We start from the raw sequence: 132,207 nt of genomic DNA, 5'->3' as shown, positions 1-132,207 counted from the left end.
CATGTGAATGATTCTGCTTAGAGTTGTGCAACATGGTGGCCCTGGAAAGGTGCATTAAAAATAAAATAGGGGACCAGCCCCATGGCCGAGTGGTTAAGTTCTCGCGCTCTGCTTTGGTGGCCCAGGGTTTTCCTGGTTCGGATTCTGGATGCAGACATGGCACAGGTGCCAATCTTTAAAAATAAATAAATAAATAAAAATAAAATAGTTGAGCCAGCCCTGGTGGTCAAGGGATTAAGATTCACTGCTCTCACCACCACGGGCTGGGTTCATTTCCCGATCGTGGAACCATACCACCCATCTGTCATTTATCATACTGTGGCAATGGCTCACATAGCGAACTCTCACATAGACAACTAAAAGCTAACAACTAGGGTACACAACCAGGCACTGAAGCTTTAAAAAAGAGTCAAGAGAGAATCTGCCGTAGATGAGAGTGCCAGTTGAAGGAAAACCAGGGTTGCCAGGTTGAACAATTTGTTCTGAATTGAAGTCGTATGTCTTAAGTAGGTGGCTAAACTCAAGACATTAAAAACAGGAACCCAAGGCCAGCCTAGCGGCACAGCAGTTAAGTTCGCACGTTCTGCTTCTCGGCAGCCTGAGGTTCGCCGGTTGGGATCCCAGGTGTGGACAAGGCACCGATTGGCAAAAGCCATGCTGTGGTAGGCGTCCCACATAGAAAGTAGAGGAAGATGGGCATGGATGTTAGCTCAGGGCCAGGCTTCCTCAGCAAAAAAAAACAACCTAAACTCCTAGGCAATTATATGACATAATCATTTCAGTATCAAAAGGAAAATGTAAATAGCAGTCTGAGATCAGGCCCCAAAACGAGATCAAAACTAAAGCCATCAGACTCAAGAATCAAAGAGACTAGAATGCTGAGAGCATGCCAAGGTAATTCATAAAACCACTAGTGAGGTTTAGCTTTTCTGCCTCTTTTGTATAGCACTGACAAATTAATGTTTGGAAAGTTGGATTATCCTATAATCTGAAAGATACAAGCCTAGACCATAGAACAGTCCAGAAACCGGGTCAGAAGTCTAAACAGATCCAATTGACATTAGATGGTATAAAAAGCAATCTGGGGGGCTGCCCTGTGGCCGAATGGTTAAGTTCACACACTCCACTTCAGGCGCCCAGGGTTCGCTGGTTCACATCCTAGGCGCACACCTAGCACCGCTCATCGAGCCATGCTGAGGCAGCATCCCACATAGAGGAACTAGAAGGACCTGCAGCTAGAATATACAGCTATGTACTGGGGGGTTTGGGGGAGAAGGAAAAAAAAAAAGATTGGCAACAGATGTTACCTCAGGCCAATCTTAAAAAAAAAAAAAAATTGATTTGGCCATAATCTCCAGGATGGGAGACTTGCGGCAATCCAGGCACGAATAAGGGTCCAGATGAAAGTAGTGGCCATGTAAGTAGGGGAACAATGAATCTACATGTCTCTGTAAGGGAAGAATTAATAAGAGTTGGTGACTAGATGAGCTTAAAAGGAGAGGGGAAAGTCACTACTAACTCGAAAGCTGCAGGAAAATGGGGAACTTGGAAAGGAGAACCAGTTTGGTGGTAAAAATTATGAATATGGATGCTCTTTGAAATGACAGAAAGTTTGAAATTACAGACATTTGAGTAGCTATGCTTTAGGTTTATTCGTCCTTCAATGAAAGGATAAGTCTGAAGGAATAGATTCAGGAGTTTTGTGTGCTTAGTAGGTATGACTTTGCAAAGCTAGCACCTTAGAGGTGATGTGAGTTCCTTCTCAGTATTTTACTTGCAGTTTGAATAGTTTGCTATGCCACCAGATGCCTACGTTGTGAATAGCATGGTTCATACCATAGTGAGATTGAATGATAACCTACCTTCCCACTCATTTATGCCTTTTTTCCCCCAAAAGTAGAGAGCTCTATTAAAACAGGCATAATTTTAACTCATTGTATTGTGTATGAAAAGAATACAAGTACATTAATATTGGTTGTGCAGTAGTTTTAAAATATAGTTTCTTGGAGCCCTAAGATAAGACAGGGTCTAGAGCCAGCCTGGATGGCCTAGCGGTTCAAGTTCGTTGCTCGCCACTTTGGCAGCCCAGGTTCTTTTCCTAGTTGTGGAACCACACCACCCTTCTGTCAGTTACCATGCTGTGGCAGCAGCTTACAGAGAAGAATTAGAACAACTTACAACTAGGATATGCAGCCATATGCCGGGACTTTGGGGAGGGGGAAAAGAAAAAAAAAGAGGAAGATTGGCAACAGATGTTAGTTCAGGGTGAATTCTTCCCTGCAAAAAAAAAAGAAAAAAAGACAGGGTCTAGACAGCTTCTGCTGGATGAGTGGGGATGGTTATGCTAAGAGGAGGCTGAGCAGGTATACCTATGTGTTACCTATTCCCAATTTGACCAGAGCTCCTCCACTTTTTTCTGTTTCATATATGAGTTCCACATAGTTTCATTTAAAATAAGAGTTTTCTGCAAAACAAAATTATTTTTTGCTTTTATAATCTTTATCTAAGATCTTTTTCCCCTTCAGACTTAAAGGACCTCTCTTCCTTCCTCCCTTCCTTCTATTCCTTCCTTCCTAACTCACTCTAAGCCTTTTTTATTCAGTCAGTTCCTCAAGGGTTTACAGTCCTGTTTCTGGTCAAGAACTTCTCAAGAACACTCAATGGGTGGAGGAGGAGCATAGGACATGAACAGTAATCTACAAATGTAAACAGTCAACAAACAAAAAATGTTTAATCTCCTTAGTAATCAAAGACCCATAAATTAAAACAACATTGAGTGAGATACCAATTTCTACCTCTTAGATGGGCAAGAGTGAATACATTTTGACAGGCGTGGGAAAGCAGTTGAGAGGCATGTTGTTGGGAATATATATTGGCAGAACTTTTGGGATCAATTTGACAGTAGTGTCTTTAAATACATCCTTTCATTCAGAAATTCCAGTGCTAGGAATAATATCCTAAGAAAATAATAGGGCAAGTAGCCAGAGAGAGATATGCAGAGTGAAAAATTGGAAACAACCTAAATATCCAACATTAAGGAATTGGCTAAATAAATTATGATAGATCCATATAATAATATTATTAAAATATTACTGTTCCATATCTACTGATATGAGATATTAAGTGAAAAAACTAAACTATAAAACTGTATACTATGTAAACAAAAAATACTTATGCATATTCATTTTAAAAGTGAAATATCTACCCAAGTGTTAATTGTGGCTTTTACAATGATGGAATTACGTGACTTATTTTTACCTGTCTAGGTTTTCTAATTTTTCTGTAATTAATAGAGATCAATTGTTTTAAAAAATTAATTTAAAAATAAAGCCTTTCTAGCCTTAAAAATTGTTTGATGTCCAGGGCTTTGGAAGGTAACTCTTCTCCGAAATTTGGTTCCTATCTTATTTTTAATTTTTAATTTTATTATTTTTTTTAAGATTGGCACCTGAGCTAACAACTGTTGCCAATCTTCTTTTTTTATTTTTTTCTTCCCAAAGCCCCCCAGTACCTAGTTGTATACTCTAGTTGTGAGTGTCTCTGCTTGTGCTGTGTGGGACGCCGCCTCAGCATGGCCTGATGAGCGGTGCCATGTCCATGTCCAGGATCCGAACCAGCAAAACCCTGGGCCTCCGAGGGGGAGCACTCAAACTTAACCACTTGGCCATGGGGCCGGCCCCTGGTTTCTATCTTGAGAAGAGAAAACCTTTAACTGCCAACTTGGAGTTGACCAAAGAATTGACCAGGTTTCCTGCTTAGCCACTTCTAGTTTCCAACAAATCGAGAAAGAGGGATTATGGCTTTGCTTTAGATGGTATCCAGGGATTGAGCTAGACCTTTTTAAAAAAAGTCATAATTCCACAACTCAAAGACATTCACTTGTTATTAATTTTTTACTCTATTTTCCTCTTTATTTTTCACAGTGCATAGCTTTGGGTTTTTACGTGGTCATGATCATACTTTTATGTTTTTTTCCACTTAGTATAACGTGAACAGTTTCCCATGTTATAAATTCTTTTAAAAACATGGAATGCTATTTAGTCAAGTAGATGTGCCATGATTTACTATTTCCCTGTCACTGGAAATTTAAGTTGTTTCTAATTATTTATCATCATAAATAAGGCTGTGATGAACATTCCTAGGTATGCCTCACTCCCTCACACCCAATCATGAAATCCTAGATATTGAGTCTATTTACTTCTTTTCAGCTCCACTGCCACCATCCTAAGACAAGCCACCATCATCTCTGACTAAAAAAATACAACTGCCTTCTTTTTCTAATTTCAATGTAATTTATTTTTGAATAGGTAATATATTCACCGGTTCATAGAGTACAAAGGACATACAGCAAAATTTCTCTTTTCCACTCCTATCCTCTAATCACTGGAGGAAATAGGAAGGCGATATTATCATTCATTTATACATTAAATATTTACTGAGCACTTCTGATAGGTCAGTCACGTTAGATCTGGAGCTATAATGGTAAACAAGATAGATATGATGTGTAAACTCACGGCTCTTACATTCAGTTTGAGAATACAAACAAAAAGAGTGAACAAAACGTGATAACTTCAAGTTGAAGCAAATATCATGAAGGTGCAATATTTTGAGTTATAAGAAATATATATTTGGTCATTCAGATGGCCACAGTATATTTCCTATAAATATTTGGTCTTCGTTCACACTTCCTGGCTCACAGCTCCCAAACACTTGGAAATTCTTAAGTGTCAACAATGATAAAGAAGTCTTTTGTTATGCTAATGAGGTGACTTTTAGAAAGCTTCTAAGGATGAGGGCTGGTTGCCAGTGGAGCCAACCATGTTATCAGAGGATTGGAAATTTCACTCCCACCTCCTGACCTCTGGGTAGAGGTGGGGAACTGGAGGTTGAATCAATTGCCAGTGGCCAATGACTTATTCACTAATGAACATGTGATGAAGCCTCAATAAAAACCCAAAAGGGCAGCTCATTTGTCCTCTTTATGGAGAGCATCCATGGTGGGGAAACTGAATGCTTCCATGTGCCACTGTGTCAAGTCCTAAGCTTCTCTAACACAGAAACTCCTTTGTTCCGAACCTCAACCTATGTATCTCTTCATCTAGCTGTTGATTCATATCCTTTGTAATAAATTATAAACAGGTTTCTTGAGTTCTATGACCCACTCTAGCAGATTAATCAAACCCGAGAAGGGGTTGTTGGAACCTCTGATTTAATAGTCAGATGCACAGGTAACAGCCTGGGCTGGCAACTGTCATGTAAAGTAGAGGGCAGTCTTGTGGGACTGAGCCCTTTACCTGTGGAATCTGATTCTATCTCCTGCTAGATAGTGTCAGAATTGAGTTGAATTCTCAGACACCCTCCTGGCATTTGAGAACTGCTTATTGGTTTGGGGAAGCCTACAGACACACACGCACGCACACCCATTGCAATTGGGTCCAGGAACCCTTTGCAGAAGGACATAAACAAAGGATGAGATAAGAAATAAAAGTCTAGCTTATTTTAAAGATTGGTACCTGAGCTAACAACCGTTGCCAATCTTTTTTTTTTTCCTGCTTTATCTCCCCAAACCCCCCGTACATAGTTGTATATCTTAGTTGCAGGTCCTTCTAGTTGTGGGATGTGGGACGCCACCTCAACGTGGCCTGATGAGCGGTGCCATGTCCGCACCCAGGATCCGAACCCTGGGCTGCCACAGCAGAGCGCGTGAACTTAACAACTCAGCTACGGAGCTGGCCCCAAGTCTAGCTTATTTTAGATAAAATGGTCAAGGAAGGCCTCCTTTGAGGTGGTGGCATTTACACTGAGATCTAAAGCAAAAAGAATGAACCATACAAAGAATAGGAGGAAAGCACTCTAAGCAGATGGAAGAGCTTATGCAAAGGCCCTGAGGCAGGAAAGAACATGGTGTGTCCTAAGAATAAAAAGAGGAGAGGGATAGAACATAAATGGAGAGATTGGCTTTTGATGGGAAGGAAGACTCTTCCTGCATTGTAAATGAAAAGAATCGAGGTACAAATAAAAGCAGGGCTTTGTACCTTTGGTGGTGAGAAAAATAGAGAGCCTCCAATGGCTTCTAATTTCTCCATGACAGGTGAGCAAAGGTCTTTGCTAAAACTGAGAATGGAGAAAGGGATGCAAAAGGTTTGAGGAAAAAGGTGGCTTTCTGTCAATCATTTTAGGGAGTGGGAATGTGTTCCCATTAGAGAAACATAGTGGGGTTCCTGGGCTGTTCTGAGTGCTAAGTTGAGGCTTAAGATTCTGCATTTAAAACAAAATCAATCAAAGCCAGCCCTGATGGCCTAGCCGTTAAAGTTCAGCATGCTCCACTCAGCAGCCTGGCCTGGTTCTTGGGCGCAGAGACACACTACTCGTCTGTCAGTGACCATGCTGTGGCAGTGGCTCACGTAGAGAAACTAGAAGGACTTGCAACCGGAATATGCAACTATGTGCTGGGGCTTTGGGGAGAAAAAAAAAAGAGAGGAAGATTGGCAACAGATGTTGGCTCAGGGTGAATCTTTCCCAGCAAAAAAAAAGAAAAGAAAAGAAAAGAAAAATAATCAAAATTAATCAACTCAGCTGTGATTTCTCAAAAGTCATTAACAAAAGAGTTGATAATTTAAATTAAGAGAATACAAAAATTCTTGAAGGAAGCAAGTGGGGAAAAAGAGTGAGCAGAGAGTTAGTCCTTAGAATGTGCCCGAAGGAGACAGAAGGTGTAGTCTGAAAAGGAGAAGTAGGAAAGTACAGTGCTACAATGTCCTCAACCCCATTACAGAATTTAAGAAAGAAGGTAGTTATCAGTAGGGTCCAAAATAGGACATTGAGATCAAAGAAGGAGAGGGCTGGGAAAAGATGGCTGCTTTTGGTTTACAAGGAGGCCTCCTTAACTATGGTTCATTTATCCCTGTAGTTGATGGCACTGAAACCAGATTGCAAAGGGATGAAGAGGTCTGACTGGTACCAAAGGAGGCTAATAAAAACCAGCCACTATTCAAAGGAATCAGAGAACCAGGACATTTGAAAAGGCAGCAGTAACAAGTGAGTTATATTCTAAATGGGGAGGCTCATAAATGTGAGAAAACAAGAAGGAACTAGTGGAGAGAGATTGGAAATGCTGGAGAAGAAGGACGTGTGAGCGAAGATCTCTTTCAAGACTGAATGGGTTGTAATTTAGGCAACAAATATTTATTAATGCCTGCCACGCAAGGCACCTGGGTTACAGCTGTGAGCCATACAGAACAACTCCTGTCCTTTTGGTGCTTATGGTCTAGTTAGTAGGTAATCTAGAGCTGAGAGAAGAGGAGGAAAAGATATCTTTTTTTCTTATATTCCAGGGTAGAATGGGAGTATAAAAAACTGGGACGTTTTGCGCTTGAAAGAGGATGGAAGTGCTACGGGTCGTGTACTAGTCTGCTCGGGCTCCCACAGCAAACACCGCAGACTGCGTGGCTGAAGGAACAGAAGTTGACTTTCTCAGTTCTGGGAGCTGGCAGTCCAAGGTCAAGGTGCCAGCGTGGTTGATGTCTGGCAAACTTCTCTTCCTGGCTTGCAGACAGCACCTTCTTGCTGTATCCTCAAGCTGTATATAGCTTTTTCTCTATGTGCACACTCACAGTGGTCTCTGATGTCTGTTCCTCTTCTTATAAGGACGTCAGTCCTATCAGATTAGAGCCCTACCCGTATGACCTTATTTAACCCTAATTACTTCCTTAAAGGCCCTATCTACAAATACAGTCACATTGAGGGTTAGGGCTTCAACATGTGAATTTTGAGGGAACACAATTCAGTCCGTCATAGGTGGGGATGGGAGTCAAAGTGGGAAAGCTGGAGATTGGTTATGTGTGGGAGGAGGTGGAGATGGGAAGGGTAAATTGAGGAAATCTGAAAGAGTTGCAGAAGGAAGCACTTGTAGCCGACCATGGAGAAGTTAGGATGGAGAGGAAGTTTAGTGTGGCCAAGAATTGTCAGAAAGAAGTTGACGTGTATTTCTTAGTTTCCTAGGATACCTACTGGAAGATTTACAGACAGCTGATACCAAACAAGCCCATAGATTACTAGAGAAGGAAAAAAAAAATCTTTTCACAGTTCCTGCCTTTGGGAGAAGACAAACAATGAACACGGAAACAACTTACTCATGGCTAATTATGATGTAATAAAGAGTTAAGGGGCAGGGGGCAGCTTTAGATTCAGTGGCCAGGGAAGGTCTCTCTGAGGTGACATTTCAACCTGAAGTATGAGATAAAACCTGAGGGAAAGTGTTTGAAGCGGAGAAAACTGCAAGTGCAAAAGGTGGGGAAGCACTTGGTGTTTCAAGGAGCAGAAAGGAAACCAGTGTGCTTGGAGCAAAGTAAACTGGAGATGCAGCATAAGGCTAGAGAACTAGGCAGGAGTCCGATCACAGGGCCTTTTTGGCAGGCCGTGGTAAAGAATTTGCATTTTGTTCTAAGTGCAATGAGGAGTCATTAACAAGTTTTAAGCAGAGGAGTGATGTGGTTTTTAAAGATTATTCTTGCTGCTGAGTAGAAATAGATTGGAAAGGGACAAGGTGCAAGCAGAGATATGGCAGTGGGAGAGGAGATAGAGAGAAGTGGCTGGATTTGAGATCTATTTTGGAGGTAGAAGCAACAGACTCGGTGGGTGAAGAAAGGAGAAAAACTGTAGACTAATTGGTAGGTTTGACTTATACAGTTGCATAGATGGATGATAGATCTCATTTACTGAGATAGGAAAGAAGCATATTTCTGGAGGGAATATGAAAAATTCTGATTCAAGTCATTCTTTGTGAAACACTTCCCTTGGGGCCGGCCCTGTGGTGCAGCAGTTCACACATTCTGCTTCTCTGTGGCCCGGGGTTCGCCAGTTTGGATCCCGGGTGCGGACGTGGCCCCACTTGGTAAGCCATGCTGTGGTTAGCATCCCACATATAAAGCAAAGGAAGATGGGCACAGATGTTAGCTCAGGGCCAGTCTTCCTCAGCAAAAAGAGGAGGATTGGCAGCAGTTAGCTCAGGGCTAATTTTCATCAAAAAAAGAAACAGTATCTAGAGCCCAATTATGCATGCTTTAAGTCCTACAAAATAACTAGACAACTCCTACCCTACTTTGGAAAAAAGAATGAGATTAACCTTTAACCAGTATCTTTTGTTTGCCAGATGCTATCACACCTATCATCTTATTTAATCTTTACCATAGTCCTATGAAGTAACTGGTATTAACTCTGATTTATAGATGAGGGAACGGAAGCTCAAATGGGTTAAGTGACTGACACAAGATTGCACAGCTAGTAAAGTGACAAACCTGGTACGCAAACCTAGTTCTTCAGAGATCAAGTTCAAAGCTACTTCCACCACACAACACTGCTGTTCATGGACCGGTTCTTTCTCCACAACCTTTGTCTCTGAACTTCTTAAATATGATCACAGGAAAAGTGTAGTAAAAAGAATCAAAATCGCTCTCATATCATTGTTTTCCTTTCTCTTCCAAGAAAGACTTTGATTAAACACATTAGTGTTTAATATCCATCAGTGCTGGGCGTCTCCCAGCTATTGCATAGAGTTATGCAGAGGTTTTTTGGTTTTTTTTTCCCACTTCCTCATTCTAACCATTTTCACCATATTATGAAATAAATTTGAGTTTTAAAAAGCCCAAGAATTTCACATTTTCTGTCTTCTGTGATCTTTGAGGTCAAATATTAAAGCTTAGCAATGCTGAAGCTATAGTTCAGTGTACTTAAGTAAAAGGTCGGATGAACTACATAACTCTTTACAGGTTCTTTCCCAGTCCCTTCTCCTCTGTAGCTGATTCATTTCCCTTTTTTGGGGGGATATATTCCTGCAGTCATCATTTTTAGGTCATGTGATTCTGAAGTAAGAAACATTTAGGCAGTTTTGCAAAATATAACAGGATACACCTGGTCCTATTATCAACAACAGCAATCCAAATTTAGCCTATCAAAAACTGAGATAAATGATATCATCTTAGAAGAAAAATACCTCTTGGCTCAGGTGGGAAATGCTGAGAACTATGGCAACATTTTTCTCAGGAAAAATACTTCTTTTTTCTAAATTCATCAGGTTTTGGAATAACTTCTCTGAAATAACTTGTTTTAAAAAGTTATTAGAACCACCTCACAGTCATTAGAATGGCTACTATAACAAAAATCCAGAAAATAACAAGTGTCAGTGAGGTTTTGGAGAAATTGGAACCCTTGTGCACTGTTGGTGGGAATGTAAAACGGTATGTCTGCCATGGAAAAATAGTAGGACAATTCCTCAAAAAATTAAAAATAGAATTACCATGTGATCCAGCAATTCTACTTCTGGGTATATATACAGAAGAATTGAAAGCAGGGTCTTGTCAAGATATTTGTGCCCCCCTGTTCTTAGGGGCATTATTCATAATAGTCAAGGGGTGGAAGCAACTCAAGTGTCCACTGACAGATGAATGGATAAACAAAATGTGATATACATATAATGGAGTATTATTCAGCCTCAAAAAGGAAGGAAATTCTGCAATATGCTACAACATGGATGAACCTTGAGGACATTGTGTTAAGTGAAATGAGCTAATCACAAAAATACAAATACTATGTGTTTCCACTTGTGAGGTAGCTAGAGCAGTCAAATTCATAGAGACAGAAAGTAGAAGGGTTGTTACCAGGGACTGGGGCAGAGGGAAATGGGGAGTCTTTGTTTAATGGGTAGAGTTTCAGTTTTGCAAGATGAAAAGAGTTCTGGAAATAGATAGTAGTGATGGATGTGCAAGAAAGTGAATATATTTAATGCCACTGAGCTATATGCTTAAAAATGGTTAAGGTGGGTTAAATAAAAATATGGTTATAAAAAATAAGTTCAAAACAAATTTGGTAAATTTTAGATGGTGAATAATGAGAGTTTTCCGTCTATAGAGTCATCCACAGAGGTTACAAGGGGGCCTGTAACTTCCTGCCAAATTATACCAGCTTACTCATTTGGAAACAAAATGTGAAAGCTTACCTCTGTAAAACTGGCCAAGTGATGTTTTATTAAAACTCCATCCAAAACAACAACAACAAAAAAGATGTAGATGGTAAACTTTATACGTGTATTTTGCCACAATTAAAATTTTTTTTTAAATTATTTGGAAGGCCTTGACAGTTTGGGAAGATAAATGTTTATTTCACCTGTCTTTAGATAGAATTTGAATGAATGGAAACATTTTAGATTTGTATTATTTTTATAATTTTAGCATTTATTGATCATCTATTCTAAATGTACCCAAACAGAAATGCCTCTATCCCTGACAGAAGAGCATTTACCCTCTGTCGTGCTCTTCCAGTGATGCGGAGCTCTCGTAACCAGGGAAAGGAAGCCATTTCAGCTCCTTGATGCCCACTTCGGTTTGTAACTCAAATTCCCTGTGCTTTGCTGCTTTGTCCACCTCTAATCTGCAAGAAAAGCCTGATAAAATAGTCATCTTGTTGCACTAGAGCCGGTCCTATCCTGACACCACTATTAAAATGATCACACGTTATTAATGATGTGCTTTTAGTGTCCTATTCTAACGTGTACCAATTTTTCAGTACATGCCTTCTGGTCTTCAGGAAATATCAGAGGGTAAAAATGTTATGTTTTTAAAATCTAAAAATTATAGATATATGTAGAATAAAAAGTGGATGCCTCATTCTTCATCCAGTTCCACATTCCAAAGATGGCAATTGTCTGTCATGTGTTCAGAATATTTTCAAGTATAAGCAAATTATTCCATTCTTATCACAAATGATACCATGCTATTCATATTGTCCTATAGCTTACTTTCCTCATTTTAAAATCTATTCTGTATTGTTTTAATTATCCAAAAGTATTCTATTCACGGGATATTTTGCCACGTTAGAGAGAACATATTATATAGGGGGCTACAGCAATGAGAAGGATTTTCATGATACTGCTCTGTCTTATCTCTTCCTTATTCGACTGTGAAAATTTTCTCACAAACCAAGGGTTTGATTTGAATAATATCTAAACTTGAGCTCTGGTAAAACAAATTTAAAATCTGGCAAACCGCTTTTGAAGAGCTCCTATAGGACAATATAAAAGTTAATGAGCTTTACTGTATTTTGAGTTTCTGGTGTCTTTCTTTTGGTTTCTTGAAACTAATTATTAGCACTAATTCCTGAAAAATCACTGACCCACAGAAATCCTATAGCTCCACTAGTACCCTATTTCTTTCTGGGGCATTGATTGCTTCTTCCTGCAGGATCAGTTAGAGGTCACTTCTTTGTTTCATGTTCTTCCTTCTACATACTGTTTGAAATGTTTATATTTTGCTATCTGACCTCTAATTTCCCATGCAACTTGTGTTTGGTTTAAGGTAAAGTGTGAGATTCTGCCAGACTTGGTGGAAATACCGTCTATGACATTCGTGACAAATTCTAAGTGGAAACATCGTTATGTACTCCAGGAGCGAAATCTCAAGGACTGGAGGAGGATCCTGATAGTGTTACTGTACAAGTAAAGATCTGCACCTTGTTTCTACTTCATCAAGATGAAGAGACTTATGGGACATCATACTCAGTTACATTGTTTTGGATTAAATTCTGGTTTTGATAAACCAGCTGTAAAGGCCATTTTGAGATTGGTGAAATTTGTATATGGGTATTAAATGAGATAAAGAATTAGTGAAATGAATAGGTGGAAATCATTAAATTGAAACAGGTTATAAATCAATATGCATATAATCTTATTTTGCTAAAAATGCATTTATCTATACATCTCTCCATAGAAAAATATCTCAGAAGAATATACAGGAAGGTAATCTTTGATTGTGTTAGTATGTTTTTATATTTTTTTTTAATTTTTTTTTATTGAGTTATTGATAGGTTACAATCTTGTGAAATTTCAGTTGTACATTAATGTTTGTCAGTCATGTTGTAGGTGCACCACTTCACCCTTTGTGCCCACCCCCCACCCCACCTTTCCCCTGGTATCCACTAAACTGTTCTTGGTCCATAGTTTTAAATTCCTCATATGAGTGGAGTCATACACAGATTATCTTTCTCTCGCTGGCTTATTTCACTTAACATAATTCTCTCAAGGTCCATCCATGTTATTGCAAATGGAATGACTTTGTTCTGTTTTGCAGCTGAGTAGTATTCCATTGTATATATGTACCACATCTTCTTTATCCATTCGTCTGTTGATGGGCACTTAGGTTGCTTCCACGTCTTGGCTATTGTAAACAGTGCTGCAATAAACATTGGGGTGCACAGGGCTTTTGGGATTGCTGACTTCAGGCTCTTTGGGTAAATACCCAGTAGTGGGAGGGCTGGATCGTATGGTAGTTCTATTTTTAGTTTTTTGAGGAATCTCCATACTGTTTTCCATAGTGGCTGCACCAGTTTGCATTCCCACCAGCAGTGTATGAGGGTTCCCTTTTCTCTGCAACCTCTCCAACATTTGTTGCTATTAGTTTTAGATATTTTTGTCATTCTAACAGGTGTAAGGTGATATCTTAGTGTAGTTTTGATTTGCATTTCCCTGATGATCAGCGATGATGAGCATCTTTTCATGTGCCTATTGGCCATCAGTATATCTTCTTTGGAGAAATGTCTGTTCATGTCTCCAGCCCATTTTTTAATTGGGTTGTTTGATGTTTTGTTGTTGAGTTGCGAGAGTTCTTTATATATTATGGATATTAAGCCTTTGTCAGATATATGACTTGCAAATATTTTTTCCCAGTTAGTGGGTTGTTTTTTTGTTTCAATCCTGTTTTCATTTGCCTTGAAGAAGCTCTTTAATCTGATGAAGTCCCATTTGTTTATTCTTTCTATTGTTTCCCTTCTCTGAGAAGGCATGGTGTCCGAAAAGATCCATTTAATACTGATGTCAAAGAGTGTACTGCCTACATTTTCTTCCAGCAGCCTTATGGTTTCAGGTCTCACCTTTAGGTCTTTAATCCATTTGGAGTTTATTTTGGTGAATGGTGAAAAAGAATGGTCAATTTTCATTCTTTTACATGTGGCTTTCCAGTTTTCCCAGCACCATTTGTTGAAAAGACTTTCTTTTCTCCATTGTATGCCCTCAGCTCCTTTGTCAAAGATAAGCTGTCCATAGATGTGTGGTTTTATTTCTGGGCTTTCAATTCTGTTCCATTGATCTGTGCACCTGTTTTTGTACCAGTACCATGCTGTTTTGATTACTGTAGCTTTGTAGTATGTTTTGAAGTCAGGGATTGTGATGCCTCCCATTTTGTTCTTTTTTCTCAGGATTGCTTTATAAATTCGGGGTCTTTTGTTGCCCCATATGAATTTTAGGATTCTTTGTTCTAATTCTGTAAAGAATGTCATTGGGATTCTGATTGGGATGGCGTTGAATCTGTAGATTGCTTTAGGTAGAATGGACATTTTAACTATGTTTATTCTTCCAATCCATGTACATGGAATGTCTTTCCATCTCCTTATGTCGTCATCCAATTCTCTCAGAAAGGCCTTGTAATTTTCATTATATAGGTCCTTCACTTCCTTAGTTAAATTTACCCCAAGGTATTTTATTCTTTTTGTTGCGATTGTGAATGGTCTTGTATTCTTGAGTTCTTTTTCTGTTGGTTCATTACTGGAGTATAGAAATGCTACTGATTTATGCAAATTGATTTTATACCCTGCAACTTTGCTGTAGTTGTTGATTACTTCTAACAGTTTTCCAATGAATTCTTTGGGGGTTTCTATATATAAGATCATGTCGTCTGCAAACAGCGAGAGTTTCAATTCTTCCATCCCTATTTGGATTCGTTTTATTCGTTTTTCTTGCCTGATTGCTCTGGCCAGGACCTCCAGTACTATGTTAAATAAGAGTGGTGATAGAGGGCATCCTTGTCTCGTTCCTGTTTTCAGGGGGATGGGGTTCAGTTTTTGCCCATTGAGTATGATGTTGGCTATGGGTTTGTCGTATATGGCCTTTATTATGTTGAGGTAGTTTCCTTCTATGCCCATTTTGTTCAGAGTTTTTATCATAAATGGCTGTTGGATCTTGTCAAATGCCTTCTCTGCATCTATTGAGATGATCATGTGGTTTTTATTCCTCAGTTTGTTGATGTGGTGTATCACGTTCATTGATTTAGTATGTTTTTATATATATTTTAGTATGTTTTTATATATATATTTTTTAATGTTTTTTAAAAAATTTTTTATTTTTCCTTCTTCTTCCCAAAGCCCCCCAGTACATAGTTGTGTATTCTAGTTGTGCGTCCTTCTAGTTGTGGCACGTGGGATGCCACCTCACCATGGCTCGATGAATGGTGCTATGTCCGCGCCCAGGATCCAAACTGGCGAAACCCTGGGCCACCGAAGCGGAGCTCGCAAACTTAACTACTTGGCCACGGGGCCGGCCCCCGTTTTTATGTTTTCTACAATGCTCATAAACTGATTTTGTAATACTAAGAGCTTATTTTTTATTAAAAAATAAAGTAAAAACTATAGCTTCTAGAAAAGTGCAAATATAATTAAGCTCATTATAAAGATAATATTGAAAACCAGTTAGAAAAAGGAGATTATTATATATATGGTATTGCAACATCTGCTAATCACTTGGGAAATTAAAAATAAAGAAGAATTCCTGCCACACATCTTATTTCAAAATAAATTCCAAATGAAGTAAAGATTTAAAGGTCAAAAAATGAAACTATAAAAATTCTTTTAAAAAAATAGGCCAAATTTATGTTGTTATGTTATAAAAGGCCTTCCTAAAAATAAGATCCAAAAGCAAAGAAGGAAAAGATTGATACATTTGACTACATAATTAAATCTTTGGAATTGTATGATATATGAATTTTATCTGAATGAGCTATTAAAAATTTAAATCTCCTATGTGTCCAAAAATACTCTGAAGTCAAAAGACTGGGAAAAATATTTGCAATACACATAATAGTTGAAGGATTAAGTTCTTTAGTTTACAAAGAGCTCATATAAATGAAGAAAGAAAAGATAAACAATCCAAAAGAAATAGGTGCAAATAATATAAATAGGCAAGTTAGAGGAAAAAAACTTTGAAAATAAATTTTTTGTTTCAAACCAAAAGTTTTGAGGGCATTTGATCTTTGGAATTTATCCATGCTGCTTCTCGTCCCCAGAGCCCCTAATCCTGCTTGGTCCTTTAATTGCCTGATATCTTTGCCATTTTACAGTCTGGTTGGTTTAATTAATTGGAATCTGAGTTACTGAGATGCCAGCGTGGCTTTGATCCCCATGAGGATTTGTCGCTTTGTGCTGAGGAGAACTGTTTCATATCACTGAACTGTGGCAGTCTGCCTCACAAGTGTGTGTCATTATTCATAAGAAATCTGAGAGAAATGGTGTGGCTGGTTCTTTGCAAACTGCTGAGGAAACTTGAAGCATGATATCCAAATGCTATTGTTAGTAAAATCACCTTCAAAATAAAAGGCATTAACACTATCAGCCTTGGAATGACTTTTTTCCTTAATACTTTTTTCCTTTTAATACACACATTTGGAGTATCTAATGTGTATAAAATTCTGTGGTTGGGCGCTACCCTCAAGAAAATCATGTTTTAGAGAGAAGGATTTAGAATAAGAGCTTAATGGTCCAAGGCTAGTTTCTAAGTTGGCATCTTATATTCAGTTACTACCTTATTATTAATCCACAAATTATAGTAAAAGTTGCTATATAATAACATATTTATATAGTGAAGTATTTCTTCTATCAAAATTAAGTGCCTTCTAGATACCAGGCACTGTCCTAGATATTGGGGATTTAATAAAGAATAAGATGCAGGGGCTGGCCTGGTGGTGCAGCAGTTAAGTGTGCATGTTCTGCTTCGGCCGCCCGGGGTTCGTTGGTTTGAATCCTGGGTGCGGACATGGCACTGCTTGGCAAGCCATGCTGTGGTAGGCGTCCGACATAGAAAGTAGAGGAAGATGGGCACAGATGTTAGCTCAGGGCCAGTCTTCCTCAGCAAAAAGAGGAAGATTGGTGGCAGATGGTAACTCAGGGCTAATCTTTCTCAAAAGAAAAGAATAAGATGCAGTCCCTACTCTCAAGGGATTGATGGGGAATTATAATTTATAAGGCATTTTTATATACATTACCTCCCTCATTCTTACAGAAGTCCTATGAAGTAAGTATGAAGAGACAGAGGTTCAGAGAGTTCCAAGAAGTGCCCAATGTTTATGATCAAGTAAATCATAGAGTAGGCAAACTGAGACTTTCCTTTTTTAAAATAAATATTAAGTATCTGCAGATATTTTTCTTTCTTTTCTTTTTTTTCAGGGGGGCAGTGAGGAAGATTGTCACTAAGCTAACATCTGCGCCAATCTTCCTCTGCTTTGTTGTGGCACCCTTCCACAGCATGGCTTGATGAGTGGTGTGTAGTTCTGCACTCAGGATCTGAACCTGCAAACCCTGGGCCGCTGATGGGGAGCATGCCAACTTAACCACTAAGCCACCAGGCCAGCCCCCAAACTGAAATTTTCTGATGGCAAAGCTCATGATGTTTACAGCAAGGATTAATTTTTAGTATCCGAACTTGGAGAGAATCTAGAGATCTGACCTTTCTCTGTGTTTCCTTCCTTTTTTATGGTAGGCAAATGGAAAATTTTATTCTTAGCTGCTAATGCATTTGTACTTCGCATTTTGGAGAACCAGTAGTGTTCTGGCTATTTGTCTCTCGAGACTGCTTAGACAACAATCTTTAAAAGATCTTAAATGATAACACAAAAACTCCAAAGTGCTCTTGTTGAAATTTTTGTTGTTGCCATAAAACTAAAGTAACTACTGTCCAGTAGATCAGAGGTTTCTTGCATTTTTCTTTTTGTCTGCAATGTGGAGCATTGGTACATAAGTTTCACTTTACCTTAGGGTGTTGCAGTGACATACAAAAAACAACTTATTAACTGAGCCTCTGGAGTACAGGAAGCTCATCGAATTCACCTCTGCTATTTCCCTCTTTCTCAACTTGGCAAAATGCATATAAGGTACATGGTAGATCCTCATTAAAACTTCAAGTTGAAAAGAGCAAGAAAAGAGAGACTGAGTTATAGAAACTTTTTCAGTAGACAAGAACCACCTTCTTCAGGGTTACTATTTCAGATAATTTAGTTACGCCCATATTTGCAATTAGAAAAACTAGCTAAGGGATCTATGAACTTCCTTCAGTACTTAGTGAATAAAGAAAGATAAAATAGCTTCCTTTGTGTAAATAAGAGCTTTCTGGTTTGTTTGGCTTTCTTTTGTTTTGGTCAGTATTTTCCTCTCATGTAATCAGCAGTCTTTGGAAAACACTCAAAGAATTGCTCGTACTGGCCTGAGGCCTGTCTGATGCTGGCTAACCCAGTGAGCTAGAATCAGAAATAAATCTTCCTATGGAGCCTTCATTAAAAAATAACCATACTGGCCCTTTGACATAAACCCAGAGAGAGGGGATGGAGGCCGCTGTGTTATTGAGGGCTCTACTCCTGATGTCTCACATGTTGCTTCAAAACAATCAGAGGCTGAGAACAAAATGGGTCATTTTGTTCAACTCCACAGCTCTTTGAAAACATGAGATATAGTAGCCAACTTTCTTTATAAGTGCGTGCTGAGAGTTTATTATCATGTATTCATGCAACAAATATTTGCTAACAATGTGGAGGTTCTACGGAGACAGCAGTGGAAAAAGGCGGGCAAGGTCTCTGCTCTGAAATCCGTTCTGAAAGTTTTAATCCAACTTTCACCCGCCGTGTGCCAGTTGACTAAATCCCCATTCTGTATTTTCTGACTCTCAACTCCTTCTTCTCTTATACTAATTCCCCGTGGAAAAGAACAACTGAAGAGCAGAAAACATGAATAGGATCTGATTCCAGCTGATTAAATGGATTAGTATCCTTTTCCTTTCTTGGAAAAGTGATCATTTTCCTTTTTATTGCCTGGAAAGAATGAACGTCAACTGTAAAGTTATTATTCATGCAACGTCAGCCAGTTTTGTTTCTGTGCTTTTCCATTTCCAGGATATGTCCTCAATTGCATTTTGGAAATCTAAATTCCTTCAACTGTAGTTTCTACCTTTATACATCAGTGTGATATTGAGCAGGGAGTTGGCAAACTTTTTCTGTAAAGGACTCGATAGTAAATATTTCCAGCTTTCCAGCCTCTAGGGTCTCAGTCACAACTATTCAACTCTGCTGTTAGAATGCAAAAGCAACCATAGATTTCACCTAAATGGTAAGTGGGGCTATGTCCCGATAAAACTTTATTTATGGACACTGAAATTTGCATTTCATATAATTTTCACATATTACAAAATATTAGTCTTGTATTGATTTTTTAAAAATTGTATAAGAATGTAAAATCCATCCTTAGCTTGTGGGCCATACAGAAACAGGCTAGATTTGGCCCATGAGTCATAGTTTGCCAATCCCTGATATAAAAAATTGGTTAGTTCAGTTAATTAGGACCTGGTGATGAAGCCAGGGCTGTGGATTTAATCCTCGTCTGAATGATCAAATCAGCTTTTCACTGGTGAACCTGTTGCAATCTCAAATTCCCCCCTCAGTGCTGGGCGATGACTTGAAGATATGGGTTGATAGTTATCACCAGAAGAAGCCAGTGAAAGATGCCACTTCCTCGTGCTTTCATTTCTAGCATAGCTTATGGGTGATTATTCATACTTTTTCCATCACGTGAAAGTTTTTGAATTCCACTTTCTCAGAGTAGGGTGACACAAATTGTAGTGTGCTTTTTTTTTTTCCACCCCTTTGTTAAGTCGGTAAGGGCAGAAATCTATGGTTTTTTGTTGCCATCATGTAGGAAATATGACTTGTAGCCATTTGGGATAATTCTCTGAGAAAGCAAAACAGCTGTATTGTGCCTATTTAATGTTAATCTTGAAGTTTTTATTGCCCAGGACCATTTCTTTCTGTGAATGCCCTAAGCAATTCCGTTAGGTTTTCTCTTGCACTGGGAAATGAGAGGATGACTTCTGTTTCCTGTTTAGGCAATTTATGAGTGCTTTTGTAAGACTCAGAGCTCTGTTGACCTTAACTAAGCATTGCAGACAGCTTTGTGCTACTTTCTGATGGGAAGGTGTTAGTTTTCCTGACCTAGATTCTCTTGCCTCTTTCACACCTCTTAATTCTCTGCTTTTGAAATGGCTTTGTTTTCGAGGTGAAGCAACTGGCCACGAGGGCTTCCTAAAGTATATAGAGCCCTTGGAGGAGATTTATAAACAAAGCCACTCTTTGTCAGTTATAATTGTACACTGGCTTAAATTCCTCCAGTAGCAATTATTTTTTGATTATAGATATAAATAGGTTCAAGGCTATGCCAGCAGAGCTTTGTCACATGGAATATTTCTTAAACTTGATGTTACTGTATTGGAGTTTGAAGGAATAATGCCTGCTGGATTCTTTATGTGATCAGTTATACCAAAACATTTGTACAACAGACCTGGGGTCAATCCCATCCTGCTCAAATCTGACAACCTGGAATCATACTTGATACTCTCTTTTTCTTATACCTCAATCCCATCAAAGCACCCTGTCAGGTCTACCTTCAAAATGTTTCCAGAATCAGATCTCTTCTTATTTCTTCCTACGATGCCACAACCTGACCCAAGTCCAAACCGTCTCTCTCCTGGATTCCTGCAAAAGCTCTCCCTGCTTCTTCCCTTGCTCTTCTTCAGTCTAATCTTGCACAGCAGCCAAGTGATTGCGTTAAAAACTTAAGTCAGATCATGTCTGTCCTCTGATCGAAACCCTCCAATGATTTCTTCTCTATCTCAGCATAAAAGCCAAAGGCCTTACAATGGCTTACTTCTTCCTTCTCCACAGCCCCCACTTCTCTTACCTCATATCTTATACTCTCTCCATTGCTTACTCAGTTTCAGTCACATTGGCCTCTTTGCTTCTCAAACGATACATTTCTGCCCTGAGGCCTTTGTACTTCTCTTCCAGAGGCAAAGCGTTACAAGCAGAGCATACTTGTCTGCTTAAAAGTCACTTTACAAACACACAGAATGACGAAAAGGAAAAAGACTGACACAATCAAGTAATAGCATAGATATGGAAGAACCTGGACTCTCATACTTTGCTGGTGGGAGTGTAAATTGGTTCAGTCACTGTTTGTCATTAGTTAAACTAAACAAATACCTACTCCATGACCCAGCAATTCCACTCCTAGGCATATACCCAAGAGAAATGAGTACATCTGCCCACCAGAAGACATAGACAAGAACATTCATAGCAGCTTTATTTGTAAAAGCCCCAAATTGGAAATAATCCAAATGTCATCAAGAAGAGAATGGATAAGTTGTGGTATAATCATGAAATGGAATACGACATAGCAATAAAGAGAACTACCTTTACATGCAACAGTATGGATTAATCTCACAGACATTATGTTGAGTGGAAGAAGTCAGACGCAAATGGGTAAATACTTTAAGCCTCCTTTTATTTGAAGTTCAAGAACAGGTAAAACTCATCAATGGTGACAGAAGTCAGAATAGTCATTTGCACTTGAAGGGCACTGACTGGGAAGAGGCACAAGGGAACCTTTCGAGACACTGTAAGTGTTCTGTTTCTTGACCTGGTCAGTGGTCACATGAGGGTGTGTAAAAATTCAGCAAGTTGTACATAGCTGTATATTTTACATACTTTATGGTATGTATGTTATACCTTGATAATTAAGAAAAGAAAGAGAAATTCACTTATCTAAAATAGTCCTTTCTACCTTCTCATCACATTTTCCCCCTATTCTGTTTTATTTTTATCCATAGTACATATCACCAGCTGACATGTTTTTTATATATTAATGTATTTGTTTATTATCTGTCTCCTACTGGGATGTAAGTTCCATGAGAGCAAGGACTTTGTTTTTGTTCTTTGGTTGTTTTTATCTTTTGGTGAGGACGATTGTCCCTGAGCTAACATCCATGCCAATCTTCCTCCGTTTTGTATGTGGGATGCTGCCACAGCGTGTCTTGAAAAGTTGTGTGTAGGTCCACGCCCAGGATCTGAACCTGTAAACCCCGGACAGCTAAAGTGGAGCGTGCGAACTTAACTGCTGACCCAAGGATTTTGTTTTTTGACTTCTGGATCTTAGGACAATGCTTGGCACATGGAAGATCTCAATGAAGATTTGTTAAATAGATGAATTACTATATTGCAGCTTCAGCTCTGGATCTACTTACAAATCAATTTTTGTCTGGAATATGAGATACTCCTCTTTCCTGATAATCAGCACTATGACTAACAAACTCATTACAGATTGCAAAATAGGTTTGGGGACAATGATGTCAATCTTTTGGTGGAGTTGCACTGAGGTTTTATTGACAAAGACATTAGTTGGTTGACTTCTGGGCCCAAAGCCAAAAAGCCAGAAGAGTGGGGGTTATCAGTTCATATTTCTCACTCTCCCAAGATTGTTGAGTTGTTCAGTTTTCTCAGAAGCTGGAAGAGGCAAATGAATAAGCCATTGTCTCCCTAAGCTAAATTGCTTGTGCTATAGTCAAGATTTTGACTCTGGGATCAGGTAGAAAGAATTGGCAAAGCAAATCTTTAGAAATGTGATAGAGTAAAAGGCACAGGGTGGAGGAGGTGGTCCCTCCAGATCTAAAATGCTTTTGTTGATTTGAAAGATAATATGCAGGGAGATGACAAGGAATATACAACAAAAAGAAATTTTTCTTAAGGTGGAATTAAAGTGCAAGAATGTAGATGTGAAAAGGAAATTGGTAGAGGATTTTGAGAAGTACAGGACCATGAAAAACAGTGACAAGTAAAAATGCAAATTTTTCAACTATAAAGTCGAGGTAGGAGCTGGCATGGTTGGAAATAATGTTTATTGAATACAAGCTATATATTTGGTATTTAGTAGGTCTTTTTCATTTAATCCTCACAACAGCTATTTAGGTAGGCATTATTAGCCCTGTTATTTTATTAGAGTCAGGAAATTGAGGCTTGAAGGGCTACAAAATTTGTTCACAGATGATGAGAGGAAGAACTGGGATTCCTACCTGGGTCCGACTTCAAGGACAAGATTATCTCCCAATGTGGTGAGAATTCCCTCTTGCCTACAGTTATTACTATCTGTGCCATTCATTGTCACAGTGCATCTCACTACTTTATTGCTTATTTGATCTCATCACACCATTGCCTGCAGGTTAAGGTCTAAATGGCAGATTTAGTTCCCTATGGCATGTAATGCCCTTCACAATGTGACTTCTACCATCTTTCCAGTTTTCTTTCTTCCCATGCCAAGCCATCCTTGGTGTCAGAATGTTTTTGTTAAAAACTGATTCTGACGAAAACTCTTGCTTCTTTGCTTGATCTTTGCTTTGACCAACTATTTATCTTTCCCAAGAGTCTATTAGCTCCCCAAGGGCAAAGAAACAGACCCATTCATCCACGTGTCCTCAGAGCCTGGCGTACAATGTAGGCTCAATAGCTGTTGTGATGAATGAATGAATTAACAATTCTTCTGCGAGGCTAGTGCATCCCTCCACTAGATGATATACTTTTGGCGTTAATTTATATCCCCAATGCCTGACAATAACCAGTGAAAATGTCATAAGAAAAAGACCTTCCTCTGCACCTTTCCCACCAAGACAATCGAAAGAAAAATCTCGCTGATTAATATTTACAAGAAATTTGAGTGACACGATAACGATATATTACTAAGCAGCACAAAGAAATACCTGAATAAGTGGAGAAATAAACCATATTTCTGAAGGAGAATACTAATTAGTGTAAAAATGTTGATATTATCAAATCAACTTTTAGTGTGCATTACTTTCCATCAAATCCTCAAAGGGGATTTTTTTTGGTGTGTTTTTTTTTTTTTTAATTTGAGTTTTGAAACAAATTATTTAAGAACTTGTCTGTGGTATCCACTGTATAATTCTTTTAACTTTTCTTTATATTTGAAATTTTTCATAATTAATTATGGGTAAAAAAGTCTATGTGGAAGGATGAGCAGGCAAGACAAGCAAAGAAAGTGTTACAAGAGAACGGTGGGCGTGGGCGTGGGCTTGCCCTATTAAATTCAAAATGCTATTTCAATAATCGGAACTAGAACAGGAACTAAGACAGGTCAATGGAATACAAACAGGCGTCCTTGATCTTAGGATAGATAAGTGCATGACATTTTCCCTGTATTTATTAAGCAAACATTTATACAAAGCTTACTATGTGCCAAGCACTGTTCTAAATTCTTGACAAATATTAACACATTTATAATTTAACTAATTAAATTATGAGTGGGTCTCTGGAGCCAGGCTGCCTGTGTTCAGATTCTGTCTCTGCCATGTACTAGCTATGTGACCTTGGACAAGTTACTGAACTTCTCTGTGCCTGATTCCTTAGGTATAAAATGTGGATAATAACAGTTACCTATCTCAGAGGGTTTTTAAGAGATTAAGTTAGTATTTTATAAAGGATACATCACAATAGATAAGAAATGACATCATCAATTGTGTAAAGAAAATTGGATAAAAATATGTAGTTGGGGCTTTACCTCATACCATTTACTGAAAACTAATTCCAGAATTTAAAGAAGTATATCTAAAAAATAAAAGGGGGCCGGCCCCGTGGCCCAGTGGTTAAGTTCACCCACTCTGCTTTGATGGCCCAGGGTTTCACCCGTTGGGATCCTGGGTGTGGACATGGCACCGCTCATCAGGTCACGTTGAGGCAGCGTCCCACCTAGCACAACCAGAGGCACTCACAACTAGAATATACAACTATGTACCAGGGGGCTTCGGGGAGAAGAAGAAAAAAATAATAAAAAAAGTAAAATAAAAACAGCATTAAATGCTTAGAAGAAAACACATATTGGATATTTAATTCTAAAAAGGTATGACTTTCAAGTATAAAGGGAAAAAGAAATATTAAGCTTTAATATATCAATAAATATGGAGGGCCAGCCCAGTGGCGCAGTAGTTAAGTGTGCATGTTCTGCTTCGGCGGCCCGGGGTTCACAGGTTTGGATCCCGGGTGCGGGCATGGCACCACTTGGCAAGCCACGCTGTGGTAGGCATGCCACATATAAAGTAGAGGAAGATGGGCACGGATGTTAGCTCAGGGCCAGTCTTCCTCAGCAAAAAGAGGAGGATTGGCGGCAGATGTTAGCTCAAGGCTAATCTTCCTCAAAAAAATAATAAAATAAAATAAATAAATATAGAAAGTTAGAAAGAAAACATTTGGAAATAGATAAAATAAATGAGATAAATGACAGGTAAATATAGTTTTATATCAACTTTTATAAATCAGAAAAACATAATAAAAAAGACAAAATACATAAACAATTTACAAAAGAAAAATACAAATAGCCTAATGGCTACAAGCATATGGAAAATGTCCAATCTCACTGATCAAATGCAGGTCAATTAACCGATGAGATAACTTTTTTAACTAATAAATTGGTTAGGAGTTAAAAAATGGAATGTTTAATGCTGACAAGTGTGTGGTAAGACAGGCACTCATGCACAGAGTAAATTTGGTATGATCTTCTGAAGAGCGTTTCGGCAAAACGTATTGAGTCTTGAAAATGTTCATATATGTGGGTCCTGTGATTCTATTTGTTATGGGTTGAATTGTTTCCATCCAAGAGATATATTGAAATCCTAACCCCCTTGCACCTCAGAATGTAATCTTATTTGGAAATAGGTTAAGTAGGTGTAATTAGTTAAATTAAGATGAAGTCATACTGGAATAGGGAGGGTTATTAATTCAATATGATTAGTGTCCTTTCATGAAAGGAGTGCCATGTGAAGACAGACACTCACGCACAGAGAAAACGGCCGTGTGGCTATGGAGGCAGTGATGTACCTATAAGCCAGGGATTGCCAGCGAACAACAGAAGAGAAGATAAAAGAGGCAAGGAAGGCTTTTCCCCTCCACATTTCAGAGGGAGCATGGCCCTGCCGACACCTAGATTTTGAACTTCTGGTCTCCAAGCCTTTGTCCCTTAGTACAGAATCAAAGGTAGAAGGTATTAATTAGACTCGTGTTTTATTTTCTCTTATAGCCTACACAGCTGAAGAGAAAGCCCTTAGAAGACTCTAATGAGAGGCAGAGGATAGTCTTCTCGCTTGAAATGATCTGTTATACTTAGGGATTACCAGTCTCTGTGTGACTCCAAGTGCTCAGCACGGAGGGAAGCCTCCCAGATCCACAGGAGAGACAGGAAGGGTCAAATCAGGGCACTGACAGGAGGAGGGATGTGGCACCAGACCTGCAAGTGCCATGGGCACTAGCAGGAAAGCCTTGCTAATCCAAGGTCAACATAGTGCAGCTGAAGGCCCTGTAAAAGCTGTGAATGTCAGGTCCATTTCTTCACTTCACCGCAACTTCCCTGAGGAGTGATAAAACCCAAGGCCTCTCTCTCTCCCCGCCTTTCTCCTGGTTAAACTGATCTCGAAATATTCCTTTTTTTTTTTTTTTAAAAGATTTTATTTTTCCTTTTTCTCCTCAAAGTTCCCCAGTACATAGTTGTGTATTTTTAGCTGTGGGTCCTTCCAGTTGTGGCATGTGGGAAACCACCTCAGCATGGCTTCATGAGTGGTGCCGTGTCCGTGCCCAGGATTCGAACTGGTGAAACCCTGGGCTGCTGAAGCCCAGAAAGAAAATATATTCTTTACCTATAGATTTTCACTTTTAGGAAGATAATTCATCCATGAAAGAGACATGAGCTAATAAAACCTTATTCCTATAGGGCCGGCCCTGTGGCCGAGTGGTTAAGTTCGTGTGGTCCACTTTGGTGGCCCAGGGTTTCACTGGTTTGGATCCTGGGCACAGACATGGCACTGCTCATCAAGCCATGCTGAGGTGGCCTCCCACATGCCACAACTGGAAGGACCCACAACTAGGTACTGGGGGACTTTGGGGAGAAAAAGAAAAAAATAAAATCTTTAAAAAAAAACCCCAAAAACTTATTCCTAATAATTCAGCTAACTAACTTTAAAACAATTTGTGGGGTTGTAGTAAAAAAGGCTAGTTTTTGTGTTGCCTGTGGTAGTGTAAACCAGTACAATCTTTTGGAAAGGTGACATGACAATAAGTATCAAGAGCCTTAAGGAAAACTAGAATAAGGATTACGACAACAGTAATTTGTCTGTTTACCAGGATCTATGCCACGTATTGGGCATACATGATCTCGTTTAATCATGACCACAGTCCCCAGGGGATCAGGGAGCTTAAGCAAACCATTCAAGTCACATACATAATAATGGGCAGGACTGCGTTTTGTACGCAGGTTGTCTAATTCCACATTCTGTGTTCCTATCCACTCTGCTATGTTGCCATATACTGTTCATTCTCTTTGACCCTAGAATCTGACTCCTAGAAAGATATCCTAAGGAAACACTTTAACTAAAGTAAAACACTATATTGCAACATTAGAAAAGAGAAACATTTGAAACAATAGAATTGTCTAACAATAAAAGAACGGCTATAGTGTGGTTCACCTACATTATGAAATATCACACGGACATTAAAAAAGACAACCGAGACTCTAGGAATGTGAAAAAAGTATTTCAGATACAATATTCAGTGAAAAATCTGAATATGAAGTAGTTAATATTCATTGATTGCAACAACATAAAAATACGTACATATAGGAATGCAACTGAAAGTAGTTGTGGGGGCTGGCCCATGGCCCAGTGGTTAAGTTCCCACTCCGCTTCCTTGGCCCAGGGTTTTGCAGAGTGGGATCCTGGGTGAGGACATGGTGCCACTTATCAAGCCATGTTGAGGTGGTGTCCCACATAGCACAACCAGAAGGACCTACAGCTAGAGTATACAACTATGTACTGGGGGGGGGGGGGGGGGGGGGGTGCTTTGGGGAGGAGGAGAAGGAAAGAAAAAGATTGGCAACAGATGTTAGCTCAGGTGCCAATCTTTAAAAAAAAAAAGAAAGAACGTAGTTGTGGATTGTGGTTGTAATAAGGCTAGCTGCAATTTTGCCCCTCAAAATTGTTCTTAGTCTTAAAACAAAAATCTGAAATGAACAATTTTATCACATAATTCCCTTCTCAAACACTGGTCCCAGTCCAGTTTCTTTCTCTACCTGCACCGCTCCTGCTCAGAACAGCTTCCCGTTTGCCATTTGTTTCTGTTTATCTCCACACCACAAGCTCCTGCCACTCGTATCCATGTGCACAAGGTTGGCCCACATAGAAACTGCACATTTCCAGAAGTCACTTCACTATTTCTTCTATCTCTGCTGCATTCAATAGTGTCGAGCTGCACATTTTATTGAAGAATTTGTCCTCTTTTTTCACAAAACAAGGCCTTCCTCCCTCCTCATTATAACAATATTCCTTTGAGCATAGCTGTAACCTTTATACGTCTGTGTACAGCTGTTGGCCACAAGGCTTCTCAACCTCAGCATTACTGACATGTTGGCTCTGATCGTTCTTTGTTGTATGTGTCCTATGCACTGTAGGATGTTTTGCAACATCCCTGGCCTCTTCTTATTAGATGTCAGTAGCATCGCCCCCAAAAAGTGTGACAACAAAAGACATCTTCAGATATTGCCAAATGTTCCCTGGGGCTGGGGAGCAACCAGTGCCCGGCTGAGAACCACTGAACTGAAGGAATGTCAGCGGCATAAGGTGAGAACGTGTAGCTGGCTGGTTATGCCCTTGTTTAGCCACAAGAGGTCTCCCTAGACCCCATTATTGTTCTAATCTGGAAACTACAGGGCTATGGCCACTACCAAACAGGTTAATTGTCATGATTTGGTGGGTGGTGACAGCAAATGGTTTAAAAACAAAAGCATTTGATCAATCTCGCATGCAGAAGAATTCCGAATAAATTATGTAGATATTCCACTCTTATGGAGGGGAGCATAACTCCCCACAGTGCGGGCTGTACATAGTGACTTCCTGCTGAAGAGTACAGGATGGAAGGGGGAGTGGGGAGTTAACTACAGTGGAGAAACCTGACAAACGTGTCCTCAGCCAGGTGATCGAGGTCAACGCCAACACTGATAAATCATATTGATTGTATGTGACCTTGATATGAGGTGATGATGAAATGGCACTTTACCTCTGTGATTCTCCTCCCTAAAACTGATAAGCCCAGTCTAATCATGAGAAAAACATCAGAAAAATTCCAATAGAGGGGCATCCTACAAATAACAACAGAACTCCTCACACCTGTCAAGGTCATTAAAAATAAGGAAAGTCTGGGAAACTGTCACAGCCAAAGGAGCATGGAGACAAGACAACTAAATATGAGGTAGTATCCTGGATGAGATTCTGGAACAGAAAAAAGACATTAGGTAAAAAATAAGGAAATCTAAATGATCATGAACTTAAATTAATAAAGTTTCAATATTGATTCATTAATTATAACAAATATACAATATTAATATAAAATGTTAATAACAGGGGAAACTTGCAGGGGCAGAGTTATATGGGAACTCTGTACTCTCTGCTTAATTCTTTCTATAAAACTAAAACTGCTCTAAAAATTCTCCATTAATTTTTTTTTAAAGGTTTTATTTTTCCTTTTTCTCCCAAAGCCCCCCAGTACAAAGTTGTGTATTTTTAGTTGTGAATCCTTCTAGTAGTGGCATGTGGGACGCTGCCTCAGCATGGCTTGGTGAGAGGTGCCATGTTGGTGCCCAGGATTTGAACCGGCCAAACCCTTGGCTGCCAAAGCGGAGCGCACAAACTTAACCACTCGGCCCCTCTGTTAATTTTTTAAAAAGCATCTGATCAAGCACTACTTTGGTAAAATAATTGAAGATTTTAAAACGGTGGATTTGCTAGGATTCTGATTTCTGATCTACAAAGAATCATTTGGTGACTGTGATGAGAAATGCCACCATCACGAGCCAGTCAAGCCCCTCACTTTATGCAGCAGAATTATGTAACAAAGGCAAAGATTAGTACCGAAGAAAACTTCTAATAGAAGAAAGGAGCCCGGCTGCTTTAATTCTTAGAGATTATTTCTATTCTAACAAGTAGGTGAATGTGGCATGATCATATAATGTGTATGTTATTGATGCCCCTTTGAAGTTGGTATTATTTCCCAGTAGTATATTCAGATGAGGAAAATTGAGTCTCAGAGAGATTATATATCTGCCCAAGATCATAGAGCTAATAAGTGGCAAAACTAAAATTCAAATTTTTATGTCTGATTTTAAAATCTTTGCTTTTAGCTCTTGTGCAACATTTCCTCCCCATGTGTGACAGCCAAGGTTATTCACTGTCACTGTAGAGTATGTGTTACGTAATTAAAAGAGTGCTGAACAAAACCAGAACTCTGGATCCTCAGCTGGCTCAGGATATCAATTTCTTTACCAGAAAATTATGGATAATAATACCTGCCCTGCTTACCTCACTGGGTTGTTTGAAGGGTAAAAGAAAGAATATATGAGAAAATGTCTTGCAACCTGTGAAGCGTGGCATTGTATCATTAACACATTTTTACTTCTGCAGTTTTTTTGCAATATTCTGTGAGCTAATTGCAAAATGGAATGTGTGAATATGATTGAGGTGAGCTTCAGACCAGAAGGCTTAGAAGGGAATTTTGTCAGTTTCAAATCCTCCCTTTGAATACATGCTCTCAAGTGTGCGGTCTTCATTGCTGACTGCACTTACCACCTTGGGAGATTTTAAAGACATCTGTGCTCGGTTCCACCTCAGACCAATCAAATCACAATTGCCAGGAGCAGGGCTCCGACACTGCTAGGTTTAAAAAGCTCTCCAGCTGATTCTAATATGCAACCAAGGCAGAGAACTGCTGTCCTAATTGATCTAAAGTCAGTCCGGTTCCTTGGGGCCCGACATACCCTTCCTTGAGGCTGCTCCTCACTCCTAGAAATTGCTGGAGTTGGAATATTGCCATCAGGCAGTGAAACTAAAATAAGAGTCTGGTCAGCCAAGCTGCTAAGACAGCTGATAATATTATCATTTGACTAAAGGAAATGGGTCTATTTCAGTTTAATTCAAAGAAGGAAGAGTCCAGTCATGGGAAGGAGAATGCTACGGAGGCAGGCTATGCAATCATTTAGCACTCCGCCACAGTCGTTAGCCAGGATAGCAGAGGGACTGCCCTGAGCCTTTGTAAACTCCGCTGGGCTCTGCCTATCAGTCTGTCTTGGCTACCGTGTTGTCTGCGAGGCTCTGTTGGGAGCCTGGGCCTTGGTGCCTGGCAGACCAAAACAACAATCAGCTTACCAGCTAGTGAATTAACACTGTCCAAAAACTGAAGAAAAAGCTGTTGAGCAAAAATAACGTTAGGTGTGCTACAGAATTAATACAATTCACAGCTAAAACTCCCTTCTTTTAGAAACAAGGCCCAGGTTCCTCTATATATTGCTTCTCAGGGTCTTCAGTGGAAGAATTTAGGTAACAAGTATTGCCAGGAGAGAGGACCGAGATGGAGAAATCATTTGGGGAAACTGTGGGTCCCTGTCCACTAGGGTCTGGGCATCACCTTGACAGGTCCGGGAACACATTTTGTCATAATACTCGGAGGTGAGCAGTCTCTTGGAGATGGACCCAGACTAACCAAGCTCACAAGATTCCAATACTGAATCATGCAACGACCGGACAGTAACACTGGATGGTACATTCTCTGCTTGTAAGAAAGACAACATGGGGAGCCAAATTAAAACCATAATTTAGGGGCCAGACCTGTGGCCGAGTGGTTAAGTTCGTGCACTCTGCTTCAGCGGCCCAGGATTCGGGTCCTGGGCGCGGACATGGCACCGCTCATCAGGCCACCTTGAGGTGGCGTCCCACATCCCACAACTAGAAGGACTACAACTAAAATATACAACTATATACTGGGGGGATTTGGGGAGAAAAAGCGGAAAAGAAAAGAAAAAAAGGATTGGCAACAGTTGTTAGCTCAGGCGTCAATCTTAAAAAAACAAACCAAACATAAATTATACTTGAAAATCATGAATACAATTAAGAAATGTGTTGGGTGATCTTAAAAGATGGCACAATCAAGCTATAATAGCTGGATTCGTTCAGTCTCTCTGTAGGGGTGACCAGTTAAGCAGAATAAAACACGCCTGCCTCTGGCTGCGCGCCTTCTATCTGGACCACACTGGAGAGTCACTGACAACTTCTTGCTCTTTATGGGTCACTTTTTCAAACCAAGGATCTCCACACTCTTCTGACTGTGTGTTTGTAAGAGCAAAAAATTGTAAATTCATTTTTCAAATCATCTCTTTGAAATCTGAATTTTTTTTGAAATCATCTTGTCAGATCTGACAAGAAGGTTATTGCTTTTACCAAGTAGTGTGGCTGACAGCTTCTATGAAAGGTAAAAAGCGAAGTGTCAACCCCACCATTTTCTTGTTTGCTTCTGCTTTAATTATTAGTATTATCTTTAATTTATGGTTTCTTTGCAGGAAACTTAAGCTCTGGTCCATTTCATGAGGGTTAACTTAGTGAAGACCGAATGCTGTAATATAATACTGTTTGTAAATCCATTAAACAGGGCACGATAAACTGCAAGGTACCACACACTATGCTGCGAGGAAACCAGTGAGTGAGATGCCACTGTTAACCCTCCAGTTGTGGAATTCCCATTCTTTGCTAGGATACCTCAGTAATGAATGAGGCTATTCTTCAGGCAATGTATAATGCAAGGCATTCACCCAGAAACTAGAATAATTTACAGCCTTGATACAATAGCAATATAAATAGTTCTTGCTTAGAGATTATGCCCTAATCCCTAACTTGATATGGCCAGTCCTAAATCTCCATCTACCCATTTGCTGACGAGGTGAGTCTTGTGTGTAGATATCCAATCTCTTCCATCACATTTTAATTCTCCTTATTGTTTCTCCTTAAGGGGAACTTGATCTGCAGTTTCAAGGGTGCCTAAGGACGACACTGCTCTATACAGAACCACGGAGTAAGTATGAGGGAGCCATAGTCATCATCACATGTTACTATTAGGAGAATGGTTTTATTTAAACTCAAGCAAAATAGCTAAAAGCAGAGCTAGCTTGGTTGACGGGATTGGGATGAAGAAGTTTCACTCCTCTCTCTTCGGAGACTTCACCAACAGAGCTTCCCAGAAGTGGCAAGCCTTCCACTGAGTTTGAAGATTATGGCTCTAGAACATTTAAAAATTGGATGAGGTGGAATTTTGCTATAACTAGTGCTGGACTATGAGTCAGTCTACAGGAACTAGAGACAAAGGAGATCCACGCACAGCTTGTCTGTAATGAATTAAGAACAAAAGGAAGTATTCTGATCCGTGTCTTGTCGCAAAGATATTCTAGCACAGAGTTTTAGAGTTTGGAATCTATACTCAGACAGTGTTGAGTTGTTCTTTTTATTTCCTCCATAGAAAATTTAATTTTATTTTTTAATAGGTAATACATACATACGATAGTAAATGGGAAGACTCCCTCCTATTCCTAACCCCCACTCTCCCCATTCTCCCCAGCAGCAGCCACAGTTACCAGCTTCCTGTGCATTCTCCTAGAGATAGTGAAGGCATATGCAAGCATACTTGTATACATACTACATATAAATATATTTTTATTTCTATTTTTTTGAGGAAGATTAGCCCTGAGCTAACATCTGCTTCTAATCTTGCTCTTTTTGCTGAGGAAGACTGGCCCTGAGCTCACATCTGTGCCCATCTTCCTCTACTTTATATGTGGATGCCTGCCACAGCATGGCTTGACAAATGGTGCCATGTCTGCACCCAGGATCCAAACCAGTGAACCCTGGGCTGGCCCCCATATAAATATATTTTTTAAAACAAATGGTGGCATACTTTATACAATTGTTCTGCACCATGCTTTTTTTTTTTCCCACTTAATTCTTTGAGTTTGCTCATTCTTAATTAATTCATTCAATACATATTTATTGCACACTGTGATAGACTGAAATATTGTTCTCTACTCCTCATGTTGACTTATACGTCATTCTCTCTGCCATGTGACTTTGGAGCCTCATGCAAAAGGAAGCTATACTATATTTCTCTTCCCTCTTGGCTTTGAGGCTTGGCCATATGATTTTCTTTGACCAATGGACTGCAAGTAGAAGTGACAGTGTGTCATTCTAAGTAAAGGCTTTAAGAGGCATCGTATGTTTCTGTGTACTTCTTTTACATCAGTGGTCCCTAAATGAGAAGATATTAGTAGCCAGCCAAACCCAACCTGTAACCCTCAGTCTGGAGCTGTGCCACCATAGCTGTCCTACATATCCGTGAGGGAAAATGAAATGGTTTTTGCATAATCCACTGATATTTTGGGATTGTTTGTAATCACACCAGAAGCAAACCAAGACTACTATATGCTCAGGCACTGTTCTGGGTGCTTAGGTTCATTAGGGAACCAAAGATTCTTGCCCTCATGGACCATCTATGTATAGACCTGCCTCTTTTTAATAGCTGCATAGTATTCTTTTGTATAGAGACAGTGTAATTTATCCAACCAATCCTTTATTGACAGATTTAGGTTATTTCAAAGCATTAGTCTATAAGGTAAAAAGCATATTTCTAATATAAAGGCATAGAAAGCACATTAAAGTCTTACTTAACTCATTAGTGAAGAAACCACCAGGATGGCAAAGTTGGTTCAAAAGAGAATATGGAAGTAGAAAATTGTAAAGTCAGTGGACAAAAAGAAATTCTGGGGGCCAGCCCAGTGGCGCAGTGGTTAAGCGTGCACATTCTGCTTTGGTGGCCCAGGGTTCGCCGGTTCGGATCCTGGGTGCAGACATGGCACCGCTTGGCAAGCCATGCTATGGTAGGCGTCCCACATATAAAGTAGAGGAAGATGGGCATGGATGTTAGCTCAGGGCCAGTCTTCCTCAGCAAAAAGAAAAGGATTGGCAGCGGATGTTAGCTCAGAGCTAATCTTCCTCAAAAAAATAAATAAATCTGAAATAAAGTTGAAAATTTTGATACAAAATTTGTCTTACAGGCTAAACCAGTGCAAATGTGTTAGTATATCTTAAGGATAAATTCCTAGAAGTGAAATTTGAGTATATTAATTCCTAATCTGGAGAGAGGTTATCAAATTGCCCTTCATAGGAACTGTACCAATTTACCTATGAACACCAGTGGCCATTTCTTCACATCTTGTCTAACACAATGTTATTGATCTTTTTACTACTTACCAATCTGATAAGATAAAAATAGCATCTCATTGTAATTTCAATTTACATTTTTTCTGTTATAAGTATGGTTGAATATTTTTTCATATCTTTGCAAGTTCTTTTTCCTCTACTGTGAATTGTCACTTCAGATCCTTCGCCTTCGGAAAAATTAACCTTTCGTCTATCATATGTGTTCCAAATATCTTTTTTCTCCAGAGACTTTTTTTTTTTAAGATTGGCACCTGAGCTAACAACTGTTGCCAATCTTTTTTTTTTTTCTCCTTTTTTTTCTCCCCCAACCTCCCCAGTACATAGTCGTATATTTTAGTTGTGGGTCCTTCTAGTTGTGGCATGTGGGATGCTGCCTCAGCATGGCCTGACGAGTGGTGCCATGTCCGAGCCCAGGATCTGAACCAGTGAAACCCTGGGCTGCTGAATTGGAGCACGTGAACTTAACCACTCAGCCAAAAGGGCTGGCCCCTCCACAGACATATTTCTAATCCTAGCTCTACTATTTCCTAGCTCTGTGACCTTGGGTAAATTACTTAATCTCTCTGAGCCTAAGCTGACTTGTCTGTACAATAGGGATAACAATATAGTCCTCAATCCTGTATATGAAACCCTGGGATAGATGTGACTTAGAGTTTAGATTCTTTCAGTGCATATACTGTATATTACATAAAACCCTAGGGAGTATGAGCTCTTTCAAATATTAATATTCCTATGGGAGACAAATGAATATACTAGATGGGATTAATAAAACCTATGAATGACGTCATGTCAGTTGAAGTTTGCCATCAAATGTGCTGTGTCAAACTTTTTTTTTGAAAGTGGAACATAGAAAAATCTTCTATGGTTTATTAATTACATCATTTTGTTGAAAATTAAAAGTTGTGCAGAAGAGACACATCCTCAGTGGTATTGTAATTGATCGTGAGATACAACCCGTTAATTAGACAAATATTGAGACTAGCCCACATGGGAAGGATTGGAAATGAAAGGAGACTCAATGAGAGTACTACTGGTAGATTGTGAAAATAAAATTGCTTGTATCCTGTCGAATATTTTTTTACCCTACAGATTTTAGTCATCGAATACTCCTGCCCTGTTATTGTTCCATATGCACTGCATCAAAATTACTTTTTTTTTCTTTTTGAGGAAGATTAGCCCTGAGCTAACATCCGTGCCCACCTTCCTCTACTTTATATGTGGGACGCCTGCCACAGCATGGCGTGCCAAGCAGTGCATAGGTCCGTACCAGGGATTTGAACTGCTGTGCCACCGGGTGGGACCCCAAAATTACTTTTGATTTTCAGAGCTTTTGGATTTTGGAACTGTGATTAAGGTATGTATACCTGCATTATCTTTCTCATAAGGTTGTTGTGAAGATTGGATTCAATTAAACAATGCATGTAAAGTGTCTATACCAGCTTCTAGAACGTAGGAAGCACCAAATAAATATTATCATTACCGTTGTTTTTAAGACAAGCGCTAAGCCCTTACAACTCTTGTTTCTGGGCCCTTTAGCTTGGCATAGGGTTTTGCTTTGTGGGGCTGTTTGATGTTTGGATGAGTTTCTCTGTAAAGGTGATTGGGATAGTCAAAGAGAAGAGGAGAGAAGCATTTTTACTGTTTGATGATGTAAAAGAAAGAGAATGAACGGGCTTTGAAGCCAGAGAGATCAGAGTTAAATTCCATAGCAGCAGCTTCTTTGAAAAATGAGGAAAAATACTTATCTAATGGTTGCTTTGAGGATTAAATATAATTAGATAGAACAGAAACACAATATATGCTCAATAAATGATAGCAGCTGTTTTGTTAGGGTATGTTCAGGAGGGCTGAGGCACAACCCCTACCCGTTTACAGTCTGAAAAGGACATGATCAGCCACTTTCATGACTGAAAATGCGGGACTTGGACAAAGATCAGAGAAAGCATTTATTGTACATACAGAAACAAAGCATTGTTACCATGATCTGTCCGCAGGAAGGTGGCACCAGGCCCTCCTCTCTGATGCAATGTCATGGGACTTTACTTGTGGGAGAAAGTGGGAGGAGGGGGTACAGCCAGGCCTGGGAGGAGCAACTCCCCTCCCGACACAGGCAGAGGGCAACGTCTTCCCAGGCGGTACGGTAGTGTGAGAGCCTATAACCTTTAGCCTCCAGGAAGTTTCCATTGTATTGTGATTTTAAAATGTAGGTTGCCCCTTTTATTGCAGAATATCCTTAAGTTTCAGGTTTAATGTCACAGTACAAAGTAAGACTGCTATCTGTTGATCAGTATACTCTGAGGACAGACCCTATCCATTCCTGCTTGGATCCCTACTGGATTCAACTCAGATATAAACCTTGGGGGAGGGCCACCATGTGCCAGGTGCTGAAAATACAAAGACGATCTGATAAGGTTCCAGCCCAGGAGGGACTGGCAGAGAGGATGGTAACTGATAGCTCTTAATAGGGAGTGCAGAGTGTTGAGTGATACAATAGAGCTATGAATAAAGTGTTACTGAGGATACTGAGAAGAGAAAATTTAATTTTTTTTTAGGGAGGTTAGGGGAAACTCCTCCAAAGGAGTGACATTTGATGTGATCTTTGGACTGAGTCATCGAGCAAACGGCTTTGAGATGGAAAGAGAGAGGGAAGAACAGAGCGGGAGAGAAGGGGGGTGAAGGGGAGAATAACAATCCAAGTGAAAGAAACTGCAAGGACAAGGGTGGGAGGTGGTGGGCATATTCATTCATTTGTTCCATTATTTATTCCACAAATATTCGTTGAGTGCCAGACACTGTTCTTGGCACTGGGGATACAACAGGAAGCAAGACAGACAAGGTCCCTGGTCCTCTCCTGGAGTTTACACTTTAGAGCTGGATGGGACAGAAAACAAGTAAATAAATGAACAAGGGAATTTCAGAGAGTGATATGTGTTATGAAGACCATAAGTTGGCAGAAGGTATGATCGACAGTACTCTGGGGAGGCATGCAAGATTGGGTAGTCAGGGGGGCCTCTCTGGAGGAGGCATTTGACCTGAGAATCAAGTGATGGATGAGGAGGCAACCTTCCGGGGCAAAGTGTTCCAGTGGAGGGAACAGTAAAATACAAACAATATAACAGGACGAGGCCGGGTGTATCTGGGTGTCTGAGGAACAGTAAGGCAGCTAGCTTGAGTGGAGCAGCATGAGAAAAGGTGCCGTGGGGGAAGACCAGAGAGGTTGGCAGGCCTGGTCAGCAGGGCTTGTGGGCCCTCAGAAGGAGTTTGTTTTGAAGAAGTACCATCTGGCTGCTGTACAGAGAATGCATTGGAAGCGGGGAGATTAGTTGGGGGGCTGTTGCTTACTCTAGGCAAGAGATGCTGGTGGTTCCTACCAGGGTGGTAGCAGCAGAGATAGACGTGAGCAGAGCAAATACATATTTTTGAAGGAGAGCTGACAGGACCTGCTGATGGATTGGTGTGGGGGTGAGGGAAAGAAAGATGTAATCACGTCAAATACTAAAGACGCTGAATAAGATGAGCACATAAAAGTGACCCTTTTCACAGTAGTAATGATGGTGATGTGGCACATAGTAGGAACATGGGATTGGAGAGAGAGGATGCTGGAAAAGAATGGCTGCAAAGGCTTTGGGAAGGAATGAATTTGGCCTCACACAGAGGAGACAAGGATACAGTGCCACTGACAAAGCAAGGTTGATAACCTGTTTTTGAGGCCAGGAATCTCTCAAGCTTTTACTGCCAGGGGTTTTTGTTTTTCGTTTTTTGTTTTTCAAAAAAGAGCCCAGCCCTCTGGCTAAATCTGAACAAATTTGTTTACATCTCTCCCTACATCTCTCCATCTCTTTTTTGCCCTACAGGATAAATATCTGTCCATTTCCACACACTCTCCATTGGCCTCAGCCTCTCTCTTCTCAGTAGATTCTTCTGAGTACTATCATCCACGTCAAGCAGGAAATTCTGCACGTAATAGGCACTGAGTAAATATGTACTGAGAGGCAATTAGAGGTGCTTGCTTTCAGAGAGGAAGAAAAGTTGCTTCTACTACTTTATTTCACCTATTACTTTTACTTCTACTTTCTCGTCTAGCAACGCACAATGCTTGGCTCTTTTAACTGGGAGGAGGCATGATCAGGCTCACGAAATATTTTTTTGTTGGCTAGCTGGCTGGTTCTATTGTCTCCTCGTCCTGCAGTCCAGTTTCTTCTTCCAGTCCCCTGCATACACACAGCAGACCTGCAGGGGTCCTCAGATCTCCCTCTGAACCACTACGCCAGGCTTGTCCTCCTTAGCTAACATTATCTTTTATTTAAACAGAAACAGTAGCCACCAATCTTGTTACATAACATACCAATATCCTAGGGTGTTAAATGAATGCAGCATCTACTGTTTGGGAGTGGTGATCTGGCGACAGAAATATTCACTAGGAGAATACCTCTAAAATGTTGTAACAAGTTTGACTTTCTGGCCCTACTTAGAATTTTGGAGCTGGAAGGGACTTTAGAGATCATCCTATTTCAATCTTCTTTGTTTTAAAATGTGGAAACCAAGGCCTAGAGAGACAAAGAAATTTGCCCACGAGGCAGATCAGGGCTAGAAATCAAGCTCTTGATAATCTAAAGAATCCATCACATCTTCTTAGATTAAGGATTAAGTGTTAAGCTTTTCTTGTTCATGATTCTTTCTTATCTGAAAAGCATTTCCTTCCGTTTTAGACTTTCCAAGTTTGTCAATTGTGAACAGTGACGTGGTGCTCTTGCTTACACTGAAAGTGCAAATTTGAGACTGACACACATGTATGATACTGATGTATTTGAGGTATTTTTGTTGTTTTTTCTAACATTTTCCTAACATTAGGACTGGATTCACACCCAACCGTGAAATGTATAATAACTGAATACAATTTGAATGCAATGTACATTAACTGAATCAAATCTGTTTTAAAGACAGCTGGATGGAGCTGGAGGCAAAGTTTGAGCCACCTGGGGATCCACCCCAATACCATTCCTGGTTTATGTGCAAACCAGTGTGTGGAAGGGGGTTGAAGTCAGCTGCACCTCTAGAAGCCCCTGGCATCCTGATTGCTGCTCAATGGAACATGGGGTTTCCTGCTGCTCTCTGAGGAACTGCAGAACCTCAGTGGCCCAGTGAAACGGCCGCCTGACCCTGTCGGTATTCTTTCTCAAACTGACCTGTTTTCCTGCTGGGAGTCTGCCTCACTCCACCCACCTGGTGCCTCCCTGGATTTCCTGACTGCCTCGGGCTTATTTTTTAACCTTCCCTTCCTTGGAAAGCACCACCTCACTGACCCAGAACGTGGGCTCCTCCCCTCTGGTCACTGACCATCCTACTCTCCCGGGCTAACCACAGGGGGCTGGGCATCTTCCAATCCCTCTAAGGCCTCTTTCCTGCTTTTAACTCACCGAAATTACTGGCAGAGCAGAGGAGGGGAAATGCCTTGCTTCCGAGTAGGGCCTGGCTGGGCCGGCTCGGGCTGGCACTATCTTATTAAATTCAACTGTCCCGGGTCCTGAGGGCCTCTTCAGGTAACTTGGGCTCTGGGTTAGGGACGGCTAAGGTGTAAAGAGGGAGTTACTATCTTGGTCCTCTAAGTAGAAGCGCTATAAAGCCTCCCCCTCCCTACCCCAGTTTCTGGGAATCCCAGCTTTGACCTGGCAACAAACCCCAAACCCCAATAAGCGGTCTCCTCCAAGGCGCTGAGAGCCCACCCATCCCGATCACCCTTTTTCCTTTTTCTCCCGGCCACTTGCCCTGCTTAGCCAGGCTCCGCTGGCCGAGCCTCGCCGGGCCAGCCCCAGCACTCGCCACACTCCCTGCACCCAAGCCCGGCCAGGGCAGAGGGGTGGGGGGTGGGAGGTAGGGGAAGCGGGGGGCGGAGTTCCGTCCTCCGTTGATTGGCTCGGCGCGGATGGGCTGTGGCCGTGCCGAGCCAACCCGCAGCGTGTTGCTATGTGCTGAGCCGAGGGGATAGGCGAGGGGGCGCGTCCGTCACAGGGCAGCCCCCGGCCCCGACCCGGAGGGATGCGGAGTGGCGGCGGCGGCAGTGGAGGAGACTGTGGCTTTAAGAGCGCGCCGGGAGCCCGGGAGCCAGCCGGGCGGTGCTTCGCTGCAGCGCACCCCCGCGGAGCCGAGCCCAGCGCCGGCCGGACGGGGCAGCCTGCTGCCGGGTGAGCCAGGCGGGAGCTCCGCGCGGGCCGGGCGCGCGTGGGCGCGGGGCGCGCTGTCAGCCGGGGCGCCTGGCCGCGGGCACCGGACACCGGACGCTGGCGCGGGTCCCGGGGCCCCTCCAGCCCGGCTCGGCGGAGCGCGCGGCACCCTCTACCCTGCGCGGCCGAGGCGGGGTCTGGCGAGGGGTCCCCGTGGGGGCAGCGGGCGCAGGGGGCGGGGAGCGGGCCGCCGGGGCCACGTGACCGGTTTGTTTACAAACACTGCCGGGCCCCAGCGGCTGGCCGCCGAGGGAGCCGGGGTGGCGCGTGGACCCGGGTCGGGGCCCGGGAGCTGTGCGAGGAGTCCGGCAAGTCTGGGGTGCACGGTTTGGCCAGGGGACCCGGAGACCCGGTCCCTGCTGCTTCCCGCGGATTCGGACTCCATGGGGGCCGGGGTGGGGCCTTCGGACGTTTTCTGTCTCCGGTGATGCTGGCTCTCCGCTGGAGACACTGGATCCGGGGGCACCTCCCTCGGGGCCCCCGCCGATGGGCGACTGGCCGCCCTCGAAAACTCCCAGGAGCGCTTGGCCGGCCTGGGCCGAGGTAACCGCAGCCGAGTTCCTGCCTGGCCGCTTTCCGGCGCCTCCCCAGTGTCCTTGCCAAGGGGGTGGGCGCCAGTTCTCTCCTGCCCGACGGAATGTGGGGGCCTCTCCAGCGAGTGCCTCCCAGAAACTGGCGCTGAGAGGCAGCCCCGACCTCTCATTGCTTCAAGTTCACCCTCCTTGGCCGCTGACCTCCTCAGGGTGTCTTTACCCAAGTGGTGGCTTTTCTCCCGTTTGGGGGTGGGGAGAACCACCTGTTCTTTTGGACCCAGCCCAGGAGACTGCCACCTCTGACTTCACTCTCATCTTACAAGATCTTAAGCCAAGTGAGTGAGTGTCCTCCGTTTTCCGTCCTGCATGTAGCTGACCCTCCCACCCACAGTCCCAACGCTGTGAATGGCACAGGAAACTGGTCCTGGGCTTTGCTGGGGTTTTTGCTTTCTGGCCTCCTTGTCAATTTGCTCTTCTGGAGTGTTGAGGCTGTTTTCAGTGAGTCCTTGCTTTTGGTGAGTCTAAAGGCTAACGAGGCAGCTAGGGACTCATCGTTTTTTCCTTGCCCTTCCTCTCTTCTGGTCCAGCAAGATGTGCAAGATGGGGCTCCCTGTCCTAGAGCATTGAGCAGGAGGGAGAGCTGTCTGCTTCCCTGTACCCCACTCGCTCACAGAACATTAGCAGTGCAAGGAACTTAGGGAGTTGAGAAGTTAAGTGACTTGTCCAGGGTAACTCATGTCACTGGTTCTGGGGTGGGTCTTGACCTCATGTGCTTTATGCTCCTCAGAGCTCTCTTGGTATTGAGAATTCAGGGCTTTGTGATCAGTGGAGTTGGAGTCACCCTTCCTTGGCTTTCCTTTGTCTTACTCACTGTGACAGGACTGCAAAGGTGGGCCGAACCTGAGTGCTGTCCATTCCTCCCCTCATTTCCTTAGCACTTAATGCTGTGGCTGAGTCTTGACCCCTGTGAGGAGCATCTTAACTCTTCTGAACTGTGATATGAGTAGCTAAAAGTTCTTTACTAAGGGACAGGTCCAGCCTGAGGAGAGTTGTACAAACTTCCCTTTGGCACTGTCCCTTATCCCCAGCTCTTGTGATAAGGGTCTCAGGCAGGAGTAGAGTGGGGCTTTGGGCTCATCCTCCTCCTGAGTTTGGCTTTGCCTTATCAGTTTAGGATTTGTTAACAGTATTTGTAGCATCTGTCTTGATATCTTATGCTTGAACTAAAATCAAGAAGCTTGGAGTTAGGGGTGGAAAATGGAAAGTAAACACCGTGCACAACAATACTGTTTTCCTTCCCTCTAGGGGAGGGGTTTTCAAACTTTGACTGGGATCTGCAGTAAGGAATACATTTCACATCACTGTGCAGAGGTCCAGAACTCCAATAAGTTCCAGGAGACAACAGTTGCCCTCACTGCTTGCAGTGTGCTCTATTTATAATTTTTTCTACTTAAAAAAAATTCAACTGCTGGCCATGATCCATTAATTTGATTTCTTGACCAAACAGGTCATGGCCCACAGTTAAGAAATACTGCTCTAGGGCAGAGGTCCTTAAACTTAAATGTGCCTAAAGATGACCTGGTAGTTTTAAAAAATGCAGTTTGTCAGTCCCCTCTGGAAATGCTTATCCTCAGTGGGGCACATTTTGATTAAGTGGGCCATGACATTGTGATGCAGGTGGTTGATAAGAAACTCTGATCTGGTGGGAATGGGGGGGCAATGAAAAGTGAGAGCCATTAAGTTGCAGATGAAGTGCAAAGCCTTAGGCAGGTACGTGGCCCGTATGCTGTGTAACCCCAAGCTCTCTCGTGTCAGTTTCAAAGCCTACGATGTGAAAAGTCTAAAGGTGTTGTGTTGTTTGTTTTCAGCTGCTGTGAAGCCTTGGCCATAAGAGACAGGCCCCCCTCCCTCCCACCACCCTGCCCCAGCCCCAGCCCTTTGAGAGCTGCTGTTCACTGTTCTGTACACTGGATGTTTCTCGTTTCTTGGTACGTGGGCTTGGAGTTGTGAGTTGTGCTGACGAGTTTGCTGTACTATTCACAGATTATGTGAATTTTCACTGTTTGAATGATTTTAATGGTTTTGAGGCAGCAACACAACCAGCATGCCTGGGGTGTTAACAATTGGCCAGCAGAAAAGGTTGATTTTGTCTAGTATCTGGGTATTCCAGGCCGTGTAGTTTGGGGGAAGGGCAGGCTGGTGATTTTATTTTTGTTTGGGGAGGTAGGGAGTCAGGTGTTTCTCAAAAGTTATTAGTAAGAAGAGGCACGAGTTCCACCACCTCCTTGCCTACCTCACCCTGGTTCTTTCCTGTGGCGACATCTCTGCTCCTGTATGCAGGTGGATCTTGTTAGTCATCTGGTTTCTGATGCTGTCACCTCTCTCTCTACCTTCAGGCCAAACATACACACACACCTGATGCATCCACATGTGGGATGTTTCTCTCTTAGTAATTGCGTCCCAACATATTGGTAAAAGAAATTTCCTTGAATTAATCAAAGCTGCAATTTAGCTTCAAAAAGAACTCTAAATTATCCAAATTCAAATTCAACTATGGTCCTTCCTGCCAAAGGTATGCCTTATATGGCCACATTAACTGTAGGATTGTTGAAATTAACTTTAATACTGTTCAGTTTGGTCGAGCAGCTCACATTTAGAATGTTTAGTTTTGAGCCTATGGAAAAAGGAAAACAGCAAAAGGATGGCAAAGGATAGGATATCCTGGGATAGGAAAAGCAGAGGGAAGAGATGTTCAGGTGGGATTCAAATGGAGGATCAGGATCAATTTCCTTCGTAAATTTTCTTGGCATTTCCCTGGGGGTCTGTCAACCAAACCACTGGGTGCTCTGACAATTGCATTCCTTTAGCATGAAGAGGTATTAAAGCTCTGGAAAAGGAAGCATCTTGTTGAACTTTAGCCTCCAATGATGGAAAGCCAGGGCCTGCAGGCTAAAGGTGTCTTTTTTAGAGTTGATCATTTTTTCAGTGATATTATCCTTAACAAAAGATGATACATACTTGCATCTTTAGAGGATCACACCTACCTAAATTTCCCTGCGTGTTGTGAATATAGCTCTGGAGGGTTTAAAAGTAAATCGGCTTAGGCTACTCCCCTGTTTACAATTTTCCAGTGGCTTCTCATTGCCCTTCAGACATAATCCAACTCCTTTCTCTGTAGGTGTTGCACGGCCTGCCCTCGTCCCCTACCTTCTCCCACCTCTTCTACCGCTCATCATCTGGTCCACTCTGCTGCAGTCGGCTCCAAATGCATCAGCCTCTTGAGGTTTCTAAAACGTAGAGGTTGGTTTTTCTCATTGGGCCTTTCTACTGGTAGTCCCTTTTTCCAGAATGCCTTTTCTCCAAAGCTTTGCATGATGGGTTTCTCTCATTTGGGTCTTAGAGAGCCCCTCCCTGCCAGTTATCTACAACAGCTCTTCCCTTCCAACCTCATGTCTTTTAATCCTGTTAACTTTGTTTTTTTTCAAAGCACTTCAATACCATCTTGAAATACATTGTCTACTTAATGGCTAGAATGGGGTAGCACTGGATACATGTCTATCTGTTGGTGGAATGAATGAATAAATGACTAAAGACAGCCAAGACTTAGAGTCTCTAAGAGTAGGAAATAATACTTTATTTTCAAGAGAAGAAAAAGAAAAGAATTTTTCTCTCCCTCTTCCTGGGATGGGATAGTGTTCTCTTGGAATTACTTTCTTTTGGAATTCCTGCTTTTCACAATATTTTTCATGCTTTTATTCTTTTTATAGGTCACCAACGTCTCTAAAGGCTCCATTGTTATTGTGCTGTTGTTAATAAACAACTCCTGCCTCCTGCAGTAGCCTTGTTCTAGGCCTCACTGTTCTGACAAACATAAGCATTTCTACCAGTAATCACATTTCATTAATACTAGAAGGCACTGTAAGTAGAACTAAGAGCCTGGGCTTTGGAACCTGAAAGATCTGGATAATTAGCTCTGTGACCTTGGTCAATTTGCTAAAATTCTCTAAATCTCTGTTCCTTCTTTGTAAAATGGGACTAATGATAGTTGCTATCACTCAGGGTTGATGGGAGGATTCAGTGAGAGAATGCAAGGGGAAACTGGCACAGCCTGGCACGTGAGCCCTTGGTGTTAGCTATTAACACTAACAGTAAATTGATAGTTAGGTTCCTCCTCTCTCTGACTGGCAGGAATTCCCAATTCATTGATTTGGGCGTGGGCAGTAAGAGGGGAAAAACTACCAAATCTTAAATTAGTGTAAGTAAATGAAGACCAAAAATGTCACTTAGATCTGTCAGAACTGGAATGGAATTTAGAAATCACCTAAGCGCAAACTGCTGCTCAACTCTTAATAAACACCCCTGTGGAAGAAGTAATATTTACAGAAGCTTTTGGAAGGACGTGTTGTCTACCTGTTCCTCTGGCCATTCTTAGTTTTGTCCTTGGATTAAGTAGGGCCAAATGAGAGCTGCATACCTGGGCTGTGTTATGTCAGCCCCTCCAGAACTGTTTTTACTGAGGTGAACTTTAGTGACCTGCCCTTTGCATTCACGGAGGGACACTGTCTGAAATAGCTTCATACCATTTCCTACTGCATTTCTCATAAGGGTTTATATTGTTGAAGACTTTATCTACAACTTCACTTACTGTCCCCATTAAGAAGTTAATTGGAGAAATTTCTTTGGGAACAAAAACCCAGGAAAAGCCTAGCCTCTCCCAAGGAATTGGTATGATTTTTCTTTGTGGACAATTGGAAATTTATAACTGATCATGTTTTTCTTTTTGCTTTGGCTGCCAGGAAGCACAGAGCCAAATCTGTGGCTTGACTTTAGCAACTGTAGGGCCCTGCATCCTAATTTTTTCCAGTGTTGACCTTGTAATTTTTATTTTCTCTAATTCAAGTTAATGATTTGTAACTCTTTTAATTAGATGTATGTTGGATTGTATTAAAATCTATTTTAGGGCCAGCACTGGTGGCCTAGTGGTTAAGTTCTGCACAGTCTGCTTCAGCAGCCTGGGTTCAGTTCCCAGGCATGGACCTCCACCACTCATCTGTTGCTGGCCATGGTGTGGTGGCGGCTCACATACAAAAAGAGGAAGATTGGCAGCAGATGTTAGCTCAGGACGAATCTTCCTCAGCAAAAATAAAAATAAAATCTATTTTAGATGTTACATTTTAGAAATATAAACATCGAGGCTAAAACAGGCAAAAAGAACTTGCTTAAGACACAGAGCTAATTAGGGCAAAGCACAGACTGTAAACCATATCTTTTGTTTCTCAGGCCCAGGGCTCTTTCTACTCGTGTACATTATGGAAGAATACCAACTCTCGACCAAAACTCTAAACAACCCATAATGTTTCAATACTAGGCAAAACCTAGCTCCTCTCAGTGACGGGGCAAAGAGGCAGTCTGCCAGTGAGGTGTGAAATTGCCACCCACATTCCCCTTTCCTGGTTGGGCCAGCAGCACTGTGCTCTCCTGTCTCCTGGGCCGCAGGGCAGCCAGCCCTCCCCCGGTGGTCTTGAGAATGTGGTATGTCTAGACTTTTAGTGGCTTTGATCTGAAACTAGATTGCCAGCTCAGAGTGAAATTAACCTCTGGGGTCTGAAGTTCCCTTGTCTGTTTCTTGCCAGGAAAGGAAGGCTTGATATCCACATGGCAGATCAGTGCCACTGAGGCTCAAACAGGGTTTTCTGGGTGTGAACAGCGGCTGAGTTTGGTTGGACTGAAGAAATAAATAAACAAATAAAATTTGTTTTGTCTGATATGAAATTTAGTTATAGAAAATATTAACCTTCCTAATGATTTGTTTTGTTTTGTTTTGTTTTCCAGTGGTGTTCTGGTTGGGAGTACCAGGGGCAGGACAGAATAGGCCTGGAACATATCCTGCCTGAGTCAGGAAAATTTTGGTTCCTATTTTGAGCTAGAGAAGAGGAACCTCTGGCCTAGGGCTGAAACTCAACCTTGGTTTTGTTTTATTTTTCTGGGTGATAATCATTCAACTGATAATAAGACCTTTGGGAGATAAAGATGAGTTAAGATATGGCCCCTGCCCCTAACAGCATATGCTGAAATAGGAGTGATTAAGGCATATGTGTTGATAACCAGAGTACAAGTAGAAGGAGTTTAAAGTCGTTACAGAGATACAGAAAGAAGGGTGAGCATTTTAGAATGGGGCTGTGAAGAATGAAGAGGATTTAAACATGTAGAAACACTCCATGGGGAACGATATGTGCAAAGGCACAGAGGTATGAACATAAGAGGCAATGCATGGGGAATGTTCAGTAGTTCAGTAGTGGTATGTGCAAAGGCACAGAGGTATGAACATAAGAGGCAATGCATGGGGAATGTTCAGTAGTTCAGTAGTGGGAAGGAGAGTGCTGGGATATTACTTGGGCTGCCATTCCTGCAGTTTCGAGCAACTCTGTGGAAGTGGACTGGGACTTCCTTTCACAGTAGACCTCTTGAGGAGGAAGAGCTGTGGACAATGGCTAATTGATATAGGTAATAGGAGTCTTCAAAAGTGAGATTATCAAGGGGCTGGCCTGGTGGTGTAGTGGTTAAGTTTGTGCGCTCTGTGTCCTTGGCCTGGGGTTTGTGGGTTCGGATCCCGGGTGCAGACCTAGCGCAGCTAGTCAAGCCACCCTGTGGCAGCATCCCACATAAAATAGAGGAAGATTGGCACAGATGTTAGCTCAGTGACAATCTTCCTCACACACACACACACACACAAAAGTGAGATTCTCAAACGTGGCTGCTATAAGAATTCCTTAGCCCCACCAAAGGCCTACAAAATCAGAATTTTCAGAATGGAGTATCTAATAGAAGCAAGCAAACAGAAACAACTCCAAAAAATATTTCCCAGGCCTTTCTAAGGCAGCCCACCCCACACATGCCTGAGGTGCAGAAATCACTGAGGTGGTTGATGTCCCTGGCAGAAACCAGCTACTAAGCATCCTTGACCTTTGGCCTCCTTCTTTTGCTCTATTTTTGCCACTTTTCTTCTTTTTATTTGTATTGCTCCTGTGTATCATCCATTATCTTTGCCTCCCCTTTATCTCTTCTTTTCCTGCTTTGGTCTTTATCTGTTGGGGATTCCTTCCTAAATTGACCCATTGCCAAATAGACCAAAAGTAGAAATGAATTCTCTTTTGGTCTTTGCTGTATTAGTGGTATAAACATGTGTATTATGTAAACATAAATTAAATACGGCTTTTGTTTAGTTTTGCTTACATGATTCTTAATTTGTTTCCTTTAGGATTTTAGGGGAAAAACCATCCTTACACGAGACTTCAGCCTTAAAGCTGAGTATCCCATTAGCAGGAAGAAATGACAAGAGCCAAAAACTAGCTTTTTCTTGTGCCTAATCCATCGTCCCACCTTCTAGGTCAAGTTATTCCCTTCCCTCAGGTGTTTTCTCAGGTTTCTGCAATTAAAAGTTGAAGCACTAAGCCAACCCTGAGAATCTGAAGGTGTTTTAAGAGAATTTGACATCTTCATTTTGCATTATAGTTAGTTGACTTAGACTCCCTCTGGGAGATATTCTCCCTGTTGCTCTGGGAGGGAGGCTCAAGGACCAAGGATGCACGTCTTTAGACCCTATTCTGGCTCGTCTGGGTTGAAGGATCTGTTGGAGGTGGTGGTGTCCAGGATCAAATCCTGATTCTGGTATTTTCCAGCACAAGAGCAATTTGACCTTGGACTAATTGCTTAACTTCTCTTGAGCTTTTTCTTCATCTTTAAAACAGGGGTAATCATAATAATGCCTGTATCTCTGGGTTGTTGTGAGGATTAATTGAGATAATGCATATCAAGTACCTGGCCTCTCATGGGCCCATAATAGGAAATTAATACATTATAAAGTCCTGGAAACTTACTGACAGTTGCTGCAGGGCCTCAGATGACTTCTCCCTACCTCCTCCCCTCACTTCCCACCATCCTTCAGCCAGTACTTTCTGAGCTCTTATCGAGAGCCAGGCTTTGGGCTGGGTATGAGGGCTGATTAGCTAGACACAGTCTCTGGCCAGGAATGGCTTACAATCTAGTAGGAAGACTGACCCATAAGCAACTAGCTTTGTGGAGGTTTCATAAATTATGAAAAAAAAAGCTGCACTGGCAACATACCTGGCTCCCCTTGATGTTCCAGGCCTGAAAAGAAAAGAGACTGTAATTCTTATTATAATCTATCTGCCATTCCCGTAACAGGAGAAATGCAGAAATTTGCTCTAGAATCAACCTCTCTTTCCCACCCTACTCCTTTTCCTCTCCTTTAGTAAATGGCAACAGTAGATGACAATTTAATAATTCTTAGAAGAAAATACATCCTTCTTTGGGCTGGTGAGGGCTGGGCCTTTAGACATACAGGCATCCTTTTGAAAGTGCCTCTCCCCTTTTCTGCTCTTGAGTTTTAAGTTCAGTTTCCAAATTCCAGTTGTGGAAAGGCAGGGAGCCCAGCCACAGATGTCAGAGTCTAGAGTTTTGAATTTATTTGAATTGGGAGATTAAAGTGAGAAAGCCAAAGGCATGCTGACAGCTGAACAACGGAATTGTATTGACAGATTTGGGATGAATGGTTTGTAACTAATTGGGGCCCCAGCTGTGCCCTGGGGGAGCAGCAGCTAAAGAGAAATCAAGGTCACACGGTGCCCATAGTCCAAAAGACATCCATTTATTCCGTAAATAGTATTTGATATTTGAGTGTCTGAGACACAGACGATAAATAATTACCTCCATAAGAGTAAAACTACAACTGCGATGAGTGTTACGCATGTGGAATAGGGGACTTGACTCAGTGGGGCCTAGAGGAGGTGAAGGAGAGGGTTCCTGGTGAAGTAACTCTGAAGGTTGGCCACATCTCGTTCCCTGCTTTCCAAGACATTTTCTTCTTGATAGGTCTTCTAAATGGTGGTTTTACATGAAAGTTCAAGTATAGCCCTGTCTGGGGTCAGAAGAATGGACCCGATCCTTCTCTGTTTCCCAGATGATGGGAAAAATTCATCTCTGAGCATGGCCAAATAGAAAACAAAGGGCTGATGCTGAGGGTAGGCAGTCTCTGGGGGCTGGAGGAAAAGGCAAATCTGGCCCTCTTTTGCACGTGGAGTAGAGGCAGTGTCAAGAGACACTTTCTTTCTTGGCCTGAACCAAGTCTGACACTTCGTGTGTCTGACTCAGTCTTGCCTAGAGCGGCAGGTCAGACTGCCCTGGGAGTTTTGTGGGGACCACCCTCGGAGACAGAAAGTCCTTGGATTGGCAGTCTGAGGGTTTCTCTAGGGGGTCCATAAGTCAGTGCCAACCTGGGGAGGGTCTCTTGGAAAGCTGCCCCAGGTGGCACACAGAGACGGTGTGAAGGGCTAGGGGAGACGGAATGGGAAACGTTTCTTCCATCAGAGAGCAGTCGGGTAAACCCATCAGAGGTTTGTGTGGTGTGGCTCACGGGAGATGCGGTTCCACAGTCCTAGTTTCAGACTCCTTCTGCCAGCCCAAGTGAGTTGAGGTCACAAGAGTTTGCTGCCTTTTTAACTTTGTGGAACATTAATAGTGTGTGAGTCTCATGTAATGCTCAGAATGAGATATTTTAAATGTACTGGATAGTAGCAAAGTAAATGAGATTAAAAAATATCAGCTTTATAGGGCAGCACGGTTTCGCTGATGGTCACTCATTTCACTCAGTTAACATTTATTGTGAATCTCCAGTGTTCTGGACAGCAGGAGTCCTGGGGAAGCCAAGGGATGTATAAAACTGGACTTCTGACTGCAGGAAGTTCCCAGTCTGGTGGGGAGGCAGACACACGAACAGTGTGATAAAGGCCATTCCAGAGAAAAAATGTTTTTTGTGCACGCTGGAAGAAGGGGCCCACCATCTCTGCTTAGGGTCTCATTTGAGCTGAGTGTTGAGGGATGAGCAGGCATTTACCAGGCAGAGAAGATAGGTTAAGGTGCTGGAGGAGGCTGAAACAATTTGAGAAAAGGTAGTGAGTGAGCTTAGTCTGCTGGGGAAAAATGTTTGGAGTGAGGTGGGAAGGTGATGAGAACATAAGGAGAATCAGGCCCAGTTCTCGGTGCCGCCCGAGGGATCGGACCTTGTTCTATAGGCTGCCAGGAAACCACTGGAGGTTTTGAAACATGAGAGAGATGTGATCAGATTGTGTTGTATAAATAGAATTCTAGAATGGGCTGGAGAGGTAAGAGCTGAGTCAGGGAGACTAGTTAGGAAGCTATCACAGTAGTTCAGGATGAGAGAGGATGGGGCTCACATAGTCTGTTGGCTGTACTGTGAGGATGGCAATGAGAGGATGGATTTCAGAGGTAGAACCAACTGTCTAGGGGACAGATGAAGTATGACATAGAATGGGAAGAGAATAATGGGTGTTTCCCGCTTGGACAACTGGGCCTTCAGGAGGAAGAAAGAGAATTGGGGTGAAGATGATAGGAACCAGGGGAAAGGGGAAAGATGGTGTTGGCTTTGGATGAGTTTAGTTTGAAGGGCCTTCCCAGGAACCAAATAGAGGCATCCTTTTGAAAGGGATCCAGGGTTGAGGAGTGGGAGGCAGAGGTTTAGAAGACTTGAGGGTATGGATGAGAATGAGGGGGAGCAGACAGTCAGGCACATGGTGGGAGCACCTCCAAGGAGGAGAAAGATGGAAGAAGAGCAGCCAGAGAGATTGAGACTCAGTCAGAGAGATAGGAGAAAAGGTGAGAGAGGCACGATGAGGTCCATAAGGGAGAGTTTCAGGGAAAAGCAGCCCACGAGAGAGCTGAATGCAGCACGGGGCCAAATAGTGTTAGCATTCAAAAGTATTAGTGTTTGGGCTTGGCATGTTGGAGGCTGCCCATATTTTTGTTACTCAAAAGCCTGGTTGTGATAAATGATATTCATGGAGCATTGCCAGGAGGTTCTGTAACACTTTCATGCCTCTGGAGAGTCTGTATCACTGGATCCAGCCAGACCATCAGAAAGCCATGTTCTTGGGCTGCCCTGGTTTGACCCCATGTAGAATCCCCTTTACTGAATTGCACTTTTGGTGTTGTGCTGTCCCTTTTTATGGAGGGACCTCTAAGAAACAGCCTTGTAAGAGGGTTACATGGTAGGAACTGTTGGGGTGTGCTGGGGATCTTGTCCACTGGGTTTTTCGATGTCTCCTCTTCGACCATCCAGAGCATAAACGTCTCTCAGAAAAATCTATATCCTGGGCAACAACATGCTTTTATTTTATAGGAAATATAAACCTTAGAACTTTCTTTTCTGCCTTGGTTCCTGGGGAGCTCAAAGCCAAATTTGCAATTGACATTCAGTAAATAATTAGCAACTTAAATAGCATTCGTTTCTATGTCCTAACTCTCCTTTTGTTCTTTTGTTCCTCCTCCCCTAATTTCTTAATCTGTTTTAATAGTATTATTTATATTTTTGTAAGCCCCCTTATATCCTTTTGGGAGCTTAGAGTTGTATAAGAAAAAGAAGGAAGCCAATGGTGAACTTTAGCCAAGTCCTTGGTAACCTATCTTCAGATACATAGTCTGGGCTTTTTACATTATTTTTTATTAAAATGGTAGAAACAACCCAAAGGAATATCTGATCTCTTCATAGCCAGCTAGCAATAGCTACTTCTATCTAATATCTAGTAAAGTACATGCAAGTTTCGGGATGTTCAAGGGGGAACTGCCTCTTCTCTGTGCAGATGTTTTAACAGATGCAAGCCTCACATGGGGGCCTCCCCAGGCAAAGTGCTGAACTAAGGGCCATGTGGTAAATATATTGCTGTGCTAACAGACGTTCAGAGGCACTGTCCAGCAGTCGTCTCTGAGTGGACTCCTTGAGACTGGTATGTTCTGTGACCTCACGGAAATCAAGGTTTTAGAATGAAGCTTGGTAGATGGATACTCTGCCCTGGGCCAGGATTCAGCTGGCAGAGACATTACAACATGGAATCAGGACTTTAAGAGCTGAAGGAATCCTAGAGATCACATAGGATTATCATCTGACAGATAATCCCCCTGAAATCAAGACTAGGCCCTGTATCCAGAGGAGAGATGAATGGTTAGTTTTGTTTATGAAAGAGAGTTGTTTCTTGGATATCCAAGCTGGTTTTGATTATAACTGGGCGGATTTGAAGTACTATCTGGGTCCAGTGCTATACAGTAGGTAATTATGAAACGATGGCATTGATTTTCCTGTGTGTCTTGCATATCATGGCAGGGTTGTTTGTGTGTGTGTGTGTGAGGAAGATTGGTCCTGAGCTAACATCTGTTGTCGATCTTCTTTTTGCTTGAGGAAGATTGTCACTGAGGTAACATCTATGCCAATCTTCCTCCCCTTTATGTGGGATGCCACCACAGCGTGGCTTAACAAGCAGCACTAGGTCCATGACGGGGATCCAAACCTGTGAATCCTGAACCCACCAAAGCAGAGTGTGTAAAGTTAACCACTATGCCACCGGGCTGGCCCCACTGTGGCAGTTTTAATAGGGGCATTTCAGTAAAGTTTTTGGTAGTGGCCCCATCCTGGGATTAGTAGGGTCAATGGAGACTGCAGAGGTCACTTTTCCACTGCACTAAGTGATGGGGTTGGTCTGTTGTTTGGAATGACATAGCAATAATGTCAGATCCCCAGCTAAGCCACAAAAACCTCCTTGAACCACAGTATACCTTTAAGTGGATTAATGTAGGCCCTAACCCTCTAACCACCATGAGTCAACCTGGGAGACAGGAGCACTCCTCTTCTGGGTCTTCTGAATAGGATCAATTCCCGCGCTTTTTCTCTTGCTAGTAATCAAGGTTATTGAGTACTAACCATGATCCAGGTGCTGTGCTGAATGCTTCACTTGCATTATCTTCTTGGGTTCTTTAGTCTCCTCCATGAGGTGGGCCCTGTTGTTGTGGGGCCCTTTCAGGCAACTTGCCAGTGGTGATGCAGCTAATGAGAAGAACCAAGACTGATCCGAGTCCATCTGCCTCTAGACCCCGTACTCCTCACCAGTGGACTCCACTGCCACCCACTTCTCTTATTTGGCAGTCCAGGGAGACTGGGTCTCTGCTCCCTGGCCTGGGTTCCGGATTCTGGTGAGTCTAGGAATGAGGAAGGACAGTCCTCTTGGGGTAAAGGCTTTCCACAGCCATTCTATCTCTTTCTTTTTTTTTTCTGTCTCCCAGTCCCAGAAATGGCTCGCCTCCTCCCTTTCCACTGCCATCGCCTATTTATTGCCTCCAATCAGGGCTTCCCTCTTTCTTTGCCCATGGTGGAACAGAACGTGGCTACTCAGTCATGCTGCCACCTTCCTGTCCTTAAAGCTGGCATAAAGCCCTCTTCAGGCTTGCTAAGAGTTCCTACAATAAGTAAGAGACGGAAAAGGTGGAATATGGTTAAGCTGTTACTCCATCAGCCCTGTCTATCTGTCTTTCTATCTCTTTATGTATCTATCTATCTATTTAACCTAGACCCCACAAATGTAAAGAGTGGGCATGGATGCCAACGACAGGCCTTTGGTCAACAGCCGGGACTTAAAAATTCATCTGTAGCACAGAAGAACCATAGTTCTGGGCATCTCGGCATGGGATCAGAGTGGGGGCTGTCATGGAAGAATATGATTTCATGTGGGCCTGGGGGCCCAGAGTAACTTTGCCTCCTGCCTCATTACTTGAAGGGGGAAGGCCTCGATCATGTCTGCTAGCCATACAGGGGGATGGACTGGTCTAGTCAGCAGCCCAGTGTGAAGCAGAGGGAACTCAGTTCAGTGATGGCCTCTACTGTGTGCCCTGTGCTGCTGAGTTCAGAGGGTACAAAAATGACTAAAATGTGGTTTCTGCTGTTGGAGCTTACCTCTGGTGGAGGATACAGAGGCAGGAAGGGACAATTTTAGTTTCAGTAGGGTAAGTGTTAAGATAGAGGTGAGCACAGAGGAAGGGCCAATAAACTAATGCTGAGGTGGCATTAGAGCTGAGTCTTAATGGACAAACAAGGGCCTGGGGAGGGGGCAGTGAGAAGGGTGTGTCAGGCTGAGGGAATGGTATCAACAAAACCATGCAAGTGTGGTGTATTAGGGGGAACTACAAAGAGTTTGGTTGCCAAACCTGAGCACTTAAGACGGTTCCTGACACACGGTAGATCCTTAAATGTCAGTACAATAAATGGAGTACAGAGTAAGGGGTGGTAGAGACAAGTCTGAAGCCATTTAAGAGTGTCAGTTGTAGATGGTTGTCAGCAGTAATACACACTTAGAATTTATTGTATATTTACTACATGCCAGGCACATATGCTGAGTACTCTATATGCATTAACTTAGTTAATCCTCACATGAGCCCTAAAAGGAAGATATCATTGTTCCTATTTTTTGATGAGGAAGGCAAGGTCCAGAGAGGTTAAGTAACTTGTCCAAGGTCACAAAGCTAGTAAATGACAGAACTGGGATTTGAAACCCCTGAGTCTGGTTTCAGAACCTATCTTCTTAACCACTGCCCTGTGTTGACTTTCTAAAGGCCATGAGAGTGAGGACATGGTCTAATCTGCTTTTCAAATAGATAACACTGGCTAAAATGCAGAGGGTAGATTTAAGGGGGAAAAGAGGCTCCGGGGCCTGCCAGGGTTGTGTAAATTGGAAGTGCTATGTTCCCGGCAACGCTTTAGGGCTTGGGAGCATGGCCACTGGGGGAGCCACCTCTTAGAAGGACCTTAATACCAATTAGGGGAACACTCCTATGGTTCCTCCAATGTTATCACCATCTTGTCTAACCTTGAGAAGAGAATTGTAGTTTTCAAGAGATGTCATCTCAACAGTGCCATCTCCTGCAATGCTTGAAGACAAGTTAGAGGTCCTAACAAATGGCAGGCAAACTCTGTGTCTGTCTTTGAACACTCAGGCTGCCTTTTTCTTTTCTTTTTTTAAGCAGCAGAATTTTTTTTTCATTGACCACTAAAAATAATGATGATAGCTACAGTTTTGGTGTGTACTGTGTGCCAGCACTGTATATGCTCTTACATCATCTCTTTTAATCCTAGTAACCCTATGTAGGTTGGTATTATTAGAGCTTGGGAAGCTAAGAGTCAGAGTGGTTGAGTAACTTACCCAAAGTCACTCAGCTACAAAGGAGTAGAACTGGTTTGTGATTGCAGAGTCTACTTCTTTTCCAGGCAGTCTTTGCCTGCCCTTCACCAAAACACCCCACAAAAACGACAACACAGAGGCACCCCTAGGGGTGGTCCTGTCCTGTGGGTGGAGGTGTTACATACCCTAGTGGGTTCTACCCTCTCAGTTTCTGTGACTCTGTGTGGCGGTGCAGGCTTGTTTCCCACATCATTCATCAGATTCCTTTGTAGCTTACCTGAAGACTCTGTACCTCCTCCCCCTCCATCCTGGGGACACTTAGAAGGTTCGACTTTGAGTTCCAGCTGCAATTGTGGCTTCTTGTGGAAAAGGCCTGTCTGTTAGGTGGGCCAGCTGGGTTTGGTGTATGCTCCCTGTGCATTTGGCTCTCAAAGTGCTGTATCTAAGGTCTTTGCTTTTAATCAGAATAGTTCACATCTTTTCTTTCCGTGCTGATCAGCGGGAGCCAGCTGGGGGTGGTAGCAAATCTTCCTTTAATTTCCACTGTGATGGATTATTACTTCGCTTAAAATGGTGTTTAATTTGTACGTGTGCCCTGAGGCTTTTAAATATCAAGCTCATTTGAGTATTGTTGGAAATCAGTTTGGACTCCACAATATGTTCAACGAGTTGGAGTCATGAAGCCCCATGCAGCCTGTGGTCCCGTTAATAGGTACAAAAGTCCAAAAATTAAAATGTGGTGAGTTCTGCAGCCCAATGCTTGTAATTTCTTCCTTTAAAAAAAAAAAAATCCATCTCTGTTATCTTCTTTCCTAAGAATCGACTCAAAGAAGCAGCTTTAAAATTTTTCCCTCAAGAGGGAAGAAGACAGTAATAGGTGATGGTTTTTCGATCCTTAGCTCTGGTCTTTTTTCTCCCACTCAGCCCACTCTCTCCTTTCTTCTCAGGCACACAGGCCCTCTCTTGATCTGTTTTTACCTTGCTTTCACTTACCCCCTCTCATTCCTCCTAGTTTGCTCTGTACCAGTTGAACAAGATGCATATTTCAGCAAGCCACTTTGTCTTCCCTTTCTTCTCAGGGAAGGAGTCACCTTTCAGATGCCTGTCAATTCCTGTGAAAGAACGAGAGAAGCAGAGTGACTGTGGAGGAGCAAAGTCTAATGCCTGCTGTCTAGGCTCTCCAGGGTTTTTCTAGCACCAGGCAGCCTGGGATATTGCTTACGTGGTCGATTTTTCTCTTGTCTTTTCAAGTTCTGAGCTATGGTGTGTGATGAATGTGTGTGCCTGTGTATGTTTTTGTGACACACTCATTTAATACAGACTGTAAATGCTTATTCCTCAGAAGGTAGCTTTGAGTAAGTTTTAGGATTCAGATCTGAAGCTGAGTATAACCAGAAACCCCTGCCTGTGAACTTTTTTTGGGTTTCCTAAAGAAGAGAAGTGAGGAAAGAAATAATTCTACTCTGGGGAAATGCATAATTTAGAAGCCGTCTGCATGTATAAGAAAACAGACTCTGCGGCTGCTCTATAAACCCAGACTGGCAGCCAGGGCTCATTGTTTCCTTTTCTTCCCTCAGTGTTTGTATAAAACCGATGGGGCCAGTGCTCCTAGTGCTCCCCACTGGGCAGCGAAGGCTGTGGGCTTCAGAAGGTGGCCTGGGGCAAGCCTCCCATTCATTCCGCCTGCCTCTGTCTTTCCTAGGCCTTACCTTACCTTATCACCCCTTCCTTTCCTGGAAATACTGTCCTTCCTGAGTGTGAAACAGGAGTATTGGGAAGTTTAAGGGTATTTTAGGAAATCCCAAGTAGGGCACTTGGTTCTTTCTACCACCTGTAACATTTGCACAGCCAACAGCATTGGTCTACCATAGGCTTTTGTTTTGACCACTCGCCTTGCCCACTACCGGAATATGCCTAGGGCGAGACAAAGGGGCTCTGGATCCAAGGGGTCATGTATCTTCCTTCCTCGTCTCCTGTTATGGCCAGGCATAACTCTGAGGCAAAGCTGGGTAAATTAATTCTCACCTCCAAATCCTTCAAGTATTTCTGTGATGTTCAGTTTAACCTGTGATTTCACATCTTTAAAAATAGTGGTGGGAGACTGAGCAGGGAAGACATTATGCCTGTAGGGGCCCCTGTAGGTCTGAATTCCTTCATCAGTTGGACATCTCATGTGTAATTGGTCGCCCTGGATGTGGAACCTGCTTGGCTCAGGGCTGCAGAAGGGACGTGCAGGGTAAAGGGTAATAAACACAGTTGTCCTTCAGCCTAGTGCTGGCCAGTGGTGTTGGCCACTCAGGAAGATATACAGAGTCCCAGGGGTACAGTAGCCTTCACTGACTGCTATGGTGGGAAGGTCGTCAGGAAGGAGGGCAGCTTCCCTTTGGAAAATTTGGTTCCAGTGAGGTTTAGAGGAAAAATAGGACTATGATTTGCAGGCTTTCTCTAAACATCCAGATGGATCCCAGACATAATCCAGCAAGGAAGATCTGATTTTGTTTGTCTTCCTCCCCCGTCTCTCTAAATAATTTTATCTTCAAAGCATGACGCAGGCGTTAATTAACACTCTGGTTCTCCTGGGAGGTAGGCAAGTGGAAACGCCACCCCCCGTTAGTGAAGTCCAGGGAATAGGCAGGTGCAGAAGCCTCAGGCAAGTGAGCCACAGAGAAGCAGAGTGAGTCTTAGACCTTAGCCTTTGTCCTCAGACCTTTACTTGGATGTACCTTGGGAGCCACCCCACTTTCTCAGTGTCCTTGGTTCTCAGTAGAATAAAAGAGCTGAGGCTATGGTAGGAGAGATGTTTGGTACTGTGGGATGAGCAATGGAAGTCTGAGGGGTTGAGGAGAATTTCTGGTAAAATTATGCCACTAGTTTCATTCATTCACTTACTTTTTCAAAAAAAAAAGTATATATGTGTATGTATACAGATATATACATACATACGTATGCTGAGCATCTACTTCTGGGGAAAGTATTGCAAAGGGAATCACTTCTTCCAAAAGAGCTGGCTCGCCATGAGGGACCCTGCTGGATGGGAACTTGAACCTTTGTATCCCTTGCTTAGTCCATAAGCAAAGGGCACTGTGGGGTTTGTTGCCTCTGCAGGTGATGGTTTCAAGTGTTGGAGGACTCTGGCATCTGGAAATGGAAGAGAAATCCATATGTGACTGTTGATGTTGTGAACCTCTGGAGGCTGAACTTCTCCTTTTCCTTTAGCCATTTATCTTGGTTGGCTCAGGAGAAGGGGCTCTTAGGGGGTTCCCCTTGCTCCGGGGCTGTAGGTAGCACATCTTTCAGCCTGGCCTTTTCTAAGGCTTCCTAGGAATGGTGCTCATGCCAGTTTGCTGGATATCGGTGGTAGGTACCTATGGTAACTGCTGAGAGCCCTGAGTTGATCCTGAACCTCCAACCCTAGAAACACCAGCCATACTGGAAAGATCCCCAGTGGTTTCTTTCTCCTTCATTGGGCATCTTGGCACAGTGCAAGAAACTGGGAGGGGATCATTTCATCCTGTATGTGTTGCCGTCTCTCTGGGTGACAGTTGGATTCTACTTGCTTTGCAGGAAGTCCAGCTCCATCAGCTAATGATATTCACCTTATCTTGGTACTGCAGGCTGCTGAGAACCAGCCCTAGACCTCTGCTTGAGGGTCCTTCCTCTGGAAACATCACCAGTGTGTGGAGCCTGCCCCACACCTACCCCCTGCCAAACCACGGCCTTTACCTGTGTCTTCCGGTGTTTCCCGTGCGACCCATCCTGTGGGAGTGCCTCGTGGGCTGCCCCGGAGTTCACCCCACACACAGCAGCGCCAATGGTGAAGATGACAAGATCCAAGACTTTCCAAGCATATCTGCCCTCCTGCCACCGGACCTACAGCTGCATTCACTGCAGAGCCCACTTGGCCAATCATGACGAACTCATTTCCAAGGTACCTGTTCCCTGCAGACCTTCCTTGCCTACCCCGGGGAAGGCGCTTCTGGCTCCTAAGGTTGCAGAGGTTTGCAGGCTCTCCCAGGGAGGGCTGACTTGCATGGCTATCTCACTCAACTGAGATATAACTTCAGTTGGAGGAGGAGTATAATAGTTTAATTTTTAATTTTGGAAATTAGATATCGTTCCTGTTGGAAGCTGTAGGGGCTTGTGGCTCACAGGCCAGAGGGGAGAGGGGCTGAGGAGTGATGGGAGCCTTTTGCTTGGCTTGCTTGGCTTAGGTTGGAAGATGAACAAAGTGCGTTCTAAGACAGGTGGTGGGAGGAGAGCAGGATATCTTGTAGGAGAGGTTTGTTAGCTGAGATGAGAGAAGATATTGCCTTCCAAGCCCCCAGGAAGGTTACCAGACTGTTGAATTACTAAAGTGGGTGGCCTTTGGGGAAGGCCAAAAGTGGCTTGGTGAAGAGCTGACCCACTGGCCTGTGGGGACCTTCAAGGTTTCTACATGAGGTCATATGGCATGACATTTGATCACAATCAGAAGAAAGAGTGGAGCCCTATTTTCTCGGAGAAGCCTTGGCAACTGCTTCCTAAAGTTGGGGGTGAGAGTGGTTATTATTAAATAAACCCAACATCCCAGTTGTGTAGTCCAGGAACTATCTCCTTTAGGCAGCATTCCCAGGGGAGCTACCTCCCTCCTGGCCCTAAATTCCCAGGGGAAGAGAAACAGGTTTTACTAGACTTCGTAAAAAGGAGAAAGAGATTATGGCAGACTTTTCTCTTTAAAAAGCATCCTTCCTCAGAACCTGGTCTTCATGCCATTAAAGTAAAAAAAAAAAAAAAAAAAGAAATTTCCATGTAGACCCAGACTAAAAAAAAAAAAAGTTAGCATTCTTGATCTGTTTACAAGAACTGTTAGAAAAGGTGGCACCACTCTCCTTGCCTCTGACTTGGTAGCCCCAGCCGGAAAGGGATGGACCATCAACTGTCATCGAACAGTTCTGTCCAGATGGCTGATTTGACAGGAAGTGAAGACGGTTGCTTGAACAGCCACGTCTGTGGTGGTGGGGGTTCTCAAATCAGGACTGAGGACAGAACTCCTCCTTCCAGGCCTATTCCCGGGTCTAGGGTTACCACAGAGCTTGAACCCTGGAGCCCTCAGTGTCCTGGCCTCCAGCCTACTTTCCCTTCTCTAGGTTTCTGCTAATTACTCGCCTTGATGCTATTTATGTTCCAGTCAGCCTATTATAGTGCCTTTCTCTATCAACTAACTCATCTTGTCTCAGATTCATCTTGAATCTTTTGAGAGTCCCTTGAGTCTGGAAGTTTGGATGTGGAGAGGCTGTGTCAGTGAGGGAAGAGAGGAGTCCATGCTCTTTGCTTTGGAAGGGGGCCTGCAAGCTTGGAGGGAAAATGAGAGTTGTCCTATTTCTGGAAATCTCCAGAGAAAGTGGAAGCCAAGATATCTTTTTAATACCAGGAAGAAGTGCTATGTATCATAAGAAATTGAAGTAATAATAAAATGTATTTTAGCACTTTCTGTGTACTAAAAACTGCTACCTGACACTTTATAAATGTTATCTCACTTAACCCTCATAAGAAGCCTTAAGTAGGTGATGTTAGTCATCTCTGGAAGGAGAAGTTGAGACTCATACAAGTTGTCCAGGAACTCAAATTGGAAGCTCAAAGAAGAGAGAGCAATTACTTTGAGGGTGTTCAAGAAGGATTTCTGGAAGAGGTGGTATTTGAGCTAGGCCTTGTAAGATGGGCAAAAGTAACTGTGTAGAGATGGTAATGGCCTTCAAATTCGATGTCTTGTCTCTTTGGCCTCATATACAGAGCCTTGGACGATCTGGCAGAACCTAGCTTTTGAGTTAGGTCTCCTGCCAGTTCCTTGCTTTACGTTTCAACTACTTGGAACTAAGCAACATTCCCTGACTGTACAGAGAAGGGTATTTCAGGCCTCTGTGCCTGAGCCAAGTGCAGCCCATTTTCTTCACCTCCTTCCTCTCTCCCAGGAGCTCTCACACATCCTTCTCCACCTGGGCCCATGTCCTACTCACTTTGTGTCTCTGGGTCAGAACCTGACCCATGGCAAGAGTTCAATAAATGATCAAATAAACAGATGGATGGAGCTTGAGCCTTGGGAGAAGACAAATGATGAGCAAAGAAGACTTTGTCGGCCTCTTGTCCTCCTTCCTGCCCCTTTGGGGCAGAAAGGCTCATTCACAAGTCCAGGCCAAAGTCAGCATAGGCTTCAGTTTCATTGGCTACAACCAGTGCACAGATGGGGTGCATTAGAGCTTGATTTAAAGAGTTAGGTTAAATGCCTGACTGGGGAAAGAGTGAGGGAACTGTGGCTGGCATTGCACAAAGATTCCTTTATTTTACTCCACAGCCACCCCCGGCATTAAATAATCTATAGATTCTTATGCAGGTCTGCTTAACGGAAAGACCATTGCCCCAGCTCCCTCCTTGGAAAATGGGCCTTTCTTTTCATTTTGTTTCTCTCTTCCATTTAAGAAAGTTCAGGGAGAGAATGTTTCTCCTGTTCTCCCCTCTTGACATAATCTCCTATGTGGTTTCAGAATCCACCCAGTGGGAGTTAGGAGCTGGGAAGCAGATAACTGGAGCAGCAGTGAAACTAAATGATACTTTGTGCTTGTAATAGAGCCTTTCATCTGGAAGCTTGACATTCCATTGTCTGGTTTGAAAAAAAAAACCAGTGAGTCTGCCTTCATTATGGAGAAGGCGACCCAAAGTCCAGAGAACTAAAGCTCTGAGTATGTGGCTAGCAGAGAACCGGGAACAGAATCAGGACTTTGAACTCCCTTCCTATCAGTGTGGCTACACGGAAACGTGTAGTTGTAAACTTTTGAACAATTAGGGTCTTCAGTCACTTGCTGCATAATGACGTTTCGGTCAACAACCAACTGCGTATACGACAGTGGTCCTATGAGATTAGTAACATATAGCCTAGGTGTGTAGTAGGCTCTACCATCTAGGTTTTTGTAAGCGCACTCTGTGATGTTTGCACAATAATGAAATCGCCTAATGACGCATTTCTCAGAACATGTCCCTGTCGTTAAGTGACGCATAACTGTGTATTGATATGGTGGTGGAAAGAGTCCTGCACGAGGCTTTCCACCTTCCCAGCCTGTTTTAGATCCCTAGAGGCCTTGTTGCCGGGAATCAACTGTCCAACATCTGAGTCTCAGTTTCTCACTATTAAAATGGGTAAAATAATATTTGCTAAGTCTAATGGCTGGTAGCTAGTACTTACTGTGTGCTTACTATGTGCCGTCCCCTAACAGTCCTGTGAGGTAGGCATACCTTATTAGAGGGTGGGAGAAGCAGGTTTACCTCAGTTGGTTGTTATGTGGCTGGATGAGATCATGGACATGTGGGTGGTTTGCAAATCACAAAGCGCTATGCAAATATAAAGTAGTCCCTTTGCTTCTCTTGGCCTTGCTGTCCAGAAAAAAAAAAAAAAAAAAGGCAGTGGGGTGGGATAGAGAGGACTGATCCTGCCTGACACCCCACAAATTTAGTTTAGCCAAGATAGTTTCACTTCAGAACCTGGAGCACCAGAGTTGGAAATAAGAGGAAAAGGTGATAGAAGAAAATGACAGCAAAGTTTTGTGTGTGCCTGCAGAAAGGTACCAGCATTTGCTCTGGGGCGGGGGCTGCTTTTTGAATCGATGACAGAACTATCTAGGGAATGTGCTGAGGCATCCTGCAGTTTCTTTCTTAGGGGGTGTTGTGGTCTAAATGCTGGAGTGTTTGCATGCAGAGGTATTTTGAGTTGGCACGAGGAATTGCTCATGCTGTTGTTTCTCGCTTAATGGTGCAAGCCCCAGTGTAAAAATGTATTTTGGTTATAAAGTAATAGTTTCAATTAGAACAGTTAAGTTGCCTTGAGTGAGAACAATCTAATGCTCATTTTAGTGGATGCTGTCTATTCATCTTCACAAAGCTTTTCCATGAATATCTGATGTCTGTGGTCCTTCCCTTGCCTCCTTCTTGCCAGCTCTTCCATGGCATTCTGGAAGAGGCTATTTAGGAATGGTGCATTGGCTTAATCTGTCACAAACCCACTTTGGGGGTGGTAGCTTCATTCCAAGACAGAGGTTGCTCTAGTGTGCTGGGTCCTTGGAGGGAAGGTATTGTGGGAGGCTGTGGAGTGGGTATCCAGTGCAGGAAGAGAAATCTTTTGTTCATCCTCCAAAACGACTTAAGTTATTCCTATGTCAAATCTTCAGGTCAGATTTTCTTCTGGTAACATACAGAATTCCCAGAACTGCGGATCATCTAGCCAAGCCCCTCTTCATGAGGAAACAGACCACGGGCAGCTCAGTGAGCAGCCTGAGGTTACACAGCCTCAGCCAGTCATCTCTACCTCGCACCTCTGGACTGCGCTCCGCGTGAGGAGCTCTGACCTGACCTGTTTTAAAGTGCTGGGCCTCCTTCTGAGGCTGGGAGATTTCAGGAGGCAGGTTCTTTTTGTTTCCTACAGGGTTCCATTGGGCTTATAGTGGTGGCACTTTGGTTTCCCCTTCCTACCTAGACGTTAGCTGCAGCACTGCTTTGGGTAAAGTGGCAGGGAGGAAGGCGTTTTGAAGCCTTGTGTTGATCTAGTAACTGCCGAGAGACCCACTCTGCCCTCGGTTTCCCACCTCTGCTTCTGAGCACTAGTGTTCTACACCAGTGATTCTCCAAAAGACTGTATCTCCAACATGCTGGCTTAGAGGCAGTGGATATGGAGGGGTGCTGGTATGGTAGTACAGAGGTCTGTCCCAGGTTGTCCACTCTACCTCTCTGGGATTTGTTTCTCTTAATTCCCACCGCCTACCAGCTTGTTTTAATGTACAATAAAACTAACTCTCCAAAATATTCATGCAATTATTATTTTATTTATTTATTTTTTTGAGGAACATTAGCCCTGAGCTAACATCTGCAAGTCTTCCTCTTTTTGCTGAGGAAGACTGGCCCTGAGCTAACATCTGTGCCCATTGTCCTCTACTTTATATGAGGGACTCCTGCCACAGCATGGCTTGCCAAGTGGTGCCATGTCTGCACCCAGGATCCGAACCGGTGAACCCTGGGCTGCCGAAGTGGAATGTGTGAACTTAACCGCTGCGCCACCGAGCCGGCGCAAATGCAATTATTTATATCCTGAAAACTTCATGTAAAATTAAAAACAGGAACAGAATTTCTAAAAGTCCATTCATTTCTTTTTCTCTCGGTGCTCTGGAAAATGTTATAGTGAGCATTGGATTGTATTAGTGTTAGTGACTGCTGCCCCCCATCAGGCAGCACGATTCGTAGAGAACATGGGCAATAAGATGTGGCTCTTGCAGATAATTCTGTGAGCTTATCCAACTTGCAAAATGTATGTTGAATTCTAATTTTGTTAATTGAGAGATTTTGGTATCCAATGGATATATGACAATGATTTTTACAAAAACCATAATTTAATAAAATTAGTATTTCTATTCTAACAGGAGGAAAAAAAACCACCCAGACTGCATGTAAACCTATAAATGTCTATCTCACTAAAAGTGAACTTTTTATTTCTAAAATAGGGAGACCCAGGCTCTTTACCAGAGTGGTTAGTTGATGGGCTTTAAGAAACAAAAGGTTCAGAGAATAACCACTCTGTATGACCCACGTGGTAGTGGGTGCCTTTGCTTCTTTGTAAGCATTGGTGGATGCCTTTGTTTCCTTTGCAGTGTTTGCAAAACATTGTTGAATGTTTGTCAGAGTTTCCTAAAGAGCATTTCTGAGGGACAGCAAAGGCAGAAGTGATAAATTGTAGAAGAGTTCCAACATAACCTAATGAGCCCAGTCTCAACCAATTTAGCTTTTGTAAAGAAAATCACATATCCATTGTAAAATTACTTACTTCTTTTTCTCAACTATTTGACCTTTGAAAGCCCTGTCCCCCACTAAGGAAATGTTAGTTCTGAAGGAGTACAGAAGAGCTATCTGTTGACCACCCAGGAAGGGTGACAGGTGAACAAGTCCATACAGAAAGTCTCCAAACAAAGGGATGTGGTTAGATTACAGGGTTTCTTGGTGAAAAGAAATGATCTGAGGGTATCTTCCCCCCATAGGGACAGAGATTGAATTAATTCAGGGTGAGATAAGCCATAAATTGGGCTGGGACAATTTGTATGGTGTAGTTGTTCCAAGATTTGACCACCTTAACTGGATCTCAGGCCTTTGGTATATGAGGGTGATGGCAGTACGGAGGGTGCCTATATTAGCTGTTGTCTTAGTGTTCTCTCATTGCATAAATACTAAATATGTACTCTGTGTATGTGTGTGTGTGTGTGTGTAGATTGTACTAGATAATATGATACTACCCTTAAGGATTTTATCGTCTAGGAACTTTGACTCTAGTTGGGGAGATAATAGGTTCATAAATCTCCCTTCTTGAAGTTCTTACTTTACATTATGTTTTTCTTAAAGTAGTTATCATAGTAACAATGCATGTTTCCCATTAGCCTGTGAACTACTGGAGGAGATGATTGATGTCATCTTTGTGTTTCTAGCACCAGCACAGCTCCTAAACACTGGTAGATTTTCAGTGAATATGCGGACAAATAACTATTAGTGCTCTAGGATAGAGACAGACATCAAGGGAGGTCTTAATCTGGGGTCCATGGACTAGCCTCAAGGAATCCTTGAAATTGTGTATTTAATTCTGTGTGCATGTATATTTTTCTAGGGAGGGTTCCATAGCTTTCATCAGATTCTCAAAGGGGTTGTTGATCAGAAAAACCCTTTAGATCCATCTTTTTAGAAACTGAAGTTCTGGGAAGACTTGGTAGAAGTGACATTGAAATGTGCTTTGAAGCAAGAACCTAGACAAATGGAAATGGATGGGGAGGGGCCAGTAAAAAGAGCAGCATGAATAAAGAAGTGGAGGCAGGAAGCGTGCAGGGAGCAGCCATTCTTTTGGGTTAGCTATTGAGGAACTGTGTGAAAACAGATTGAAAGAGTAGGTTGAAGCCAGATTGTAGGGAGAATAGAAGTTCACACTTTATCCTGTTGGCAGTTGGGTTGTCCTGAAGACTTTTGAGCAAGTAATGACATGACCAGAGCTCTGCTCTGAGATGGTGAATGTTGTCCTGGTGTGGTAGGTGAACTGCTGAGGAAGAGGCTGGAAATGGAGAAACTAGTGTTTATGCATTGCAGTGGTCTGAAGGTGTTCCAGGCATATGGTGATCATTCAGTAAATTCTTATTGACCACTACTTGGGAAAGAAATACAAGCATTCTAGCCTTTAAAAAAAATTCTATCATTTATGGCCGTGAACAAGAGGAATTGAGTTCAGGAAGTCACACTCTTTCGATGGGAGGCAGACCTGTCCCACAGTCATGTCTGCTTCCTATGAAAATTAATGATCTGGGCCCAAGCAGAGTTGCTCACCAATTTATTATCAAAGGAGCTGCTAGGGACCAAGTGTGGTGAATCATCTGTGTTTTTTGTTTTTTGTTTTTTTTTTTGCTGCAGACTGCAGGCAGCTGGAGCATGAATCTGCTCAAATGTGATTCTTTCTGTGTGGTTGCTTTAAATACCAAAAGGAAATGTTGACTTGAGCTATGAGGCGTACCCTGAAAATTAACTCTGTGGTTTGCAAATGCCTCTAAGGTTGCAATCATAAGATTGGTTTGTACATTAGTGTCTCGGCACTCAGTAAGGATGCTTGTGATTGCAAGCTTGTGTTCCTAGTCAAAAATCCAAAGAAACTCTTTTAAACAGAATGTTCTCCCAGGGAAGCAAGAAGTGGGTGCAGAACCCCTCCCCCTATGTTTTTGTTTGACCACTGCACTCCCTCCGTCTCTGGAATGGTAACCCTGCACCATTGCTGGTTTGGCTGTTTGTATTTGGGGGCCTGACCAGAATCCACCATCATAGACTGATTGTTCAGTTCAATAATACTTTTGTATTTCACACAACATGCCAGGCCCTAGGCTGGGTGCTAGGAATAGGGAGATGAAGCCAGATGATTCCTGCACTCAGAGATCCTGTGATCTTTTGGGGTACAGGGGAATGCAGGGCCCACTGTGGAAGGCAGAAGAATGTTACAGATGAGGTAGTGTTGATGCCATAAAAAAACACAGGATGAAAAATCTACTTTGCTGCTATTAACTACTATTTAATGAACACTGACTGTGTGGTAGGGACTCCTTCAGACATGCTCCTTCCTCCATCACTTGACAACGTCCCTTCAAGCTGGGGATTAAGTGACTTACCTAAGTCCATAGGTTACCGGGAAGCCATGTGGGATACAGATCTAGATAGGTCTATGCCCTCTTTGGCACTGGTGACCTAGGTAGCTTCTTTTGGCATCGACTATTTTCTGGTCTTTCTCAGTAACATTGGTGGTAAATCCTACCCCGTCTTCCCTCCTATCATCTCCCTTGCCTGGACAATCCTTTCTTTCTCTTTATTCAGTATCTACTCATTCTTGAAGACCAGCTTAAGTATTTTCTAGGATGTCCTCCTGGACTGTACAATTCTCTCCCTCCACTGAACATCTGTAGAACTCACTGCCTGATTGTTCATTTGGCAATTAATAATGACTGTCCTGTAATAATATGGTTGGTGTTATTGTGGTTACATGCACTTTTCATGAATAATTGTCTTGTTTCCTTGTAAGATTCTAAATGACCTGGAGTCACAGACTCTCAGAACGTTAGAGCTAGAGGGGCCTTTGAACCTGGGTTTTCTGGCTCAACTCCTCATTTTACAGATTAGGAAACCAAGGCCCAGAGAAACTGAGTGCCTCTTGACTTTGTACTTTGCCACCTCCTCCCTGCCACACCACCCACTGCCTTGCGCATAACAGGTGCTTGTAAATGCTGGAGACAGCCCTGGGGGAGAGGGCTGGAAGCTGGGAAATCAAAGTATCAAGCTGGATGATCTGGGGCAAGACTGTTCTCTCTGGCTCTCCCTTTTCTTCATCCCTCCAAATGAGGCATTACATTAGATAGACTGTCATTAAAGGTTCCTTCCACCTCCCCCATCTTCTGATTATAGTGTAGCAGCAAAAGATGATACGAGGCAACATGACTTAGTGGTTAACAGTATGACCTCTGAGCCAGACTATCTAGGTTCAAGCCCTGGCTTCTTCACTTAGTAGTTACGCAAGTGAAGCAACCTCTCTGTGTCTTAACAACCTTATTGAGAAAATCGGAATAATATTAATATTGGATACCTATAAGATTTTTGTGGAGATTAAGTGAGGTGGTCCATATAAAGTACTTATCACAGTGCCTGACATACAGTAAATGCTCAATAAATGTTGGTAGTTTTGTCTATGAATAGTTAAAAAAAATCTTTTTTTAAAGATTGGCACCTGAGCTAACAACTGTTGCCAATCTTTTTTTTTCTGCTTTTTTTTTTTCCTCCAAAGCCCCCCAGTACATAGTTGTATATATTTTAGTTGTGGGTCCCTCTAGTTGTGGCGTGTGTGACGCGGCCTCAGCATGGCCTGATAAGCGGTGCCATGTCCGCGCCCAGGATCTGAACCGGCGAAACCCTGGGCCACCAAAGCCGAGCGTGGGAACTTAACCACTCTGCCAGGCCACGGGACCTGCCCTTGTCTATGAATATTCATTGGGCAAGCCAAACAGAAAGTGCCACTCAAACGTAACCAGGTTCCGGCACCCATGACAGTCCTGGTATATTTGTTCCTTCCTTTTTTTGAGTCTCAGCTATTGCCCTGTAGCTATACAGCTGTCGTCAGTAGTCTTGTGAGCCCTCTATAATCATTGAGTCTCTTGCTTCTTATAATTCCAAAGGGACAAGCAGGTCTCTGAGGGTAACGAAATAGCAGCAGCAGCGGCCTCCACTCTGCTCTCGGCCATCTTACCTGACAGCCGCAGTGTGGCCTCTCTAGAATTTAAAAGGAAAGATGTGCTCTTGCCCTCCTCCCTTCTAGTCTGTCAGGTGGTTATTTTGCCGCCAACCCACAGGTCACCCAGTTACAGAGACCTCAGACTACTGTGACAACAGCAGCCCAGGCAGCTGGAAGAGAATTCTGGGCCAGAATTGCTTGTCAGTTTCGTTCATCCTATGGTACTTCACGGTGGGGGTGGGGTGAGGTTCTTCTGCAAGAAGCCATTTTCCTTATCTTTAAACAACAAAACCAAAAAAGATTCTCTGATACCTTTGTTTCTAAAGCACACAGCCAGCTCTTGACAGGAGGGTTTGACCTGGTGACCCAGGGTATTGTCTCTGGGGTCAGGGCTGCCAAGCTAAGGAGAACTTTAGCTCTCTGCTTCCCTCCCGACCCTGGCGTATTGCTGGTGGCTGGACAGGGACTCAGGGGAGGAGGGGGAGGAGAGGAAGAGAGGAGGAGATGGCTCCGCCAGCTGCTGCTAAAACAACAACAACATCTAATCAGTCCATAACTCCCTCCCTGCAGACCACAGTGATGTCCAGAGGCAGAGCAGGTGGCACTGGCTCTCTTCTCCCCCTTGCCCTCAACACCTTTGGGGCTTTGAAGGGGCCACGTATGATTGTCAAAAGGAAAATTATCTATCTTTGGAAAGCCCAGGAACTCCTTTTCCTCCCTGTGAGGACTCGTTCCACCAAGAGCATTCGAAGTAACTTCAACTCTCTTGCAGATAAAGGAAGGAACAGAAAAACATTTCCGTGCCAAAACTAAAGATCCCAGAGTGAAACCTCCTGCACCAAGCCCTATCCTGTGTTCCAGATTTAGGGAGCTCCTCATACACGTTAGATATTGGGGCTACAGTGGCCAATAGATGTATGCCTTGCTCTCACCCAGCTTGAACTCAGTACCCTTTGGCTACTGGAAAGCCCACCATCTTCAGGGTCAGCTAGGGGCGGTGCAAGTAGAGATCTCCATCCTGAGCCTGGTACCTAGGGTTGTTGTGGACGGCTGAGAAGCCAACATTTCCATATTGCTTTCCATCCAGCCTGCCTGATTTTCATGAGATGCCCAAATCTGTACAGCTTTTCCCCTGACCATCCCTGTCCTCCCCTGGAGTGTCAGCCTACGTTAGCCCAGCCTAGTAAAATTGCCAGGTAGGCTCTTACAGCTCCAGGTGGCCAGTGAATGAGACTCACTGCTTTCTGATTTGTCTTTGGAGGCATGTCTGTTCTCAGGACCAGGCCTCTCACCATTGGGTGGTGGCTACTTTGTTTACTTCTGGAAGCTGCCCTCCTCTGACCCCTTCCCTTTATTTATTTATTTATTTATTTATTTATTTTTTGAGGAAGATTAGCCCTGAGCTAACATCTGCTGCCAATCTTCCTCTTTTTTTTTTTTTTTTTTTTGCTGAGGAAGACTGGCCCTGAGCCAACATCCATGCCCGTCTTCCTCTACTTTATATGTGGGACGCCTGCCACAGCATGGCTTGCCAAGTGGTGCCATGTCTGCACCTGGGATCTGAACCGGCGAACCCCAGGCCGCCGAAGCGGAACCTGCAAACTTAACTGCTGCGCCAGCGGGCCAGCCCCAAGGCCCTTTCCCTTTAGATGCTAAATGTTCCAAGTGACAGGTAGGGCTAAGGTTCACCCCAAACAAATTCACTAGGAAACCTAAGGAGAGAGAAAGCAAGAGAAACCAGATTTCCTGGAGCTCCTTAAGCTCTAAGTCCCCATGTTTCTTGATCCTCTCCTCAGCAAGAGAAAGAAAAAAACCAAAGTATATCTGTGAGGGAGGAGAGGTCCTCTCTGTCTGTCTCCTTCTCTGTAAAAACAACAGGCCAGTCTGCCCTGGGCACTGTGGGGGCAGGTGCTGGGTAAATACGCGAGGAAGGAAAGCTGATAAGATAAGGTCTGACAAATCTAGGTCACCGGGCTGCTGCCAGGCACCTGTGTGACTAGTCACCTTGAAGCTGACAGGAGGGAGGATGGACTTTTGTTCAGGGCACAGACTGGCTGACTTCTCATGCCTTAGTTTGTTTGTTTGTTTATTCAGTCAACATTTCTCGAGCACCATTATACGCCGGGCCATGTGCTAGGTGTTTCAGGCCCCTGTGTGTCTGTCGAGCAAAATCTCCTGCTGGATTCCAGGCCTCTAACCAGTGATAAAAAAAGAAATGACATCATGCAGAAGCCAGTCGGTCCACTAACTTCCAGAGTGGAGGCAGCCAGTCTCTTGTAGAAGGGAGGGGCTGTTTGGAGTCTTCAACCCTGTTCCTTCAGCTAGATCAGGGGTCAGCAAAGCTGGTCTGTGAAGGCCAGATAGTAAATATTTTAGGCTTTGCTGGCCGTATGACCGCAACCACTCACCTCTGCAGCCATGGAAAATGCATAAACACGTGAGCATGGCTGTGAGCCAGTAAAACTTTATTTGCAAAACAGGTAAGAGGCCCGATTTGGCCCTTGTGGATTATTTGCTGACCCCTAGGCTAGATAATTGGAATGACTGTTGTGAAATAAGTCTTGGAGAAAAGGGTTTAAGTGATTTCAGGAGGAATCCCAAATCAACACGGTGGCTACACGCGGCATGGATAGCGGAGGAGCTGATGCACTACGCTCATTGACAAAGTCTGATTGACACTCTGATGTCAGCTGCACAGAGAATTCCACTGCATAGGCCTAACTTCAGCCTCAGCCGTCTAGCATCCACAGGTTCCCACCCAAAGTCACAAGGTGACCAAGCCAGACAATGCACATGGTTTCATACAGTCTCATCATTCTAATGAGAAAACAATTTGGAGCCCTGTGGGTGGAGAGTCAGTGGAACCATTTTAAAAGCCCTGAATGCAAAGTCAAGCCACCTCTGGTCTAGGCCTGGCTCTGGCACTAACCATGCAGTGTGGCATTGGGTAAGTCACATAACCTCTCTGACCATCCAGCATATATGGAGTACTACTGCGTGAGACACTGAAATGGGGCACAGAAATGGACACACCAAAATTCTTGCCCTTAAGTAGCTTGTGATCTAGTGGGGAAGACAAACAGGTAAACTGTTATAAGCTGTAGGGAAACAGAGGCCTTGAGTAGGTAATTATTCAGAATGCTGTGGGGGCAAAGAGCAGGATGAGTGTTTACTAAGTAAACAAAAAAGGAGGAATCCTTTCTGAGCAGAGGCAGGGAAACATTCTAGGGGAGATCAAGCCTGGGGGACCACAAGTGAGAGGCAGAGCGCAGGGTGGGTGAGAGGGAAGCAGGAGGTCAGCAGGGGTGGATCACACGGGGCCCAGAAGGCCCAGCTAAGGAGTTCAGATTGAATTCTGTGTACTCTGGGGAGCCACCAAAAGGTTTTAAGCAAGGGAGTGTTAGCATTTGATTGAGATTGGAGTAGAATATTATAACATGGCCTATTTTGGAAAATCAACTTGTCCAGCTTCTATAAACCTTATATCTATGAGCTTTGTGTTAACAGGAATGTTGATGTGTATAACGTTAATAAGCACCGATAATTAAGTCAGTGGCTGTAATTAATAACCAGAACCAGTTCCTCTCTGGTGATACCTTCAGCTAAACAGCAACCAGATAAATCATTGGCAAACACCAAATGCCCATAGCTTTGAGAAGAGGGCCTTGCAAAGTTCCCTGGGACCTGGGTTCCGCAGTTTGCTGGGCCAGGTACTCCCTCACGCATGACCCTCCTGGCTGCTTGAGGCTCACTGAGGCATCGTAGGCTGGCAACTACAACCTCACATTTATGAATTTTTCTATTACTTTAATGGGAGAAGTGAGTTGTAGAATTCAGATGTCTTTTGATGTGGCTGTGGGGATTTGGACAGGGCAAAGTGAGGGGGCCTATAAGTGGCTTCTGCAGTCTTCATGTATTTTAGGGCTTGTCTGCAAGTAGTTAAAATTGGTATTAGAAAATGGGAGTTCTTGGGCAGTGACTCCCAATTCTGACAGAACATCAGAATAACTTAGGATAACAAGGCTGATGTCCAGGTCCCACCTCCAGAGATTCCTGCTGTGTAGGTCTGAATGTGACTGGGAATTAAGGCCCTGACTAGGGGAAGGAACAAGTCACCTAGGGCCCAAGATTTAAGGAGGCACTCACTCTCCGGGTTGCACAAGTGCAGGGCAGCACCTCAGAGCGAGTGCCTCCTTAAAGGTTGCGTTCCAGCTCTCTGGCTTGCCTCATACTAATCCCAGCCCTACTGGGGATTTGTATTTTTAACAAGCAGCCCTCCACCCCTGCAAGAGTACTAATATCTGGGAGCCAGTGCTCTAGGACAAGTGCTCACTACTTTGAAAGTAGCTACACATCCTGTCCCTACTGTCCACTGTCCACCATCTAGCCCTTTCCATTCCCTGAGGGCCCAGAGGGTGGTTCTGACTAACGTTTGTTTGAAAAAGGAAAGAGCTCTCTGGAGGCCTTCTTCTAATAATGATGACAATAGTTATTTTACTGAATGTTTGCTAAATGCCAGGCACTGTGCTGGGTACTTTTCATATGACTCACATCTTTTGTCTCATACCAGCCCAGAGAGATGTACTGCTATTGTTCCCATTTCAGATGAAGAAAATGACGCTTAGACGCTTAAATTGAACTAACCAAATTGAACTAACCAGCTAGGAAATGGTAGAACCAGAATTGGAATTCAGGCGTGACCCCTAGTGTGTACCCCTCAGTGCTCTACCACCCGGTCTATTTCTTGCTCTGAATGAGCAGAGGAACCCAGCCCAGCCTACTCTCTTGGTCCTTCCCAGGTGGTCTGCCTGGCTCTGAAATCTCCAGGTAACCCCTGTTCCTGAGGTTTTACACTTGAACCAAACATGGCACCCCATGGTCTCTTCTGTGGTTTTTTGAAAAATAAGAGTTATCTGACTCCTAGAGCCATGGCAAACAGGGAAGGGGTGGAGAAAGAGCACAGGTGATCCTCAGCAAGGCAGAAGAGTTATTCTTTCTTAAGCTGTTTACTAATTAACTCCCTTTGCTCTTGAAACCAGAAAGAGGAAGAACTCAAGAGTCAGCAAGGCTCAGAAGCCCTAATTAATTTGTGGTCCAACTGGGTCAGCGGCAGTGACCCTATGCAGTGGCCTTTTCCTTTTTCTCCAGGACATGTGTGCCCCAGCTCACTAGAGCAGAGTTCCACAGCACTGAGGGGAGGGATTCCAGGCCCCCCCCCCCCCCCTCGGCACCCCACCCCATTAGATCTCCTGTCATGTCTCCCTATTCAGTTCCTTCCTCCCTGGCTTCTGGCTGGGCTTCTGCTGGTGTTAAGTTGCCCCAAATACCTAGTCTCTTATTTCACATCCTCAGGCAGAGATCCCACAGCCAAGGTGCCCTTTCAGCTTAGCTTTCCCATCGGCTGCTCACCCACAGATAAGCTCCTAAGAGGAGGGAAGGGGGAGGGTGGAGAGGTGGGTAAAACCTGCAGCAGACCCCTTTGTCCCTTTGTCATAGGGCATAGTGGGTACTTCAGGTCCGCGGTGTTGTGTTTGACAGGGAGGCCCTGGGTGGTGGCTAGCTGCCTGGCCCTAGTCCTTTTTTGGCAGATGGAACTTGACTTGGCTGAGTCGCAATTGTACATAGGCTTAGGCTTTACCTTAGGGTGGAAATTGGAGGCTGAAAGTTTGTAAGTGTCCAGAGACAAGGAAACTCTGTGTTCATTGTGGGCTGGGAGAATGCAGGGGCTCCTGAGCCAGGCTCTATTTCTGCATAATCTGCCATGGCTATGCCAGACTCATTGTCCAGACCTCGCAGAGATGTTTCATTCCTTGGGCTGGGTGGAACTGAGACATGAGTGCTGCTGCGAGACGGGAGGGGGAAGAAGCCAATGGACAAAATGTTCCTGTGTCTGGATGGACCAGCCACAGCATAGGCTGGGTCCCTGGGAATTGAGATGAAGCTTTTCTCCTTTAGCCAGTCCATATCGTGAGTAACAAATGAGTTACTGCCAGATGAACTGGTTTTAATTTACCTTTCTGAAGTGATAGATGTGCTTAAGATAAAAATGAGAGTGACTAGGAAGTCTGCACAGGTAGCTTTGCCAGTCTCACTGCTTTGGAGAATGAGCATGTACCCTGGACTTAAACTCCTACCTCTTCTTCTGTCTTCCCCGTCACTTGCAACCAACGCAAATACCTGGAACCTGGTTATAGGGATTATTATGTTACGTGGAGTTAGTATTCCAAACAGTTTCAGGTAATTTCCCCAAGAAGAGATCTCCAACCATGGCTTCTAAAGATAACCTTGTAGATATATGCCAACGTGACAGAACCCAAGAGCTGGGCCTCTCTGTATAGATTGGTACCCAGAATTTATTTAAAGTGATGTCCAGACTATCCAGAGACTACTTAAAAATGTGTACCAAAAGGTAGCAATTAAATGCTTGTCTTGGAATAAGTCTGGCCTCTGCCTTCTCCCAGGAGCCCTCGCCTGGGGAAGATGATTAAAAATAGATCTGAGTAGCACTTCCTGCTTGGCAGATGGCTGATAGCAAATGCTCAGGCTTTCAGCTGACCTTTCCTTTCTGAAATCTGCTCTGTGTTTCCATGATGCTAATTGAGTCCCTCTCTAGACCTAATCAAAGAGCTGGCTGCAAAAAAAAAAAAAAAAAAAAAAAACCCCACCACTTGCTGTCCTGGCTGGGCTCAGCTCATGGAGCAACTTGAAAGTGCTGCGATTTGCATGGAAACACCCACGCTGTGGTCCAACTGGCTGGTCCTTGTTTAAAAACTAACAAGTTCTGCTTTCAAATTTGCTGCCCAGTCCTGTTGGGGATCCCACACCCTCTCCACCACCCCCATCAATAAGGGAAGATTAGTGGCTAGGGGAGTGATAAGAATGCCCTGTGTTTAGATGTGTGCACAATAGACAATGCTCGCACTCACTTCAAAACAACATGAGTTCCCAAAAGAGAGGCAGGGGCTTCTTGAGATTTGGCTTTCAGAAGTGGCTCTATCCCCATAGGCTGCTGTCTTTCTTTACTTAAAACACAGATAATACTTGAGACAATGCCCTGAGGCAGTATCAAACTGTGGGAGATAGGAAGTATCATTGATTTTATTATTATCTGTCGCAAACATCTGGGGACCACTGCTGGCTTCTCCTCCCCTGGCAAGGAGGTGGGGATATAGCCAGCCTGTGCTGAGGCTGTGCGAAGTCCTCACGGTCTCTTCCACCTTACTTCCTCTCTAAGGAAAGCCCTCTGCTGTCAGCAGCCCACCTAGAATCCTCTCATCCTCTCCAGTCTTGTCCATGTTCTCAAAACTCCTTTATCTTTCATAATGTATTACAGTGATATACATTGTTATGTACATATTTTATGTATTTTAGTCCTATTTTCTGATTAGGTATATTGTAAGTACCTCCAGGACACAGCCGGCTCACTATATTCTCCCTGGTGCCAAGCAAGGTCCAGGACACAGCTGCTCATTAAGTATTTGTTGATTTATAATTATGGAGGTACAGTATTGCTTCATATGACCTTACCACAATATTCTGAGCCAGACCCTTAGCTCTGGACATTTAGATACCACCTCTCCCCCGACCAATTTTTTACTATCATAGACTGCTTTAGTGTGACACAAAACTTTTTTGCCTAGGAGATGATTTTCCAATGCTTGACATTTCACAATGTGCCCATGGCCTTTATGTTGGCCAAGAAAGGAAGTTGAACACCAGAATATGTGAAAGGGATTTAAGTCTTTGTGTCTTAAAGATGAGAGTCTTAAGTGAGGAATTATCAGATAAGATAGGTCACTGATGAGCAGAGAAAACCTTTTATGCAGATAAACAGGAAGTTTAAAAACATGAGAGAAGAGGCCTAACTCTGAGTCAGAAATGTTCGTGTATTGTGTGAGGCCTCTACTCTCTTGAGAATATGGACTCACAGAATGTTCACCCTTGTAAGAGACCTTACTCAACCCCCTCATTTCACAGATGACGCAACTCCCAGGTCAGAGGATCAGGGATCTGCCCAAGGACATCATACTAGTTGGAGGCAGATGATCCAGCCTTGCCTGGCAGGGGTGGGAGTGGGTATTCTGACTCTGCCGTGTTCTGTTTCTAGAGGGAACACTGAGAATCACCAGTGCCCAGCTTTTGCACTTTGGCAAGCACCTTCTGCTCAAATCTTTCTAACATTTACATGCTCGTGTCTCTTTCATAAGAACTCTTTGGCTGTGATTTCTTCAAACCCCACCATGACCCTTTTAAGTTACCTCGTCTCTTCCTTCATAACTATTACATATAACTCTACTCCCAAACCCAGCCCCTGGGGGTATATGAATACAGAAGTTAAATATAGACATATGCTAATATGCTCACAGAAGGAAAGCCTAATGCTGGACCACTGCCCCAGTAGGGAAGCACACATTAACCCACCTACTTTAGTTTGTATGTGTAACCCGAAGCCCAATTGTTTAAGCAAGGCTTTGTGCTTTGATTAGCATGTCCAGGGGAGGAAAGTGTTGAAAGTGTTTAGGGAACACCTGGTATGAAAAGGAAAATCAGGTTTAGAAGACAGTGGTAAACTTGGTGAGGGTAAAACCATGCCACATAGGGGAATTTTGAAGGAACTGGTGGAAGGAAGGATGCTACCATTTATTGAGGGCCTGTTATGTGCCAGGCACTTTACTTTCTGTGAGACGGGTATTGTTATCCCATTTGGCAGATGAGGAACTTGAGGTCGGAGAGGCGAATATATCCAGGAGCACAAGGTAAAGGAAGCGCCAGAGCTGGGAATTGAAGCCAGTTCATCCAACTACCTGATTCTTTCACTACACCAAGCTGCTAAACTGGGAGAGGCTTAGCCCATAGAAGGAAACCTTGATGCGGGCAAGCTAATAGCTTTAAAGCTATAACTTAAAGTATTATTTGGTGTCAAAGGATATAAAGATGGAGGATTCAGGGAACTCTCAGGAGACAAGAGTTCAGCATTTATAGCGAATTGTAGTATTGTCAGAGCGACTGGTAGTAGAATGGGTTTCCTCAGGAGGTAGTGAGTTCACTGTCCCTGAAAGTATTTAAGCAGAGGTTTGGTAGAAATGTGGACAAGAGCCATGTATCGGGTGAGTGGTTGACCTTTGGGGCTCCTTCAAATCCCAATGGTCTATGAAATTAAAAGTGGATAAAGTCATATGTATATTTTGTTTTGTTTTGAGATCCTGCACTGTACTAAAACTGCAATCCACTGCATGAGATTCCTGCAGACTGCAATTAGTTAAGTATTTCTCTTTTTACAAATTCCCCAAGCATCGTTCTGGGTTCTTTGCTCATTCTTTGCCATGAAGTCCAGGTGCTAAAGAAAGAAGGAATTTTAAGGAGCTTCTTTGCTTTATATTTTCCCATGGGCTGTGAAATGAGAATCATGCATTCAGTAGTGAGCTGGGAAGGCTGTTTTCGGGCTGGGTTGCAGAGAACATGCCCTTGATGGTCTTCAGTCAGCCTTGAGCATTGTGGGTTTACAGATTGAATTTTATGCATTCGCTCGAGAGTGACCAAGCTCTGGTGAAGTGATTCATCCTAACACAACTCACAGGAAGCTAACTGGTAGACCAGAATTCTAATTCATTAATTTACAGTGGAACAGATAAGCCTGAAAGCTTGGACTGTGTGTTATCTTTCTTGAAGGTAAACCCACTTGAGCGAGGGAATTAAATTTACACAGTTGCTAAGTAAATATGGAGTCAGAGCAGAAAAAGTTGAATAGCCTGAGAGATTTTCATCAGTTCTGACATCTTGATCCACCCTTCTTCATCAAAGAGACAGATTTTCCAAGTGAACGTGTTCTAGAAAAATCTTGGGACTTGGAGTCAAAAGCTGTGGATTTAAGTTCTGACCTTGACCCAGAAGCTGTGTGAACATGAGTAAGTCACTTGAACAGCTCTGGGCTTCAGTTTCCACCTCTGTTTTACAGGTTGAATCAGCTAACGTATGTGAAAGTGCTTTGTGCATTCTGAAGTCCTATATACGTGTCAGTATTAGTCTAATTCTGTTAGACTCCTTTCTTTTAGGAAGTCATTTGGACAACTCCCTTGTTCATTCTCCCCTAGACTTTGGAGCCAGACTGCCTGGGTCTCTGTCACATAGTGTTGATTGTTTGGCCCTAGGCATATGTCTTAACCTCTCTTTGCCTTACTTTCCCATCTGTAAAATGGGGTGATGATTGGGCCTCCCCCATCAGATTGTTGAGAGGATTAAATACTTGGCTTGTGTGAAACAATTCTGCCTGCCTGACATATAGTAAGCCCTCTATAAATGTGAGCCATTACTGTTCTTATTTCATAATTTCCAATTTAATGAGCCCCCTTAATCTCATCTATAAACTCTCTCCAATTTCTCTGTAGGGATTGTTTGCTGGAAAATATTTTAAAAGCAATCCCCTCTATAGCATGTGGCTTCAGTCTTGGAGGGAAGCCTTTTCTGGTCTTTTTGCCTGAATTGATTGTAGGGGAAGACTTACCTTGAGAGTCTGTAGGTTTTGCCCGCTGACTTCACAGACATTCTTTGTAGTCTAAGGACTTTTTCATTTCCAACGCCTGGTTGGCTTTGGGAACAGAAGTGTAGATTGAAACATAAATCCAAGAAATTGGTATTTGTCCTTGCTAGCTATATTCACTTGTATTATCTTTGTAGCTTTAGCAGCTCATAGTGAATTGTTTTCAAAGGCCTGATGGTTTTGAGAGAAATTTAAGCTCCATTTTTCAGCCCCCTTAAAGTTTAATTTTATATTTGAACTGAATTGCAAAGGAGCAAGCTCTTAATGACTAGCTGCCATTACATCCTGATTTCACCACCTCTGCTATCTAACTCGGAAGCCAGTCTCCCTAAACAGACCCAGTGAGGGGGACATGTCAGGCTTTCTTCTGTAGAGCATGGGGCTTATATGATTATGGGAATCCCCTGCTCTTTCTCCTCCTGGAGAATGCATGTTTTCCATGCCTTTTCTGTGGAGAGCAAGGAGAGAACGCAGGATGTTGAGAGCTGGCAGCATCTGTTTTCCCACTGGCTGCATGTTTACATTGGCATCTACTGTCCTAACCCTTTGCCACAGACTAAAGAGCCTTATCTGCTGTTGGTTCAGCAGAGAACAACCACACGGCCCCAAGCCACATCTGAGGCCCTTAGGACAGCTGGGAGAGGTGTGGGAGAGGAGCTGTGGGGGTCTGTAGCTGTAGCCGGGGGTGGTGCAAAAGAGTCTGGAGAAGCTCTGGTAAGAGATAGCCCAGCCCTTCCAGACTAGTCATGTAGCTCCCATTTTAAATCCTGAAAGGCTGTGGTAGTGTGAAAGAAACAAACATTCATTAAATGCTTTTTATGAGCCAGGCACTGTGCTTTATGTACAGGCATTTATTTAACACCCACAACATCCCTTTGGAATAGGGCACTGTGGACTAGGGATTATGTTTTTCCCTTTTGTGCATCAGACCCTGAGGCTCAGGAAGATGAAGTGACTTCCCCAAGTTACACAGCTAAGGGCTGCGTCTGAGGCCTCCCTGGCTCCAAAGCCTGCATCCTTCCTGCTAAACATCAGGCAGACACGACACCCTTGGGGAGCAGAGCTTGCAGGATCTTTCTCTGTTCCGTTTCTCTATTCTAGGTCCATCCGTGAAAGCAGCCCGTTTCACATAGGTCAACAGGAAGGTGAATTTGAAAGGTCTGATCAGTAAGTGACTTAGATCCCAGAATCTCCCCCTTTCGGCAATAAACTGTGGGACCCAGGCCCCTCACCACCTTTTGATTTTGCTGTTCCGTTCCTTGCATCGATTGCATCGTGTATGCTCCCATGCCCTTGGAATTTTATGACTCCACACAGCAGATATTTCCTCCTTTAGAGCCAGTCCCTTCCCTGCCCCTCCCTCCATCTGTTTAGGGAATGTGAGGGTGAATTGAGACCTGACCAAGCTCAAAGCCAGGGGAGGAGCGCTGTAGGAGGCCATGCTTCTGCCCTTAAGCAGCACACATGGCTTTTTACCCCATCTCAAAGTTTTTAGACAGATATGTAAAAGCTTTTTGTAAACCATAAACGCGTAGAATGGCGTTGTTCTTTCCTAGTCTTTCCTGGTGACCTATGTCCTAGTGTGGAAGTCATAGAGTAGGAAATTCTTCCCTTATGATTAACCCAAGTCTCTCTTATTTCCATCTAAGTCCATTTCCTCTTGTTCTTATTGCAGAGAGGATGGAAGAAATCCCCTTTAATCTTCTTTCCTCTTAGCTAAATATTCACAGTTCCTTTAAGTGGCACTTGGGTTCCAATTCTGGAAGTTTTCATCATTTTCATTGTTCTTTATTATCACCCTTCCCACTTTCTCCATATGCTTCCTCAAGGGTGAAATCCAAACAGGATCCAGTATTTTGCTTGGGTTTCATCTCTTTGTAATGGAGCCTGTGACTTACTTTGACCCTAAATAGGAAACTCCACCAGGCCTAACCATGGATGGAGAGAAGAATGAGAAAGGAAAAAGGATTGATCTGACTCTCCTCAGCAGAATATCAATCTGTTAAGGTGGGGTGTTTAGCCAGTACCCCAAGGGCAGGGGTTCTACTAATCCTTCTTTGTATCTCCACTTAACACTTCTGCTGCCTTTGCACTGAGATGGTACATAGTGTAGCATATAGTCCCTTGAACAAATCCACAGAGACAGAAAGCAGATTTGTGCCCTAACCCAGGGGCTGTGGGCAGGGGAAATGGAAGGTGACTGGTAATGATGTGAGATTTCCTTTTGGGGGGTGAAAATGTTCTGGAATTAGATAGTGGTGATAGTTGCACAACCTTGTGAATACACCAAGAGCCACTGAGTTGTATACTTTAAAAGGGTGACTTTTATGGTAATGTGAATTACACTTCAATTTTGAAAAACCCTCAACTTTATTTTTATACCAATAAGTTATTTTATAGCTTTACAATAAAAACATTCTAACAACAACAAAATATATATAATCATTCGCCTCATGACATTTTGGTCAACGATGCACCATATATATGACAGTGGTCCCGTATGATTAGTACCATATAGCCTAGGTGTGTAGTAGGCTAGACCATCTAGGTTTGTGTAAGTATACTCTGTGATATCTGCACAACAGCGAAATCACCTAACGATGCCTTTCTCAGAAGGTGCCCTTGTCATTAAGTGATGCATGACTGTAGCACCTCAATGTTTATAAAGCACTTCCTTTCAAACACAGTATCTCATTTATTTCTTCTACAAATCTCACTATTTATAGAAATAGTGAGTGTGAATACTGTTTTCTTGGGCCCATTTTACAGCTTAGGAAATTGAGTCTCAGAGAAGTTAATTGGCTTGACCATGTTAGTAACATAGCTAGTGTCTGGCAAAGCCAGGACTCAGACTCTGGCAGGCTGCCTCTTTGAGGCCCGTGTAATTAACCCTGTACCTATGGATGGTAGGTTGGAGAAGCACCAAGTCCTTTAAAGGATTCACAGAATATTATAACTGGAAAGGATCATGGGGAGCTTCAGTGTCATCCTTCCATTTTTTATGGAGACATTGAGTTGCAAAGAGTGGAAGACATGCCTTTTGTCTTAGTAGTAGAGAAAGGAGGAGACCAGAATCACCAAAGAGAAGAATTTTGAAGAACCAAGTAGGAAGCCTTTTCATTTCTCTTCCCCAGGCTCCTGAAAAGGCCAAAGAGGAAAGATGCGGAACTGACCTTCTTTTTACTCTGCATTTCACTTATCTTGTTTTACTTACTGTTCTCAACAACTCTATGAAATAGGCATGGTTCCCATCTACAGGTGTAAAAGATGTGGAAGCTGAGACAGGCTGAATAATTCTCCCAAGGTCGAGTAGCGAATAAGTTGGAGTTGTAAAACCAGGTTTTGATTCTGAATTTCTGATGCCAAGACTAGATCCTCTTGCCACAGGTAGACATGCAAGGGCTCATATAGCTCCCAGAGGTTTCAGCTGAGTTGGGCGGGTGGCCATCTTCTTCCCTCATCTCTCTGTGCTCCTCCTGAGGTGCACATGCTTAGTTGATAATGGTTAACCTTTCCAGTGAGATAAGGGGGCCTAAGTTTGCGAGGCTCTGCCTCATGCTAGGCGGACTTCATGCCTCAGTTCAAGTGAACAGGACTCCAGGGTGAGGACCTGCGCCTGGCACTAAGGGGAAGGAACCCACATATTTGCTTTGTTGCCACCTCACTCCAAAACTATTCATTTTTCAATAGTCCTCCTACTTTTAAGAGGAATTGCTGCCTTCCAGACTTTCAAATGGGGCCAAAAATCAGTGGTTTTGGCTACTAAACAGGAAACTCAAAGCCCTTTCCGTTCCTTTGAGCTGGCTGGAAGGGCTGGGCCTGGAACTATTACTTTCCTTTAAAGGACAGAAGAAAAGTTTTGTGTAATTTTAAAAAAAACAAAAAGACCTTTCCTGGAGTCCTGAACACCAGCCTTGGTTGATACACAACATGGAAAAGAGCTGCCTTGTTGCCTGGCAGTAATGACAGCAAACAAATGTGTCTGACAGTCCGTTTGGGATCTCCTGGTCTGAAATTCTGTTTGCTTCATTCTAATTGCTTCCTTAACTTCCTTTCAGTCTCCCCACCTTCGGTACCACCCTCACTCAAGAGGGTGCCAAGCTGTGCCTGGTAGCACCAGGCTGGGCTGGGCCCCACAGGATACAGTGACCCAGCCGGGGCTATTCTTGTCCGTGTCTATTTGCAAGATGCCTGTTGTTCTCAGTGGCTGTTTTTCCCATCATAAATGTTGACTTGGCAGGGGCCCAGCGTGGAAGCCATGGTGAAAGAGCTTCCAGAGTTCTGCCCCAGGAAATTCAGCTGGTCTTGAGTGCCAGGCTGAGGAAACACGTTCATAGACACTGTGGCTCAGGGGATACCTGAGCAGATGCTGCCACCCAGACAGCCCTGTTTGGTTTCGGCACCCTTTGCAGAGTGTGGGCCTGTGTGTGTGCTTGCACGAGAGTGCCAGCACACTCTTGTAGAACAGGCCTGCAGGAACTGTAGTGGCTTTGCACCCTGTGAGGCACCTCTGGGCCTGACTGGTGTTTCTCTTCTCTGCCATGTGTCCTCCCCATCCCCTACTCTCTAGGAATTCTAATCATTGTCAGGCTAGAGAAGGTTACTCTTAGGCCCTGCCCTGAAGCGGACTGGAACCCCCAGAGCAGTGGCCTGCAAACTTGTAAAATCACTTACCCCTATCAGTAAAATGTTTGAGCACACTCATGTGCCATATAGGGACATTTCAGTCCCATAAGATTAGTACCATGTAGCCTAGGTAGGTAGTAGGCTATACCCTCTAGGGTTGTGTGAGTACTCTAAAGGAGGAAGAAGTTTTCTTCCACCCTTCTGGGTCCTTCTGGCTGGTCTAAATTAAATTGACATGAGCCAGATTAACAGGAGAAAAACAAACAAAAGTTTGATAATATATATACATGGGAGAAACCCAGGAAAACTGAGTTAACTCACCAAAACGCCAAAGCCCTCACCTTGAGTACCATCCTCAGCTAAAGACGAAAGAAGATGTTGGGAGTGGGGAGAGTCAGGGACTTCAAAGGGAAGAAAGGCAACTCACAGGTGGTGAAAAGGAGCAAAGGTTTAGAAAACAAGTGCTTGTTTGGCCACATAGAAACAGAAGAACTCAGAGGGGAGCCCAACAGACAGGCTTTTCTAGGTTCCTCCGCATCTATCTCCTAGTTCATTTTCTGCAAAGGTGATAGCTCGCTTCCTGAGAGAAGTTTTTTTATATGAATTCTTTTAGGCAGTTAAGGGGGAGGTAACGAGAAAAACTTTTCAGTTTTTTATTTCTTAAAAATAATCAGCCTAAAATAATCTTCATGTTAAGGAGACACATTTTTAGGGTGGCAAATTTTGTTCCCTTTCAGTATAATCTGATGTTTGCCTGACAAAATCACCTAATGATGTGTTTCTCAGAACGTATCCCCTTCATTAGGCAACACACAACTGTATATACTCCTAATATATGTTTACTTGCTTATAAATGGTATATATGTCCTATTATGTAATATGTACATTATAAACCTATATAAAAAGAAAATTTTAATAACTTCTGTAATGTAAAAGAAGGAAAGACAAAAACAATTATAAATTTATTTTTAAATCTTATTTTGTTGCAGGTATATGTGATTGAATATGCTGTTTTTTAAAAAAAAAATCTTGGTTTATCACTTTCTGATACAGTAATTTGAAGCTGTGTCCTCAGGAGAGTGTATTTCAGTACTCGCTGAAAACGTCCTTATGACGAAAGATACATTTGAATGGAACATGAGCATCTTTGTGCTTCTGATAATCCTGATCCCCATTTTCCAGCCCATCTACCAGTTATGTAAAAGTTTTTGCTGAACTTTGCAGTTGCTTTTGCAAACTTTCAGGAAAGTGTTTTTTAACAAGGCTTGTTTGGAATACTTTTAAATAGATTAGGAATTGTTTGCAATTCCTAATTGTACAAATAAGAGTACAGTGCACAGGTGTAGGAGATTTTAGAGATGGCTTATTATTTTAAAAATTTTATTAGATTTTTTAAAGATATTTTTAATTTTACATAGTAAAATTCACTCTTTGTTGTACAGTCCTATGAGTTTTGACAAATACATAGTCTTGTAACCATTCCCTCAATCAAGATAACACAACAGTTCCATCTCCCCCTATTACCCCTTTGTCGTCAAACTCTCCCTTTACTCATAGCCTTTGGTAACCACTGATTTTCGTTGCCTAATGCATTTCTGATTCATCCATGTTGGTATATGTGTCAATAGTTTGTTCCTTTTTGTTACAGAGTGCTATTATATGGTGATACCAGTTTGTTTATCCATTCACCAGGAGACATTTAGGTTGTTTCCAGTTTTGGACAATATGAATAAAGCTGCTAAAAATATTCTCATATGGTTTTTGTGTGAACATAGGTTTTTATTTCACTTGGGTAAACGAAACTGCCAAACTGTCCAAAGTGGCTATGCCATTTTGCAATTTATGAGAGTTCCAGTTGCTACACATTCTTGACAGCACTTGGTTTGGTGAGTTCCATGTATATATATATATATCTATATAAACCATTCTAATAGGTGTGTAGTGATAATCTTGTGTCTTTAATTTACATTTCCCCTAATGATTAGTGATGCTGAGCATCTTTTCATGTGCCTATTTGCCATGTGTTTGTCTTTGGTGGTCTGTTCAAATCTTTTGCCCATTTTAAAACTGGGTTTTTTTGTTTTCTTATTCTTGAGTTTTGAGAGTTATTTATATATTTTAGATACAAGTCCTTTGTGAGATATGTGATTTGCAGATATTTTCTCCCAGTCTATGGCTTATCTGTTCATTCTCTTAACAATGTCTTTTTCAGAATAAAAGTTTAAAGTTTTGATGAAGTTCAATTTAGCAGTTTTTTCTTTTATAGATTGTGTTTCTGGGGTAGTATCTAAGAAATCTTTTCTGACACAAGGTCACAAAGATTTTCTCCTGCATTTTCTTCTAAATAGCATCCATTTTGAGTTAATTTTTGTACAGGCATATCAGTGTTAAACTGCAAAGATAATATAAAATGAAAACGTTTCTAAATACCAGTTCTCTCCATAGCACAAGTTTCGTTAGAAAAGGAGTTACACTCCCATTCCCTGTTAAAATGTAACCTTTTCGGGGCTGGCCCCATGGCCGAGTGGTTAAGTTCGCGCGCTCCGCTGCAGGCGGCCCAGTGTTTCGTCGGTTTGAATCCTGGGCGCGGACATGGCACTGCTCATCAGACCACGCTGAGGCAGCGTCCCGCATGCCACAGCTAGAGGAAACCACAACGAAGAATACACAACTATGTACCGGGGGGCTTTAGGGAGAAAAAGGAAAAAATAAAATCTTTAAAAAAAAAAAAAAATGTAACCTTTATTTTGAAGGGACAGATTTAGTGTGTTTGTTTTGTGGAAAATATTGCAAAGTAGCATAGTATTGTCAGCTACTTTTTATCACAAAGCCAGCTAGTTTCGAATGCTCATCTTTTAGCAAAAGAAAAATACATAACTCATCTTTACAATTTTAAGTACTTTGATGTAAGTGAACCTCTTTGTGGTACTCTATCCCGTTACAAAAAAATTGCAAGGATCCTACTATTTAAAGATCCTGTTTTTATAAGATCAGTCTCATTGTTGGCATCCTATGGCACAGAAACAACAGTATTCATGATATGCTGAAAGTGAAAGCAGAAGGAGGGTACCCCTGTCCCCCCGCCCCATAGTGAGAGCCCCACACTTCCTTCTAGATACCTGTACACACAGGACACTTACTAGCCCAGGAAGATCCCAGCGGCAATCTATATATTATGACTATTTAGTGAAACGATTCTTTAAGATAAAAATAAATAGATGAAATTTCTAATATTTTTTCCCTGCCATGGAGAATTGTCTTGTGTACCTTTTGGGAATACTGCTTCCCTGAAGAGTCTTAACTATGCTGCCCCTCACCCTGCATTCCCAGTTACGCCTAGCAGATAGTAGATGTTCTGTGAGTATTTGAGAACTAAGTGTCTTTCCTGTAATAAATGGTGAAGCTTTGCTGATTCAAATTGTTGTTTTCCTGCCTGCTTTCTTCTAGAATTTGTTTTTCCATAGCCACATCCTTCTAAGCTCTGAACTTGAAGGTCTTAGCAAATATTTCTTAGAGAATGACACTCCTGGTTATCCATGATGTAGAACCATAGAATCATAAGAGAATATAATTTTGGATCTGGAAGGGGACTCAGACGTCATCTAATCCAAACCCCTTATTAAAATCAAACCAAAAATAAATGAACTGTGGTAAATCCATAGAACGGAATACGACTCGGCAATAAAAGGGGAAATGAACTGTTGATATATGCAACAACATAGATGAATCTTAAAAGAATTATGCTACGTGAAAGAAGCCAGACAAAAAATAGTACATACTGTATGATTTCATTTATAAAAAATTATAGAAAATAGAAACTATAGTGACAGTAAGCAGTGGCTGGCTGTGGACGAGTGGGAAGCGGGTGAGGAGGGAAGAGAAGGCTGGATTGAGAGGGGCATGAGGAAACTTTTGGGTATGATAGGTAGTCCATAATCTTGATTATGGTGATGGTTTCACAGGTATATGCAGATATCAAAACTCATCAGATAGTACACTTTAAATATGTACACTTTATTATATGTCAGTTATAGATCAATAAAGCCATTTAAGGAAAAAAGGAAATTAGAGGCAATTCACTCGTGGAACAAATATTTAACAAATGCCTACTGTATGCCAGATCCATGTACTATGTGCTGGGGGTTCGGAGAGAGATTGAAGGCATGGCTCATGCCTTCAGAGGGCTCACAATCCTAGTGAGGGAGTTAGACAAATAAACAGACAGTTTAAATCCAGTATGCTAATTGCTAAGAGAAAGGAACAGACAGGGAACACGAGGAGTCCAGACTGTGAGTGCTGACGGTGCCTCTTCCTGGGGAGGTCAGGGGAAGCCTTACGAAAGAGAGGAAGCAGAACCGACGCTCAGGATTGGTCAGGTGGAAGAGCCTCCCCATTTGAGGGAACATCGTGGGCAAAACTGATGAAATGCAGGTTCCAGGAACTGGATGTGGTTCGGCCTGACTGGAGCAAAAGACACAGTGGGAAAGTAGCAAGAGAAGAGGCTGCAGAGGTTCTTGGGGGTCTTTGTGCTCCAAGATCGAATTAACAGATTGGCCAAATTTGTGGTCTGTGTCACTGGGACATTGTCTCATCCAAACACTGGATGGACTTCCAGGTTTCAGGTTTTGAGACTGTGACACTCATATTCGTGCTCAATTCTAGTCTGGGAGCTGCTGTATTCCCCAGGGATGTTTCAAGCCCCAGAGGAAAGAGAGAGCTGATTTAGGTCTGAACAGCAGCTGGGGAACATCTGCTTGCTCCTTGGAGCTACACTTGGGAGCAAAGGCCTCTGGTGCATTTGTAGGTTGGAGGCAACCAACAATCCAGCTGCCCCAAAGGCAGTTTTTCCACAAGTCAAGAATTTTGCCTTTCTCTGGCTGGCAGCACTGATCCCTAAAGTTCTGTGCTTCTGACAGTGACTATCTCGTGTGCAGTGACCTGTGTCCTGTCTGGTTCTCTCATACCCTCTGGTCATCTGTTAACCATTCACCCTCTGATTTCTCCAGCCACTGAATAACAGGTCATGGGAGAGTCCCTTATTTGTTTTTTTGTTTATTTATTTTCGGAGTGGTTTTCAGAGCAGACTAGGATGTTTAGTTCAGGGTGCAATTGTCAGACCACATTAAAAATGCAGGAAGCAGTGCAGAACATGGCTGGCTCATGTCAGCCAGAAGTTTCAGTGTAACCAGAGGAGGAAAACACGGATGGGGCCTCTGTTAATGGAAGTAGATGCCAAATTGCATGGCAAGCTCTGGCTCCTGTTTCTCCTGTTCCCTGCCACTCTCCAGCCGGAAGAAGGAAGCTCATATTTAAGCTAGAAATTTAAATAGGATTGCTGCTTAATGAGCATTCCTGTGATCTAGAGATCAAGTTGCTTACACCTCAAAAGGAGAGCTTCCGTGCTCCCATTTAGGAGGATTGTAACTGTCATGGCAGTTAGGATCTACAAGAATGCCAGATGAGTGAGAAGTGTGGGTTTGGTGGTTTATTCTTGCCTTGGGGGTTCTTTGCTCTCTTCTTCAGGGTTAGACCAAGAGGGCAGGCAAAGGTGCTTGTACTGGTTTCCATGCCCTAGCCAATTCGAGGAAAGCTGTGGCCAGCACAGATGGCTGAAATCAAGTGGGTCCAAGAAAGACCAATGTGGATTAATTATCTCAAGTGGATTAATTGTATCAGACGATATCAGTTTTTGATGATATTTTGGAGTTGGGCTATTTTATATATTCTCACCTGGGCTGGTGAGTCCAAGTGCAGGCTGGCCCGGGCTCTGTGGCTCTGTTTGTTCTGCCTTCTCCTCCTGCCCATGCCATCTGCCAGCTGGACTGGTAACTGGCTCACTGCTCCCTTTTTGCTATGTGAATCTGGAAGGTCATGATTGTTGTGATTTGGGGCTTATTTCCCAAATGGGTGGGTGAAATGGATATCTAACTTCGATTTGTTTTCTTGCATTTCAGTCGTTCCAAGGAAGTCAAGGACGAGCATACCTCTTTAACTCAGTGTGAGTGTCTCTGAATGGTACATCCATTGCTTGGTGCAGATTGTGAGGGGTGGGGAAAAGCAACACTCAGTGATAATTAAGTGATCAACCTTGCCCTCTCTGCCACAATAAAAAAAAATAAAAAAACCTGTGGAGCATTATTCTCCACAATTGGTAGCCAGTTATCTTTGGGGGAATTTTGGGGGCAGCATCTTTGGCTAAAAATAATATATTCAGTACTCCCAGGAGACACATTAGAGGGCTGTAATCTTATAGGGAAGCAGCTAAAGTGCTTCTGAGAGAGCCTCAACATGGAGGTCTCATAACCAGAACTGAGATGTGTCCCTGGGGAGGAGGGAGGGTGAACAGAAGCCTCCAAGATCTGCTGGAGGATGTAAGGCTGTACGGAAGACCCCGTTAACGGAGTCTCCATGCCCTCCTGCAGAGGCACGGTCTGCCACGGCCCTCAGTCGTTGCTGGGCACCTCATTTGCAGCCTCTTCCTTGGAAAGCAAGGGGAAGCTCACATAAGCCTGATGCGCTGTGAAAATGGAAGTCTAGTATGTTCAGCTTGCTATAATCCCTGCTCTGTGAAGGACTATAGTATATTTGATACCCAGGGCTCTCTCATGCTTGTGATCAGGACAAGACTGTGCCATCAGGTTTGACTTCTTCGGCTGCATTTGGTCCTCTGTAAGCTCTCAGTTCCTGTGCTCATAGCTATGGATTTCATATTGTGGTTGTCAGTTTGTCCCCTTAAATCACAAGATTAAAAGCACCTGTCAGAAAAATTCTAAGCACAGTCTCAACCATAAAGACTACTTTTAGTAGACTCATTGAATCAGAACTTACGGATCTGAAATTCATTTCGCTGGAGATGTTGCCATGTGGATACCTTTTGGGGGTTCTTACTGATTTCCGTTACAGACGATGCCTTTCTCGGTGTTGGCTTCCCTTGAGGCAGCCATGCTCAGTTAATTTTTTTCTGGAAGTGCAGTTTGACCAACTGATGGTGAACATGTGACTAACTACCCGCTCCCTCTTTCTCATTCTGTTCCTTGGCATAGAGTTAACGTGGGCTGTGGGCCTGCAGAAGAGCGAGTCTTGCTAACAGGACTGCATGCAGTCGCAGACATTTACTGTGAAAACTGCAAAACCACTCTGGGCTGGAAATATGTAAGTACGAGGAGTCTGGTTGGTGGAGAGAGGGTCTTGAAGGAAATAGCTGAGAGCCTCATACTAGAAGAAGGCTTTCTCTTCTTGCTTCCCGTGACCTCGTGGGATTGTCTGAGACCGGGACAGGAAACTGAGCCCCAAGAGCAGTTCCTCACACACTCCTGTTTGCCACACTCATTCTTCCCTTTTCACTGATAGTCCCCTCCTCCTCCTCATCCCTTCACACCTGCCCTGAGATACACACACACACACACACACACACACACACACACACACGCCTACACCCCTGCCTTTCAATTTAATAAATAATAATAATGATAATGGCATGTAACATTTCCTGACAGCTTACTGTGTTCCAGGCCTACATTATTTTATTTATTCTTGATAGTATCCCTGGAGGGTAGGTCGTATTTTAATCCCTATTTTATGGATGAGGAAACTGAGGCTTAGAGAGGTTCATAGCATGTTCGTTGTTATCTACCCTTTACATGGCCAAACCAGGATAGGAGTCCAGGTAGTGGTCTGACTGTAGAGCCCATGTTCTTTGATGCTCCAATAAATGCTCCCAGAATATCTGGTCTTAGGCCCTGTGCTAGGCATCATCAAGCATTATGTTAATTAATGTCCACTATCAGGTAGAGTCATGGCTGGACTTTCTCAACTGGACATTCATTCCCTCATTATTTAACTCAACGAATATTTTTAACGTCCTCTTGGTGCCTAGGAGAGTGCGCAGTTCTTTGCCAGGGTGAGAGGAGGTATATATGTTCAATGAAAATAAACTCAAATTATTGCTGTCTTATTGTTATTGGCAGATCTGATCACAGTGCTTTTCCTTGCCCTCTGTCATTGGGGGATGTTGAAAAATGAGTCTGCCTGTCTCTGAGAGGGCAATTTGTTCCATGTAAAATGCTTCAAATTCCCTGTCCTGTCAGTGGCGTGGAGTCAGTATGGGGCTGGCTCTTATGACCTGCTGTTAGTTAGCTTCCGAAGGAACCTGAAGAAGAAGTCAAAACTGCCTGCAGAGCGATAATGATGCGTCAATGTAGGTTTGTTGATTGTAACAAATGTACCACTCTGTAAGATTTTGATAGTGGGGGAGGTTGTGCATATGTGAGAACAGAGTATAGGGGAAATCTCTATGCCTTCTGCTCCTTTTTGCTGTGAACCTAAAACTGCTCTAAAAATATGAAGTCTACTTAAAAAAAGATGTTGAGCAAAAGAAGCCAGACATAAAAGTACGATTCCATTTAAATAAAGTTCAAAAATGTGAGGATCTTCAAAACCTACTGTAAGTGGAGTCTACAGTGGAGCAGCACCACCTTTAGATTCTCTCTTTCTCATCTGCCTTGAAGTGTTCAGGATTAGAAAGAAAAAACCTGGGCATTGTGTTTCCTGATGCCAAGATGGTTTGGCCACAGCTCCCTTTGCTTGCCTTGGTTGTTTGTTGTGGGAAAAACTGGACTTGGCCATTCTGGTCCCCTTGTCTGGCCGCCTGTCCCCTCTGGGTGATCTGGGGGCCACAGTTCTGGTTTTGGTTATCCAGAAATGTTCTGCCCCTTCTGTGTTTCCCAGTCTGTTGGTTATCTCATTCCTTTGAGGATGTGCTGTCTTACAAACAGAAGATAAATCTGAGTTGGTTGGTTTAGCTCCTTACTTTAGGTAAAATGACTCCCTCTGACAAAGCTTTATTGAAAGCCTTTGTGCTGGATGCAAAAGTGAATGAGATCCAATCCTTGCCCTAAGGGTGTTTATAGTCCTGAAACCAGGGAAGGAAGCGATAGGTAAACAGATAAAACAGCTTGACAAGCATGGTGATGTGCATAGGACAGTAGCGAAACATCCATCTCCCCAGAGGTGTATTCATCGCTGCTCACACTGCTCACGCTGCTCACGTGCCACGCTCAGTGCTCCAGGCTTTCATTCCATTATTTCTTCTAACCCTCATGATTATCCTGTGAAGTGCTTGTAATCATCCCAGTTTTGCAAATGAAAAGTTTATAATTTTAAATTGTAGATTGTAAATGGACGTTGAGTGGTTGAGTGATGCTTCTGATGCTAGGAAGCGGAAGTGGGGTTCAGTCTGGGGTCCTTCTGCAGACTCCAGCTCTAGTGCTCTGTCCACTGGAGTCCAGTTGTGACATTTTGCAAGTGCCCTTTGGCTTGGGGGCTCTTGAATTTTTTTTCTTTTTTCTTTTTGTTGTTGTTTAATAGGGATACGCTCTCACTTTGCTAGCGTTGTTTTTTTCCTCCCCGCTACCCTGAACAGACTACTGTGGAACAATAGGTCTTATTCCCAAACCACATTCTTCTGTTGTGTACACATCTCTCTCCCTCCCTTTCTCTCTCTCTCTCTGTCTGTGTCTCTCTCTCACACACACGCACACACAGGGAAATGACTGCTGAGCCCACAGCTCTTGTATGTGTGTGGTGTCTGCACATTCTCTCGGTGTTCCTCCTCTTTCCACTATGTGGAATGATTCCTCTCTCAACAAGAGACTCAAGTCTGAACTCTTGTTCTGAGACTCAGAGCCCGTGAGCTCTAGAGCCGAAGATACGGTTCATACAGATGCTGCCCAGAACCTATCGACTGTAGGAGTTACTTACCAATTTGGGGGACTCAGGAGGAAGTGCTCATATCCACTGCCTCTGTACGTGGAGCTCAGCCATCTGACTCTGATGACTAGGGTTTTTTATACAACACACCAAGATGTTTTTATGTACCTATGTCTGCAGATAAAATATCCCTTTGATCCTGCACCTATGCAGGACTTCTTTCAGTGCGGCTTATTAGCTGGGAGAGCCCACAGTGCTGTAAGTTTAGGATGGTAACTGCCAGCTGGTTTTCCCTCTGGAGGCCTGGCAGCTGGGTGGGGTGTGAGGGCTGCCAGGTTCTTCAGCCTGGAGTTCATACAGCTGCTGTCTCCCTGGAGACGAGCAGTGAAGGAAAAACAGACTTAACACATTTGACATAGAAACAGCAAGGTAAGAAAGAAAAAGGAGACCTGTTTGGCCTCACAATACTTTGTTTCTCTCCCTGAGCATCTTTTCTCTAAGCCTAACAAAGTACAGTTTAAAATTATGACACAAACTTTACGGATACATCCACTGGACAGATTTCTGATTAGCATTGGAAACCAAGTTCTCCTAAGATACTAGGTACATACATGCACTCGTTCATTCAGCAGTGATTTATTGAAGAGCTTTTATGTGCCACGCAGTCTTCTAGGCACGGAGATTCAGCAGTGAACAAAACAGTGAAACTCTTTGCCTTCTTTAAAGTGTACATTGTAGTAATGGGAGACAGACAATACACAAAACAGATATGTGAGCATTACTGTGTGTTTGAAAGTGATAAGTGCTGTGGAGAAAAATAAAGCAGCAAAAGAGGGGAGAGAGATTGCTGCAGTGGACATTGTGATTTTTTTTTGAGAAAGATTAGTCCTGAACTAACATCCGCTGCAAATCTTCCTCTTTTTGCTGAGGAAGACAGGCCCTGAGCAAACATCCGTGCCCATCTTCCTCCATTTTATATGTGGGATGCCTGCCACAGCATGGCTTGATAAGTGGTGCATAGGTCTACATCCAGGATCTGAACCGGTAAACCCTGGGCCACCAAAGTGGAACATGTGAACTTAACCGCTGTGCCACCGGGTCAGCCCTGTGGACATTGTGATTTTAAGTAGAGTAGCTTGGAAAGACCTTACTAAGATGGTAGTATTTGAGCAAAGACTTGAATGAGCAAAGACCCTGAAGAAATTCTATTGTGAATATTGAGAAAATATTCAGAATATTTATTTATTTAATTATTTTTTTTTGGTGAGGAAGATTGGCCCTGAGCTAACATCTGTTGCCAATCTTCCTCTTTTGCTTGAGGAAGATTATTGCTGAGCTAACATCTGTGCCAGTCTTTCTTTATTTTGTGTGTGGAACACTGCCGCAGCATGGCTTGATAAGCAGTGTGTAGGTCTGTGCCCGGAATCCGAACCTGGGAACCCCAGCCTGCCAAAGCAGAGTGTGCCAACTTAACCACTACACCACCAGGCCAGTCCCACAGAATATTTAAATGTATAATATTTCAACTTAAAAATATTTAAATTCTATCATAAATATTGAGAAAGTCCTGGGGTTGCCTCAGTGCTGTAGTTAGTGAAGGGGACATGGCATACTTGAGTGGTGGGAATCCTCTCCATGAGTCTGGGTGAAGCTCAGATCAGACTTCGGTGGTCCTGATGCCTGACATTGGCCCTGCCTTGGACCCGTGCTACAAAAGTTCTCATCTTTGGTCATTCAGCATCTTTTCTCTTCCTTTGTGTTTCCTAGGAACATGCCTTTGAAAGCAGCCAGAAATATAAAGAGGGCAAATACATCATTGAGCTGGCACACATGATCAAGGACAACGGCTGGGACTGATTGGAGAGCATCTGCCCAGCCCAGTGTCCACGTGAACGCCATCCAACTGAACATTCTACCCAGCGTGAGAGAGTGACTGAACACGTGGTTCCATCCATTTGGGGGCCTCGCCATCGGGGGCATTCTCCCACCCTGACGCCATCTTTCTGGCGATCGGCCTCTAAATCGCTGTCTCTCTGTCTCTTTGCTTTGTATCTGTCTGTGAGTTGATCCTGGCTTCTCTCTCTGTTCTAGTGTTGGCTGAAAACAAAACAACAAAAGGAACAGATGTCTGACCGCATGGCGGCAGCCCACCTTGATAAGGGTCTTGGTGCCCATGCGAGAGCTGCCTGACGGCCACTTGTCAGGAGAGCAGTGGCACAGCACAGGGGTGTGAGGAAGAGGGAAAGGGGGGGGAAACCTCGAGGGTCCCGGGGGTGGGCAGGGGACGGGAGGGTAGGGGTAGAAAGAAAATTGTGCTGCTCCTGGAGACCTAGTAACTTAGGCTTGAAGTAATCGACTTGTCTAAAAGGACAAAGAGAAAAAAAATACCTCATGCCTGCATTCTTTCTGATCAGAAGCTTCTGTTCCTGACACCAAATGTGCCAGGTTAGCAAATGAGCACAAGAAGTGGCCCTAATTCTAGCTGGCGGGGCAGGGGCCTGGTTCTCCTGGGCCGAGTTGGGGAGCATCCTGGCAGTGATGAGTGACTCGGGAACAGCCCAGGTGGGTTTTGATGACTTGGATGCCTCACTGCTCCTGTGGGTAATCTTTCTCTTTGCCTCTTCAGCCAGTGTAGGTGACAAGAGAGGGGACTGCCATTTGCAATGGGTGCAAGATCTCAACATCCCAAAGCCTTTGACCAGCAACTAAGTAAAATCAATAATTGAGGAGAACAGGGAACAAAGAGAGCTGCAGTTTGGGAGCTCCTCAGAAATGGCTCAGATACTGGGCCAGAGAAAACAAAAAGTAGAACCAGTTAGCAATTCCGTCTGACCTTTCTTTCTGACCTTTAATAAGAGAAGAGCATTGTGGCAAGGAAGGGGGGGTGGGATGGGGCAATGCCGGGATTAGTTTAGATTTGAACCATTACAGGTTAGGTCATCTTTCCTCTTTGGTATGCAACGGCTTCAGTGAGATCAGCAATTCTTTGTACATAGAGTTTTGGGTGTTTTTCTCCAGTTCTATCAAGGTAGATTTTGGAAAACAAAGTCCCAAGGCTTTGATCTTAGTGATAACCTGGCTGGTAGATTCCTCATGCCCCTAGCTGTTCTCCTTGGACTTGGGTGTTCTGTGTGGAGAGAAATCTGTCAGTGTGGTCCAGCAGTGGGGAGGGCTTAGATTTGGTGTCAAACATCGTTGCAAATTCCAGTATTCCCCCCCCATCTGAACTTCATCATATTAGGGGAGTGGAGAACAAATCCCTGTAAGGCTTAGGAGAGAGAGAGGAGTGTGATACATTTAATCAACACTGTGAAGTCTGTTCTTCAGCAATTTAGCCAGTACACGGTGCATGACCGAAACTCTTAACTGAGTTAATTTCATTGCTTAGACTGAAAATATTAGATAGGTGTAGGTTTATGTTAGGTAATTCTCAGCATCTCATTTTCCAAGGAGACTGATCCTATAGGAAAATTTCACCTTGAAAGTCACAAAAAAGTGAGTTCATCGAGACAAGAATCCGTAAAATCGATTAACCAAGATTCAAGCAGCCAACCTAGAACGTTTTCAGAATTGAACCAAATTCCCACAGGGAGTAAGTCCATGGTGGAAATGTCTTTTTGTGTCTCTGTGTGCTGATTACAGAATGAGGGACTGGAGACAGGCATGGTCCCACCCTGGCGCTGGTGGACAGCGGGACTGATAGGAAGCAGGGTATCTCCAGGTTTACCAGTAGACGGCCTGTAAGACAAAAGGATTCTTAGAAATCAAATTTTGTTCCCAAAGGCTTCTTACCCCTATATCCCGGTGCTTTAGTAGCTCTGGGAGGGTAAGTTGTTCTCCCCACGTTACTGCAAAGCAGACTGAGGTTCAGAAGCATTTCATGTCCGCTCCCAGGGAAAGAGTTCCGGCTCCCAGGCCCAAGATCTCCATAAAAACATTTTCAACTTTCACATTCCTAAGCTGGCTTGCCAGCACAGAAATCATAGATTCCCTTCTCTGTGCCCCCTGAAGGTAGTGGCCTTCGTTTGTGGATTTTGGTTGGCCCCTTTGCTCAGGGAATGTCCTGGCTATGGATGCTCCTTTCTATAAAAAGAAAATGGGGCTTAAACATGGGTAGCTGTTTTGTCTTTAAAACTAAAAATGAGTGTGTTGACATATAAACCAGACATGGGGGACCCTAGAATTTTCAAGGGGCACAGGAGACCGATGTGCCACTGTTCTTCCTTGGAGATGGGACCTCTAACTGTTGCATGGATCAGAGCAGGCTCCAATTCAACCCTGGTTCTGGTTTTTTTCAGTTACTATCCATTGAGCATCCAATGTGTGCATGGCACCATTCCTGTGCAAGAGATCTGAGTAGAATGTTGGTTTTCCCATAACTACAGGGAAAAAAAGCAACCACCCATTAGGCTTTCCCTTTGTGTCAATGAAACCAAAAGTGCTTCTTATAACTAGCTCCATTCATGGCTTATCTATCTAACGTCTAGCAGTATTGGAGAGAATGCAGCTGGGCAATGGAGACGCATCAACTCATGGCCTCAGTCAGTTCGTTCTTTAATTTCCTCACCAAATTATTGACTCAGAGCATAACCAAAGACCTCATCCATTCACCCCTGGTAGGTCCAGGGAATTTGAGTTCGGTGATAAAGCTTAGGCGGGGTGCAGGGAGTAGGGAAGGGGAAAAGGGGAAATGAGAAAGGGAAAGGCATGAAGTTCTATACCTCAGCCAGCAGCTGCCTTCACTTTCAACTGAAGTCCAGCCGGCAGACTCTCTAGTTCCATCTCCTCTGTGCCACCCTAGGTCATATGGCCTTGGCGGCCCTGGATTACACCCAAGCCCCCAGGATATTTGTCTCAGGCTGCTGATGGGTTGATTTGACGTGAATCACATACAGCCAAAACCTGATGCCCAGAGAATGTCAGCTGAGCCTGAGTGCTGCCCCAACTCCTATGACAGTATGATCATGGAGATAGGTTAGAGGAAATCTTTACTGGCGGTGGATCAGTGTGTGAAAAAGAGCTGTCCCCTTTATAAAGAGATTTGCAAGCAGATATATATAAAAGAAACAGTTGCTTATGAAATATACTTTTGTAAATAATATTTAATTTTTTAAATAATATATTTGGTGCTGTTTTCTCAGATCCCCTGAGAGCACTTTTTATTTTCATTTTTAAATTCTATGGTTTCCTCTGCATTTCTTGAAGTATATTTTAAGGGAAACGGTGATCACCAATATACTCTTTTTTAAAAAAGATCTCTATCGCTTTATTCTGGACGGAGGCAGCAGAGCAGTGCCTCTCCGCGTTTCTTCCCGGTGGAACAGACTCTGCAGTACATTACCAGGTTGAGAACTGAAATATTTTCTTGCACCAGTATTGGCTAGAAAAGAAAAGAAATAAAACCAATAAATTTAGTAACAACCTAGAGTGATTCCTCTTGTTGGAAGAATTTCCAACAAATTGGAATCTTGTTTTTAATTTTGTGTGTATGCGTGTATGTGTGTGTGTGTGTGTGTGTATAAAGAGCACTTTGGATTGTGCCTCCTGTTTTCTTTCTTATTGGGGACACTATACCTACAGTTTACACCTTGGGCACATAAGGTTCTTCTTCTCTTTCTCTCTGGTGGTTTGTTTCTGAGTGGACCAACGGCACAAACCACGAAGATTCTGTTTTCCTGAGCACAGAGCTGTAGCCGGTTTGCTCCTTATTCTTTGTGTGCTCAGCTTTTACAGACTGTAAAGGAAATCTGTTGTTTGTGAAGATCAACCAGAGTCAAATCTGTGTTTCTAACCAAGATGTGAGTGTATTCATTCACGTATCCCAGGGTTCCCGTTGTTGTAGAAGCCACATCATGTTAAACATTAACTGATTTGAGTTGAAAAAACCTTAATAAAATAATATACATACTTTGTAGGTAAACAGCTTTTTTTTTTTAAGGTCAGATTGCCTCGGGTTCAGGAAGAGGCTGGGAGATCAACTCTTGAACACAATCAACTTAACATATTTTAAAAAAGAGTCTGCCTCAAATGAGAAAACATGCTAGTGGTCTAGGTAGAGGAAAGAGATATTTAATTCTAAAAATTAAAACATAGTCATGAAATCTGCCAGCAGCGAAAGGTAAAGCCAAGAAGAAACAAGCTATTCTCCTATTACCAAATTCTCTCTGCCCGTGTGTTTTTGTATAATGTTTTGGTGAAAGTGAGAGTCGACTACTTTTTCCAACCTGCAGAGACTATCTTTCAATACAGAATCCGTCTCTTTACGCCTGTGTTTACAAACTGTATTTGTTGGGTTTGGGTTTTGTTATTTTCTTTCTTTATCTTTTTTTTGGTTGTTATTGTTGGCATTTTTCAGGTCACTTTGCTTCAATAACAAAGATTATTTTCAAGTAATTTGTCCCCCCTTTTCATGTGTTTGTACATAGTGGCTCAGTATTAGAGAAAAGTGCATTGTTTCTGTCATATTTCCAATCTGTGTTGGTGCTCATTTGAGAAAATAAAGTTTTCAAATATTAATTCTTTGGGGGACTCATCTGTCTTAATTGACCCAGCATGTTTTGTCTTGACATTTAATATTTAAAGTAACTGAAAGGCCTGCAGGTCATCTGTCTAACCCCATTCACAGATCTGTCAACTGAGACCTAGAGGGGTTATTTTTTCCCGGGACAATTGGCCAACTAATGAATAAAAATCAGGCCTCCTGCTTATCTACAAATGCTTCTCCTGGCTTTAGATATCAGAAATGCTGAATGACCTGGATCATTTCTGTCTACGAAGTCCCATATTCTTAGACTCTATAAGCTTTTCTGTTTATACCGATTTCTTTGGTGGAGATAGGACTGTATTAGGTGGAGGGGGAAAAAGGAGTAAAACAACAAAATTATGTCAAAAACAGGCAGCATTATCTTCGAATAATTGGCTAATAATGGGAGATATATATTCAGAGTTATAATGTATAGAAAATCAGGTCTTCTCACTCATTGAACAGATATTTATTAAACATCTATTAGAGTCCAGGCATTGGGTGAGGGAACCATCATAATAAATTAGCTGTTCTTGTCTCCAAGTGTCTTTCTTCCAGTATTGTCCATAGGCACACACAGTCTTGCATAGCCAGTCATGGTAAGTACAGTTTTGTCTTCTGGTGCCTTCATTTAACAGACTACACGTTTTTGCCTAGACATCATCAATTTATCCTATATTTTGAAGTACTTTTTCAAAAGCTTGCCTCCATAACTTAGCAAGTTCCCACCCTGTGTAGGCAACCTAAATAACAAAGAAAAAGATATTAAAATCACGTACGTGTATATGTTTATACATTGGTGATAATATTTTAAAAGCCTCTTTCCTATAAAATAGGAAATACCTTCTCTACTTCCTGTGAGTTTTCACCTAGTCTTTCTGGGCCCAGCCACAGTTGACTTTTATTTGTCCTTGGGTGTATTATCTTCTTCCTGTGACGTGTTTTGTTTCAGTGGATGCGCCTGTTATCGTTACGTTCTTGTTTGCCTTTGGCAGAGAGGAGACAAAAGATAACATGTGCAGGAGACAGCCCGTCTCAAACCAGCAAGCCTTGGGTCCTCACGCTTCCAAGCTCTTACACCCCACAGTGGCTGTCCAGGAGATTCTGGGAGAAAGTGAGGGGGGGGGCACTAATGTTCACTGAGCGCCTGGTTTGCAGCAGATTCTGTGTTGGGTGCTTTGCCTACATAACCTCATTTAGGATCCTCAAAATGAGGTACTTCCCTCACATCACCCTAGGAGTCTTCACCACCCCGTGGGAGAGCAATGACAAATGCTGACTCTCTCCATTTTATAGATGATGAAATTGAGGTTTTGCAAGGTTTCATTGCCAGTGACAGGGTCAGGATTCATAGCCTGTCTCACTTCACAGCCCGGTATTCTTCCCTATACTGTGTTCCAAATTTCATCCTCTCTCTTCTTCTAGGCTTCTTGATTCTAGTATGGCTACACAAGGCACTTTCTCAGTTTGCCTACTAAGACTGCTTAAGAAGTAAGGTTCAGGGAATGCAAACTAGAAAATGAACATAAGCAAAGCCACAGAGGTCAATGCTACCTGAAAATATCCCATATTCCATAGCTGAATATAAGCTGGGCTTTGTTGTTGTTTTTTAATACTCTGTAATGAATTATATATGTAATCCATGGCCCCTTGATTAATGGTAGGTACTTAATAAATGCTTGGTGAACATTGCATTAATGTGGATGGTGGAGAATTAACAGCTTTTAAAAATCTGCTTTACATGTTAGTATCCCTAAAAGGAGAATGGAGAAGAGGTTAGTATTAAATGTTTCCTACATAAGGTAAATGGTTACATCATGAGCGATCTGTTTATTATTTGCATTTGTTTACTCAACAAGCATTTTTGGACATCTATTATGTGCCTAGTGTAGTCAGGAAACTAATCTCAGGGAGCAGAAAATCAGTGGTATAATCTTGCAGAGTGGGAGAACAAAGGGTTTTGCATGGCCCTCGCTACTGTTGGCCAAATATCCAGCCACATCAGCCTTGATGCTCACGGGCATCTGTTTCCTGCAGAAGCAATTGCTCATAAATCCTTTAATCTGGACCCAATAAATGGCTTGTATCCCAGGGCAGGGCACAGGGCAAGCTTTGGAGTTAGAGCACCTGGTTTCAGATACTGGTTTCCTTTAGCAAAAAGGAAAGGGCTCAGCCCAGTGCCTGGCACATAGTAAGGAGTCAATAATACAATAATTGTTATTATTATAGATTGCTCAAGTCTATTTCAAATTGGGAGTGGGTTGAAGAGGACTAGTGTATTTGCTTTTTATGTACATTATTTGTTTAATTTCACAACAATCCTATGAAGCGAATATCCCCGTTTTACAGAGGAAGAAACTGAGGCTCAGAGAGCGTAACTAACATGCCCATGGAAGACGTGGGATTTGTTAACCCTTGTTCTCATTCTGAAGCCCACACCCTCTCTGTGGCCCCAGCCTGCCATTCAGGAAATAGGAATAACTACCAAATAGGAAACTTTCTGGCAGATCTGACTAAGCACACACCCAAAATATCATGGCTATTTTGCTCTCTAATGTTTTATTCTTTTTCTCATGAAATGGAAATCCTGGCTTTCCCATTGGAAGCCAAGAGCTTAGAATTGAGGAAGAGTTGAGTTGTATTATTCCTTTATTTTGCAGAATTTCAGACCTATTGATTGTAGCACTATGATTTTATATTTCTTTTGAGGAGAAAAAAAGTGTTGCTTTCAGTTGTTCAGACTGATTTAAAAGATAAAAATCCAAAATCTTCCCACATGGAAGTGACTAAAGTATCTTAACTTATGACAGCATCTCTAAGAGGCCGTTCGGGGGTAACTCTCCAGGACAGCTTGGAACAATCCAAGGATTAAAAGTTCACGTCACATGAAGATGCTTCTAATTCCCAAGTGATATGGGATCATTTTAATGAGAGCCAGAGTAGCTAAAGAAGCCGAATTTTTCAAGGCATTAGCAAATTATTTTAAAACTATGACAGAACAATAGAGTTATATTTATTTTGAATGAAAATCATATTAGTAATTTATCCCCAGCTCAGAAATGAGCAGGGTCAGCTAGAAAGGAAGTTGTCTTTGGTGCTGGACAGATGGGGATCTGAAACCTGACTGCATGCATGTATACTGATCACTTTGAGGAAGTCACTGCAATTCTCAGGACTAGTTTCCATCATTTGTAAATCAGGAATACCAGCAACCACACATAAATTATTGTGAGGCTCAAATAACAGTCATGAAGTGCCCAGCACATTGCCCAGATCAAATAGGGCTTGGCAAGTGTCACTTGTCTTTTCTTTTTTTTGCTGAGTGATTGGAACACACTGTGATGTGCACTTCTAGCACATAGGATATTTAGGATCCAGCATTCATCCCTCCAAACCCACCTCTACAAAGGAGACTGACACCCAGGGAGGTTAGGTAACCAACACTTGGTCCTGGACTCTGCTCATTATCCTTGCACCCTGGTCTGATATGTAGGCAACATGCCAGAGAAGAAGCAGCATGCTCTCAGACTCGCTCACCGCCCCTGGATCACCTGCCTTCAATTCTGAGCTGCTTCTCCAGACCAAGGCCATGCAAGCACAGCAAGCAAGCAGTTGAAGCAGGGATGTTTTATTCATGGTTTTACTAATGGAGTCTCGGGAAAATTTTGGTTTCCCATCCCCAGAAGCAAAAATTAATCTACAGAATGTTCTTGAAATTTATTATCTGTTTTCTTTTTTTTTTCCTACTGCATTCTTTGAGCCACCTTGATAGAGTTTAAAACATCCCTTCACAAAAGTAGGATAATTTGAGCTGTCGTTCCTTTGGCTGGTATGTTTGGTACCAAACTACCACAGTGTCGAAAATCGAGAATATAGGTTGATAATGCTGCTGCAGACATATTAATCCTATGTTGAACATGCTTTGTTTATTACCAAAACAGCTGCTAATCCAACAGGAGCTTGTTTGAGCTTTGTCCAGTTCCCAGTCTCTGATTTCTGCAGCCATTGGAAGAACAGCACCCATATCTCCTGGAGGCACTCAGGCTTGAAGTTGTTTCCATGGTGACGAGACATACCTAAGGTTCAGGTTTCATTTCATTTTATATCTCAAAGATATTATAAAGAAATAGAATGCCAGCCATCTGAGGGAGACGGATTGAGGAAGAGGAGAGCCACTGACCTTCTGGGGCCCTAGCTGTAGTAGGGACTTCTGGGAGTTTCTGTTTAACAAGGGGGAGCGGGTAGTCATCTTGCAAAGAAAAGGTCGGCGTCACCACAGAGATAACTGGTTGGGACCTGTTGTGTCCATTGCATCGGATAGTTCATCTTGCCTCAGGCAGGCCTAGGTTTAGCCTGAGGGAGACTTGCCTGAAAAAGCAGTGCGATAAGGCAGGCAGAACTCAACATGAGAATGCCTGTAAAGATCTTTTCTGCCTCTGAGCAGGAGACTAACAGGTGTGGGGGGATTAAAAAGTGGGTTTCCAGGCTCTAGTCAACTCCCCGTAACCTTGGATAGGTGGGTTACCTTCTGAGGCTCAGCTGACTCATCTGTAAAAGTGGGTTGTTGTAAGGACTATGTGAGATAATGCACATCGAGGGCTGAGATGGAGCCTGGCACTCTAGAGCTAGAGAAACATGGATTATAGTGGTGAAGGCAAGGCATGGATGTACGTTACTCAAAGTGGAAAAATGCATGTGAATCACTGGACAAATCCTACTGGATAATTCATAGGATGGTTTATAACTATCCTTTTTCTTTGCACACACTTTCTAAACGTGTTTTATATTTCTGTCCAGGGATTTTGGCAAACATTAAATATCTCCCCAAAACAATAACTTACACATTCTTTCAGTAAGTCTTTATGAGCCAGGCATTTTGCTAGAGAAAAACAGACAAGGCCCCTGCCCTCAGGGCATTTTCTCAATTCCCTGCAGAGAAAGTTTGTTTAACAAGAGGGAATGGGTAGTTGCCCAATGAAGAAAAGGTCAGAGTTACCACAGCAATTAGTTGTTTGGACTAGAAAGTGTAGTTCTAGAGAGGCTTCCCAAGGGCCCCTTGCTGCCCATCTTCCGCTGGGTCTCTGTAGCACTTGACCCAGGCCTCTGCTATGGTCCTTACTAGGTTGTCTTGTCCCTAGGACTCCCTCCAGGCCAGGGACCCAGACTCTTTACAGCTGGCCAGACTAGCAGTTCAGTGAATGTTTAATGAACAAATAATCATGTGGATGTAAGGATGGTCATCCAATGAAAGAATTATTCCTTTTGACCCCAACCCATAAGGAAATTAGTGATATTGATTGAAGATATGTGGGGGAAAGGAAAGATTGCTTTAGCATTTACCTTCATTCTACTGGAAACAATAAGGTAAATGAAAGAAGTTTAGAAAACAGGAAAGGTAGCTAACAGGCATGTGTATTACATTTCACAGTGGGAATGAAGGTTCTCAAACGGTTTCATTCAGTCCAACCTAAGTACAAGTGGTGGGGAGCATGGGTGACTGGCAGTCACTCATGTAATAGCAAGGAGGAGGATTTCTCCACATAGAGTATGTTGGAGAGAGAGCTGAGCAAAGTCTTAGGGACACAAACATGAGTCATTTGAGCTGGCTGGTCCGAGAGTGATGTGCTAACTGCTGCCTGAGAACAGACCTCACCAGTATGGCCTACACGTAGGCAATGTATGGACTCACTCAGTCGTGTAGGCTGGGTAGTTGGTGAACATGGACTCTAATCCTTTCTGCAGGGTCCCTTTAGGTTCAGCCTCTTCATTTATAGGCCCCCCATAATCTCTCTGAGTATTTCCTCTTTCTATTCCCTATCTCTTTGGTCTAGGGAATCCCTTTCAAGTGAGGAATGGAGAAACTGTGCTTTAATTTATGGTGTTTTCTCCCAGATAGTTTGTCCTTGCCTAAAGTATTTTTTTTCTTACTTTTGATGGACTAGGATTTTGAAACTCCAAAGCCAAAGAAATATAAATATATTTTCAAGTCAGATGTAATTTACAGATAGTAAAATTCACAGTTGCACAGGTCTATGAATTTTGACAAATGTATACAGTCATGTAACTAACCATCACAATAAATATTTGCAACACTTCAAAAAGTTCCTTCATGTCCCTTTTATAGCCAACCCCCACCTCCCATCCCCAGTTCCTGATAACCCTGATCTGTTTTCTATTCCTGTAGTTTTGCCTTTTCCAGAATGCTGTACATTAAGCAGCCTTTTGAGTCTGGCTTTTTTCATAATGCTTTAACATAATGCTTTACAGATTCATCCATGTTGATGCGTGGATCAGTAGGTCATTCCTTTTTATTGCTGAATAGTATTCCATCGTATGGCTATACTGCAGTATGTTCACCAAGTGGTAGACATTTTTGTTGTTTCCAGTTTCTGGCTATTATGAAAAAGCAGCTGTAAATATCCGTAGGCAAGTTTTTGTGTATATTGTATATTTATTTTCACTTCTCTTGGGGAAATTCCTAGAAGCGAGATTGCTGTGTCATATGGCAAGTAGATGTTCAAATTTAGGAGAAATTAACAAACTTTTTCCAAAGTGGTTGTGCCACTTTGGATTTCCACCAGCAGTGCATGAGGAGTTCCAGTTGCTTCCCATCCTTGTCAGCACTTGGAACTGTCTATTTATTTTTCATTTTAGTCATTCTGACAGATGTGGACACTCATTTTTTTCTTTCTGATCTACTGCCACATTCCTCCCTTCGGATAAATGTACAGAAAATCCCATCTGACAAAACAAGGTGAGGAGCCAAGAGGAAACTTAAGAGTGACTTTACATAATAAGCAAAAATATATTTTGCTTCATAAAAAACATAAAGAAGGAAAAAATGAAGAAATGAGAAAGCAGGTGTTGTGAAGAGGGACACAGGGATGGGATCTCATAGTCTTTCCAATAAGGTTTCTGTTTGTCATTCATCTAGGTAGGAAACATAGCCTTTGACCAAATTTTCTGATTAATCCATTTGGAAAAATCCACTTCTCCTCTCCACATAGATTATAAAACCAATGCCTTTGTGTTAACTCCTATTTTCCAACCTAGTCTCCTTTAAACCAGAAATGCCAGCTCTTGCAGAAAGATGGCTGGGGTGATAGCATTGCTAAAATAGTCACATGTAAAACAATTATGAAGGGGGCTGGCCCCGTGGCTGAGCGGTTAAGTTCGCGCGCTCTGCTGCAGGCGGCCCAGTGTTTCGTTGGTTCGAACCCTGGGCGCGGACATGACACTGCTCATCAAACCACGCTGAGGCAGCGTCCCACATGCCACAACTAGAAGGACCCACAACAAAGAATATACAACTATGTACCGGAGGGCTTTGGGGAGAAAAAGGAAAAAATAAAATCTTTAAAAAAAAAAAAAAACAATTATGAAGGATTGCACATTCAAAGGAAGACCTGACCCTTGACCCCAAATTATGCTATTTCTTAGTTATTTAGAAAGTGATTTGACGTGAGTCTTTGAATCCTTTTGAAGAATCATCTTGTTCCTTTCCTTGTCACTCCTCACTCACTTCACTGGCACACACATTTGCAGGATAATCTTGCAATTTATAATCTTGGCCATTTAGTTCAAGGCTCCAGTGAGACTCTTTCGACCTCTAAAAGACAGTGCTTGAATCAAGATCTAGAAAACTCACCTGAGAAAGAGACCACACTCCCTCATTGTGCATGAGAATCAAAAGGAAGGCATTTCTTTCAGCTGTGTGTGGGACACACACTGGGGGCTGTTTGCCCAGGGTTGCTTCTTGTAAACCTCTGTGCAGCCAACAGGAGGAACAAAACACCCTGCAGCCTACCCTGAGAGGCTGTACATTCCACTTCCTTCCCTGGAAGGAGAAATTGCTGTCTGTAATCTACACTGCCTACACCAATCACCTCTGTTTTACCAAACTCCAGGGAGAGCAAGGGGCCAGAGGGGTCGCAACTTTGAAGAAATCAGGTAATCTGCTGACTGGTTGGCGATGCTTACTTTTGGTTTCTAGGCAATAAATCATGACTTACAAGCCAAAGGCTAATTCTGGTTTCAGCCACTCTCTGGATCCATATTCCTCAAGGCCCTGCATCCAGGTGACCCAATAATATGGCATGTACAAAGCCTGCTGAAACTGAGTGTCCATGTTTGAGAACCAGACTCCAGACATTTGGTTCAAAAAGTGGTGCTGACACAATCGGGTCAAGTGGAGCTGTCAGGAAAGTAGCTACTAATAATAGTTGCTATGTGTTGAGCACTAGCTCTGAGCCAGCCACCGAATGCTCCACACGTTCTTTTCTCACTCGCCTTCACATTAGCCCTCTAAGACAGGTCCTATTACTAACTCAGTTTTATGGTAAAAAAAACCCTGAGGCTTAGTGAGATGGTGACTTCCTAAGGGCCCACAGAGCCGAGTTTTAAGCCCACGTAATGTGACTCTGGAGTTTTCATTCTTAACTACTGTATATTCTACCTCCAACTAGAGCCCCATTGCAGCAAAAATCCCCGGGCAGATAAGTCTGACAATGGGAAAATGTGAGGACAAAATGTTTACCAGATTTCGAAATCTACTTCAAAAATCAACCATTTCAGCAAGTCATTCATTTATTCATTTAACAAAGTCTTATGAACATGTACAGACGCTGGGGATACAACAGTAGCAAGATAACTATGGTCCCTGCCCTCATGGACCTTCCAATCTTAAAGAGAAAATTACAATAAGAAAATGATATATTTCCTCAGAGGTATGAAGGAGCAATGCCAGAGAGGAGGAAGAGGTGCCTACGTCTGATTGTGGGAGCTGCATAGAGGAGGCATCCTAGGGGCTGAGTCTCAAAGAACAAAGAGAAGTCACCAGTGGACAAGGGTGTGTGTGTGTGTGTGTGTTTGTATACATGCATGTGCATATGGGAGGATGTGAGGTTGCACAGAAGAGAAAAGGAAGACGCATTCTGGGTAGAGGGGATAGCCCGGCACCAATATGCAAACCTCGGAGCGCACACGTTTGGTGATGTCTGGAACACAGGGTTCAGGAGAGGAGGAGGACACTGCACAAAGTGCGCGGGGCCAGGCCTTGAAGGGCCTTGTAAGGAATCTGGGTTTTAACTCACAGGCAACAAGAAGCCTTTAAAAGATTTTGGGCAGACGCATGACATGCTCAGATGGACATCAAATTCCAACTTGGTCAGTTATGGAAGGAAGGATTAGAGAGAGTCTAAATGGGGGCAGGGAGAACTTTTAGACGGATGTGGCAATGTTACAGATGAGAAAAGATGACATGCCTAACCCAGGGCAGTGACCATGGGGGTAGAGAGGAAGAGACAACTGAGAGTCTGATTAAGAAGGCAGAATCCACGGGCTCTGAGGATTGTTTCACCATGAGTTAGCATAGTGGTTAACTGCAGAGGCTGTGGTTCCAGACTCACTGGTTCCATACACTTCCTGGTAGTGTGACTTGGCCAAATTACTAATGCCATCTGCTTCAGTCTCCTCAACTATAAAATGAGGATAATAATAGTACTTAGAGCATAGGGTTGTGATAAAGATCAAATGAGATCCATGTGCCTAGAACAGTGTCTGCCATATTAAGTTCTCAACAAATTTTCTAGTTATGTCATTTTAGTGAGAGACAGGGAAGGATCTGGGCTGTGTCCCAGGTTTCTGACCTGAGTCATTATGTCAACATGAACTAGGTGCAGGGTACTTTCCTTGAAAAGCCTGCAGTCTAACAGAGCACCTGCTAGAAACACTGTGAAACTGATCCTGATTAACCATCACTGAAATCTGATGTACTTATTTAGCCATGGAAGTAATATCTGACTCTGGAGTAGCTCCAGGTTCTGGGCTGCCTGACTCACAGTAATATTTTCTGCCTTTGTTCTGATCAAGGTTCTCAGAAGATATTTTTCAAACGATCAAAAATGTTTCATGTGATCCTAATACTCTTCAAGTAATCCTAGATCATTGAAAAAAGTACTAGGAAATGCTCCCTGAAAAGATAATTTCTTCAGATTTCTAAGTTTTTTGTTTTGCTTTGTTTTTTTACTTTAAGAAGTCTTTCTAGAACTTTCTATATGTCTTTTCCCCAAGTGAATTCTATCCCCTCTGAATGCCTGGGAATAATCCTAGTGGGAATTTATGGTTGGCTCTTCTATTTTTTTCCTTTCAGGAGTAGATCCTTCCAGTTTGAATCTCTGCCACTTTCAGAGAGACACTTTGGTACAAATAATTTTGAGCATGTGATGTTGCCTTCTACTCATCCAGCCAGCCCGCCATCCACCCACCCATCTACTCATACAGACTATTTGACTATGTGGTATAGTGGTGAAGAGCATAGAATTTGGAGCTAGACACACCACTATTAAGATTTAGCACTTAATAGCTGTGAGACCTTGAGGCTGTCATGTAACCTTTCTGAACCCAAATACTTGTTTGTAAAATAAGGATTCAAAAAAGTATCTCCTCACATTTCTCTTGTGAGGATTAAATGAGAAGGAATATAAAGTATGAAGCTGGGCATGTATTAAACACTTCATTATTGGTAGTTGCTTTTATTATTCTGCAAGCCAGGCTTTGTGCTAGACACTGAGCATTATGTAATCAACAAGAGAGTCAGGGGCTCTGCCTTCATGGAATTTACGATCTAGAGGAGAAGAAAGACATGGAATAAATAATTTCTCCCAAACAATCCCATCTCATTAAACAGCACTACTATCCTCCTAGTTTATTATTATTTATTATTAGTTCAAAATCTAGAAGTCATCTTTGATTCCTCTCTATCTCTAGCCCCCGCCCCATATCTAACCCACAGATAAGTCCAGTGAGCTCTACCCAAAAATATATCTCAAATGTGGCCAGTTTTCACCATGATGTTACATCATGTTACAACCTGGTTCAAGCCACCAGCTCCCCTTGTCTGGACTCCAGCAACAACCTCCTTAACTGGTCTCCTGACTTTCATTCATGCCCCTTATAGTACATTTCCAAGAATAGGTACGGGGATCTTCTCAAAGCATAAATCACACCCTGCTGGTCCTTTGCTTAAAACCCTGCAATTAGAATAAAATTCAACCTTAAGGCCCTACATACTCTGGCACCTGCAGCCTCACTATCCCCAGCCATATGGACGTTCTTTCTGTGTCTTGAACGCATCAAGCTTGTTTCTGCTCAGGGACTTTGTGCCGAGGTCTCCTCTGCTTAGGATGCTCTTCCTCCATTCCTCCCATCCCTGACTCCTTCTCACCCATCAGGTTTCTGTCAGATGTCTTCTCCTCAGAGAGGACTTCTCTGGCCACCCCACCTCATTGTGCCAGCCCTCATCATTCTATCCTGTTGCCTTGTTTTATTTTCTTCATATCACTGCTCTCTCTCTCTCTTTCTTTTCTAATCTCTACATATAGCCAGGCTCCATGAGGGGCAGGACTTTGTCTGTCTTCTTGCTTTCATATCCATATGCCTTGAATATTACTTGGCACTTAGTAGGTGCTCTGTAAATATTTTTTGAATTAATGATTGAATGACTGAAATAATTCCAATAAAGTGTGTGTGATCACGGAGCAGTACTGCTGGGGCAGTGTGGTGACGGCTGCTCAACTATGTATTAGAAAAGATTTCCATCTGTCTGAAATTTAAATTCAGTCCTGCCTGATAGCAAGAACTTGGACTGGAATTTTCTCAGGATTCCTTCCAATGCAAGATTCTGGGATCTATGCCCTTTACTGTGTCCTGAAGTGTCCTCTTTTCACCTGGTTCTTAGCAATACTCAGATTAAAGAGCTACTGTGGCCAAATGGTTGGTGAAATGGAGAACTGGCCCCCACTGTTAACAGAGCAATCAATTACCTTCCTAAAAGAGACACTGCCAAAATTCTACTCAGATTATTTCACAGCTGAAGTAATAACAAAGACTCCCATTTGTAGTGCACCTTCCACATTCCATTCATCTTGCATACCTCTTGGCTGATTCTTACACCAACTCTGAAAAGTAGGTATTATCCTCCCCCTCATCTTGCATATAAGGAACCTGAGGTCCAGAGGAGATTCCACGTGCCCAAGGTCACAAAACTGATAAAGAGGTGAGCTAGGATTCAAACCCATGTCTATCTGGCTCTGATGTCTGGGCTGGTTCCACAACAGTCCAGAGAGCCAACTCCTCAACACAGGGGTAGATGGCATTGATATCAACCTATCTAATGCTAATTTAGGAAAACAATCCTGAAAGAAAGAGTTCTACAGTGAAAAGAAGACTCTGTGATTAGTCTGCTGGCCCAGCGGGAATGGTGAGTTTCATCTACTGCTAGTCAGAGCTATTTGGCTTCTGGAGATTCAAGAGCAGGACTGTGGGGACCTTGACAAAAACTATTTTCAAAGACAATGAGCTCATGAAGGGCTTCTCTGGGTTGTGCCAGGGAGGGCAATGTCCTCACAGTGACGAGAACATTCTGGAGGACAGGAACGAGGAAGAGCCTTTAGGGAAACAAGTGTGCCAGAAAGTCCCTGGACAGAGGACAGATGGATTCAGGGTAGGGTGGTGGAGAAAGGGAAGAGAAGTAATGTGTCCACAGCTGGAGACCAGGAAGAAGAGTTTTGTAGCACCCTGCCTTCTTCCAGAATGTTCTTCACTGCCTACCTGGCTGAAGTACCCTTTTATTCTTCTCAGAGCCTTTCATTAAGAGAGAAAAGAACTTAGTCAAGCAGTTGGAGGAGACCTTCATGGGCAGCTGCTACGGAAATCTCACTGAGTCCCTAAATGTCACCTCCTCAGAGAGGCCTTCCTTGACCGTCTCATGTAAAACAGACCCCACCACACACCATTATTTTCTATTACTGTACCTGAGAATTCTCTCAATAGTATTTCTCACAACTTGTAATTACATATTTATTAATCTTCATATTCATTGTCTGGTTCTCCCCCTAGGGCAGAGACCATCTTTGTTTTATTCACCGATGGGTATTCAGAACCTGGAACAGTGCTGGTGTGAGGTAAATGTTTAGAAACTATTTGTTGGGTGACCAAAGGAATGAATGGTGTCCAAGTGGCTAATCCTTAAATTGGGCACTTTGTGGTGTGTAAATAAATTACTGTGTACTCATCCTCCTCAATATTTGCATATAGATGAAATCAGGTTAGAGTTAATACTAAGGATAGGTCCAAAGGGGAAATAAGGACCACTCCCCAGGAAGCATCAGGGGGAAGTCTTGCTCCTTTGTCTGCTGAGGGGGAGGGAATTCTGGGCTGCTTTTATGGAAATGAGCCTGAGTCAATTTAGCCCCAGCTCTCTCCTCCCCAACACTAGCCCCTAGTCAGTGCTCAGTTGGGGGCAGAACATGGTGAGGCAGGTCATGCTGGGGCTTGCCCCACTTTGTGCTGCCAGGAGCTCTGGCTGGCTCCCATCAGACATATGCCGGTTGTTGGCAAGCAAGAAGGAAGCAAGCTGTAGCAAGTACAAAGTCTGCCACCCCTAGACTTGAAGTAGTCGGCTGAGGGAAGCGAGCTGGTTCTGGGTTAGAGACCATTATTTGCCATCTAACAAGCAGGTGTTTTGGGGCAGATTATTTCTCAGCAGGTTGAAAAACAGGGCATGCATGATATTTTGTTTCTTCTTTGTCCTTGCTGATAGCAGGGTTCACCCTGAGGTCTGGTCGACCTGGTTCTTTTAAGGGGGACCTTGAAATGTAGATTAGCACGTAGAGTGGAACAGATGGATGCCCTTCTCTACCCTCGCCTACCCATTCTTCTTGATGCCATCCTTTGTTTATGAACTGTGAGACCTCTGATAAATGTCATTAGGGAAGATAAATGGATCTAGGAGACCTCTCACGATGGTCTTAGCAAGAGGCATCGCTGTTCAGATTGGGCTTCTAACTGGTATGAATCTAGAGAAGGGAAACCAAGTTCTGCTTGTCTCCATGAGCCTTCTTATCAGAGACATTTATGTCATGGGCCTGCGCATTTAGAGATGCTAGTCACTTTTTTCCATTAGTGTGAGGAGCTTGGGTGGCTTTGGTTTACCCTCACATTTCCCTGCCTCTTATATTCTGGTAAGAAAATTAAGACAGTTTATTGATCATCTACTATATTCCAGGCACTGTACTAGGCATATTTTCCAAATTTATCTCATTTCACCTGTATTAAAACCATTTTGGGATAGATTATTATTCCTTTTATATACATGAGAAGACAGAGGTTCAGAAAAGTAGAATAAATTTACTAAGCCCTCTCAGCTAAGAGGCTGAATTAGAATTTGAACCCAGAGTGTCTGGCTCCTAAACTTGTGTGTTCTTCTCATCCAGGGCCCAAGAACAAGAATGCGGGAACAAAGTATAGTGACCAGACTACACTGCTTATCAGCATGAATTGAACACTAAAGACCGTTTAGCAAGTCTGCTTTTACTTGGGAGAGACGGAGGGGGAGAGAAGGGTGGTGTGAAAAAAATTGTTTTGGTGCGGTTCAATCTACTCTCAGCACCCTGTGCCAGCCAGATAAGCTGAGCCTCTCTCAATAGGCGACCTTGTTATTGTAGCATCAGAGAAAAGGTGACCTGGGTAGAGACTAACCCCAACTTGGACCAGAACTTCCATCCAAGGTAACTGACGACTCTTGTTAGATAAGAGTCACAATTTTCAGCCCTGCCCAGGAATATCTGTGGGAATAAAGGCTCTAATAAAATGGAAGTAAGCCTGCATGCTTGTCTCCTGCCCTGAACTAGGAGCAGCTCAGCAAGACAGAAATCCCAAAGCAGCGACTTGTCTTGGAGGCCAATGACTTAGTCACCCCAACCTCTATCATGCTGCTCCTTCTGCAGAAAACAAGCCCCGGACTCTGCCTTCTGGGATGGAGCGTGAGCCCTACTGGCCTTCTGCAACCCAGCTCAGGAAGTTTGCTGCTTCCTTATTTGAGATGCATTATTAAACTGTAATCATATTGTGAGGGGAGCCAGCCAAAGCAGTGGCTATTAATAGGGAGGTAAGAAAGCTGACTCGGGAGGAAGCTGACTTAGGCTGGAGGGGAGAGCCTGGCCACCTTGGCCTACAATCCTCGGCAAGAAGTCAGCGGGAAAGAGACCTGAGCTCATTTCGTTCCTGGGCCAGAGTGAGCACTATCTGGATTTCTCAATTTTGGAAAGAGAAACCTGAAGCAGTCCTGATCTAAGGGATATAGAGCCGTCTTCCCTGGGTCCTTGGGGAGTCTCAGAGCCCTGAGAACAAATAGCTTAGATAGCTATGACTCAGCAGAGCAGCAGCTCGCCCCTCACAATGTCAGCAGTCCATGCGACTTGGAAAAGGACGCTGGGGCTACATTTCTGTGCCCTCCCTCAGCTGAGAAGCCAGAGCTGACCCAGCCCTTAGCAGGCCAGAGCTCCCCATTGGCAGAGACGTCTGAGTAGGGAGATTCTATTTCTGGCTTCTTGATAAGGCTTGGGGGAGTGGGTGTTACAGAAAGGTGGAAGCAGAGAGGTGAAGGCCCACAACGACCAAAAGGCATAGTGCAGAAGGGCCTGATGATGGGGGAGAAATTTTTCAGTAATTTCTGTAAATGCAATGCATTTTTCAGAAAGTTAAGATTTTAGCCATTTGGTACACTTGCCACCATCTGGCAGCTGGAAGCAGGATCAATTCCAAAATCCGGCCCATGGCACGCCACAGGAAAACTAGAACCGCTCCTGGATGCTGGGTTCATAGTATCCCTTACTTTGTACCAGCACTGAACACGTGCTCTCCATGTGCCGCTACATTTAGTCCACACCAACCCCTCCAGGTGAGTATTATCAACTCTCAGAGGGAAAAAGTGAGATTCAAAAAGGTAAAGTGACTTGGTCAGGGCCAGCCTGGTGGTGCAGTGGTTAAGACCACATGCTCTGCTTTGGCGGCCTAGGGTTGGCGGGTCTGGATCCCGGGCATGGACCTGGCACTTCTTGTCAGGCCATGCCGTGGCAGGTGTCCCACAAATAAAATAGAGGAAGATGGGTACGGATGTTAGCTCAGGACTAATCTTCCTCAAAAAAAAAAAAGTAAAGTGACTTGGTCACATAGCTAGTAGGTGACAAAGACAGGACTGAAACGAGGACTGTGTGGGGCCAGAGGAGTAGCCAGGCGGCAGTGAGCTGCTTTTGAGCTGAGGCACGTCCCCATCTCTTCCACTTTTTCTCCCTAGATCCGAGGTCAGGGGGATCAGGGTCTGCGTGTGTGTTGCCAGGAGGTGCTGAGAAGTTGGGGGAGTGACGTGTAATCTTCTCCCCTTCCCTCAGTGGGGTAGGTATGCCCAGGTGAGTTTTCTCAAAGTGAAAGGTTCGTTTTGGTTCCTGGATCCCTGAAGAAGGTGGTTGAGGTGGAGTTAGGGTGTGGGAGATTTTTTTCCCATCCTTCCTAAAAATATTCATTAAGTGCCTATTGGGCTCAGCTCCGGGTGGCCTGGGCACTTTCAATTTATAGAATAATCTAAAGACAGCATTGATCTGGTATTTTTCTCTGCTGTTTTTCACATATTCTAGAACTATCCTCATGTGTACATGTCTTCAGAGTTAAACAATTGTCACAGTCTACTTACCTACATGGATCTATGAAATACCTTTTCACAGAAAACAAAGAAGTGACTTTCCTTCCACTGATTGCCATGTGGGCCACTTCCTGAACCTGAAAGAGATGCCGTACCCCGAACACCAGGTCCTCAGCTCTAGCAAATACAGGAGGGACAAGTTTCAGCCTCCGGCTGTCAGGGAGCAGCAAATACAGAGGTGGGACCAGACCAGGCTCATGGGAGTTTGTTCATCATTTCATAGCCATATTATGACCCAGTCTGAGAGGGCTGGAGAGTAATTTCCAAGCCCTTAGGAAGTAGATAGTCTAAGCCATTGTTTTTGGGTTTTACGTGCTCTTGTGGTCAATTCCTTTTTCTTCCTTTTTTTGAAAGGCAAACAAATAGCCTAACAGCAATAACAGTCAACAGGATGGTGGCACATCCGGGTTCAGACTCCAGCCTCCTCTTGCTGTAGTCAAAGTTAATTAATTCCCACTAAGCTTTGAACTAGGTTCCCTGCAGGTCTGTGCTGGGCCCTGCCCTGGCTGTCAGGGGAGGGCATGGCTGGTTTGGCTCTGGGTGTGCTGTCCTGCGCAGGGGGATGGAGAAGGGGGTATGTTTCACCTTTGCATGGGATTGCCTCTCCTCTTCTCCTCCCGGGAGGTGACCATTTTCAGATCTGTGGGTGGGGAGGAAAATCTTCTCTTCCAAAAATAATCTCTTTCTGCAGTGGGGTTTGAAGCTGGACCAAGCTGCTAGCGCTATTTTTACCCAGCTTGCAGTTCAGGGTGTAAATAGCAACTCTGGCTGTTTTTTCCCACAGCTGACAACAGAGTCGACCTCTTTGAGGCAGAAGCATTCTGGCGTTTTGCACAGAGGAAACAGAACCAAAGTTGCCCTCGGGCCAAGGGGCTGACTCCTTGACCACTGGGTCAGTATACAAACAGGGGTGGCATCTCCATGGTTCTGTTATCTCAGTCTCTGCGGTAAACACCAGGCCCCATGATGGCTGCTTTGCTGAGGCTGATTCAAAGAAGCACAGTGTGGAATCACGAGGAGAAGGCAGGCCCATAAATCTCTGCCTGAGCACACTGAGGGTTTCAGGAGCTTGAGCAGCTCTGGACTCCAGCTGGCTGTCCCCCTTGCCCTCCCTCGTGCATTAGCAAGCACTTCTTCCAAGGTTGCCACCCTTGGAGGGTTTCTTGCCCCAACCTCACCAGATCAGGAGCTGAGGAATGAGAGAAAAAACAACCATTTGAGGCTGCCCAGATGACAGAATGTCCCTAAAAACATGTACCTCCTTGCACTCAAGTGATTGGAGCCCCCACAGTCTGCGGTATTAGAAAGTGTCATTTCGAGGGCGTGGTGAGAGGACTGGCTCCCTCCAGGCCACTCATGAGCGGAAGCTGTGAGAAACTAACCAAATCCTGGAGTTATGTCTCCAATTGGCCTGGGTGAGGTGGGAAGTTCAGCCTCAGAGAGGGCCCCTCGTTGATACAGTTGATGAGCAAGATGAATCAGCAAAGACTGAGACGTGCCCATCACACTTGGCAATTCCCTATTGCTTCTCCTCTGGGGAGCAAACAGACTTCAGTGGCTTTTCTCTGAGGCCAAGTTTCTTACCCAAATCTTTCCCTGGGGTCTTTGGTCTGAAATTAGAAAGGAGTTAGGAGTCAGCAGGAAAATCACTCTTCATTATGAATTACACAGCAACTCTTCATGGAACTGCCCGTCTCCTTCCTCTAGGTACACATCGATCATCATCAATCAATCCGAGAATTTCTCAAATATCCACCACAGACTCAGAAATGGGCATTTAGGCACATGGTTCAAGTTTCAGTTTCTTCCAGCAGATGACATGTGGGGTAAGAAAAGGATTGGAGGACAGATAAGTAGCTGAGCAATCCCCAGATCTGCTTTTTTGAGACTGGTTTCAGTGCAGCTCCTTGGAATTGATTCTGGGCAGCTGTTAATTGCAAAACTCACTGCCAATTATCGATAGCTAAAGTGGCATTGGAGAGCTGCTGATGGTAAAAATAGGGGCAGGTAATAATGAGAAAATAGCTTTGCATTTAGAACAGAGGATGGGAACATATTGTCTCCAACTGCTGTGTCGTGGGTTTCCATTGTTAACTTGGGTTCTCTCCCAGGACCAGCCAGCAAAGCCTACTTAGCGACCTCCAGCAAAAAGTCCACCAGTGAGCTGCGCAGGATGAGATCAAAGCTTTGTCTCGGCAGCCAGACCAGAGGAGATCCTGGTTCTCACTATGCTCAGAGTCACATTAAACAAACAATACCACAGTTTTCACTAAAACCCGTTGAATTTTAAATGTACTGTTGACTAAATTAGGGAGTTATCGTTCAGTTGATCTGGTAATCCATTTGTCCACCAAACTTCAGATTTACAAACAATGGTTTTCTGGGAAAGCCTCTTGAAGCCTGGATGGTAAATGTTTACCTTAAAAAAGCAAAAACTGAAGAAGGCAAAAGTGGCCTGGTGAGTAAAACCAAAAGCCTGCAGCAGACGGTCACGTTGCTGGACTGACTGTTTGTTTTGAAAAATGTTCCCATTCCGAGCCTTGACATTGGGGAAATTAGGAACATGGTAACCGACTTCCTGTCTAGTATTTCCCTGGATTTCCTGGAATCTAATTTGAAGTGTCGTTTTCCCCTGAACCACCAAGGAGTTAAACTTTGGCTCTGTTCTCCCAGTGACTAATAGGCACCGTGTGGCTCTGAGATCAGCGAGAAAGAAACTGACAGTCGGCGTGGGAAGTGTGCGAGATTTCAGTGCTCTTGAAATGCCTTTGATGGGCATGGTGAGCGAGCACAAGGATTATTGCCACCTAGAGCCCCTGATTGTGTAATTTGATCTTGAATTCTTGTTTCTCTCTTTGAATTTTGCTTGATTTTAAAGGAGGATCTCGGACTCCTTTGGGGGCTTGATATGACTGCAGTGTGTGAGTTATTCCACGGAGAATGATATTTTAGGCAACAAACTAATTCCACCACTTTGAAAAACAACCCACTTTGGTTGAAAACAAAGCAGAATCAAGTGACCTGACCAAATGGCACTTGACGTGTGTTAGGAAGACTTGTCTTCCCGCTCTTGCTGTTTTCTTTCTTGTGAAAGGAGCCCAATTAGCATAACACTCCTGGCTTCTCACCACCCTCCCCCACCCCCATTCTTCCCTGGGAAGGAGGAGTGGTTTAAGATGACTGATGAGTTTGGAAGGAGAAACTATGCCTCATACCATCTTCTCTTCCTTTCTTCTTGGGAGTCAACACTCCTCCCGCAGGGTGGAAAGGAGAGGCCCATTCTGGCCCAGCTGCCTATTGCTGAGTGTCCACGTATGATTTTGAGGCCAAGTGTCAGGAAGCTCATTGGCCTGAGAATGTAAGCCACATTCTCTAATATCAGCCTTATTAGTAATAAAGGTTATTTTCGGTCCTCATCTAGCTTACTGCTATCTTACTTCTGATTCACTTCAAAGCTCGCAGAAAAGGGGAGGCGACTGCTATTTTGAGGCCTCCTCGAAGACCCCAACATATTTACCAGGCGGCTTCCTGGTGGTTAGAAAAAGCCTTGTGTTGGGATGAAACCCTGGCTTCTAGATCCACATCACTACTTTCTTATAGGACAACAGGTTCTTTAGTTGTCAAATGAGTAAAGGGGAGTTTACAGAAGGTGTTCCTTCCAGCTGAAATGTATCCATTCAAAACTTATTTATTGAATGCCTACTATGTGCCAGGGAGTACAACGGTGATCAAGAGAGACAGTCTCTGCTGCCACACAGTTTATAATCTAACTAGGGTGCATCAATTAGAAAGTTTAATGTTCCAAGTGAAATGAAACCATCTCAAACAGGCTGAAGCAATAAGGAAAATTTATTGGCTCACTGGGGATCCAGGCACGATTTGATCCAGGACTCAAACAACAGGGATCCATTTCTTGGCTCTGCTTCCTCTGGGTGGGATTCATTCTTTTGTCACCATATGATGCAACCCCTCCTCTCTCCTGGCAGCTCCACACTTTCCACTATGACTGCAGGAGAAATGAGATGTACTGTTTACCAGGCTGAGAAGAGTCCAAGTGCCAACATTCCCTACAGACTCCTGAGGTCCACTCTGATTAGACCATTTCAGGGCACAGGCCTCCCCTAAAGCGATGACCGAGCTCAGAGTGATAGATACACTGATGGGCTCAAACCCAGTGGGGTCCATCCCTGGATGGAGGAAAGTTGGGCCCTCCCTATATGGCTCAGAAATTTAGAAATCTATTAGGAAGAGAGAGGGGGCAGCAACCAATAACTGTCCACGATAGAAAGACAATAAATAAAATGAGAATTTTGCTTTGAGGGAACAATTCAGCCTGTAGAAAATGCAGGAATCCCTTATTCCCTGGTGAGTCTAGCACAGGCCTGGGAATCCAGAGAATTGGCTTCCAAATCCTGTGCAGGGCCCCTATACACAACAGGCCTTCAGGAAAGTTCTGGAGGTTGACAGACTTTGCTCCTTGATCTCACCTCTCTGGAACTGCCCTTGGGTTGGATTCTCCTGCTCTGTGATCCCTTTTCTTTTTTTGGAAAGGAGGATAACATGTACCTGAGAGGGACACTAAAAGGATAACTGAGGTGACATCCACAAAGCATCTGTCACTAAATAAACCCAAGCTATCTATTGACCTGTGCTTGTGATTCTTTCAGATTTAAGGACATTTAGCCAGTGGTTTAGGGGCTAAACATTAACCACATTGGGGCAGATCAGCACCACAGGAGCTATGAGCCGTGAAGATACACAGGCCTTCGGTGTTCTAAGTTCAAAAGATCTGTGTGAAACAAGGTATAACCCAAATTAGTTGAAAATGGACAGCAATACAGTCAAACATGCCAGATAAGGAGAGTGCTCCAGCTAAGTACCACAGCTAGTTCTCAAAAGGTATGAGTATTTGCCAAGCAACCCAGAAGTACCAGCGGGGCCTGAGCAATCCTTTGCTTCTTCATTCAACAAACATTTATTGGGTACCCCCTATACAAGAAGCTACTGTAGGAACACAATCAATGATGAGACTGACACAAATCCTTTTCAGAAAAAAGAAGGAATCTCCATTTATCAATAGGTAAATTATTATAAGAAACCAGATTACTATATGCAAAGCTAAAATGAATTCAAGATCTACTATGATACCAGAGACAGAAGGTAAAACTAGTTTCATTTTGTGGAGGAAGTTGGAGAAGGAGTGGGCCATGCCTACCGAATGAATCTTGCATTAAGGCATAGACAAATGTATAGGGTTAAGTTGAGAGATTGCGATCAACTACACAGTCTTTTTTGGTCTCCCAAATAAATGTGACTCAGTCCTCTGAACACCCTCCAGCAGCAGTTATTTGCACCTTTCTTACTGTTCCTATTCTGACTCATATCACAGTCAATTATTTATTCATTCAATTATTCGGTCAATCACTCATTGAACATTTAGGGCAAGCTTGATATGCACCAAGAACTACGTCAAAGGCCAGGATACAAAACACAGTGAAACATGGTCCCTATGTTCTAGGACTTCAGTCTGGGTGGGGAAAGAGACATATAAAAAGTAATTATACTATAATATGGGAGGTACTATCGTAGAAGCATGTACTAGGTGCTTGGAGGCGAAGGTTTCACAAAAGAGGTGACATCTGAGTGGATCTTGAAGAGAACAGGAGTTTTCTAGGCTGAAATTCCAGAGTATCTGACAAGTCCCCAAAAGAGGAGTCAGCACAGTATGCTGAGGAAATGGTAAGGAGTTTGGTATGTGGCATGTAGGGAGAGTGTCAGAAGAGGAGGTTGAAAAGGTAAGTGGGATAAAAGGTAAGTCACACAGAGCTTCGTACATAGGTCTTGCTATAGACTTTGGACTTTGGACTTTATTTTATAAACAAAGGGGATTTGTTGAAGGACTTTAAGTAAAGGAGGGACAGTATTAAGTTTGGGCTTTAGAAAGATATTCTGGTAGCAGTCTGAAGGAAGAATTATTGTGGGGAGTGATTGAAGGCAAAGAAATTAACAAGAAGGTTATTTCAATATTCTAGGTGAGAAGTCATAAGGTCTTAATAGTTGAAAAAGGGAACAGAATATGTTTAAGGAAGAATTGAGAGATGGAATCAAAAGACGATGATTGATGGGAGAAGAAGTTAAAAATGACTTAGAAATCACTAGCCTGCACAGCTGAGGAAATGAGGGTTTCATTAACTGCAGAAGGTAATAGAAGAGCAGGTTTGGGAGGAAAGATAATGACGTTGCGTTTAAGATGCTTGCATGACATTTAGGTAGGCAGGCAGGCCCCATCGGCTGTTAGGAACATCTTTCTAGAGTTGATGAGAGAGATGGAGGGTAGAGATTGACCAGGGGATAGGTAGGTGCTGAGGCCATGGAATTCAACGGGACTAGCATTAAAGGGCAAAGCTTTTGACAGCAGGAGTTTGATAATCCCCAGAGCCCCTGGCACAATACTTTGCATAAAGCAGACAGTATCCATGTAAACACCTACAGATACACATATAGATACACCAATTTGGAGATTACTAATAAGAGCTAGATGCCCCGAGATCTCACATTTGGAGCCATTGCAATTTTAAAGACTTATTTTAGGGTCAAATTGGCAATAAGAAGAGTACAACTAATATACTAATATTCAGCGATTCTAGCCTTCTGTTAAATTCTGTAAAAAGTACTGGTTTCACCTTGTGTATTTCTTTGCATTTGGTCTTCCAGAGCAGAAACTATAAAATGAGGAAGCTAGGGAAATACAGTTTATCAGAATAGGGGAGTTCAGTCACATTTGCTGGAACACAGAAATTGGTGTCAATGTGATTGACCCTTAGAGAAATCATTTTGAGGCAACTTCATGGTGTTTGGGGAACTAAGCAATGTCGTCTTCAAATGTTATACAATGCTACTTTTTTTTCGCATTTGCTCATTCTTTCAACAAGCATTGTTTGAGCACTTGGTGTGTTCCAGACATTGTGCTGGGGACAAAAGACATCTTCTCATCCCTCAAAGAGCTCATGGTCCAGTAGGGAACATAGACAAGAGAATATAATGAAAATACACTATGAAGTGCTGTGATAGAAGTAAGCACTGTGTGCAACTGAAGACGGAGAAGGACAACCCAACATGGGGGGAGGGAATGAGGGCAGCAACATGGTTAGAGAGGTCTTTCCGGAAGAGACAATGCCTGAGCCAGGTGATACAAGGAGCGGATGAGCTTTCAGATCAAGGGAGAACTGTAAAAGCAAGGAAGAACAGAGTTTGTCATGGCTAAACATGGAGCGGAATGGCAAGAGATGAGCTGGGGAAGATAGACAGGGATCTCATCAGCCTCCTTTAAGCCCTTCTATGGAGTCTGAACTTTTAGCCTGAAAGCAGTGGAGAGCCATTGAAGGATTCTTATAGAGGACTTCAAAGAAAGCCTTTTGCTTTTTTTTTTTTTCCCTCATTTTCTATCCTCCCTCTGTCTCTCTCTGTCACTCTGTCTTTGTTTTGACGGATTGCCTTCCCTCCCTCCTTCCTTCCTGTAAGCATGATTTCGGAAATTGCAGAGGATCTGGCCTATACCTAAAGAGCAGGGGATTTATGTATGGTTTGGCCATGCTTGGGCTGGAGAAAAAGAAGGCGTTGAAGATCCCTGAGACGTGGCTTCTGATGGCAGTAAGAAGCAAAGTGAGAGGATCCCAGAAATAATTCACATCACCCAGAGATGCTCCTTCCACTCAAACCTGGGGACACCTGTGTTCAGTTTTAAGGAGGGGACTGTTATCTCTAAGGTGTGGACAGGAATCCTAACTGAAGAGAAGTCTACACTCTTGCTACTTAAAATGGAGTCCCTGGACCAGCAAAATCAGCATTACCTGGAAGCTGGTTAGACAAACAGGATTTCAGGCCCCATCCTCAACCTACTGAATCAGAATCTGCATTTTTTTTTTTTTTTTGAGGCAGATTAGCCCTGAGCTAACATCTGCTGCCAATCCTCCTCTTTTTGCTGAGGAAGACTGGCCTTGAGCTCACATCCGTGCCCATCGTCCTCTACTTTATATATGGGACGCCTGCCACAGCATGGCTTGCCAAGCAGTGCCATGTCCACACCCAGGATTCGAACTGGCAAACCCCGGGCCGCTGAAGCAGAACATGCAAACTTAACTGCTGCGCTACCAGGCCAGCCCTAAAATCTGCATTTTTAACAAGATGCCTGAGTGATTCCCATGCATATCCAAATTTAAAAAGCCCTGATCTACAAGATAGGAAAACTACTTAGCTGGTAAATCTTATGTCACATGTTGCAATTTATGTTTTTTTTTTAAGATTTTATTTTTTCCTTTTTCTCCCAAAGCCCCCCCGTACATAGTTGTGTATTTTTTTTTTCATTGTGGGTCCTTCTAGCTGTGGCATGTGGGATGCTGCCTCAGCATGGCCAGACAAGCGGTGATGTGTCCGTGCCTAGGATTCGAACTGGCAAAACCCTGGGCTGCCGAAGCAGAGCACGTGAGCTCAACCACTCGGCCATGAGGCCGGCTCCGAAATCTATGTTGTTTTGCATGGCTGATTGATATGTAATTAGTTTGTCGCCCATATGATTATGAATTTATGTCCAAAAGTAAACTCAACTAGGGGTTAAACCATTTGTACTCTACTGAACATTTCCAAGAAACCTCTTTGGAGCCAATGATTTTGAGATCCTTTTAAATAAAGAGCTTGCTCTCTGGCTGATGGATGAAAGATTCTTTTTTTTTTTTCCCTATTGTAGCAAAATATGCATAACATAAATTTACCATTTTCACCGTTTTTAAGTGTACAGTTCAGTACATTCACACTGTTGTGCAACCATCACCAACATCCATCTTCAGAACTTTTTCATCTTCTCAAACTGAAACTCTATATCCACAGTAAACAGTAACTAGCATTGCCCTCTCCTCCCAGCCCCTGGCAGCCACCACTCTACTTTCTGTCTCTAGGAGCTTGACTACTCTGGGTACTTCATATAAGTGAAATCATACGTTATTTGTCCTTTTTGTGCCTGGCTTATTTCACTTAGCACAGAGTCTTCGACGTTCATCCATGTTGTAGCATGTATCAGAATTTCCTTCCTTTTTAAAGCCAAATAATATTCCTTTGTATGTATCTACCACATTTTGTTTACCATTCATCCATCAATGGACACTTGGGTCGCTTCTATGTTTTAGGACTGTGAATAATGCAGCTGTGAACGTGGTGTGGGAAGATTCATTCTTGTAACCAGCATTCATGCCAGGCATATAGCTTCCCTCTCCCAGTTTATCCACAGCATTTCCTAGAGACATGTCACAATAAACATTATAAAATTCACAGTTAATGGATGTTCTCAATGAATGTTCTTTAATATGTCAAGTCTCTGGTTGACTCTTCATTAAGAAGAGGGAATTTGCTGTTGTTGGGAGCAAAATGTCTGTTCCATTTAGCATCTCTGTTTGGAAGCGATGGTCTCCTGAATATAAACTCAGAGCCAGAGCAAGACATTAATTTGTGAAGCTCAAGTATTGATTTGGTGATGCCATTCTCTTCCTCTGATGCTATTCCTATCAACCTAAATTATCTCTGTGAACATAGGAACCATTTTTTCCTGGTGCACCAGGCAGCTGGTGACAAGCTGTTTGCTGATAGGCTCTGACAGAGATGAACAGTCAGCTGCTCCTGGGCAATCGAGGCGCTCCCTGCCAGTGTTGCTGGGCAAAGGAATTTGCAGCCCTGAAACCAAGGGGAAGACACCCACCTGGACAGACTCAGGGGTCCATCTTGATTTCAGCAATGTTCAACAGGGCTCAGACGAGGGGAAGAATCCCCGAGCTTACAGTGGAACTATTCTAAATTATATAAAGGGTATTATCTCCCCAAAATAATCATATTTCTCTTCTGGAGTCTTCCAGTTTACTTGTGCTGCTTTGGGAAGATGAGAGGACTGGCTCTCCTTTTGTACTTTCCCTCAGGCATCTGGTGGGGGTGCTCCCCATTTCATACCCGCTCTTTCATCCGGGGACAACTCTTTGGGTTATGGGATATGTGTGTGAGAGGAGAGAGTTATAGTCACACCAGCAACTTTGGAAAATAAACACTGCAACTCTGGATTTCATCTCTTGTGCAATCACTTTTGCTTTGCAAACTAAATATAGACATAAAGACAGGGGAACAACTCAAGTTCCCCATTTTCATGTTAATTCCTTGCACTCAAGAATGATTATCTAGAAACTGAAAACACATTTGGGCTAATCATTGTTGAAATCTGATTACGAGCTTTACGGAGAAGATTTGCACCACATTAGAAAGGGTCTAGCAATTTAGGAGAGCGCACATGTAAGGAATTTCCTTTTAATTGATTATAAAAGAAGAGCTAGAAATCACAGCCAACTGCACAAGAAAGGAAAGGGTGAGTACTTGCCTGTTTGCATCCAAAGAAAAAAGTTTACATGTTGGTGAGCACATCTGAAGAATTCTCATGAGAACCAACGACTAAACCAAAATACGTAACATATGATGAAGTTATAGGCATGTGCAACCACAGCAACATATGATGCGCTGGAACGATCCTATGAAAGTCTGGAGACATGCATAAGATAATAAAATATCTGTAGGCCACAGCCTAGAATTTACAACTTGCCTCTTCCCAGGTTTATCCTGATCTGTCCACTTGACATACCCTTCTCCATCCTTTCCCTCTTCAATAATACATGCTTATCAAAATCTTACCACCTGTGGGAAGATTGCCCAGACTGACCTCTCTTAACTGTAATCATCCTTTTTGCATCCTCTCAAAATGTGTGTGTTCTATATGTCCTAGGGCAGCCCACATGGCATTAATGAGCCATTTCTTACTGATCATTTTCATGACATTTTCCCATGTGTGGTTTGGGCTCCTAAAGCAGTCTGTAAGCTCCTTGAGGTGGGGACTATTTTGGGGGAGGGAGTGTAATTTGTTTGTTGTTGGCTTTGGCCTAGAGCAGTGCTTCTCAAACTTTAATGTCCGTGGGAATCAACAGGGGATCTTGCTAAAAGGGAGACGCTGATTCAGCAGGAGTGGTTTGGGCCCAAGATTCTGCATTTCTAACCAGCTCCCAGGTGTTGCTGCTGGATGGAGGACGACAGTTTGAGTAGCAAGGCCCTACAACACCCAGCATGGTGCTTTGACATCAACAAGTAAGACTTCAGATTGGTAGTGGTTCCCGGGAAAATTCCTCTTCTGAGGCCTGACCCCTTCAAGCAAATGCTGCCTCGCAATGAGGCCTTTCTCCTTTGATCACTAGACTGTCCTTTAAACTAACTGAAGCCTGAGAACATGATTCTGTTATAGTGCAATTGTTTGAGTTTGTGTGTAAATTCTAGGAATATGAGCGGCTTTACTAATGTGATTTGAGAGAACTGATGAGTTCCCTGGGTGTACATGGCCATGCTAGGCCACTCTTGATAAGAGACACAATTATACTAGTTGGTCCATAAAAGGGAGCACATGCTGGCCTGCACAGAGTGCTGAGGGCCGTGACTGCCCTTCTGGACTAGGGGCTCTCACTTCCCTCCAAGGTAGCTTAGGTGGGTGGAGGCAGAAATAGAGCTTGCTTTTGTTTACCTGTGTCAGGTAAGTCTCTGTTTCCTGTGTTAAGTCCTGCTCTGTCAGAGGCAAAGAACCCCTTCTTAGTTTCACCTTCGAAACTAGAAGAATTAGTCTTTAGCCATACTAAGCTGACTTCAGTAAACGCATTTTTTCCCCCTTAAAGATTGGCCCTGAGCTAACATCAGTTGCCAATCTTCTTTTTCCTTCTTCTTCTCCCCAAAGCCCCCCAGTACATAGTTGTATATTGTAGTTGTAGGTCCTTCTGGTTATGCCACGTGGGATGCCGCCTCAGCATGGCCTGATGAGCGGTGCTAGGTCTGCGCCCAGGATCTGAACCAGCAAAACCCTGGAACTCCGAATTGGAGTGCAGGAACTTAACCGCTCAGCCACTGGGCTGGCCCCAGTAAATGCTTTTTAACCAGGAGACCAGAAGGATAAGCTGGCGTCGGTAAAATTGCAAAAACATCTGACTGGACTCACGGCGTGGCGCCAACCTGGCATGAGTCAAGTCTCTCAGGACCTCGATTTACTTTTTACTTGTCTGTAAAATCAAGGCGTTGGATTGGAAGATTCTTATCAGCCCTAACAGTCTGGCATTCTAATCAACTTATCTGGGAAAGGCACAGAAGGAGACAAGAATTCCACACCTGGCTACTTACCCAGCACAGTGAGACTGGGAGCCTCTTGGCCGGCTCTTATCCTCTCGCTGGTCTCAGCTCAAGTGCTTGCCCTGATACGGTTCTAAGTTATCCCTTGCTAGACAGTTTGGTGCCTCACATCTGCCAGCCCATTGTAGAAAGATTTGACAAGATACGCCCTGTGCTGCCACCTAATGGTTCTTATTCCATCAAGGCGATTCTTCAGCACCGTTAGGATACTGTAGAATCTTTAGGTCCTTTATACGTAATCCATCAGCTATGAGAATCTAACAGGAGAGAAGAAAAACAGGGTACTTCCAGGGGCCACCTCATTAAGGGAATCTGAGACTATGACTATAACAACTATAAGGTATTTTAAAACTTTGTAATTTCCTCCTTATTGTTATTTCCCGTCTGTTTCTCTGTAGTGATTAGCAGTAAAACTCTGAAAACAAAAGGGCCAAGATGTTTGTTTTCAAGGGCAGCAAGGAAGCAGGGAACTGGGGAGACAGCACTCCAGGGTTTGGGGTAAACAACTCCAGGAGATGGAGTGGGTGGAAGGAGCTGAAGAGCTGAAAGGAAAGCAGGCTGAGTCCTCAGGCTCGTTTGAAAAAGGAAAGAGGGGGTGGGAGAATGAAGTCGTTTTCTAGTTGGAATGAAGGTAACCGTCTTAATGGCATTGTTGTTCTTTCCTGTTTTGTCTTCAGGTGTACTAGTTTGTTTTCAAGCCAGGAAAATGAAGCAAATGTATAACTATCAGCTAGTGTTATAGTTGTAGCAAATGATGCTCCTCTAGAGTAAGGATCCTAAATAGAAATGTCAATAGAAGGGCCAGGCAGATAAGGTACCTGGTTGGGGCAGCCAGGGGTAAGACTGTAGGGAGTGGTGGGGACTGTAGTGAGCTGGAGAGCACTTACACCGTATAAGGAGACAACAGCTACTCAGCCCCAGGTGGTTTTGACCCTAACCAAATTGTGTACCCACATTGCCTGATCTTTCAAATTTTCAAGAGAAGCTGGGAATTTGGATTATTTTGTGAAGTCTCCTTGTTTTTCAATGTTGGCAGCTAATGCTGCTTTAAAAACAAACAACAGCAGCATTATGTGGGCCAAATAAAACATGTCAATGAGCTATATTTAGCCCAAAGGCCAACTCTTTGAAAACTTGAATCTAGAGCAATTTGCATTCTGGAATCTCAAAGTACTAATACGATCCTTGTGAGACATGTAGTCTTCTGTCAACAACAGCAAACTACCATCAAACAAGCAAATACTAGATAAGTTGGGGAAGGATAAAATTCTTGGTGTTTAGATTTGTTAGTTTGTTAACATTTCATATCCAGCTGGAAAGCCTTGAATGTGTTCACTCAATAAATCAAGAAGCATCTATTGAGCACCTAATATGTGCTAAGTAATGATAAATAAAACTTTTT

The 132,207-nt window shown here is 43.2% G+C and overlaps 1 protein-coding gene and 1 long non-coding RNA gene across 13 annotated transcripts; both read left to right on the top strand.

The window, feature by feature from the left end:
* Positions 1-40,463: 40,463 nt before the first annotated feature.
* Positions 40,464-102,018, top strand: YPEL2 (yippee like 2). Of its 9 annotated transcripts, XM_046675264.1 has the most exons (7): positions 41,812-42,130; positions 43,664-43,783; positions 44,974-45,095; positions 60,445-60,758; positions 91,749-91,792; positions 92,838-92,946; positions 97,270-102,018. In XM_046675264.1, the coding sequence occupies exons 4-7, from the start codon at positions 60,642-60,644 to the stop codon at positions 97,357-97,359; spliced, it is 360 nt and encodes a 119-aa protein (XP_046531220.1). In that variant the 5' UTR covers positions 41,812-42,130; positions 43,664-43,783; positions 44,974-45,095; positions 60,445-60,641; the 3' UTR covers positions 97,360-102,018. The 9 variants fall into 9 exon arrangements, with proteins under 9 accessions (XP_046531221.1, XP_046531222.1, XP_046531216.1 ...); XM_046675266.1 differs by lacking the exons at positions 41,812-42,130; positions 43,664-43,783 and adding an exon at positions 41,043-41,223; XM_046675265.1 differs by lacking the exons at positions 41,812-42,130; positions 43,664-43,783; positions 44,974-45,095 and adding an exon at positions 40,464-40,581.
* Positions 102,019-116,981: 14,963 nt separating this feature from the next.
* Positions 116,982-125,634, top strand: LOC124246379 (uncharacterized). 4 transcript variants are annotated; one of them, XR_006890482.1, is made up of 4 exons: positions 116,982-117,764; positions 118,161-118,272; positions 118,585-118,740; positions 119,347-125,634. It is a non-coding gene; the product is annotated as an uncharacterized LOC124246379 (long non-coding RNA). The 4 variants fall into 4 exon arrangements; XR_006890483.1 differs by having other exon boundaries at positions 118,585-119,454; positions 120,674-120,811; XR_006890484.1 differs by having other exon boundaries at positions 118,585-120,388; positions 120,674-120,811.
* The last annotated feature ends 6,573 nt before the right edge of the window (positions 125,635-132,207 follow it).

This window comes from Equus quagga, chromosome 11 (assembly GCF_021613505.1).
Source record: "Equus quagga isolate Etosha38 chromosome 11, UCLA_HA_Equagga_1.0, whole genome shotgun sequence".
NCBI lineage: Eukaryota > Metazoa > Chordata > Mammalia > Perissodactyla > Equidae > Equus > Equus quagga.
This window is presented reverse-complemented; position numbering and strand designations above follow the sequence as displayed.

Excerpts from the sequence above, each read along its gene's own strand:
- YPEL2 (XM_046675258.1), top strand. The coding sequence starts at position 41,078 with ATGCGGAGTGGCGGCGGCGGCAGTGGAGGAGACTGTGGCTTTAAGAGC. Across the intron at positions 41,224-43,663 it reads ACGGGGCAGCCTGCTGCCGG|CTGCTGTGAAGCCTTGGCCA; the intron begins GTGAGCCAGGCG and ends GTTTGTTTTCAG. Across the intron at positions 43,784-44,973 it reads TGGATGTTTCTCGTTTCTTG|GTGTTGCACGGCCTGCCCTC; the intron begins GTACGTGGGCTT and ends CTTTCTCTGTAG.